Below are 119947 nucleotides of genomic sequence, written 5' to 3'. Positions count from 1 at the left end.
GGTGAAAGAATAGATCAGTGAGTGGAAGAGAATAGAGAGCCCAGAAATAGACCCTCGTGATTTTAATAAAGAAGCAATGGCAATACAATTGTATGCTTTCTGTTGTTGAGAATTGGACATTGTGGGGAACTGCTCCTTGTGGTTTCGGGAATTGAAGCCCAAGCCATGAGCCAGGCCCCCCAGGAGGCCTTTGAGTCTCAACAGAACACTGGAAGGTGGAGGCAGACAGGACCGACGGCCACTCAGAGGGTTTCCATGGGAATTGGATTTAAAGATGGCTTATTACACTTTGGAGCTTGCTCTGCTTTTCTTATCTCTTAGTTAACTATAAACAGTCTAACAAGGAATATATGAAACCTTGCACCTAATGCCAGTGTGGCATCAGGATATTTAATAGACCCTGACACAGACTGGTCACTGTGCCCTCTGTATTGATATCTATAACCTGTAACTGTCAACTGTAATCCAGGTGCTTAAAAGTTATTGATGATTTATGAATTTTGACCTTGTATTTCCCATGCGTACCCTTCTCAATAAAAAGCCTGAGGGACGGAGGTCTTGTACTTTCTCCGCTACAGGGAACAGCCACCTCCTTTTCCCCCAGACAAAATACAGTGTCCGGGATAATTCTGTCCCACTATGGTTGTGAAACCTCAGCCGGACAGAGTAGTTTCTAACCGAGCCAGGGAGTTGGAGGCAGCTCAGCCTCACACGGCACCCAACATGGGGCCTATCTGGTTCCTAGACAAGGGGCACTCAAGAAAAGTGACACCTGGAACAGCTGCGGGGCCAAGAGTCTGACCATGGACAACCATACTGCATGGACGGGAATTTTGGCGTCTCTGTCCACGGTAAGAGCTTGCAGCCTCCAGGCCCTTTCTGAAAAAGGCTGCCTGTGTGGTTAAGATGGGGGGGAGGGGGGATTTTTCTTCTGTCCACTGCTCTCTCTGGTGGGGGTTTTGGTTTTGCCTTTGTTTCTTCTAATTTATTAAAGGACCATTTGGGCATCTCTTGTTCAATAAATCACCACAATCTTATGGGCATGGGACAAGCACATAGTAAGCCAGTAGGGTGGTTGCCATTTATAAGACTCATGAAAGGGTAAGCTGGTTCACGGACCAGGTTAGAGCACTAGGCTCCCGCCAGCCACAAGTCAAAGCCCGTGCAACATCAGGAACACAGTCACAACTACTCACTGCCCAACCCTGTGGCGTCTCCCCCCAAATAGGATTTTATGGGAGCAAGAGAAGCTTTAGGCCAGAAATAGGATTTATATGAGGGCTCTGGCGATGACCGAGCTCCGAAGATAAGAGGCACTTCCTCTGGCCTGAATTCTCGGGAGTCCCTGCGTGAGTAGGGACCTAGCAGAGGTGTCTGGGGTCATCCCCCGAGACGTGTACGGGCCTCATAGGGAATTCCACTCACAGTAATACAGTTCTTGGCTTGTCCAGGGACATGCAAAATAAGAACTGGTCATTCAGCACTCTAAGCCCTTCCAGTTGTTTTAGACAGCTGGGAGAGAAACCGAGGCAACGTAAGAGAGGTAGGAATGACCAAGGCGTGACACCTTTGGGAGCCCTCACAAGCAGCACACTCTGACCCACTACACTAATTAATCCCTAGTTTAGAGTTAGAAAAATCACTGGTCCACTTTAAATGAGAAGCAGGGGAAAGGGGCGAAACCAAAACCGACACAGAAGGACCCACTACCCATGAAAGAAGGGTCAAGGTTATCCAAAAAATAAGAACTTTGCTTTCAGTTGCTACAGCAACTAATAAAAGGAACTGGATGCCAAATTAAGGAAAGGCATCTAATTAATTTACTGCATACTGCCGTGGCTCAAAGCACTGCGGTCTCCAAAAAAAGGGAAAGTAAGGAAAATAACTCGGGCTTAAAAGGTGCCACAGCTGCGATAGAGGTAGGAAAGGGTGAAGAAGAGGGGCATATGCAGAGCACCGCCAAGCAATTGGCTCTGCAGACCCCTTCCCTCGGATCCTGGAAGGCCACAATGTCTCTCACCACCTCTGCCGGCTGACACAGGTCCGCCTACTGCCTGACCCAAGCTTTGACAGAAAAACTGTAAAAAAGTTTTTCCTACAATTGCCTAAAAACTAAGGTTCTGTTTGGTAAAATAATTACATATTGTGGTGTATTGATCAAATATTAAACTAATATTCAAAAATTAATGTCTCAATGCTAAGAACTGAATTTTTGTCAGCCTATTTTAATATTACATACCTTTTATTAGTTTAAATAATCAAATATCATTTCATAATATATATTCCTTAGTTGACAAAATTGCCAAGATTTAAAATTTAAAAGACTTCCTTATAACCTTGGAGTATTTCAAAGGGCCCTTGAATTATCTCAAGGATTTATTCTTTTCTTCTTACCAAGAAAAAACCTAGACCAATCAGGTTTAACACATTTTAAAATACTTGGAAGACTTTGTCAAATAAGAAAATTTTACAAGAAGGCTCAAAAACAATTGGCTAATACCTTTGCTCATTTACAGCAATCTATAGCCCAGGCAGGCTTACAACAAGTACCTCCTAAGAAAGTACAACAATCAAAGCCTTGGCAACCTCAAGTGCTCCAAACTAATTCTCCAAAGCCTTTACCTCTCAATAATCTCCAACAATTGTCAGGCGTTACCAGTTAACTAAGGCCTAGCCTCAGTATAACTACCAGCTTATTCACCTTTTCAACACCCTTAAGTTTATTTACAACAGCTTTTTAGTCAATCCTTGAATTTTCAATGCACAATAGCTAATTATGTCAAAAAAAAAAAACCTCGAAATTAATCTTCCTTCAGATAAACTTTGACAAAATATTCCTCAATTAAATTTACATATTAAAAGTGAAATTAGTCCTACCCCAATATCTGAAGCAAAAACTATTTTTATGATGGATCAAAAAAACTGGAAAAGCAGCCATCACATAGAGGGAAGGACAGAGTTGAAAAGGTTGTGTAACACAGCCACTCATCCACCCAGAGAGCTGAACTCTCTGGAGCCATTATGGCCCTCCAACAATGGCCAAATGAACCCCTGAATCTGGTCTGTGATTCTGGCTATGTGGTGCATACTATATACTCCACATAGATCAAGCTTTACTCAAGGAGTCTATAGACCCCCCAGTTTCTTAGTTTATTCTTAACTTTACAAAGTTTAATTGACAAGAAAGCACATTGCATATTTGTCACCCACATTCGCTCTCACTCAGGCCTTCCAAGCCCTATAGCAAAAGGCAACACACGTGCTAATGCTTTAGTCACTATTAACTACCTTCCAAAAGGCAATTGCCTCATCAATTTTACCACCAAAATTCGCAAGCACTTCGTAAAGAATTTGGCATTCCCCATTCTCAGGCTAAGCAAATCATCTAGGAATGCGCGGACTACCAGGCGCTGGGTGCAGCACCACCCAGCAGTGGGACCAACCCTTGAGGATTGCCCCCCTCAAGTAATTTAGCAAATAAATGTCACTCATTACCCCCCCCTTTAAAAATTTAAATACCTCCATATATCAATAAATACTTACTCTGAGGTGTTGCATGCCTCTGCTCTTGCAGGAAAATTGACCAAGCATATTCAAGCATATTAGTTCAAAACATTCAATTTCTTAGGCCAACCACAGCAAATAAAAACTGATAATGAACCAGGCTACATAGCCCATCATACCTTTTAAAATCTTCCTAAAAAACAAAAAAGGGGGAGTATGGAGTCCTCCCCAAAGAATCTAACTAATTTAGGAACCTAATTAGATTTAAGTTTTAAAAAATCTATTATGTTTCTTGAGAATGTTGGGTCAAAAGAATTATGTATGTTGCAAAAAGTCCAAGTAAGTCGTAGATGGTCTGTGCAAGTTGAAGAAGGATTGTGTAGGGGGAAGGAAAGAAAAAATGAAGTGAGGAAAAAGGAAGGAAAAAGAAGGCATAAAGGAAAGAGATTGTTCATGGCATGGAAAGAAAGGGCATTCGAGCAGGTAGAATAGAAAGAGAAGTGAATAAGAAGGAAAAGTAAGCACATAAGTCTTTAAAACATTGTAAATTTTAAACCTAGAAGCTGCAGTCCCAGGAACAAGCCGTGCCAAGCTTGCTATCTCCCCTGCCTTCTCTAGCCTCTGTGAAAACATTCAAGGTCGCTAGATAATAAAAACAGCCCACTTTTAAGCACATTAAAGGAATGCAGTAATCACCAAAATAAAATGGTTTCTCTTTCTCTAGCTTCAAAGCAGGAGCAGGGGGGCACTCTACACTCCAACACCTTCCCAGGGAATAGCTGCCACTGTTTAACCCCTTAGTTACAGAAATAGGCTGGTGTCTGCTTTGCATGCAGGAAGTCCTAGGTTTGTAACATCATCAAAAATGCTATTATTCCAGCAAAGGCCCTGTGACTGGGTGTCTCCAGTCTTGCAGACTCAAAGTCCTGTTTGTAAGTTATTATGTGAATTAACCATTTTGTACAAGTTTACCCATGGCATGTTTATCTATCTGCATGACAAGCCCCTAGACCCACTGCAACCAGGGGACCAAATCTTACTAAAGACCTGGAACACTCAAGGCCCTGAACAGCCACTAACTAAATGATAGACTGGTCCCTATGACGTCCTGTTGCAGATCCATATTGACCAGGAAATCCTAGCCTGACACTCAGTCATGGAATCAGCCATACTGTGGCTGGGGGAATAACAGGATGCCCTGGTCACCCAACAACAGCTTGCCTGCAACCCCAGATTCTTAAGACTATGATGTGTCACCCCATTGAAATAGAACTCTAGTCAGCAGTCTTGGGCTAACATACATCATCTATGGGATGCCTTTCCCACCAGCCTGAAGGGCCAAATTGATTGGCTACAATTTGAACTCCATCAGCAGCTTATGGACATTAAGCAGCTTGCTGAACAAAAAGTGTTAATCCCCAATGGCTTAACCCTAAAAATTGGTTTCAAGGACTAAATTTATGTATATGGATAATAGAAGCAGCTGGATGTTTATTGGTCATTGTTATTCTCTGTGTCCTCCGATGTGTCTGCAAACTGTTTACCCATGATTGTATTTAAGAAAAGAAAGTAGGAAGCTTTATAGGCCTCTCTACTATAGGTGTTATAAAAAATAAAAAAGGGGGAGATGTGGGGAACCACTCCTTATGGTTTTGGGAATTGTAGCCCTGGCTGTGAGCCAGCCCCCCCACCCCCTGGGAGACCTCTGAGTCTCAACAGAACACTGGAAGGCGGAGGCAGGCAGGATCAAGAGCCACTCAGAGGGTTTCCATGGGAATTGGATTTAAAGATGGCTTATTATGCTTTGGAGCGTGCTCTGCTTTTCTTATCTCTTAGTTAACTATAAACAATCTCTAGCAAGGAATATATGAAACCTTGCACCTAATGCCAGTGTGGCATCAGGATATTTAATAGACCCTGACACAGACTGGTCACTGTGCCCTCTGTATTGATATCTATAACCTGTAACTGTCAACTGTAATCCAGGCGCCTTAAAGTTATTGATGATCTTTGAACTTTGACCTTGTATCTCCCATGCGTATCCTTCTCAATAAAACGCCTGATGGATGGAGGCCTTGCGCTTTCTCCACTAGAGGGAACAGCTGCCTCCCTTACTTCCCAGACAAAACACAGCGTCCTGGATAAATCTGTCCCGCTGTGGTCGTGAAACCGCTGCTGGACAGAGCAGTTTCCAACTGAGCCGGGGTGTTGGAGGCAGCTCAGCCTCAGGACATTTTCAGTATTATAAGGTTGTAACTGGAAATTAGATCTTCCTCCCTCCTGATGAGTTTCTGATTTTTGCTTTTCGAGAATGAGTTTTTCAAACTACTTTTGCAAAGTGTGTGTTACCTGTTTATGTTCAACACCATTATTCATTCAGGAAATGCAAATCAAAACCACAATGACATACCACTTTACACACACTAGGATGGCTATAATAAAGAAAAAAACAGGAAATGTGTTGGCAATAATGTGGAGACATTTGAAACTGTGTGTTGGTGGCGGGAATGTAAAATGGGATTGCCAGTGTGGAAAACGGTTTGCAGTTCCTCAAAAAGTTAAATATAGAATTACCATATTAGGAGACTTCTGGCCAAGATGGAGGCCTAGAGTGACACGCTCCATCTCCCTCCACAACTAAGAAGGAATACAACTACCACAAAACCAGAAACAACCAGAAGTTCCAGAAAATAAAGCTGCATGGAAGTTCAACATATGAAGTTATAAAGAAGTGGTACTCTCCAGACGGGTAGGAGAGGCCAAGCCAGGGTGGAGAGGTCCAGCTGTGCTGGCGGCAGTAGCTGTGGTGACGGCGGCGGGACAGCGGTAAACACAGACACCCGTATTTAAAAAGAAACAAGAAACACCTGGAGAGCACCCCAGGCTGCACACCAAACCCATCAGCTCGCAATTCCAATGCCGGCGAAGGCAGACACCCATTGCCTTAGACTGTGAGGGCCGGAGGACGTGGGGACGGAGAAGGAGGCTCCCAGTTTCTCAGCGGAGAGTGAATGGTAGGAATCCATCTTGGACCCCCACCCCTACACAAAGCGCCACAGTGTAGTGAGAAGGGTTGCCTGGTTGTGATGAGTTCACGGGGCTCCGTCCCCTATAGTGCCCCACCCAGGAAGCAAAGGTAACCACAAAACTGTCAGGATGTCACAGATCATGATAGAGATGCTGGTGATGCAGCTGACCAGACAGCAAATATCTGATCTAACAGACCAGCAGATAGGAAACCTTTCGGAGGCACAGTTCAGTTATACGAATGCTTACAGACCTGACTGCAGATCTTAAAGAAGATGAGGAAGGAATGAAGGCTAGGCCTGCTGAAATGAATGAAAACACATACAAAACTAGTGGTGAGGGCAAGAAAACCAGGGATCAAATCAACAAATCAGAACATAGGGAAGGAACAAACAGTCAACCAGTGCAGAAAAAGGAAATGAAAAGTGAGGAAAATGAGGAGAAGCTCAGGAACCTATGGGATAGCTCTAAGCAGGCCAACATCCGAATCATAGGGTTGCCAGAAGGTGAAGAAGAACTAGAAATGGGAAAAATTATGTGGAAAAATAATGAAGCAGAACTTCCTTCACTTGGGGAAGGAAATAGACTTACAGGTCCAGCACAGAGAGTTCCAAAAAAACTGGACCCAGGGAGAACCACACCAAGATACATTATAATCAAAATGTCAAAAATTAAGGATAAAGAGAGAATCTTAAAAGCAGCAAGAGAGAAGAGAATTACATACAAAGGGGTCCCAATAAGACTCTCAGCTGATTTCTCAAAAGAACTCTTAAGGCAAGAAGGGACTGGCAAGAAATACTCAAAGTAATGAAAAGCAAAAGTCTACAACCACGATTACTCTATCCAGCGAAGCTGTCATTCAAAATAGAAGGGCAGAGAAAGTGCTTCCAGGACAAAGTAAAACTGAAGGAGTTCATCAGATCCAAACCACTGTTATATGAGATGCTAAAGGGACTTGTTTAGGAGAAAGAGGATCAAAACTATGCACATTAAAATGAAAACTGTATCACAACAACCAACAGAAGCTAGGGAATTGAAACAAAGGCAAACTAAGTAGGCAACGAGAGTGGGAAAAGAATTATAGGTATGGGGAATATATTGGGGGGAGGTCAGTGGGGAGGGGGAAAAGGGGAAAGAGAGAGAGGTGGTACAGGAATTAAGAAGCATAGTAGGAGGGAGTGGAGTAGACAGGAAGATGGGCATGGACTAAGAGGGGGGAAACTGTAGGGGAGTGGTTCACTGGGTGGAGGGGAACAAAGGGAAAAGAAATTGGGACAACTGTGACAGCATAATCAATAAAGCATATTAAAAAAACAAATGTTAGTTTACAGTCCCATTCTGAGTGTACACCCAAAAGAACTGAAAGCAATATTCAAACAAAAACATGCACACACTTCTTCATAGCAGCACTATCTGTAATAGCCAAAGGTGGAAACAAGCCAAATGTTCATCAGCTGATGCATGAATAAACAAAATGTTCTATATCTATATGATTGAATATTATTCAGTCATAGAAAGGAATAAAGTGCTAATACACAAAGCAACATGGATGAACCTTGAAAACATGCTAAATAAAAAAAGATGCCAGACAAAAAAGTCACATATTGTATGATTCCACTTATATGAAATTTTCAGAATAGGCAAATCAATGGGGACAGAAAGTTGATTAGTAGTTGCCAGGGGTTGGGGGCAGGGAATTGAGGAGTGATTGGTTAATAAATACAGGTTTCTATTTAATGGTATAAAAAACTCCTAGAACTAGATACTGGTGATGATTGCATAACACTGTGAATGTACCAGAAGCCACTGGATTGTCTGTTTCACAGTGGTTGAAATGATGTATTTTATATTATGTATTTTATGTTATGTATTTCACAAAACAATTGAAAACAGTTACAGTAGACCTAAATAAATGAAAAGACAGCCCATGATCATGGACTGGAGGACTCAATGTTATTAATGTGACAATACTACCCAAAGTGATAGTATAATCCCTATCCAAATCTCCACAGAATAGAAAAACCCATCCTAAAATTCATGTAAATGGAATCTCCAGGACTTCAAATAGCCAAAACAATCTTGAAAAAGGAGAAAAAAGTTGGTGACTTGCATTTCTCCATTTCAAATCTTACTACAAAGGAACAGTAGTCAAAACAGTGTGGTACTGGCATAGGAGACATGTAGACCAAGGGAACAGAATTAAGGGTTCAGGAATAAACCCATAGATCTATGGTCTATTAATTTTTTTAAATCTTCAATTGAGGATATATTTATTAATTTTAGAGAGAGAAGAAAAAAGAGATAGAGAGAAACATGGATGTGAGAGAGAAGCATTGATTGGTTGCCTCTCATATGTGTCCCTACCAGGGATTGAATTGCAACATTTTGCTGTACAGGATGGTGCTCCAAACAACTGAGCCACCCAACCAGGGTGGTCTATTTATTTTTGACAAGGGTGCCAAGACCTTTCAATGGGAAAAGAATGGTGGGGTTTAATTTTCTTTTAATTTTTAGAATGGTGTTTTTAACATATGGGGCTGGGATAAATGGATATATTCATTCAAAATAATTATAATGGATTTAAAATGAATCAAAGACCTATATTTAAGAGCTAAAATTATAAAACTTTTAGAATAAAACATATGGGTAAGTGTTCATGAACTTGGATTTGGCAATGGTTTCTTAGATCTGATACCAAAAGCATAAATAAACAACAACAACAAAATAACATATATTGGATTTCATCAAATTAAAACTTTAGTGTGTAAAAGCATATTACCAAGAAAGTGGGAGGAAATATTTGCAAATTATATAACTGATAAGAGTCTAGTATCTAGAACACCACATACACATACACACACACACAATATTCTACCCCCTCCATCCATAGTTTCATGTTCTGCAGTCAGCTGTGGTCCAAAGATATTAACTGGGAAATTCCAGAAATAAATAATTCATAAGCATTAAATTACTTGCTGTTCTAAGTAGCATAATGAAGTCTCTCACCATCCTGTTCCATCCTGCCCAGGCCGTGAATGATCCTTTGTCCAGCATATCTGCACTGCACGTGCCGCTCACCGTTGTCACCATCAGCCACCTCCATGATCAAATTGGCTGCATGGCGCCGCAGTGCTTGGGTTCAAGTAACTCATACTCTGCTTAGGAATGGCCCCAAAGCCATTCACATAATTTTTATTACAGTATATTGTTATAATTAATCTATTTTATTATTGCTGTTCTTAATCTTTTATTGTGCCTAATTTATAAATTGAACTTTATCATAGGTATATGTGTATAGGAAAAAACATAGTATATATAGGGTTTGATACTATTTGTGTTTCAAGCATTCACTGAGGGTCTTGGAACATGTCTCCCGTGGATAAATGGGGACTGCTGTGCATGTGTATATATATATATATATATATATATATATATACACACATATACATATATATATAAAATACGTGTATATGTATGTATGTATATATAAAACCTTATAACTCAGCAACAAAAAGACAATCCAATTAAAAATGGGCAATGGACTTGAATAGACATTTGTCCAAAGATATACAAACGGCTAAAAATTAGATGAAAAGTTGTTCAACATCATTAGTCATTAGGTGATACAAATCAGGGCCCACAGCGAGATACCACTTCACATTCAGTTGGATGGTTATACTAAAAACAACCAAACAAAAACCAAACCAGAAAATAGCGAGTGTTGGTGAGAATGTGGAGAAACTGGAACCCTGAAACACTGATCGTAGGATTGTAAAATGGTGCAGCCACTGTGGGAAACAGTCTGGTTGTTCCTCAGAAAGTTAAACATAGAATTACTGTATGACCCAGCAAGACCTGAAAACAGGAACTCAAATAGGCAGGTGAACATATATGTTCACAGCAGAACATTCGCAATAGCCAAAGTAGGAACAGCTCAGTGTCCCTCAGTGGATGAACAGATGCACAAAGTTTAGTGCATTACTCAGCCATAAAAAAGAATGAATTAGTGAGACAAGTTACAACATGGATGAATCTCTAAAACATTGTGCTAAGTAAAAGAGACCAGACCCAAAAAGCCACACCTTGAATGATTCCATTTATACGAAATGTTCAGAACAGGCAAATTGATGACAGACAAGAAGATCAGTGATTGCCAGAGGATGAGGGGTATGGAGAGAAATTCCTTGATGGGTACAGGGTTTTGCCTTAGAATGATGAATGTTTCAGAGCTAGACAGAGGTGGCGATTATAAAACGTAATTAAAAACCACTGAATTGTTCACTTCGAATGGTTAATTTTATGTTATACGCGTTTCATTGTGATAAAAACAAGAACAGGCTTCTGGGACGTAAGGCTTAGAGGTCCCGCAGCAGCCCCCTGGCGCCCTGCAGAGAGGTCGTGAAGAGCGGGCTGTGCCCGCATGACGGGGGCAGGGCAACACCGAGTAGCGTGACGTGATGGCGGCACAGCCCGTGCATCAGACGGGACCGCGTGCACAGCGTGACCACAGCTCAGCACAGCCTGGAAGGATGGCTGAGGTCCACCTGGTGGCCCCCGTCATAGAGGGACATGGAAGGTGGTGTGAGACGGTGAGGCTGGCGTGACCTGGGCGCAGCAGGAAGTGGAGCGGCCAGGGCTGGGCCCAAGGCCCTACATTTGATCTTACGAGCAAGGAGGGCTGTTGAAAGGTAGTTTTTAAATAGGTGTGTCAGGTCCATTTTGACATCCTGTGTGTGGTGGGTGGATTAAAAAGGTGAAACCAGCTCTTTCTTGTGGCACCTCAGAGGCGGTCGCTGCTTCGGGATGAAGCTGAGCGTCTCTCTCCCAGCCGCAGGCTGCCAGAAGCTTGTGGAAGGGGGACGATGAACGCAAGCTTTGTCTCTTTTATGCGAAGTGTGTGGCCCTGAAAGTTGCTGCTGACGCTCTGGGTGCAGATGGAAGGGTTATGTGGTTCGAATCAGTGGTGGGAATGACGAACAGTTTCCCCATGAAGCAGGAGGTCTTCACCCATGGCCGTGTCTGCCAGCTGCTGGGCAAGGGGCATCCCTGGCGTAGCCCGGGGGGCACTGGCGAGAGAACGCGCAGGGCTGTGCGGGGTGGCACTGTGGACGCCATTCTCAGTGTTCTCAGCCTGGTCATTGTTAGAAAAGCAGGAAAGATACTCCTGGCCTCACTGACAGCGCTCAATCCCTCACCTGGGGCCCAGATGAGCTAGCGGAGTCCACAGACTTCCAGTCTCTCTGGAGAAGGTGGTGTCTGCCCATATGTGTCGAGAGAGCTCCTAAACAAAGACAGTGACAGACCCAAGACCAAAGCAGCCAGGGTTCGGTGTCTTGTCCCTCTACGCGTCCCGCAGCACAGACACCGGCGGGTTGCTCTGAAGAAACAGCGCACGAAGGGAAATAAGGAAGAGGCTGCAGAATATACTAACTTTTTGACTAAAAAAATGAAAGAGGCCGAAGAAAAATGCCAGGAACAGATTGCCAAGAGAGGTAGGCTGTTCTCTCTCAGAGCTTCTGCTACTGTCTGAGTCCAGTAAAAAATGAAATTTTCTAAAAGTAACAAATAAGAACAGACATAAAAATTTTTTAAAAATAGGTGAGACCAGATGTAAGGAGACCAATCAGGCTTTGAGATCCAGGTGAGATTTAAGAACTATTTAGAGTCAAGCAGCCTGGAGGAGCAGACCAAGGCGTGGGGTGGGAGGGTGGTCGTGTCCACACTGAATGCCTGCCGTGGGCTTTAACAGGCAGACTCAAGACCTGGATGCTGGGCCTTGACCCTTCTCTGTCTCTTACTTACTCTGTGACCTCATTCCTCTGTGCTTCCATGTTTCCATCCACTGAAGAGCTGGGAGGGGTGGCAGGGGGCCAGGGTGCGAGGGGACACCTCAGAAGAAAGCTATGAGAGTCGTGCTCCGAGCCAGCCCCAGGGTCTTGACCTGGGTGGCCGGTGGCATTGCCTACCAAGCTCAGGAGAAGGGTAGGTTTGGATTGTCAAGCCTGAGGCAGCCAAGTGGGCAACTGGACACCTGGAGTGCACCTCTTCGGTCAGTGAATGGCCAGCAGGAGGGGTGACTGAACCGACCGACATAAGCAGGAGGTGCTGGCTGCTTGGGATCAGACTAGTAACAGGAGAACTCAGGTTCCTGTCCAGCGAAGCGCTGCTTAGAGCTTCTCTACTCAGTGGTAGAAAGCAGCTTGAAATGGCTCAGGACAGGGAGCTGAAGCAGGGCCTGGGCCTCTGGGGCTGGTGGGAAAAGGGATAATCCTCTTCACCCATTGTCAGTCCCCTTCCCTGTGACCAGGAGGTTGGTGCATGTCCACACCTCCTGAGCGCTGCAGTCATTTGGACACACTCTTCTGTACAGAACAAGGGGATAAGTATGCCATGGTTTCTGCAACTTGTTTTATTTCCACTGAAAAATGCATCACCCTCTGTGCCATTATATAAGGCCACCTCATGTTTTTCATGATCACGGTATTCCATGGATGTACCGAGATCCACTCTCTGTCCCTCTAGGTGGATATTAGGCGATTTTCAACGTTCAGCTACCTTGTACTTTCTTATACATGCTGCTGTGGACACTTGTGTGTTTCTCGAGGGACAGGTAGGCTGATGATATTTAATAGGAATAAATGTTGAGTCCTGTCTGTGTTTACTGCAAAAGCAGGAGCCACAGATAGCCAGACAGCCAGAGGATTTAGTCCATGAGCTGGTGCAGAATAATTGTGAGCAAGTATCACTCATCCGAAAGACCAGGGCATGGTTAGAGGGTAGGGAACTTTCAGCCTACCTCCCACCCTGCCTCCAGGAGGGGAAGCTGGAGGCTGAGTTAGCCACCAATGGCCAATGACTTCATCCGTCATGCCTGCATAACGAAGCCCCCATGTACCCCTGAGCTGTGAACAGGGTTTGGAGAGCTCCCAGGTCCGAGTACACATGCATGTGTCAGGAAGGGGACACACCCAGCTCCTTGGGGACAGATGCTCCTCTGCTCAGGGACCTTCGGCACCTCGCTCTACACACCTCTTTATCTAGCTGTTCATCTGTGTCCTTCAGTGTATCTTGTATAAAAGCCACTAAAAGTAAAGTGTTTCCCTGAGTTCTGTGCACCTGAAGAGGGGGTTGTGGGAACCCCCGATTTATGGGCAGTTGGTCAGAAGTACGGGAGGCGCAGGACTTGCAACTGGTGCCTGACGTGGGGCAGGCCTGCGGGACTGAGCCCTTCATCGGGGAGTCTGGGCTAAGTCGGGTAGGCAGGGTCAGAATTGAATTGAATTGCCAGACACTGGTTGGTGTCCACAGAGACGGAGAATTGTTTGGTGTAGCACCCCCTCCCACCGCCCCGCCGCCACCACTGGTAGTCAGAGCGCTGTCTGAAACACGGCCTAGGTGCTCTCTCTTGGGATGGACGCAGCTTACAGGGTGTCATATGGTTGGCCTCTTGGCTGGCAGGTCCCTGGCGCTCCTGTCCTGGGTGAGGGGGACCAGAAGAGCTGAATCTGTGAGTGTGGTCGTGTGGAGTCGGATGGGGAGGACACAGAATGTGAGTGGGCCTCAGTGTGGAATTTCTCCCTCGAGTTCCCCACGGCCACTCTCTCCCTGGTCGCCCCCATCAGCTCCTCCCGACCCAACACCTTTGTCCAGGACTTTTGATTAGAAGGGGGTGGGGGTGTTACCTCTGAATGATTTATTTCCTTCTGAGACCCGGGCAGAGGAGAGGGGACACATACTATTTTTTTCTACTGCTTTATCTTCAGGAGACAGGTTTAATAAATCTGGGTCCTTCTGACAGGTACTAGGTGAACTTTTGATTTACAACACCCATGTAGCAATGGCTTGGGAGGTAAATGCCCCTTGAGAGGTTCATTGGTGGTTGGGAGGGGACAGTCTGAGCCTTCCTGAGTTTACTGCAAGCAGTGACTGCCTCGGCCTGCGTGTGAGCGGATTAATTTTAAACCTCCTGTGACTGAGTAATAAGCACAGTTGGTTTGGCAGGCCAGCATGTTCCAGGGGCAGCCGCTCACCCATGAACACTTCTGGACGGGCTAAGTGTCCTGGCTGAGCTCCAAAGGCTGTCCCCGCGGTGCCCGCCTGGCTGTGCATGCTGATTCAATCAGTAAGCAAGTATCAGGGCAGGAAGGGCCCAGTGGTACCTGATGGAACCAGAGCCATCACTGCCACCAACAGGGAGGACCTGGGGACCGGTCTGGAGCTGCATCCTAGCCTTTGCCCCTTCAGTGGCTGCAAGATGACAGGCAGCGCAGCCTCCCAGCCTCCGGCCCTGCCTGCGGTGCGCTACCACTCACCCGAGGAGCTTGCTGAGCGCAAAATGAGTACGCACAGCAGCGAAGCCCGGTCAGCGCTCAGCCGCAGGCAGGCGCCTGCTAGGCCTCAGGTCCCTCCATGCTCCTAAGAAGACCACGGGGACCCGGAAAGGTGGTCAAGACGAGGGGCTTGAACCTGTCTCACTGGTCTAGAAAGAGAAAATAGGCGACAGGTCTCTGTTGCCCAGTGTGGGTACATTCTGGGGCCAGGACTGTTGTAGCTGGAAGGAAATCATGTAATGTGAGAGTCACCACCCCAGGTCCCTCCCAGCCCCCTCACAGCCTGGTCAGGACGTAGTACTCAGACGGGAGGCACATGTCCCCAGCCCTCCAAACTTCTCAGAGGAATTAAATCGAGTTCGAGCCACGACTGGGTAACGGAATCCTTTCCTGGGGCTATTCTGGTTGCCTTTGGATCCACTAAACTTTCTTCATGTTTCCCAAACCTCCTCTGAATTTAAGGAGGCTCTCCTCCCCCTCCCTCCCTTTCAACTCTCCCCATAGGGTTGGGGGGAGAGGAGGAAACGGAGCTGCACCGTGAAGCGGTCTCCCCGCACTCACCGCACTGTGGGCTGGAGATACCATGGTCCGCTCGGTTTAATGATCAATTTATCCCTGCCAGGAAGTCATCTGTGACCCGGTGTGATTCCCGCTCCATCTGGCTCCAAGAAGGCACCGCGGCAGGATGGCGCTGGACAACTCCACTGGCGGCCCGCACGCCCCTCAGTCGCAGCTGAGCTTGGCTGACATCATTGTCATCACGGTGTACTTCGCCTTGAACGTGGCCGTGGGCATATGGGTGAGAGGACTGTGCGGCTGTGGGAACTGGGTGGCGGTCCCTGCAGCCTCCGCATTGTCTGCCTCGGCGGCCCTCCGGGTCCTGTTCCCAGTCCTGTGGTAGATTTGTCAGAGACCTGGACCAATGTCCTCTCTGTCTTTGGACAATGGATTCTCAGCCCACAAAGTGAGGGAGAGGACGGCCCGTCTAAGGGACAGTGTTAGGGAAAGCTCAGTGGGTCGCACAGGCTGGGGGCCTGGCCACAGCACATGTTCTTCCTGGCGTCCGTCTCGTCCATGTTGGGTGGGCCCCTGGGGTGAATGTCTACCTGAGCAACAGAATCACATGGGTGCCAGCCGTGCCGTAGACCCGCTGGGTCAGAATCCAGAGCGGGGGAGGTACCCTTGGCCCCTGGGTATCTTGATTGTTAATGAACCCCCCAGAGCAGCTGTACTTGGCACCTAGCCCAATCCAGAGGCCAGTTCCTCTCACCTTGATAAGAAAGAGACATGATCAGAGCCACCACAGAATCCAGTGGGGCAGAGGCCCCGTGACGCAGGTACCATGCAAACTGCCCAACCTCCCACAGCCTCGGCCAAGGCCAGCCTCGCTGGCAGGGAGGCAGAGTTCCCATGGAGTCCCAGGCCCCCATGAACAGGGCGGGTCTCCGATTTGTTTGTGATGCTGATCTCTGAGCCTTCCTGACCCAGGGGTGCACACAACAGGCCTGCCGGCTTTGGGTCTGCAGCAGATGAGCTTCCAAGGGCCCCACGCCAGTGTCCTCGGGTTTCTGGGAAGAAAGAGTACCCCTTCTTCTCTTCTGGGGCTCCTGGCCTAGCTCTGCGGGTTGGGGAGGAGAGAGTGATAGTGTCTTCCACTCTGGCATCCAAGGAAGTTGCTTGGCGTTCTGGGCCTCAGGGTCTTGATCTGTAAGATGGACACACCACCTGCCTCGTCCTTAGTCCCAGTCCCTGAGGTGGAGGCAGATCTACCTAAGGGGCCCACATGGGGCTGGACCCTGCTCTGCTGCTTCCATAGCGGCAGTGGTGGTGGCAGTGGAGGTGGTGGCGGTGGTGGTGTTGGTGGTGGTGGTGGCGGTGGTGGTGGTGGTGGTGGTGGCGGTGGTGGTGGTGGTGGCGGTGGTGGTGGTGGTGGTGGTGGTGGTGGTGGTGGTGGTGGCAGTGGTGGTGGTGGAGGTGGCAGTGGTGGTGGCGACAGTGGAGGTGGGAGTGGGGGTGGGGATGAGGCACAGTGGTGGTGGTGGTTGTGGTAGAGGGAGTGGCGAAGGCGGTGGTGGAGGGGGTGGTGGTGGTGGTAATTAGTGGCGATAGTTGTGGTAACAGTAATAGCAACGAGAGCAGCAGCAATAATTGAAGTTGTTTCTTTTGTGAATAAATGATAAATCACAGTCCTGGCCAGGTAACCCAGTTGGTTAAAGTGCCGTCCCGATGTGCCAACTTTGTGGGTTTAATCCCCAGTCAGTGTACATACAAAAATCAACCACATGGAAGCATAAATAAGTGGAACAACAAATAGATCTCTTTCTCACTCTCTCTCTCTCCCCCCCTTCTCCTCTCTCTAAAAATCAATAGATATATTTTTTTAATTAAAAAAAAGACTATAAGTGGTAAATCACAATGGTGCCCATCTGAAAAGCTGGGTCCTGGTCCTGGCTATCTATGTCCTTGAAGCCTGTTACTTAATCTCTCTTGCCTCACTTTCCTCAAACATACAATGTAGGTCTCCCTGCAGCGCAGCCCCTGGGCTGTTCCAAACAGCACACGGGGCCAGTAAATGTGAGTATCCAGTGCCAACCACAGCGGGCAATGTTCCCAGAGAGCCAGGAATTCAGAGGAGTGGCATACGCACAGAATGGGCACAGAGGCTTTCTGGATGAGGCAAGGCATGAGCCTGGTCAAGAGGTCAGCAAGGTGCGATGAAGGAAGAGGAGAAGAGAGAAGAGAGCACTTCCCAGCCAGCACGGACGGGTCACTTAGTTGGAACTCCATGCCTAGGAAAGGTGCTTTGGCCAGGCCCTCTGCTGCCCAGTGACCTGGGCCCCTGAGCCCTTGCTGCCCGAGACCCACCTTTTCCACTTCAGCCTGGCTGTCGCCCAGGCAGCATGGGGTTGCAGGTGTGCCAACCTGTCCCTCTCAGAGTCCATGGCAGCCCAGCTGGGAGCATCTGACAGAGAGCTGTGAGCAGGTGCATAAAAGGGCAGGGCTAGATGAGAGGGGTGCAGGGGCCAGATCCCCCCGGGGCCAGAGGAAGACAGAGAAGGCTGGGCAGCTGCAGTTCTGTGAAGGTGCTCTGATGGTTAGCGTGGGAGAGCCTGTGGAGGCCCTCAAGGAGGACAGAACCCTGTGCTAGACCTTGGCATCCACGAGGGTATCTGTTAACAAGGGGAAGAAAACCTATTTCAAGTGAGCTAAAACACTGAAGGCAGTGCGGCCATACCGGAAAGTCTAGCAGGAGCTGGGCTTCAGGTACAGTGTGATCCAGGGTTGCACTTCACTGTGGTTCTCTCAGCCTCCACCCGTGTGTGGCTTTGTCCCGAGCCCAGTTTCCCTCAAGGAGGCGAAATATCCAGCCTAGTGGTTGAGCCTGGGCTTAAATTCTGACTCCACCACTTACCAGCCGGGTGTCCTTTCACCTCTGAAAGCCTTATTGGTAACATGGGGATGATCATGGTACTTACTTCATGGGGCTGTTGTGAGGACTAAAAACTACCACTGAGGGGTTCTCAGTGGATACTAACTAGGTGTACATGGTGCCGGCAGCCCCCGCCTCCCCATCCAAGTCAGTAACTGCCCCTGACCCAGGTGTGACAGCTAAGGATTGTGATGGGTTTGGGGCCCCAGAGGCTGCAGACTGGGTTGGCCCTACTCCAGCCAATTGCTGTGAAAGAAGGCCCCTTTAGGAAGGGAAAGGGAAATAAGGAGGCAGTTGGCAGCGCCCACTATGTCTCTGAAAGATGACAAGTTGGGCAAAACCTGGGTTAAGGCCAGAGCTGCTGGAGCTACGCGGTGCATGGCCAGACGCGGCCGTCCTGCTGAGACGGTGAGAGTCTCAGACCACGGCACCCAGCAGCACTGGGCCACCGGGACAGAGAGAAAGTACTGGGCACTGGGGCTGGAGAAGAGCCTGAAGGAGCCGCGTCAAAAGCTTTGAATAGTAGGTCCGCACAACTTGGCTTAATCATCTTAAATGCAAGATGTGGACAGAGTTAGGAAGAAAGAAGCCAAATGGTGATTGCTATTTTGTGATCTCGCCTTATTTTAGTTATGATATGTATACTGGGAAAAACGAATGCAAAATATCTATCTAAATACACCTCCTGTGTCTCTCTTTCCAGATTTCTTCTGTTTTCAACTCTACATCTTTTCAATTTCTCTCCTCCAGGTGTGCTAAATGGAGGCTTGGAAAAGCCGCCTAATCACTGACCCTTATCGAGCACTTACCAGGTCCCAGCACTATTGTCAGAGTGCTACATGTGTTAGCTCATTAACCTCACAAAAACCCTATGAGGGAAGAACTGTTATTAGGCCCACAATTCAGAAGAGGAAACTAAGGCACATAGGTTACTTGCCCAAGGTCACACAGCCAGGAGGAGCCAGGATTTGCTCCCAAACACTCTTGACTTTGGATTTTTTAAATTCCATACACATGGAGCCCTGGCTGCTGTGGCTCAGTGGATTGAGTGCTGGCCTGTGAACCAAAGGATCACCAGTTCGACTCCCAGTTAAGGCACATGCCTGGGTTGTGGGCCAGGTCCTCAGTTGGGGGCATATGAGAGGCAACCACACATTGATGCTTCTCTCCCTCTCTTTCTCCTTCCCTTCCCTTCTCTCTAAAAATAAATGAATAAAATAAGATAAAATTCAGTACACATGGAGCACAAAAACTATACTCCCTCCAAACAAAAGGCATGCAGGAACATTCAGGTGATAATTTGTTGAAATGTATCAGAAATATAAATATTAGAAGTAAGAAATCAAGGCTAGCCCTGGCTGGTGTGGCTTAGTGCGTTGGGTGTCATCCCACAAACTGAAAGGTTGCCTGTTCGATCCCTGGTCAGGGCACATGCCTGGGTTGCAGGTTCAGTCCCCGTCAGGGCACATACAGAAGACAGCCAATCGATGTTTCCCTCTTCTTCCCCCTCCCTTCCCCTCTCTCTAAAATCAAAAATAATTTTTAAAAATTTTTTAAAATATCAAGGCCAAGGGGCTCTCAGATTCTTCGGCTCAGAGAAAGCCCCGCTTAGCTGCTCGCTGACGAATGATCTCAGGGAGGTCAAACTTAGACTTGACCTTCAGGGCCACAGTAACTGGCCTGAGGCTGTTTAAACATGGAGGGTAAGAAGCATGGAGGAGCCCGGCTCAGCCAGACTCGCAACACCCTAATCAATGGCAGTCATTGGTGCTCATTGTCCCCGCACCCTGCTGTGTCTGTGTCAACCCCCCCCCCCCCCCGCCCCCTGGCCAGAGCTCCCAGGGCGGACCGTCCAGGGGGTGGGCAGTGGCCTGGAGGAGGCTGGAAGTAGTGACCACTATGGAGAAACTGACTGCTGAGCCCAGGGGCAGGGGTGCTGAGCTGCAGATGGGGAGCTGGCTGCTTGTGATCTTTTTTTTTTAATGGGTAATAGTCACATAACATAAAACTCACCATTTTAACCATTTTAAAGTACAATTTAGTGGCATTTCGTACATTCACAATGTTGTACAACCATTACCTCCACGTAGTTCCAAAACGTTTCATCACCCCAAAAGGGACCCCCACACCTATCAGCAGTCACTCCCTGTTACCCCTCCCCCAGCTCCTGGCTGCCACTCATCTGCTTTTTGTCTTTATGAACTTGCCTATTCTGGACATTTGTATACCCAGAAGCACACCACATGTGGCCTTCTGTGCCTGACTCTTTTCAGCTAACAGAAGGTTCTCGTGGCCACTCCTTTATACGGTCGGATAATACTTGATTGTATGGAGAGACCACGTGTTGCTACCCATTCATCAGTGACACACCAGTGGGTGGCTTCTATCTTTCAGCTACTGTGGGTTCTGCTGCTGTGGCCACTCGCGTGTACGAGTTTTCTCTCAACCCATCTCCCTTCTCTTAAGCACAGAGAGTGGGCTCGCTGGGCTCTGGGGTGCTTGTGTGTGTGACTCTTTGAGGACCAGCCAGACTGTTTTCCACAGCAGAGAACCATTGACATGCCCTCCAGCAATGCACAGCGTTCCAATGTCTGCTCTGTCCTTGCAGTCCTCCTGTCGAGCCAGCAGGAACACAGTGAGCGGCTATTTCCTGGCTGGCCGGGACATGGCGTGGTGGCCGGTGAGTGCACTCTGACTCTTTCTGTCCCTCCTTTCTGTGCGGCCACGCCTGACCTCCAGGCCAGCCAGCATCTGCCTTCCCGAGGTCCCAGCCCAGGCCTGCGCAAGCAGGTGGTGGTGGGGCAGGCTGAGGCTGTCAGGGCGTCCCTGAGCTAGGGGTGCAGGAGTGGGGTGCTGGAATTTGTGTGAAGGGTGGAGGCTTTGGAGTCCAAGTGGCCCACGGCTGATCCCTTTCCTCTCCCCTCTAGATCGGAGCATCTCTCTTCGCCAGCAGCGAGGGCTCAGGCCTCTTCGTTGGGCTGGCAGGCTCGGGTGCGGCTGGAGGCCTGGCTGTGGCGGGCTTTGAGTGGAACGTGAGCTCCCAGAGGATGGGCACAGGCTGTGGGAGGGTACAACCATCTTGAAGGCTCTGGATGGGGGCTCCACTGGAGTTCACCCCTTGGTGGCCAGAGGGATACCTCCCTGCCACTTGGGTCAGCCAGTGTCTGCATGTGTTCTTTGCAGCAGTGTTCCTGGGGAAGTCGGGCCAAAATGCTGGACAGACCAGCAGGAAGGGAGCTGCTGGCCTTGGCCCAGGCCGTCTGTTTACAAGGAGGGGAAGGGGCTGCCCTGGGTTCTCATGGCAAGTCAGGCCTCCTGACCACTGGTCCCAGCTTCACTCTGGGCAGGGCTTGTGGGAGCTGTGACCACTGTCCTTACCCTGCCTCTGTCCCCCTCAGGCCACATATGTGCTCCTGGCCCTGGCGTGGGTATTTGTGCCAATCTACATCTCCTCAGAGGTGAGTCTGCTCCTGGGGCTTCAGGGCAGCCTCACATGGGTCTGGGTCCTGGTCCGGTTTGGTGGTGGTGATGAGCAGGACCCCCCGGCTTCACTCACAAGGTGGTGAACTCTAAGAGCTGTATTTGTTATTAGTCCAATTAACATGCCTACCAACCCACAAAGGCAGGTCCCCTGGGATGTCAGCCCAGGTACATACCTGTCTGCTGGTTTCCGCTGCACTTGCATGCCGCATCTTGGGGATGATGCTCCATCTACCTGGGCACACAGGCTACATACCTGAGCAGCACATTTGGACAGCACACCTGAATGGCACATCTGGGTGGCACACCTGGGCTGCCCACCTGGGTGCACACCTGGGCAACACTATCCTTGACTTTGCCCACTCCTTTAGCCCAGGCTGAGCAGTCACTAAGTCTAGGGGATTCCATTTCTTGGGTCTCTCTCAGTCTGTTCCCTGCTCTGCACCTCACAGCCACCTTCTCCACCCAGCCTCCACGTAGCTCATCTGGCTTTGTCATAACAGCTTCCAAACATGTCTCTCTGTCCCTAGCTACGTCCCCTCAAATCCATTCCTCACACCAGCCTTGAAGAGCCAACATAAGCCTGCCACTTCCCTGCCTAAAACCCTGAAGGGCTGGTCAGAGCCTTAGTTTGGAATCCAGTGCTCCTTGCGGCTCCCGGCCCCGCAGGCCCTGAATGCTGGGCATGGTCTCAGGAAAGTGCTTACCCTCCCCACCCGCCTGCCTCCCCAGATCGTCACCATGCCTGAATACATTCAGAAGCGCTATGGAGGCCAGCGGATCTGCACATACCTATCTGTCCTGTCCTTGCTGCTGTCTGTCTTCACCAAGATATCGGTGAGCTGCCCCACCCCCTGCTTCTAGCCAGCATAGACTGGAAACGTCCCGCTCTGGGGGCCCCTCAAACAGACCTTACATCCTCTCATCCACTTCTGCCTTAACATCTGGGGAAATGGAGGCCCTAAGAGGGACAATGACTTGCCTAAGGTCACACAGTAAGTTTGTGACAGCTGGTCCAGGACTCCCAGTAGGCTCAGCAGCCGGCATAGTTGGGGGAAGCCCGTAGGTTCTGTGACTCCCAATTCACCCCAGGTTCTAGATCAGGGCGCCAGAGGGGTGTTGGGTACCAGGGTTGGTGATGGGTGTCCCTGGTCAGCACGGAGGCGAGCCAGGACTTCCCGCTAGGGGGCGCTGAGAACCCGCGGGTCGGGCTGAGGTTCCATGGCTGCAGGGATCCTGTCCCCGCGTCGCCCCTGGGGCCTGGCAGCGCTACACTCACTGGTCCACAGCAGCGCCCTCCGGGCATCGGGTGCCTCCGCCGCGGGTGCTGCCACGGCGGCGGTGCTGCCAGGCCTCTTTCCCTGGGGGCTGGCCCTGGCCCCGCAGAAGGTTAAGAGAGAACACAGCAGGGTGTCCGTCAGGACCTGCTGATGGCTGGTGTTGTCGGAGCCTCGGCCTTCACAGAGCGGGAAACCGAGGCTCAGGGAGGGCACTTCGGTTCTCACTCCCCTAGGGCCAGCCAGCCTCCTTCTGCTCCACCTGCCCACAGGGCTCAGGAGGCAGGGCCCGGGGCCTGCTGTGGCTGGGCGAACCGGGACAAGCCTGAGCCCGGCTGCCACGGCCGCGGAGGACTGGCTTCGCGCTCCTGGCTGCTCCGGAGGGCGAGCAAGGCGGTCCACGGGGGAGACAGGACGTGCTCGGTGGGGCCGGCTCTCCCATCGCTGGTGGAGTCGTCCCGGGCCCTCTTCAGGTGGGTTCGGGACTAGGGACCCCAGGATTGCCATCAGCTCTGTGGACGCTAGTGGAGGCCTCGCTGGCCAGCCAGGAGCTCTGGCAGGGCTTCCTGGACATGCGGCCCCAGTCCGACTGCGGTCTGACCTGGCGTCTGACCTGGGCATAGGAGCAGTGGGTCTGCAGACCCCTGGAGTCTTGTGGGGCCTGGCCTATGCTGTGCACCCACGGGACAGCTCCGGGGCCCAGGGTATCTGGTTGTTCCTGTGAGCAGGTTTCCAGGAGAGCTGACAAGCAGGCATTGCTCTGCCTTCCACACTAGAGGCTCTCAGCGTCCTGAGGGGTTTTCTGCCTCAGGGTTTCTCTTCAGAGACCAGAGGGACCTGGCTCTGCATTGCTCGGAGGCTTAGTGTAAAATTTTCCACTAGTGCTCTCTCCACCCCGTACCACCATCCGCCCTGGCACCAGGGGCTGGCACTGCAGTAGGAGGCAGATGTGTACACAGGAAGGACAAGCGTGGGCCTCAGAAGAGGTGGCCAAGCCTGCTGGGGTGGCATTTGAGTGGGGCTTTAGTGGAGAAAGGGATAATGATGGGGGAGAGAGGGACACATGCCAAGGAGAAAGATGGGGCCCGTGGGACGCGTCAGGTCAGAAGGCCTAGACTCCACATGTCTCTAAGTCAGGCGCTTCCAGGGCCCAGACAGAAAACTGAGGAGCAGTGGGGAGGGAGGTGACAGTGGGGGGGGGGGTGCGGAGGTGCTCCCGCAGTCACACAGAGCAGACCCACAAGCCCATTTGGCTCAGGGGCTGCCAGCGCCCCATCCCTGGCCTAGAGGGTGGCAGCGAGGGGTGAGGTGTGCGGCTCTGATGTACTAGGGGCTTCAAGCAAGGTAGTGACAGTCCGGTTTGTGTTAGTGCCTCTGGTGCCTGCCAGAGGACAGACTGGAGGGGACAGAGGCAAGCAGAGGGGAGGCCTCGCTGGGATCTGGAGGAGCTGAGCTGTGGGCCTAGGGGGTTCTTTTGTCTCCAGTTTCAACCTGTTGATATTGTGCAGTAGGCCTTATTGCTCACACTCAGAGCAACATAAAAGAGGGGGCTTGGGTGGGACTCCAAGGATGGAGGAGGGCTATGTGGGAGGAGGGTTAAGTACAGCTGACCATTGAGGCCTAGAGAGAGGTGTCACTCACTGACGGTCACGCCGAGTCAGACAGAGGTCACAGTTAGAACCCAGGCCTCTGCCTCTTGGGCTAGGGCCTGGCCACTGCCCTGCTCTGCTAAAGCAGCCCGGAGGCAATACTTTAAACTCCTTTGTGATGAGGGTGACTCAGTTTGCCCACCTATAAAATAGGAAGCAGCCCACTGACATCAAGGCTGGGGTTGCCGAGATGAAGCAAACAGGGAGCACGGAATGCCGGGCTTGGTTTGGGAGGGATGGGGCCACCCTGGCCGATGGCCCTGGGCTGAAGCCGTTTGAAGTACGTGTGCCCAGCCAGCCTCCAGATGCCCTGACCTCACTGGGCTGAGCCGCCAGAATGCCCATGTGTCTGCACTTCCAGGACCCACCCCAGCTGCAGCCTGTCTGGACAGAGACCACAGGGCCTGCCAGTTGCCAGCCCTCAGGGGCGGATCCTGGTCTGCAGAGAGAACATGCGATATCAGGGCCAGAGATCACACTGGCTCACAGACAGGGTTGGGGGGAACCAAGGTCCAGCCCCATCATTGAGTAGCTCTGGGCAAATCCAATCTCCCTGTTGCACATAACACACTAGCCACGACAGTCTTGCAATCCCTTGAACATGCCAGGCATGACCCTGTCTCAGGACTTTTGTACATGCTATGGCCTCTGCCTAGAACCTTCTTTCCCTGGATAGCCATGTGGCTCACTCCCTCACCTCCCTCAGGGCTTTCAAATCTCATCTTCTTGATGAGGCCTACTCCTGATGAGACAGGTCCAGACCCCCTTACCTGCGCCCTCTTTTTCATACACGTGCTACCTTTCAGTATGATGAGTAGTTTACTTAGAATGTCTATTGTCCGTCTCCCCCATTTATTTCTCTTTGTTCATTGAGGACTTCATGGGACTAAATGAGATAATATATGCCAGGGGTCAGCTAAGTTTTTTTGTAAAGAGCCAGAAGTGTTTGTGGCTTTGCAGGCCACATGCAAACTACAGTTGGCCCTTCAACAACATGGGTTTGAACTGCCCAGGTCCACTTACATGTGGATTTTTTTTTCCAGTAAATATACTGTCAGCCCTCCGTACCCCTGGGTTTTGCATCCATGATTGTATGGGGGTGGGGGTGGGCAACCGTATTCATTGTTCTTACCCCATTTTATATAAGGGATTGGAATATCAGTGGATTTGGTTGTCTGTGAACAGTCAAAAGTTATACTTAGATTTTCAATTGTGTGGGTGTCAGAGCTCCAACCCCAGGGTCAACTGCTTTCAACTTTGCCGCTGGAGCGCGGAAGATGGTACCAACGGGCTCTAGAGTGCCCACCCCTGACACATATAACAGTGCCTGCTTACTGAGCCCCTGCGGCGTGCCAGGCCTGGCTGAGCCTGGGTGGTGAACACGTTTCTTGCTCTTAGGGAACTTATGTTCCATAGAGAGATAAGTAAGCAGGCTGATATCATCACAATAAGTAGTGAAAGTGTGATCAAGGAAGCAAACACTGGGCTGAAATCGAGAATGAGAGCAGGCGTGGGGTCCAGACTCACTTTGGAGAGTGGTCTAGGGTGCATGCGCGGGGCTTGCAGCAGCTGAAGGAAGCTGGTGTGGCTGAAGCTGTGGAGCCGGGGGCAGGAAGGGATGGGGTGCAGCCAGGGGTGCAGGGCCTGCAGTGGAAATACAGAACAAGCCAAGTGCAGGAGGGGCCGGTGAGGGGTTTCCAAAGGGATGGGGCCAAGGTGGGGACAGCGGAGGTGGGGAGGACTGTTTTGCAGCAGTGGTTGGTGGGGTCAGGTGAAATGGAGTGTGGCCAAAGAGAGGGGTTTCCAGAGCCCTGAAGGGACGACTTTGGCCTCCCTGGAGATGGATGAGGTTTGGCAGCAGGGGGCCCCGAGGGCAATTTAGGGGAAAATCATACAGTAAACTTGTGAGCAACCCGTGTGGGGAGGTGGCCAGTGCAGGGGAAGGTGCAGGTTCAGGCAAGAGGTGGCAAATGCTCAGGGGAACTTGGGGCTCAGCAGACCCGCCCGCTGCCCCCAGGTTGGCGGACTTGGTGGACATCTCCCTTCGCACTCCCTCAGCCAAGCTCCCTCTCGTGTCCTCCGCTCAAGCTTTTTTCAAGCTCCATGGGATGGTGCCAAAATGGGATCTGCTCTCTCTAGGGACGGGGGAACTCACTGTCCCCAGGGTCAGCCCACAGGGAAGGCTGTGGCCTGTGGCCCTGTGTCATGACTGCCGGCAGGGCTTTGGGCAAGTTGCTTCACTCAGCAGTGGAGCTCCCTCTGGGAAGGGGACTCATGACACCCACCTTGTTGGACGCCCTGGCACTAGATGAGATACTTAGAATAAAGCTCTCAGCGAGCGTGTGGCACACGGGTGGGCTTACCAAGCGCCCCAGGGGGACTTCCTGGGGCCAGGGTCTCCCGTAGGCATCAGTGTCTGGTATGGGGTGAGGGGCTGCTGTGGGAAGAAGGCACAGTGTGCGCACAGCTTGGGCCACAGGCTTGGGGCAGAAGTAACAGGAGGTGGTAAAGGCAGCTGGGGAGGCATGAATTGGGCTGGACCACAGGAGCAAACACATGACCTGTAAGCAGCAGGGAGCCACGGCAGGGTTCCGAGTGAGGGCGGACCAGGGGCTCCTGCTCAGCAAGGCCCTGGCTGGCCTTGTGCCCTGAGAGTGGGCCTCTGAGACTCAGGCTCCCTGACGCTCTCCTTTTGATTTTCTTCCCAGACTTTTGCCATCACGGGCAAGTCCCCCTGGCTTCAACTTTGTCTCTGTGTTCACAGGGAGTTAGAGTAGACACTACAGTTGCTCCTGGGCCACCAGGCAGGGAATCGCAGAGGAGATGGCTCCCTTAGAGGTGCCTCCTCCCATCCCCCCAGCCCTCCTGATGGGGGAGGGGAGGGCGTCTGCAGAGGCCAGCGGGGTAGGAGGGAGCTGAGTGCTCCGGGTGCTCGTGCCTGCGTCTTTCCACACCCGCTGCCCTGTTTTACAGATAAGAGCCCCTGAGGCTCAGGAGGTGAAATGACCTGCCCGAAACCACTAGCTGGGACATAGCCGACCAGGAACACATTCCCAGGTCCCTGCAGCTGGGGTCCGCGGAGGGTCTTCAGTGGTGGCCAAAGGATGACCAGGTGGCAGAAGGGCTGCTGCTTTCTAGAGCCCCTGGGCACCCCTGTCCTTGGTCCCCTCACCTGGCAGCTCCACTTCTGTTTGCCCAGGCCTGTCCATGGTGGAGTCCATTCCCCTCCCTGTGCCTCAGTTTCTCCTCTGGTCTCATGGCCACTGGTGGCAGATGTTCCCCAACACACAGACACACAGCCTGAGTCAGGGGCCTGGCAGCACCTTGTCCGTCTCCACACTGGCTAGTCTCCTTTCAAAAGAAGGGGAATGAGGAGCCTGGAGGGAGAGGTACAGGAACACGGACTTTGGGTGAGAGCCAGTTCCCACCTGGGCTGTGTCCCTGAGGCCTGGGAGAGCAGGAGGTCCCCAAGCCTGGCTCTCAGCAGTGCTGGCAGCTCCAAGTTGGACCAGGCGCTGGGGTAGCTCGAGGGGTTGGCACCCCCTGGCCTTGCAGACTGGCCCACAGCCTCGCCCAGCCTTTGCAGGAAGCTCTGGGCCTCAGAGGCTATTTCCGCTTGTCCCTCCTACTTAGCCAGCCAGAACGGCAAGCTTGGCAATGTGGCGGGTGGAGCCCTGTGTCCAGCCTCCAGGTCTCACAGGGCAAGGCCCGCCCTCCAGCTCTCAGGGCCCCCGCTGCAGAGCATGGCAGGGAAGGGGGGCCAGTGTGGTCTGGGAGGCTAGGTCTAACACTCACCCTGGGGCTAGGATTCTTGCCCCAGATGGGTCCTGGGAGCAGGTGCTAATCCTGCCCCTGGGGACCAGCCTCAACCTAACGCATGGTCCTGATGCCAGTTCCAATCCCACTGGGGGGCAGTAAGCAAGACTGCCCATTGCCCCAGCCCACACCGGCACACGTCTGGTCCCTTCTTGGAGGTCCCGATCTACCTGGGAGCAGAGAACAGGAGCTATCTAGACAGACTCGGGCTACAGACCAAGGCGTGTGCACCTGTTTTCTGAGGCCTGCTAGTCTGTGTGGACCTCCCTCGGGAAGCCTTCCTGGACTCCTCCTCATCAAGGACCCCCGGAACCAAGGAGCCAAGGCTCTGCATATCACGTCCCCGGCAGGGGCCGGATTCAATAGCCGCGCTGCTTGCTGATGGGCACCGGCTACTTAGGAAGGACCTCAGTAGCAACAGTAATGCCCCTGCGTACAGCTTGTCCACAGCCAGGACCTTCTCCCTCCCTCGCCCAGCCCCCCTCATCCATGGGGCACTGAGGCCCCTCGGTGAGAAAGCAGCTAAGTGGGGGCTCACTCGTGCTCCAGGTCCTGTGGTCACCTCATGCCTCAACACAGGGTGCCTTTTCCCTGCAGATCGACCTGTATGCAGGGGCTCTCTTTGTGCACATCTGCCTGGGCTGGAACTTCTACCTGTCCACGGTCCTCATGCTGGTCATCACAGCCCTCTACACCATAGCAGGTATGGATGGCACCCGGCGGAGGGGCGGGGCTCCCGTCCATGGGGCTGGGCATCCTCGAGGCTAGCAGGAGCCAGGGAGCATGTGCGGGGGGCAAGTGCTCCCTCCTCCCCCAGCCTAGGACGAGACAGGTTGAGTCAGATGGAGATTTAGTCTGGCTCTGCTGGCCCAGCTTCTGGGTCCCACAGCTCCCCCACCTGCGAAAGGGCAGGGGACATGGATGTGAACAACTGTCCTTCGCCGAGCTCTGGCATTGCTTCCCTGTCTGTCCCCCTTGAGACTAGGGCCCCTCCAGCTTCCTGTTTTCTTCCACAGGAGGCCTGGCTGCTGTGATCTACACAGACGCCCTGCAAACACTCATCATGGTGGTGGGGGCCATCATCTTGACTGTTAAAGGTGAGGGCGCTGGGCTGTGGCAGGGCTGACCCGGCAGCAAGCCTCTGGGGTTTGGGTGTCAGCGCTGGGGGAGGGCTCGGCTCACGAGGCTGAGCCACGCAGCACCAGCCCCCTGCCGGCCCTCCCCTCCCTGAGGGACGAGGCTGTCTGTTCTGCTCCAGCCCAGGCGGCCTGGCTGCATTTCTGTCACCAGCTCCCGCAGGACTCAGGGCTGGCACAGAGCTGACTCAGGAACACAGGGTCAGCTGCACCTGCCCTGCCGCAGGGCCTGAGGGTGAGGTTGGACCCTGGCAGATGTGCAGACACCCAATTAGGAGACCACAGAACTGCCTGGGTGTCGGCTCCAATTGTTTAGAATCATGTACGAGATCCCGACCAGCGCTACTGCAGCCTCCTGGGCGGAGCCAGGGGTGTGGACAGACTTATGACCCTGGCTGGGCACAGGGAGGGAGCTGTCCCACAGGCCCCAGAGCGTGCCTCCGCCCTGAGGGCATGCGTGCAGAGCCAGGGTGCCCACGGAGGGCGAGCACAGCCTTTCAGTCTCTTGCAGACTCAGACACTAGGGTCCTGTGGCCCAGCAATGTCTGCCCCTTGTGTCGTGTTTGTACCTTTGCTCTGGGCACTGACCCCGGCCTGTCCTGGACTCCTGGCAGCGAGGACGCTGGGGACCCAGAGTCCAGGCAGCAGGCTTCCTGATGGGGAAGGGCAGGTGGGCAGGGCCTGGGCTGACTGGAGTTTTCCTATGTCCAGGCTTCCGTGTGTCTGCCTCCTCTCAGACCTGGGGCCCGTGTCTCTAGAACCCGATGCTACAGGGAGGTCTAGGCAGCCACCCCAGGCTGGGCAGAGGGGTGCGACCGCAGGCGTAGCCCGGGCTTGGCCACGGAGGGCGGGCCCCGAGGGAGACAGGAACGGAGAGGGGGTGAAGTGGTCTGGGCTTGAGAGGAGAGACCCCTGGCTTGAGCCTGAGCTGGCTGTCCCTGTGACCTTGGCCGCGCCCCTGGCCCGATCCCCCGGGACCTTCTTCCTTGCTCAGTGCCACATCACCGCCAGTCATTCTCAGCTCTGCCAAAAACCATGTCCTTCAGAAGCCCCTGGGTCAGGACCTTAACACTTTAAACTCCTTGGAAGGTCCTTAAATGCTAAGAAAATATACTTTTGCTTCCCTGAATTAACGGTTTGAAGCCTGGCACAGAAACACCTCGCTTCAGCCAACCGGCAGCCAGAGGTCAACAGGACACTGGGCTGCCCCCGTGCAAAATGCTCATTTAGTGGTAGTATTTTAAATACATACAAAATAGTCATTTAACTTCACCTTTTAAAAAACCCACTACTCTGCCACGCCCTTCCAGACACGGGGCAAGGTGAAGGTGGAAGAAGTCACGTTTGACACATTGGGAAGTTTCTTCTGAGATGAGGGAAGTGGGGGGTGGGAGTCAAGGCCACCAGCCGCCAACCCATCCCTGACCCGTCCCTGTCCCGTCCCGACCCAACCAGCTTTCGACCAGATTGGTGGGTATGAGCAGCTGGCGGCAGCCTACGCCCAGGCCATCCCGTCCAGGACCATTGCCAACACGACCTGCCACCTGCCCCGTGCAGACGCCATGCACATGTTCCGAGACGCCTACACCGCGGATCTCCCGTGGACCGGGATGACCTTCGGCCTGACCATCATGGCCACCTGGTACTGGTGCACTGACCAGGTGAGTGTCCACGTCACCGCCTGCTACCTTCTTGCCTTCCAGGGTGGGCTCTGGAGGGTCTGGTGGTCCATGTGCCAATCTGCGGTGTGGCCCCGGGACCTGCACGGTGAGCCTGGGCTTCTGTGGAGGCCGCGGACAACCTGGATCCCGGCCTGGGGACAGGTGCTAAGGGTCCTTGTGGTCCCGGGGGGGCTGGACCCTCCGTTTTGAATCAGACAAGGCCCACTGGCTGCCGCCCGTCCTGGCCTTCAAGTGCTTCGACTGGGACAGTTTGGAGTACGGGATTCCGAAAGGGCTCGGGTGCACTTTGGTGGCCCTGCTGTCAGTTAGGAGACTGGCATTTTGGGCCAGCCTTGGGCTCCCAACGTCTGGCGGTGTGGGGGGCACCAGGCTGCCCTTGGCCTGCCAGTAATGGGAACCCGCTTTCCTGGTAGAGCTCTGGGCGCTCTCAGCAGCGGGGCTGTACCGCGGAGGTCCTAGGGTCCTCAAAAGCCGTGGGAAGCCATCATTATCCCCGGTCCCCAAGGCAGAGACTCCATACCGGTGGCCCTGGGAAAGAGAGAACAGACAGAGTGACATCATACAGGGCAGGGCTCTCACTGGGCAGGCTGCAGCCCCCACAGCCAGCATGTCTCCTGGCCCTGCCTCTCACTAGCTGCTGGGCCCGGGCAAGTGTGTTGTGTTACTTTGTGCCTCTGTTTCCCCATGGGTCATATGGGAATAATTTCGCCTTTTGTGGCTGTAGTAAGGCAGCTCCTGCTCCTCCTCAATGCCCCCGCTCCAGCCTCCGTCATCTGTAAACGGGCTGGACCAGGTCTCCGGAGGCGGTGGCTGACCTGGGCCCGAAGTTCTGGTGCGTGCAGTGGGGGGGTCTTCCCTTGGAGTGTGGCTCTAGTCCTCTCCGAGTGGTGGATGCACCAGGTGACCTCTGACAGCCTCTTGCCCTCCCTGGGTGGAAGCAGACATGCCCGGAAGGCCTCGGGCAGCTCCAGGCAGCGCTCAGGTGGGCGAAGGCCTCGCGGGCACAGGCCTGATGGCTGAGCCTTGGACCCAAGGCCCCGAGGGCCCCACCGAAGGAGCAAGGCAGCGAGGTCAGTGAGGACAGCTCCCTGTGGGGGCAGGTCTGGGAGGTACACTCACAGTGAGGGACGTCTCCCAGGGCCATGGCTGCCTGTCCAGCAGGGGAGCGCCCGGAGGACCTCCCTCCCTCGCACAGCGGGTGCCTCAGTGTGCGTTTCCTGGTAGGCTCTCCCTGGGCTGCAACAGCAGGAAGCGATCCACATTGGGAGGCTTCAGAAACCCTGGGAGGCTGGGCCTCAGTTTCCCCAATTGTAAGGTGGGGTTCCCCAGATTCCCATGTCGGCCTTGCCTCACACGTGATTTCACAGCAGGTATTTGTCAGCTGCCCTGGGAGGGCTGCGGGCGGGCCTGGTGAGTGAGGGTGGGCTGGAGGCTGGCTGTGGGGGCGCGCTAGGGGGGCCGTGCCCCTCACCCTGGGCACCTCTCGTTTCCTCCCCACTTAGCACTGGCACGTCTGGGCGGGACAGCATTCAGATTTCCCCAGGAAGGCCAAGTGGGCCAGGCTCAAAGGCAGGGCTGAATGGGCCTCTCTGCCCGGAAAAGAGGGCCACACAGGGAGGCTGAGGGGGGGACACCGCTGCCCCCAGTGCAGCCACAACCTTCCCTCTCAGCCTCCTTGTGCTTCGTCTGGTCTCTGCGGGCAGCCGGGCCTGGGGCCAGAGCACCCACAAGGCAGTCCCACCTGTCTGGTCCTGCTCTGCTGTGACCCTTGGGCAGGGACTCTGCAGGGCACCCAGAGGGCTAACTCCACTCAGCCCCAGGCCAGGATGCCCCGTCCGGAGGCCCAGTCTGGTCAGCACCAGGGGGCAGCTCTGTGTGCGAGGACCCTGAGTACATCTCCTTGTCTTCTCCAGACTTCCCTCCACCTCCCTGCTCACCCACAATGCACAGGTGGCCCGCTTGTCATCAGAAACAAACAAAACCCATCAAAGAGGGGGCCTGATGGGCCCCGAGCCTCAGCTTCTCCACAGCAGAACGGATAGTAAAACCAGCCCAGCCTGCCTCCCAGGGGCCGCCGAGGGCACGGGCTGCAATAATGTAACCCAGAGCTCAGGGTCTGGGGAAATGCTTCTCCTCTCCCATGAGGGGCAGTCCTGAGCTCTTATAATCACAGCCCATCCGTGCGGAAGGGTCTACAGGGAACCGTGTCTGGCCCCCTCCTTGTCCAGACAGGGAAACTGAGGTCCAAAGTGAGGCAAGGATTTGTCCCCAAGTCACCGAAAGCTGGTGGAGAAGCAGGACTGACAGTTTGTCCTGCATGTCTGTGCTGCCCCCGCCGGCACCCTGGGATGCCAGGGTCACCGAGAGCCACACATCCGAGGGAAAGCTGGGAGCTCACTGTCCCACTAGCACGTTTGGAACGTAGCTACCACACAGATAACTCCTGCCCTGAACTGCTGGCCATGACTGCCAGCGCAGCAAAGGGGAAACTTGAGCCCAGCGCTGCGGCGCGCTGGAGGGCACCGAGGTACGGACATGACGGGGCTGAGCCATAGGTGAATTATACATCTCAGGAGAGTTATCTAAAAGAAAAGTTTTGCTTTTTTAGACGTAGAATCATGTCAGAGTTGGGACGGACGGCAGATGCCATCAGTTCCCATTCTACAGACCTGGACACGGAGGCCCCGCTAGGCTCCGCCCAGGGCTACCTGGGAGCTGCCCCCGGGGGGCTCTAGCCCCTCCCCTTCCTAACAGCAGGCCTCCCCAGACCCCAGGTCTGAAATCTCCTGACCCCTGCCAGCGACAGAACAGTTGGTGCCAGTGCCGCCTCCGGGCACATGCGTGAGCTTCCCAGCTCTCTCACAAGGTGCAGGCGATGGGAGAGTCCCCTGATGCCGCTCCACCCAGGGTCTCCTCCAGCCCTGCCGAGGGCTGGGTGCCAGGCCGGCAGGAACCACACCTTCCCTACTCACCAGCTGGGGAGACTGAGTCCCTGGAATGAGAGCCCCTTGCTCCCAGTTCTGCTTCTGGGGGGACCACCAGGTGTCAGGCTTGGGCTTTGGTTGTCTCAGGTGGGTCTGGCACTAGAGGGACAGCATCTTATGCCACTCCCTGAGGCTCACCAGGGAGGAGTCCTGCCACAGGCGCCCCTGACGGGGGCTGGGACTCACCCCCTTCACGTGCCCCCAGGTGATCGTGCAGCGGTCGCTGTCTGCCCGGGACCTGAACCACGCCAAAGCGGGCTCCATCCTGGCCAGCTACCTCAAGATGCTGCCTATGGGCCTGATCATCATGCCGGGCATGATCAGCCGTGCGCTGTTCCCAGGTAGGGCCGGCGCCGGGGGCTGTGCTGGGGCTGTGCTGGGGCTGCAAGCATTGCCAGGGGGAGGCAAAGGACGAATGTGAGCTGTCTCCTGGCCTGGGGGAGCAGGCAGCAGGATGGTCCTGGGGACCACAACAAAAGGGACAATGAAAGGGACGGCTTGGCCTAAGGCCCAAACAAGGACCACTAACTGCTAGGTACTTTGGGGGTGCGAACAAATTGCCACTGCCATTTCCTCATCTGAAAACTAGGCATTGACTTTCCATAACACCACGGGTCTGAAACCTCTGCGTGTGCTAAGCACGTCCATTCAGCTCCCAGTGGCTGGCACGGGCTGCCTTTGGGGGACACTGGGGCCGAGGTCTCCAGCACTGCCACACATGTGGCCCTGGGTGGTTCCTATCCACTTCCACCCCCTATTCATCAGTGTCCCCATCTGTACAAGGGTCTGAGCGAGGGACGAGGGAGCCCAGCAGATGGCTGCTCTGGGAGCTCAGGCCCAGGGAAAGGGGCTCCCGGACCCCTGGTGCGAAGGGACCCCCCCCAACCCACCTGTGCCTCCTTGTCCGCAGAGTGCAAGGCCTGCGTCTTCCTCAGAGGCCCCGCTTCTCCTCTCTCCCGCCCCTGGGCCCTCGGGGAGCCACACAGGTGATCACCAAAGGTCCTGCGGGTCATGTTGGGGGCACTCAGCTGTCGGCGGGGAGGCTGGGCCTGCCCATTGGCTACCTGCTCTGAGTGGCGCCTCCGGAGAGGGGCCTGGCATCCCCTCCGCTCGCAACACTCATCTGACACAGAGGAGGCCACTGAGGGCCGCCGGGGGCCATGGCCACGGCCAGAGCTGCCCGAGAGGCTGTCCTGGTCACTGAGGGTCACGTAGTCATCGTCGTCTTCCTCCTCCTCCTGATCTAGCCCGTTGGGGATCACTACCCCCTGGCCATCAGGGTCATCCTGGGTCATAGACAGGGGTGGCTGGGGCAGGGCCTGGCCTGGGCCTGGTGTCCTGTGCCGGGACACCTCCTCGTCTGGGCTCTCTGGGGCCCAGCCAACACCGTGGCCGTCCTGGGCAAGCACATCTGCCACAGGGACTGTCCGGGGCTTGGGCACAGGGGGCTGTGGCTTGGGGTCCTCCTCGGGGAGGCCGTTCTTGGCTGAGACATTGTGTTGGAGGGTGCTGGGTTCTGGTTCCTGGCTCTGCCTCCACAGCTGGGCCCCGGCCTGGGACGTGTCTCGGATCTTGATTCGGTTTATCTGGCTGGGCTGAGGGTTCCAGATGTTGGGGTCGATGATATTGATGTAGCCCAGGATGTCACTGCCCGGCTCGGGGTCCGGCTCCACCCACGTGGGCAGGTATTCGAACATGTTGGCACGTTCCAGGTTGAGCAGCCCTGGGTGGATGGGCAGGGGCGGCTCGAGCGCGTCTGCCGGCTGCTCGGCCAGGGCTGGGCCCCGCAGTCCCGGGGGCTTCCTGACCTCCTGCTTCTCCGAGGAGACCTTAGCGATCTCCTCAGCGCTCTTAGCTTTGACTAGCGCATACTTGGGGTTGACAAGCTTCTTGGCCACAGTGCCGGAGGGCACCAGAGGGACCACGGGGGGCAGCACGATGGGCTCAGGCTCGGGCTCCTTCTCCATGGGGATGCCCTTGAGGCTGACGCCGTGCGACGTGAGGTACAGCTCCTGGAACTGCCGGTCAAATGTCTCCACCACCTGGCCAGACAGCACGGAGATCACGTTCCGGTCTGTCCTCGCGGCTGACCATGTGAAGCTGTAACACAAGGCAAGGGGGCTGTCTAGTCGGGCAAGTGGGGCCCCAGGTCCCCCTGCAGCGGGCGTCCGAGAGCCACCAGGCACCCCACAAGCTGCTGTTCACCAGGCTGTGGCTAAGCCTGGAAGGGACTGAGAAGTGAGGGGGACAGGGGACGGGGCACAAGCCTTGGGGCCAGACCTGACTCTGGGTCCTCAGACAAGTCTCAGACACCACGCCTTCCCTCGCCTGCATAAAATAGCACAGCACTGCTTCCTCTGGGGGCCACAAGGCCCAGAGCAGCCTGGATACCTGGTGTCTTTGTCACCACCCACATTCTGAGTGGCAGTGCCCACCCCACCAGTCCCCTACAGGGCAGGGCTCACAGAGCTGGGCCACGGTCGTCCTCATCCTGCCTGGCCTGGCCCCGAGAGTGGCCTTCAGAGTGACCGCTCTATGGACCTAGGAAGACACAGCCTGGCCTGGCCCACACCCCACCTCCAGGCTGGAACAAGCCTCCCAGACAGAAGCCCTCCCCTGCCTGCTTCGGGAGACAGGTGAGTGGTGTGCGGGTGTGCCCAGCCCAGCTCACACTTCAGCAGTTTTGGGACCAATGAACCGGAATAACCAGGGTGTCATAAGGCAGGATTAAGGGCAGAAACCAGTTGGGATCCAGAGCCACCTCTCCCCCTAGCCCCTAGAAAGCAGGGAGTCACCTGTAGGAGCCACAGACGGCTCGATCTCCATCCACGAACATGAACTTCTGTGCCAGGGCTCCCTTGAACTTGGTGGCTGACCGCGTGAAGAACTCTGTTCCCCCGCTGCTTCGTACCCTGAGATTCTATGTTGGGGATTGAGAAACAGAATCACATGGCCACAGCCCTGGCCACACAGAGGGGAGGCCCAGCAATCTCTGCCCAGGGCTTCAGGGGGCTTTAGGGGTGGCCTGGCTGGGGAAGGATAAGGTGGTCAGGCCTAGAGAATGGTGGTGTGTGTGGGATCTGCAGGGCCAGGACCCAGGGGGGGCAGTGCAGGGATGGGAAGCTGGCGGGGGGGGGGGGGGTGCTGGTGCTGAAGGGCAGGTGCAGAAGGGTCTGGGCCTCGCCCGAGGGTGCCCGCAGAGCCGCAAGCAGGACAAGACCCTGCTGTCAGGCCAGTCTGGGGAAACACTGCTACAGGAAGTGGGGCTGCTGCAGGTCTTGAGCAGGAGGGAGACGTGGACACAGTTCAGAGACCCCAGTGGTGCCTGGGACCAGGAGCAGCTCAGTAAACGGTCCAATCCCACTCCTGTGGGGCTTGTGCTGTCTGGCTCCAGAGCAAGCCAGAGGCCCTGGGAGACCATGGGAGGGGGCGCTGAGACCCAGAGACAGGAGAGGGGGTCTCCCAGGAGTCACAAGCAGTGCCTCAAGTCCAATACCAGGCCACACCCGCCCTTCTCTGGACTCCAGCCATGAAGAGCCCTTTCGCCCTGGTTCGAAGTCTAAGGTATCTGTGAGCTGGGCACTGCTCAGTGGCAGGGCTGCCCCCACCCCCAGAAGGAGACTCTAACTCTGAGGGAGGGCAGGACAAGCCCCGAGACCCAGGAGAGGAGGGGATGGCTGGCGGCACCCCAGCCCTCAGGCCTGGAAGGAGCTGTGGGCTCACTATGTAAGCAGTGCCCCCCAGGGCTTTAGAAACACACTGCTGTGTCCCCCACCCCCACCCTTTAGGGTCCCTGTGGGTGGGCTGGGAACTTCACTGTCAACATGAGCCCCAACATGAGCCCTAGGAATCTAACCTGCCCAGAGCAGGAACTCCCTGAAGGGCACCCCCAGGGTCTGCTTTTCAGGCCCCTGCCAGCTTTAGGCCCTGGGCTATTTCACCTTCTGGGACTTCTGCTGTCCCCCTCAACCGCTCCCTGGCCTCAGCTTACTGCCTGCCCACTCGGTCTATGTTCCCTGACCCCTGCTGAGGTCCCTAGCAGCAGACAGCGATGACTGACCAGGACACCACACTGGTGGTGATGAAGAATGGCTGCACCTGGGAGAGGCTGGCCTGTGAAGACAGGGATGAGGGACCAAAGTCAGGGTTAGCGTTGCAAGTACAGGAACACAAAGGCCTGGCGACCAGAGCAGCAGTTTGTTTTAAGACACATGAGGACTTCAGCGGAGAGTGGGCAATGGAGAAGAGTTCAGCTGGGGGCGCTGACAGACCCTACAGCTGCTCAAGGGCCTGGCTCGGCCCTGGGGGAAGCGGGAGCCATGGGAGAATTCAGAGCAGGGAGTCATGAAGTTAGAGCCGCACCTTGGAAGAGGGTGGCATCCAGCAGAGGACATGTGAATGAAGTGGGGCAGAGGACAAGGAAGGGGCTGCTGTGGGCGAGGGAGGGGGGCCTGAGTCAGGGCGGGGGCCACATGGAGAGGAGAACAGGTCTGAAAGCCAGAGTCTGCCCGCCACTCCTGTGCACAGCCTCCCGGTGCTCCTGCTGGCCATCCTTTCTGTGACAGGCCGCAGACCCCGCTGCTCGGAGGCCGGGGGCAGGTCACGGGTGCCCACCTGGCTGTGAGGTGCACAGTGGCTCTGCTTGAAAGGCCAGCCCCCGCTGCCCCCAGGTGGCCTGTCTGCACACAGCGCATAGCCAGCTCAGCAGGAAGCTGGCTGCAGCCCAGGACAATTAGTGCTCGTGACTTTGCACCTAACACAGAGCAAGCTCAGGACCAGAACTCGGGGCAGAGAGCCTGGAGGCAGTACAAGCCCTTCCTTGTCATCTGGGCCCGACCACAGCCAGCTCCACGGCTCCTGTGGGCTCCTGGCCCAGCGTTCTGTGTGCTGGGCCAAAGGCCCCTCCTTGGTCTCACTTCCCCTCTCCCCAGTGTCTGTCCCCACCCACCCCAAACCCTGTCCTGCTGGAGGGCTCAGAGGTCGCCACCTACATCTCAGAGAGACTCAACTCCGCATCAGAGGCACCAGATTTGCTGTGTGGCTCGAAGCAAGTCTCTGGCCCTCCCTGGGCCTCAGTCTCCTTGTCTGCACCTGGGAACTGGCCTCAAATCTAAGGCCTATTAGCCCTGGGGCTAAGCAGCAGGTGGGACCTCCTAGCAGTGGCCATGCCCCTCCCCCGCCTCCTATCAGCTCCCAGGCCTGTTTTCCCGGGTGCGCCCCACCCCACGGGGCCTGGCCCAGATGAGGTAATGTCTCAGGAGTCAGGGCTTAGGTGAGCAGTAGAGACTTCCACAAAGCTGCATTGTCTCTGAGCCCCATGACACCCCTGGCAGAACACAGCGTGCGAGGCAGGACACCGGGGAGAACAGCCACTGGGCTGGCCCAAGTGGGGTGCCCTGCGCAAGTCCTTGTATCTGTGGAGCCTCAGTTTTCTCATGCCTGCCAGTGGCCGTGGTGGGTTCCTGAGAGTACATCAGGGGACGATGGCCAGGCAGCACGTCACCTGCGCCGAGGGCAGCTCTGCCCCAAGCGTGGAGGGGGCAGGGTGGGGTGGGCACTGGGGATGGGGCAAAACTGCAACCCTCTGCCCCACACCCCCCACCAGGGCTCCTGTGCTCGTACAGAGATGTACCTTGACCAGGTACTAAGTCCCCAGACTTCAGCCTCGACCGATGGCAGGCAGACAGGACAAGCCCACCCCACTGTGGGTGGGTCGGGGTGGGTCAGGGCGTTCTTGAGCTCCAGTCAGACAGGGCTCCAGTCCTGGTGCCAACCAAACACCAATCAGGCCTCTCTATGCCTCAGTTTCCTCATCCGTGCAATGGGCCTCCCCACTCTTTCACTGCAGGGCTGCTAGGAGGGCTGACTGGACCCATAGTGAATGGAGGTCGGGACGGGTGCTTCATAAATACAAGGTGACCACAAAGGACCAGAAATTCTCTTGAGTGGCATGGACTCAGGTTCAGGGGAGCCAGGACTGAGCTGTCCATGAGGGCCAGGTGGGCTCAGAGGGCAGGAGTGACTTGCCCTTAGTGTCCCAGTGGGTGGGGTCCAGCCCCTGGGCCTGAGGACAGACTCCAGCTATACCGTGGTGGCTCTTTCGCCCCCACCCTTTGCAGGGGCCTGCTGCCATCTCCTGGGCCTGAGGAGGAGTGGGGGGCCCAGAGATACATCCTGACCAGGCCTGGCCAGTGACAGCAAGATCGAGTGCAGGAGAAGAGGGCCCACGTCCCCATGTGCTGGGTGCCTGGCCAGCCCCTGCTCTCTCCTGGAGAGCCTGTTTCACTCTGTGACAGGGGAGGAGCCAGTGCTCACCCTGGCCATCACCTGGCCGTTGCGGAGCTGGGGTGGGAAGCACCTCTGTGAACCCTTGGGGTGGGGGGACTGGCAGGACTGTGCCAGCTCAGCTCCAAAACTTTGCTGGAGGGATGCCCAGCTCTTCCCTTAGGCTGGGTTGCTCAGCCTCAGCGCTGCTGATATTCTGAGCAATGCTCTGTTGTGGGGCTGTCCTGTGCATCATAGGTATTTACCAACATCCTGGCCTCTACCCACCAGATGCCAACAGTACCATCCCAGTCGAGACCATTAAAAATGTCTCCAGATGCTGCCCAGTGTCCCAAGCCAGCAAACCCCTCTGTCTGAGAAGCACTGCCCCACTCCTGACCCATCACAGATGCAGGCCGGATCAGAGACGCCAGCAGGGGGAGGGAGGGGGCCCTTGGACACCAGCAGGAAGCTGCCTGTCCAGCACAGAACCTGAGCTGCAGGCTGAGCCCTTGCACCCTCCCGAGCACCTTCCCACGGCCGTCTGGGCTGGGGTTTCTTCACTCATCAGAGCTGGGTCCAGCCTTTGCCCAGTGGCTGCTGGTTTTTCCAGCTTGTCTGCACAGAGCCAACTGGCTCTTCGGCTCAGTCAGCATCACACGGCTACCATCCCGTCCTGGGCTAGGAGGCCCGGCCCGCCTCCCACTGGCTCTGGGGCACCCCTTGGCACCCAGTGTCACCCCCAGTCACCCCCAAACGTGGCCTGGCCCTGGACCCTGCGGAGGGTGAGAGCGCTGGGTCTTCTTCGGAAGGCCTCTTCCTGTTTGCAGTATAGGGCCACCGTCCCACATTCTCTGCCTGAGGCCCGTCAGGGGCCAGGTGCTGCAGAGGCTGTGAACCTCATTCCTGGGGAGGTGCTCATGCGTGCCGTCCTGAAAACCAGGAGGGCAGCCATGTCCAGAACGTACTGGTCTGAGCACAAAGCTCAGGAGGCAGGAGATGCGAGGCGCTGCCTGGAGCAGGCGCAGGCCCAGGTGCCCGTGCATGAGGGTGGTCCCTGGCTGGACCATGGCTCAAAGGAGGCAGGGAAGCCCCTTGGCACTCAGACCAGAGCTTGGGTCTCCTGGGAGGGGCTGTGCCTGTCCTCAACCAAAGACAGGATGGGAGGGGAGCTCATTACTGAGTGTCCTGCCCCCACGGGGCCTCCTTCACTCTTCACAGCAGCCCTGCCCATTTTTAGACAAGAAAACTGAGGCCCAGAAAGACTCAACGTCTCTGTCCAAGGCTACAGTGCAGCCGGCAGAGCTGGGGCTCAGGCCTGGTTCCTGGTGTAGCCCCTAGACTGGCACCTGACACTGCCGTGGTCACAAGTATGACCCCACACGTGCAACTTGTACCCTGGGCCTGTAGGATCTGAGGGCAGGTTGAAGCAAAGCCGGCTGAGGGCGAGCCCAGGATTCCCGGCGAAGGAAGTACTCCCAAGACAGGTCCGGGCCCAGCCGGCCCGCGGGCAGGGAGGTGGGCCGTGTGGGCAGGCCCCAGACAAGGTGACACTTGGCCAGGGCTGGGCCCATAGGAGCCTCTGGCCACCAGCCCAGGCTGTTGAGGGCGCGGGCTTAGAGGGAAGGATGAGCAGGCCGGGGTCACACGTTCCGTATCGTGAAGGCACCAGCTCCTGGACGTATCACACTGCAGTCCCTGCCGCCTTCCCGAGTGCAAGGAGGTGGCTAGCGGGCAGGCTGGAGCGGGGACCCCCGGGCGGGCTGCCTCTCCTGCGCCCTCACTGCAGCTTCACTTTCCAGCGGCGCATGGGGGAGCAGGCCTCGTCCCCACACCCCGTCCTCTGCCCCAGGGCCGGGGTTTATAATTTCTGTTATTACCAGAAGCTGTGTAACTCCCCTTAGCTCATAGAGCACTTTCATAACCACTGTCTCCTCTCATTTCCTCCTCAAACGACCCTATGAAGCATCACCATAGCAATGAGGTGCTGGAGGCTCAGAGAGGTGAGGCCGTGCGCCCAAGGCCCACGGTGGCCCCACGGGCAGGCGCAGCCCCCGTCAGGGATGCCAGGCACCAGGGCTCGGTGAGCCCACATCCATGCTGACTTCCTGCTGCTGGCTTTTAGCTTCAGCCCAACCTGGAGGCCAAGGACACGGAGGCCAGTCCCGGCGTCCCGCAGGCCGCGGGTTCCCGCCTGTCCTGTGGTAACCTAGTACGGGGGGCCTTGAGGCCCCTTCTGGCTCTGGCATTCCACATTCCCACAAAGCTATGGGGCGGCGCCAGATCCTAAGGCCCCCAAACCCACTGGGGCGTGAGGGGCAGGGCAGGGCAGGCGGGTGGGTGGTGCGGGCCCAGCCTTACAGGGAGGGAGCTGTTTAGCCTCTGGGCCAAGTTCTCAGCGCAGTTCTACCTGCCTGCCACGTCTGGGCGCTCCAGTCACTCTGAACGTGCCAAACACTGTGAGGAGACTTGAATTTGGGGGCTGGGTGACGGACAGGGGCTGAGCGTTCAGCTGCAGGTTCAGGCCCCGGCTCCGCGTGGACAGGTGTACTCCTGCCTCAGCGTCACACGCTATGAATGCGAGCGGCTAAGGAAGGTGACGTGTGTAAAACGCAGCACCCCTGGGCGTGTGGCAGGGGCGCAGTGGGGCCGTGCCTATCTGGTCGTGGTCTGGACAGAGAGCCCTGAAGCTCTCTGACCTGCTGCCCGCAGGGCCAGGGCCAATGTAGCCCGACACGTTCCAGACCTCTCCAGAAAGAGCTGACTGCCCGGGACTCGGTCCTCAGTGCTAATTACACAGCAGGCGGTATGGCAAGGGCGCCTGGGGCTTGGGTCAGCCCACCAAAGAGACCACACAAAAATGTCCCAACAGCTAGAGACTCGCCATGCGGAGAGCTCACGCCCATTGAAAAGGCGCGGCTGGGGTGGGGGGCGTACTTGACAGACGCCAGCAATTACAGGCACAGGTGCCCAGCCCCTTATTAACCAGCCTGGCGTCTCGCCCGCTCCTGGGATTGTGTTCAGATCACAGACCTAAAGCCCGAGGAAGTCTGATGTGTCGGAGGCCATTCTCAGCCAGAGGTCTTTGGCGCTGGCCCCAGTCCCCTCTCTCACTTCCTAGCCGTGAATGATGCCTGGGCAGCGGTGCCTCCATTTCCTCACCTGTAAAATGGGGGCAGCTGGGTATTCACGTGGCGTAAACGAGTTAGCCATGCAAAGTGCCAGGAAGCACTAGCTGGTTTTATGCACACTGATCTATACTCTCTGCCTGAGGGATGGGCTGCACAGAACAGGTGCCAAGGGATGTCGGGGTGGAAGGAGGGCTCCCTCTGTCCCCAAGCAAAGTGCCAAATGCCAGGGTGTCTGTGCAGGGGAGGCCCGCCACACTGGCTTACATGCCCCTCTGCTGGACCAATGAGGGCCTGGAGCCCAGAGTGGGTAGGGGATGTGCTCAAGGACACACAGCAAAGCAGTGCTAACAATCAGGCCCATCGTGACCCTGCATGGCTGCTCCATGGTGTCCCCCCACATGGCCAGTTCGGCTCTGCTCTGATACCTCAAATCCACTTTAACTCTGCAGCTATCAGGGAAGCCTTCCCTGACCTCAGCCCAAGGGAGCTTCCTCTGTCGGAGCCACATCCTAAAACTTATGTGTGGGCATTATAGACATAGATTTTGGCTTAATCTCAAGGAAGAACTTCCTGGGGGTCAGAGCTCTCCAGATACCAGATGTGAACTGCTGGAGCCAGGGTAGTGAGCACCCTGTCCCTGGAGGTGTGTAAGCAAAGACAGGTAACCAGCATGGCATGGGCTGCTTTGAAAGGAAGGACATGTGATATAGCACCCTTACATGGGTTCTGGCACCTGGCCAGCAGGCCCTTAATCAATGTTTATCTTATCTCCCACTGTTGGAGATACTTAGTGCCCTGTCCCTTGGGGCATTGAAGCAGAGGCTAGGGGACTGCCTGACAGGAGGCTCCCAGGGTGACTGAACTCTGTGTGCCTGGCACAGGGCTGTCTCTAGCGGGCAGGTGCAGTGTGTCTGTTGAGAGCAAGTTGGCCATCACGACCAGCTGGCTCACCTTGAGGTGTCCCGGGTGCATGCGGGCCCGCTCACACATGTGCAGGAAGTACTTGACGTTGCTCTCGTCCAAGATGATGTACACGGCCACCTTCCTTTTGAAGCCAGCATCCAGCAGGTCCTTAAAGATGTCTACGTCGGTGAACATGTCCATGACCACAGCTATCACCTGGGCAGAGGAAGAGGCACCAGGGCCATCAGGCAGGACACACAGCCCGCCCACACCTGACACCCTCTCTGGGTGCTGCTCCAGCCCTGCTCCCCGAAGCCTCAGGCCTGGGACTGGGAAGTGCCAGGCTGGGTGCCTAGGCTCAGCATGCCACACTTAGACACAAGTCTCAGTCAGCAGCACACAGCGGGCTATGCAGCAGCAGGGAGGTGAGGAGAAGCTCTGCTCCCCTAACACAGACTCCAGGAGACCATGTGCTGGCCCCTGGCAGGTGAGGTGTGAGGGAGGGAAGGAGAGAAAGCCGCATGGGAGGCCGGAAGCAGTTGGCTCTCAAAGGTCCTGGAGCCAGACAGGGGCTGCGTCCTGAGGGTCTCCTTCCAGCCAGGGGCCCTGTTTCAGCCTGTTCCTGGGTTATATTGCTGAGTGCGCCACCCACTACCCAGGGATGCTGAGATGGACCAGATGTGTCAACAGCCAGGAGTCAGGGTGCAGCTGGTGCGGCCGCTCACGGAGGTCGCCCACGTGTCCCTGGGTTGCTGTGGACTTTGGCAGGCTCCCTTGCTGCCCAAACCTGTACATGTGCTCCTCCTGTCGTTGGACAACCTCTGCCCACAACAGCTTCCCTCCACCTTCTTGGGCTTGGCCCAGGGCAGAGCCCCAGGGGTCAAGGTGCACCTACCTACCCACAACCGAGGACAGGGCAGTGTGGAAAAGTCTGCTGGCCTCAGGGGTGGCCAGCAGGCGCTTGCACCTGGGGAGGCTCAGCGCCCATTAGGCACTAGCCTCCGGTCTCCCATCCCGCCCGGCAACAAAGGGGACCACGGCAGACAGGTTCAGTGCTGCCGGCCCAGGCTGGCGCCCCTGCCCTGTCCTAGGTCTGAGGACCTCCTGGAACAGCCTTACCAAGAAGCAGGGGACATGCTCTGGGTCACACATCAAACTGGTGACACTCAGGCTAGAACCCACCCAGGCCTATCAGGGAGTCAAGCCTACCCCCACCCCCAGCAAGAGGAGGCCTGGCAGGCTCCCCCCGCTGGGATCCGCAGACCCAGGGCAACAGGGAGGCAGCCGGGGCCTGCCAGCGGTGAGGCTGCACAATCCAGCGAGTGCACCAGGCTGGCTCTTCGGGGGCCTCAGGCCCTGGCCCTGTCACAGACATGGTCTCTGTGTGACCCTGAGCAAGACAGCTAGCTTTTGTCATCAGGACGAGAAAGTGCCCAGCTTTCTCGTCTGTACGACGGGTCCCGTGGAGCTGAGACAGCCAGCGTCCCCACGACTATGCCCAGGGTCCTCTCTGTCCCCAGGAGACAACTGCTCTGGCTTGGAGCCAGGGGCATGCAGATGTTGGCACTAGATTCAGGCAGGGGCTCCTGCCCGAGAAGCCGTTTGAGGACAGGCCAGAGATCGCTAGGTGAGTAGGCGGTGAGGGCCCACGTGGCTCCTATGCCAGGGCTGAGTGAATGCACGCGGCCTTGGCTTCACCAGTGGAGTGATGAGGCCCTGAGGAGGGTGGGTGGCAGCAGACACTTCCCATCTGGGACCCCACAGCCCCAAAGCCCCGCCAGCCCTGGGACCTCGTTGGATGAGCCACTGCTACAGGCCAGCAGGCTCACGTGCCACCCTGGGAAGGCACAGCCAACGTGCCTCTCCCTGGAGCAGCCACCCCCATCTCTTTGCCCTCGTCCCCATCCATCAGATGGTTCAGGCTTGGTTCCAGGCCCTGCCCACCACGGCAGATGGGGGCTTGCCCTGGGCTGGGGCTGGGGGACGTGCCCCAGCAGGACCCGTTCCATGTCCGTCCTTCCCCACGTCACCCTCTGGCAGACAGGGTGCCTGATCCAGGGCCCATCTGCTGTTGGGCTGGATCTGTTGGGGCCTGCTCCCCACCATGGGTCCCTCAGGGGTCCCGGGGCTGAGAGCTGCTCTCTCCAGGCACAGAGCCTGGTGCCAGGGGAGGTCAAAGGAGGACCTGTAACAGGTGCCAGCTAAGGCTGGGGGTGGAGGGGTGCTTGGCGCTCCCCATGGAGGCCCCACAGCGTGCTCAGTCAGAGCCCGGAGGCTCTCGGCAGCCTGAGCCTGCACACACTTCACTGTTCTGTACATGGGAAAGCTGGGGCCAGAGACTTGAGATTGGAACCCAGGGTTCCACACCCCAACCTGGAGCGCCTTCTGCCCTAGAGAGCACAGGCTAGTGCCAGGCCTTGGGCTGCAGGAGGGTTTCAATGACGCCAGCAACAGCTGCCTGTTCAGTCCACAGCCGTGCTGCAAGCAGCGGTCCTTCTCACCTCACACATGAGGAAACTGAGGCACAGAAGGGCTCCCCACTCCCTGGCCCGGGGCCGTGTGAGCTCATCAAGGGCAGGGCCTGTCTGGGCCCAGCTAAGAAGGGGACCCTCAGTTTGCCGTCTGCCACAGGGGCGTTGGCCTGGCCCATTCAGTCCGTCAGGTCGCACAGCGAAGGCTGGAGCACAAAGCTACCGGCCCTGCCTGGAGGTAAACACCAGCCACTTCCTGTGGCCCAGCCCACGTGTTCCCCACGGAGGGCCAGGGCAAGGCGAGGGCCAAAGCCACAGGAAAGACAGAGGCCAGGCTGGGCTGGGAGCCTGCCCCGCCCGACGCGTGCTAGAAACCACAGGGTGAGAGGCGGGTGGCCTGGGTCCCAGCACCGAAGCTCGCTCCTTGTGACCACAGGAACTGGCAGCATTCCTGGAGGAGGGGGTGGCAGGCATGTGCACACTCTGTCCTCTAGGCCTGGTGTCGCCGCGGAGCCGACGGTGCAGCTTCAGCCCCACAGCCCTGAACCTGTACAGATCACGCAGGCCAATCCCCAAGGGAAGGAGGGAGCAGGTGGTCCCCGAGTCTTAGTCACAGGAAAGCCTCCCCTCAAAGATGCAGCCACAGAATAGGGAGGGGCCAAACACCATAGAAATACACTGGTTCCCAACACAGCAGCAGGGTGAAGGCTGGAGGATGCCTGGGGTGGGGGTGGGGCTGTGCCAGGGCTGGAGTGGAGGGGACATCGCAGGGGCTGGTGTCAGCGCCAGGCTTGGCTCCTCGTACCCTCTCTTCTCGCGATGAGGTGGGAGTTGTGCCCTGTGTGCGAGCACCCCCCCCCCCTTTCCCTGCTGCAGGCTGGTCACCCAGCAGACCCACATCCTGCCTCCCATTGGGTCCAAAGGCCCCATCCCCTCCATGTGGCCAGGGCCGCTCTCAGGTCTCCCCAGCGCCCATCCATCTCCCTGAAGCATCCGTGAAGGGGGTGAACACCACTGTGGCCCAGAGGGGAGGGGCCCAATCCCAGGTCTCACCTGGGACATGGGTATCTGCCCCAGGCCCCGACGGCCCACCACGAGCACCTCCCTCACCCAGATGGTTACCAGAGGAGGAGGGGGACTCAGGCAAGAAGGGCAGTGTCTGAGCACAATGGAGCAGCAACTCCCCACCTGTGGCCACCGCCCCAACAGACAGGGCCTGAGGCCTGCTGCCAGCACTGGTGGCATGGCCCAGGGGCACTGAGTGAGTGCCCCACCACCACCCCCAGGCCCTAGCAGCAGTCTGACCCCTGGCAAGGACAGAGCGGGACCCGGGCTGGAGCCACGGGCTCCAGGCCTTGGTATGACATTGGGTGAGCATGTCCCTCTGAGTCTCAGTTTCCTCATCTATAAAGTGGGGACAGTTGGTGTGCTGCCCAAGGCCATCCCTGCCAGGGGTTCCCCAACTCCCTGTGCCTTTCCCGGTGGTGGTGTGGCTCCAGACTATCCCCCTGGGTGGGTACGTGGTGACTGTGGGCATGTGCATCCATTCCCTCAGGAAGTTGTAATAGCTCCTTGCATGGCTGGAGCAGCCCCAGGCCTGCTCAGCAGACAGCAGCTGTCGCTCTCCTGCGTCCTGCTCCTCATGCCAGCCTGAGGCTGCTCCCCAGACCCCCATCGCCCTCCGGAGTGGACAGCCCGAGATCTCAGCCGCCGCCTCCCGCTCCCCTCTGCACCAGCTTGGAAAGACAAAGGGCACGCTGTGGGCAGTCCAAAGGGTGGAGACAATGGCCATCAACCACAGGGTTCAACCTCCACTTCCAGCCACAACAGCAGAACGAAGCCTGCACTTACCCTCGCCCTAACAGTAAAAACCCGGCAGAATCTATGAAGTCAGAACCTGCAGGCAGCACAGCCAACACGCGCTCCCTGGGAAGAGGGAACAGGGAGGCGCGCTCCCTCTAGGCCGCGCTCGGAGGTGCCTGAGCTGAGCAACCAGGGCATGCCCGGGATTTGCAGGGCACATACGAGACAGGAGTGGGCTGCACAGAACCAAGGCCGGAGATGGCAGAGGGTGCCCTCGAGCCTGCAACGGGTGACGGCACAGCACGTGCACAGTAGGGAACCATGGAGACTGGGGCAGTCGCAGGCTCACACAGGAGCAGGGCCCACAGGTGAGCCCCTAGGAGGACACTGCCCAAGGCTTGCCGGACTTTTTCTGTCAAGGCCAGAAAGTAACAACTTCAGGGTGTTAGAGCAGAGGACGGCCACAGAGGTGCAGGAGCACGTGCATGTGCCTGTGCCCATCCCTGCGGCAGCGGCAGCGGCAGCGGGCCAGGCTTGGTCCAAACTGTGCCGACTCCCACACTGGACTAATGGCGCTGGTCCCACTTAACAGAGCTCAACAGCAAACTCCCAAGTGTTCAACTGTTTCCAAGCAACTTCACTGCATCCCAGAGCAAAGCTCCAAATACTTAAAGGAAAAAAAATCAAGCTTCAGCACTCCACAAAGTAAAACCATCTGCTAGCCAATAAAACATACATAAACAGAAAAATAATGACCCTCATGAGAAGAAAATATCTATCAATCAAAACTAACCCAGAATGGACACAGATGTTAGAATGGGCATCTGGAGACATGAAGACAGTTATAACTGTATTCTATATGTGCAAAAAGTGACTTAGAGACAGGGGAGATATATTTTTTTCTAACTCCAACTTGAACTTCAAGAGGTGAAACAATTCAACATTTAAGATGCAAGATACCCAGGACAGGACTCACAGCAGATTCCACACTAAGGAGGAAAGATCAGTGAACTTGAAGACATCAAGAGAGCAACGCAGAACAACACGCAGAGAAAGAGGCTGAAAAACCAGGAAGAGCTTCACTTCAAAGGTCTAATATGAGCGTCATTAGAGCCTCAGAGGTACCAAAGCAGAGGGTGGGGGTGGAGGTGGGGGGAGACGAAAATCATTGCAAAACTAATGGCCATAAAGCATTTCCACGTTTGATGAGAACTATACATCACAAGCTAAGGAAGTTCAATGAACTCCAAGCAGACGGGACCAAGAAAACTATGCCAAAGCAGCTCACAACCACGTCACTTAAAATCAGTGATGAAGAGAAAATCTTAAAGGCAGCCAGACGAGAAGAGACCATTCATTGCACACTGAGGAGCAAAGGTTTCTCCTCGGAATCAGCACAAGCCTGAGGACACCAGAGCAACATCTTGAAGGTCCTGATGGGAAAACTATTGACCTAGATTCCACACCCAGTACAAGAGGGACTGAGTCCCACATTCCAGGGCTGGAATCCCTCAGCAGACCTACACCACAGTCACTGTACAGATGAAGCGGCTGAGGCCCCAGGGGACTGCAGCTGCTCCCTAGAGGATGTCCAGCACCTCCCACCACCACCACCACCGGGGGCCTGAAAGAGACAGGAATTACTGCTATCCTGCCCCCAACCCCATTCTCTGTGGGAGGGCGGGGGCAGACCTGGCTGTGGTACCTCCGTTTCCCATGTTCTTGTCATGGACCTGCACTCTGAAAGGCCAGGAAGGTTCTCCAAGCACTGAGGATGCTCCCCAGGCAGTGTCTCCGCCCAGCCCCCAACTCCTGGTGCTCTCCAAGCCAGTTTGCCCATCTGCTGGCTCCAGAGACCTGCCACCGAGTTAAGTCCAGCCTCCCTGGTAGACAGGGAGCAAGCCTGTGATGACAGTAACAAGCCATGGCCAGCTTGCGGACGCTCGTAAAGGAACGAAGAGGGGCAGTGATGACCACTCACACTTCCCAGGGGGGTCGCTGTTGGCAGGTGGCAGGGGCCTCCTGCTCCCAGGCTCCTCTCTCAGTGGGGGATCCCGTGTATATTGTAGCTGTGACTCCACCCACTGCCTCCCAGAGCCACCCCAGGTACAGAAATGAAGCTCCGACCGTCAGTGCTGCCCAGAGGGTACATGCCTCGGGGCCTCTGGGCTCTGCCCCCTTCCCTGGTGGCCTGTGCTGAGCGCCACTTCACTTGTAGCCTCAGTTCTTCTTCCTGGGGACATTGGGGTTTGGGGTGGACGACCTGCGGTCTCTCCCCTCCAACATTCATTAGCTCTGGCATCTTTTCTGCCCTCTGGACGATTAAGACAGAAGCCTCATTAGGGCCAATTAAAGGCGACAGAGAGCGCCGCATGGCTGAAGCAGGATGGGGTTAGGAAGCACATACTTGTCCCGCCCAGAGCCCTCTCACGAGGCGGCCCGGCTCAGGAATGCTGCAGAGACAGGAGTGGGCAGAGTGTGGGGACGGCCACCAGGTGCCCAGGGATGTGCCCTTCGGATAAGACCAGAGGACAAGCTGCCCCACTTCCCACCAGGCCTGCAGGTGCAGGATCCAGCCAGCCAGACCCCCACCACTGTCAGCGAATGGTGCACAGTGAGGATTTTCAGACTGGAAAATTGCAGAATCATGCGTTCAAAAGCCTTTAAAACCTTAGCTTCTCCAGGGTCCAAGAGTGACACTGTGGATTCATGGAGCACCCCAACCCCCCAGGAAGGCAGGCTGAGAAGACTTGCCCAAGGTCACACCGCAAGCCAGGGAGGAGGCCCCGAGCCACCTGATGCCCACATCCCCGCTATGGCACTCCTCCAAGCCCCCGCTTGGACTCCTCTAGGCCAGAGAGCTCACCCCTTCCCCACCCAGGCTTCTCCCAGAGAGAGGTGGCAGGGGAGGGGTGAGGATAAGGTACAGGGAAGGAGGGAAGGGAACTGGCATTTCCTGAATGCCACCTCCACGCCAGACGCCACACCGAGTGCTTTCATACCCCTTCCTCCGACCCAAATTCCACGACTGAGGCAGCGGCATCATCACCACGGCACCAGGGCAGCCTGGCTAGATGACAGCAGAGCTGGGGGTCAAGCCTGGGTCTGCGTCGTGACGGAGTGAGGTCGGTCCTTCCACAGCCCCACGTGGCATTTAACCTGGGAAGGCGCCTGAGCCTGGGGGTCACTTGGACCCCACAAGGGAGGCTGTGCAGCCCACCTGGGCCAGGGCCTGCCGGGTTACGGGGTGTGGTCCTGGTGCGTTCAGCGTCCAGTGGGTGCTCATGACTGCTACTGCCTTAAGACAAGTGCCCAATCTCCATTTTACAGATGAAGAAACTGAGGCCCGAGGTCATGGAGCAAGGAAGTAGCTGAGCTGGGCAGGTGAGGCAGGGACTTCTGAGAATACCAGCTTCCAGCTGCTGGCCCCGGGGGAGAGACCCTTGGCTTCAAGGTGAGCCCATCAAACCAGGGAGACTCGGGTTCTGTGGAGCCCAGTGCAGGCTGGCTGGCCACACCGAGGAGTGTGGTACGACCCGCGGTAGGCCATGGCCTGCTCTGAGCCTCAGTGCCCTGACCTGTGATGGGAGCATGATGACAGGCCCCACCTCACAAGGTCGAGGGAGGGCAATGCCTGCAGGGGTGAGGCTGCCTGCCCAGTGCTCGGGAGCTCCTAGCTCTCCCCAAACTCTCAAGTAAGATGCAAACGCATTGGGTAGGAAGCCTGTGCAAAAGACAGGAGCCAACAGCTGGGATTGCTATCAGATGGTTCCCAGGTGGCAGGTGAGGGCCCTGGGCCCTGGGCTGGGAATCGCCAGAAGCAGCAGGAAGCAGCTCCCTGCATGTGCTGTGTGTTCCTGGGACAGCTGACTGGGCCACCCAGGGGTCTCCTGAGGTGTTGCAGCTGCCCTGGTGTTGCCCAGCTCAGGGACAGAGCGAGCCTTCCGTCCTGGTGTGCAGGCATCCACGGTGGCCTTGGGTCCCCCCGCCCTCTCCACGCCAGTCCTGGTGTGCTGCCCCTCACGGACAGCCCAGTGTTGGGGAGCCTGATGGGGATAAGGAGAAACACTTTTCCTGTCCTGAGCCGAACTGGAGAAAGGCAGCGAGGCTCCGGTGCTCCCAGGAGGGCCTGGCTCAGGAAGAACAGCCAAGATGCGGCCTCTCCCCGGGGAAGGGGGCGGAGCCTGCAGACCGGGGTTCAGGGCCCAGATCCTTCAGTTATCAGCTCTGTGACCGGAGGGGAGTCATTCGCCCTTGCCGCCCTACTTGGCCTCAGCTTTCTCGTCTGCACACCTACTTTGTGGAGTTGCTGGGAGAACTACAGTGTAGGTCAAGTGCCCACTCAGCACCTGGCACACAGCTGATGCTCAGTGAATGCCTCATTACAGCACTTTTATTCTCCTGGAGCTAAGTCATCAGCAGGACTTCAACATGTGATGTGGGGCCTGGTAGAAAACATAGGGGCTTCATGAGGCACTGAGAAACCTGGCTCGTGTCCCTTCCTGCCAGGTGGCCCTGCCCCTGGGTCTCTGTTCCCAAGCCCTGGCCTGCCTGGCATGAAATCAGGTTCTAGGCTAGCCACGGCCACTCATCCTCCCTCAGTTTCCTCATCAGTACAGCACTTGCCCCTGCCCCTGGGGCCTCCACGCAGGCTGCCGGGCTGCTAAAGGGGTCCGACCAGGGGCCTGGTCCCGTGGGGCAGCGGGAGGACTCCCACCTTCACCCTCCCTGACCCAGTCCAGCCTCGTCCCTGTCTCACAGAGGCTGCAGCCAAGTGAGCCCGGAGCTCATCCCTCCTGGGCATGACGCTACAGGCCCGCCCTCTGGAATGCAGCTGGAACCCCAGAGCAGGGTTTTTCCAGATAAACCCCTGGCTCTGGGGGTAGGGGGATGGGCAGGCAGATAACCATCCACCTTTGAAAGCGGGAGCCCACTGGCTGCCGTGACTCAGTGGCAGCAGCCCAGCCCCGGGGCCCTGGGGGAAGGGGGCCCATGCTCTGGCCAGGCAGCTAGACAGTGGGATCCCCGTTCTAGGCCTGCACTGGTACCAAGGGTGAGAGGGAGAGTCGAGGCGAGGGGAAAAGAAGTGACTCATGGGGAGAGAGACGGTAGGAAGGGCTCGCAGGCGGGCGGCCAGGCGAAGGGCTCTGTCAGCATTTGTCAGCACCCGTTGGCGTCCCGGCCCAGCCCCGCGGAGCCTGGGGAGCAGTCGGAGCAGGAGCAGGGAGGCGGGATGGTTGCGGTAGCTGGGGTGAGCTGCCCCTCCCTGCCCTGTCCTGGAGGCCGAGGGCAGCACAGGCCTGATCGCCCCCTCACCCAGGAAGTACCAGGTGACCTTTGAGAGCCTCAGTTTCTACATCTGAAAAGTGGGGAGCTGGCACTACCTGAGATTATAAAGTGCCTCGCACCCAATAAACAGTAGTCATTGTTATTGCAGGTGGCTTACGCACACAGCTATGTTGGCCCCGGGTCCCAGGGCGGATATGACAGGGAAGCAGACGGGCTGGTGCGGTGGGGTGTGAACAACTACCTTCTCTGTGCCTCAGTGTCCCCGTCTGGAGGGTGAGGCACTTGGCCTCATTGCCTGACTCCTCTTCTTTGGCCTCTGAGCCTCTCTGCTGTCTAAAAGGGTGTCAGTCTCTGCAAGGAGTCCCCATTCTTAGAGGGACAAAAGCAGGGGGCAATGCTGCACTGACCGTGGTACCACATAGATCGGGTTCAGACCTGAGATGGACTTCTTCCTGGTTATGTCACCTCAGACAGGTGACGTCTGTAACCTTGTGGGGCTTTATGGGGAGCAAATAAAGTTACAGAGGGACTGTGGAGTGGCTGGCTCTCAGGCCTGGCCGTGGAGGGGAGCGGAGGCCGCGCTGAGGGCCCAGCCTAGCCCCAGGCACCTCTATCTGGCCCCATCACTGGGCCAGGCCGTCTGTCTTTCTGTCTGGGGGAGATTAGGCTCTGGCTGTCCCCATGCCAAGCTGCAGTCTGGTGTCTGCCTCCTTCCTACTCCTGGTGCAGGGGAGAGGAAAGACGAGAGGGAACCCTGGCACAGCAGGTCAAGTTTCCATGACCTCAGTTCCCTGGTTTTGAAAAGGGAGTTGAGGCTGGATAATGGATCCCAACAGGCCCTCCCAGGGGACTGGGTTCCGTGGCCTCGGGTCAGGCACCTGCGTCAGCAGCACCTTGCTAATCCACAGCAGGTGCAGGAGGGGCTATTCAGCCTGGGAACTAGGAGGGTCCCTTTCTCCTCCCCGCCCTCCTCCTCCAATGCTTCCTCACTCCGGTCACCCAACTCCATCTTCGCAACAGCCAAAGACGCAGCTTTTACCCTCACCAGCTCCACCCTACAGACCAGAAACCAAAGCCCCGAGGCTGCTGTGGACAGGCTGAGAGCCAGGCTCCCTGACACAGGCTGCCGGCCTCGGCTACCCCTCAGAGACAGAAACTCCACCTTTCTGGAAACCTGAGTTGTGGCCAGGTTTCCTCAGCCCCGATTCACTTCTGGTTTCTTTGCCCACGAGCTCCCCCAAGTCCAGTCTATTAGCCAGGATTGTCCTCAAAGTCAGTGTTCAGGTCTTGTGAAATGTGCGGCCCCCCTGGGCCTGGAACAGTGAAGCGGGGAGACTGCACTAGGAACACCTCCTCCACCACACAAGGCCAGGACAGACGTTGTTGATCACTCTCTGCTCTCTGCTGAGCCCAGACCTGGCCTCAGAGTCCTTCTCAACGCAGCTAGCCTGGCAGGCTTTACCAGACACGTCAAGGATGCACTTTAAACCATGGAAAAGGCACTTCCCACTCAGCAGAAAGATGCATCGCTCAACGTCCTGGCTGTGCAGCAATGGCCTGGCTGTCCCCCAAGGCGGTGAGCCCCTCTCCGCATCTGTGCCAGTGTGTCAGCTGAGTGCGGCTACCCCCACCAGGGACACTGCACAGCTCGGCACGGGTAGGGGAGGGGAGGTCAATGCTTGAGGTCCTTTCCAGCAGTGACATTCAACCCCAGTGGACAGCCCTCAGCTGAACTCCCTCTGCTCCCACCCATGAAGACCAAGCCACCCCTCCCCCCACATCCCTGGCTGAAAGGCTCTGCCATTACAAAGCTCATGAAGAGGTTCAGAGAGGATGAGCAACTGGCTCGCAGCTGCCCAGCACACCCGGGAGACAGACCTCCAGACCAGCCTCAGGTGAGCTCAGGAGACACCCCAGCCTCCATGACTACTCCCCCACCCAACAAAAGCAGCATGGTATGTATGAGAGCGCCATTGCTCAGGGGCAAATCAGAGCCGCCCCCAGGGACAGTGAGAGGAAGCCACAAAATTCCTCCCCACCCCACCGCACAGTAGCACCTTCTCCTGGGAAACCTGCTCACCAGGCCTCTGGAAACCAGAAAGACCCTCCATCCCAACCCGAGGCAGCAGCCCACTGTTACCTGCCAGAGGACCCAGGCACCCTGTCCCTCTCCAAAGAATGAGGAACCCCCACGGAAGCAGGAAGGAAGGCAGCCAGGAGACCCACAGGGGACTCTGGTGGGCTCTCTGTGCTCGGAGGAAGTGCTCACTGGGGTGGGAGACGCTGGTAAGGGGGATAGGCCCACAGGGCCAACCTCCTCCCGGGGACGCCCACCAGTGGCCTGCTCACCTTCTGCGCCTGGCTGATCATCTTGCGCACCACCTCTTTGATGTGGGCCTGCCCATCGAGGGGGGGCTGCATGTAGACGCTGGCCCGGGTCACACCGCGGTAGGCGATGGTGTCAGGCCAGCCCAGGTCCAGCTGTGGGATGGAGCGGTCTGACTTCTGCGGCCAGTACTCCAGCGAGGGTGGGGGCTCTGCCTCTGTGGGGACTCTTCCTGCCCCACTGGCCTCCTCACCGTCCCCAACTCCATTGTCCTCTGGCCCCTGGGGGCAGCCTGAGTCCCGAGGGTCCTGGGAGCCCGGGTCGTACACCTCAATGGTCTCCAGGATGCGCCTGAGCTCCAGCTCAGAGAGGAAGTCGCGGATGTTCTCCCGATTGAGCACCTCGTAGAAGGCCTCGCGGCCGTGGGCCACCAGGGCCTCCAGCGCCAGGCGCTGCTCCTCACTGTAGAAGAACTCAGGCTTGGACTCGCTGGAGCGCCAATTGACGTGGCTGTTGTCCAGACATTGCACCTGGGAGAAGGCCATGGTGCCACCTGCCCAGGGCGTCTGCCGGGGTGGACAGGAGGCAGCAGCTCAGCAACGTGGGATCCTAATGCCAGCCGGGCTGGGACACAGTGCACTCTGGGCCTCAGGCTGCCTCTGCTGTCTGCCCACAAGGAGCCTGGAGGAGAGACAAGGGAAACGCGGAGTCAGGTTAGGGCACAGAACTGGGGCGCCAGGGCAGGGCTGAGAAATAGGGGGACACCCCAGGGCCTGGTGTCCTGTATCTGTAGGGGACAGGGCACTCACACCCCAGAAGATTTCTGGAGCTGCCTGAAGTTCTAGGCTACTTCTGAGGGACCCAGGGCTGACAGGGAACTTCCCAGAAGTTTCCAGTAGCAGGAAGCAGGAGACTGAAATCATGCTGACATTGGCCCTGCCTGCTCAGGGACGCCCGCACGCCGAGGGCTTCCGGGAAGGGTGAAGGGTCTTAAAAGTCCCGGGACGCCAGGATGGGCAATCCAAGGGGCCTGCCCGGAGGTGGCTCCGGGAAGCGCGGCTGGCAGGCGGCGGCGCCCGCAGTGAGGGCGCCGGCGCCGGGATCGGGGGTTTGGGCCAGGACTCCCTTACCAGGTGATCGCGGGCGAGTCGAAGGGCCGGCGAGGAAGCCTTGAGGGAGGAGCGGTGCGCACAGGCTGTGGCAGGCCGGTGACTAAATGCCACCCCGCCCACCCTGCCGCCACCTGAGGTCACGTGCGCCCTGGGGGCGGGGCCGGAAACTGATTCACGCCGCCAGGGGACACAGACCTGCCTCCTCCGCTGAGCTGCTCCGAGTCCCAGGTGGCCGAATTGTGAAAAGCTCAGGGACCAAAGTTCAAATGCACCTGAACACTTCGCGCAGAGAGGGTCAGTGTTCTTCCTGGGGTCACACAGCAAGTGAACAGCCCTGGCTCTCCCCCATGCCCAGTGCCCGGCCTGTGTCGCCTCCCAGCTGCCATGAAGTCCACGGACAGGCCCAGCTGTCCCGCTGTGGACGTGGAGTTGGGTTACTAGGCTGGGCGTCCCCAAGCAGAGCGCCATCGGACCCAACCTTAGGAGCCTCCACAGAGCTTGATGTGGACCGCGCCGGTACCCAGTTCTTAGTGAGGAACCCTGCTCCCTGCTGGGAGGGGTCCCCCTCCCTCACGACTGGCGCTGCTTCATGAGTAGCGTCTCACCTGCGGTGGGGAGAGCCAGCGAGGGGCCCAGCGTCCCTGGGACCCCGGTTATGGGAGGTGTGGGGACCACATCTGAAAACAGGCTGCCAGGGGAGGGACAGCAAAGCCCATTAAACCGGGTCAAACAGCGCATACCCCCTCGCGTGCCACAGCCAGTCAGCCAGGCACCGGCCCCGCCCTCCCCGCCGTGCCGCCTCCCTGCCGCTCACCCTGGAAGCGGCGGCTCGGTGCTCTGTGCTGCTGATCACCGGAAACCCTGCCCCTCCTCCACCTGGCAGGCCTCCCCTGGGTTCGCTGCCCTGAGCAGTGACTGCTCTCGCCCAGCCCCAGGGACCCTGTGGTCCCCATCAGTAAGCCCTGCACTCCACCCTGGCCGCGGGGGGCATCCTACTGTGTCCAAGCATAGTGGCCCCAGAGAGCAGCCCCTGCGCCTCCCCGAGCACGAGCACGGTCCCACAGGTGCCCCGAGCCCCCCACCCCCCAGCTGGGTGGACGCAGAGCAGCATCCTCCGCACCAGGCAGTCCCCCCAGAAAGCCTGATTTACAACCTCTGCCACTAGGGACCAGAACAGGGCACTCTCTGGGCCTCTGCCTCTCCTTGGTTCTTACGCAGCACAAAGGCCTCTGGCCCATGAGGGAGTTCTGGCTCTCAGGGGTGACTCTAGGCCTCTACATTCTGCAGTTACCTGGCCACAATGATAGAGCCACAGAAAGTTGTTAAAAAAAAAAAAAAAAAACCACAGAGAGCCTGCATGCAGCCTTCAGGTCCCCCCAATGGCATCATCTTGCATAACTATAGTCCAATAACATCACAGCAAGAACGTTGATGTTGCTGTGATCCGCAGCTTGTTCAGATTTCACCAGTTTACATGTGCTCATGTGTGTGTGCACGTGGATGTACGCAGCCTCATCATGTGCAGATTCGTGTAACCACCGCAATCAAGATGCAGAACGGTTCTGTCACCACCTAGCTCTCCCTCTGTTGGGACCCACCACACCCCCACCCCAGCCCCTGGCCACCAGGACCTGCTTTCCGTCTCTGGATCCACCCAGGTCCTGTGTGGTCTCATTGATAGCTTGCTCATTTCTGTGTCTGACTGGTACTTTCTCCATGGTGTGCATGGACCAGATTATTTAGCCATTTCATCTGTTGAAGGACATTTGGGTTGCCATTTTCAGGTTATTATGAATAAAGCTGCTGCGAACGTTCATATGTATACATATAATGTGTGTTTTACATAATATGCATGCGTGATTCAATTTCAGAGTCCAGAGTGCTAACCATTACACTATGGAACCGCGTGATTCAATTTCAATGCATCTTTGCCAACATGTTGCGTGGCCACTATTGTTTTATTTTAGCCATCCTGAGAGACGTGCCATTGTCTCTTATTTTGCTTTTTCTTAATGACTAAGGACATTGAACTTATTTTTAAGTGCTTATTTGCCATCTGTGTGCACTCTTTAGTGAAATACCTGTTCATGTGTTTTGCCCATTTTCTAACTGGATTTTTTGGTGTTAACTGTTGAGTTTTGAGAGAGCTTATATAGTCTCCATAGGAGGCCTTTGTCAGGTATGTGGTCTGTAGCTATTTCCTTTTTCTATTTTTCTTTTCAAGTATATAATACAGTTGACTCAAACAATGTAAGGGTTAGGGGCACTGACTTTAAATATTTCTTGCCAATGCCTTCTAGCCTGCAAAGTTTCTTTAGAGAAATCAGCTGACAGTCTTTTGGGAACTCTCCTCTAGGTAACTAACTGCTTTTAAGATTCTCTCTTTATCTTTAACCTCTGGCATTTTAATTATGATGTGTCTTGGAGTGGGCCTCTTTGCATCCATCTTGTTTGGGACTCTCTATGCTTTCTGGACTTGTATGCCTGTTTCCTTCACCAAATTAGGGAATTTTTCTTTCATTATTTTTTCAAATAGATTTACAATTTCTTGCCCTTTCTCTTCTCCTTCTGTTACCCTTATGATGCTAATGTTAGAATGCTTGAAGTTGACCTAGAGGCTGCTTACATTATCCTCATTCTTTTACATTTCTTTTTTCTTCTTGTTGTTCTGATTGGTTGTTTTTTTCTTCCTTATGTTCCAGATCATTGCTTTGATTCTCAGCTTCAACTCATCTACTGTTGTTTCCCTATAAATTGTTTGTTTCAATTAGTGTATCCTTCATTTGTACTGAATTTTTTTTCTAAGATTTTATTTATTTATTTTTAGAGAGAGGGGAGAAGAGAAAGAAAGACAGGGAGAGAAACATTGGCATGTGAGAGAGACATTAATTCTCTCTCACCCAGGGACCTCACCTGCAACCCAGGCATGTGCCCTGACTGGGAAGAGAACTGGCAACCTTTTGGTTCACAGTCCGGCACTCAGTCCACTGAGCCACACCAGCAAGGGCCTGACTGGATCTTTTTTATGCTGCTGAGGTCCTCACTAAGTTCCTTGAGCATCTTTATAACCAGTGTTTTGAACTCTGCATCTGATAGATTGCTTATCTCCATTTTTGTTTAGCTCCTTTTCTGGAGTATTGATCTGTTTCATTTGGGCCATGTTTCTTTGTCTCCTCAATATGGCAGCCTCCCTGTGTTTGTTTCTATGTATTAGGTAGAGCTGCTATGGCTCCCTGTCTTAGTAGTGTGGCCTAATGTAGTAGGTGTCCTGTAGGGTCCAGTGGCACAGCCTCCCCTATCACCCAAGCTGAGTACTTGAGGTGCGCCCTTCATGTGGGCTGAGTACACCCTCCTCTTGTAGTTGAGCCTTGATTGCTGTTGGCAGATCAATGGGAGGCATTTGCCCAGGCCTGTCAGCTGCAAGGACTGGCTGTGACCACTGACCACCAACCTCCGCCCTCCATGGAGGGTCAGCTGAGTGGGGGCAGGTGGTGGTGCTCTGACGTGGTCTGTAGGTGTCCACTGGGTGTGCTGGCCCTGGGGTTTCCCAGGTGGTGCAGGCCAAGGTCAGCCCCCACCTGTGTTTTGCCCTGGGCCACCCTGCCTGAGCTGTAAAGCAATCTGAGATGGCTGCTACTTGTGCTGGGCTTGGAGATTCCCAGGCAAGGCCAAGCTGTGACTCTAAGTTGGCTGCTGCCAGTGCTGAGCCTGAGGCCACTTAGCAAGAGGTACAGGGGCTGGAGGCTCACTGAGGCAGGCTGTTGCTTGTTTGAGAGGATTTAGGAAGTTATGAAGCATGAGCCAAGACCAGCCATTCATATGGAAAAGTCACTGTTAACAGCTGTAAGTTGGGTGGGACTGAGCCTCAGGGGATCTCCAGGGCAGGGCAAACAGTGTCAGCCAAAGTAATGGAGTCTCAGATATGGCACCCGCCTGCTGGCTCTGTGGGGGAAAGGTTCAGAAGAGGGACAATGGTTTCTGCCCACCTTGCTCTCTGGGAGAAAATTGTCTCTCAGCTCTTTCTTTAATTCCATAGTTGTCAGACTTCCATTCAGCTCGATTTCTGATGGTTCTGCATGATGGATGTTTTATATTTTAGTTGTAATTTTTGATGTGGTTGTGCAAGGACATGAGCCGTGTTTACCTATGCTGCCATCTTGACCACAGGTCCTCCAAATCTATGATCTGTTTTGAGTTAACTTTTGTCTAAGGTGTGAAGTTTAGGCTGAAGTTGAGTTTTTGACTTATGGATGTCCCCAGAAAAGTTTTATGGGGAGAAAACAGCCTCAGAGTATAATCTTACCCAGGGTCACAGAGTAAGGGATTGGAGAGCTAGACTCAAACCCAGGTCTGTGAGTTTTCCTTCTGCTCCGCACTGCGACATTGATGTATGGACTGGCTCCCAAGGATGAGCCAAGCCTGGGCAGAGAGTAGGGAGCATCTTGATCAGCCCTTGGGGTGGTATTTCCAGTGGCCAGCTTGGGAAAAGGTCATTCAGTCATTCAGCAAACCCCAGCAGAGTCTGCCGTGCATGGGCCCACGGCTGTAGACAGGGGGCAGGAACGACACAGGTCACAGAGTTATTGGTGCCATGGAGGACATTGCCCTGAAGCTTCAGGGGCCCAGGCACCACAGAGTTGACGATAATGTGCATGAGCTCCCTGGGTTTAGGGAAGAGGGAAGGGTGTTCCAGGGAGAGGAACAGCATACACAGAGACCCAGGGTGTGAGCGAGAAGGAGCGTGGGCAGATGTGTTTTAGCAGCTCCCTCTGCTGCCCGCAAGGAGGGTAGGTGAGACGAGGCTCAGCGATGAGCCGGTGCAGTTTCCCCGTCACTGAATCCATTGGCATTGCCTACAGGGTGGGAGAACTGGGAGGAAAGGCGGGAGCGACTCCCAGGCTTCTAGGGTGGGCCCTTGGCTGGATGCAGGTGTGATACCAACGTGGAGCCCTGTGGGGAAGCTCCTAGACCCACAGAAGTCCCCCACCCAATCCCCTGGCCCTCACTTTTGGGGGGCTGTTCACTACACAGTTGGCACGTTCAGGAGACTTTGTTCAAGTGGCGACGCCTCTGCTGCTGTCATAAAGGAGAGGTTGTTCTTTCTTGGAGTTCAGCACAAACACTTGGGCAGGTGACCCGAGCCGGCCGTGCTCAGAGGTGGTGCCCACGCCAGGAGCCGGGAATACGCTGAATAAACGCAGCCAGAACATCCTGACTCAGGCTTTCTGAGCTATTATGTGGCTGTGACTCCTCATCTGGCCCTCCCATGAGGGCTGGGCCCTTCAGGCATCAGAGCCAGCCAGTCTAAGCCCAGAACTCGTCAGGAGGGGCCTGTCACCTACCCTCTGAAAGCTGAACCCTAGTGGCCCCAGAGTTCAGCCATGGGGCCCTGGGCTTTGTCCCTGGTCTGGTTGTGTGTCTGGGCAACTCATGCCCTTTCTGTTCCCGAGTTCTCTCATCCGCACAGTGGCTGGGGGTGGAGGTGGGGGGTGGGGCGCGGGAAGCCGGAGCCAACAGTACCTGAACTCCTTCCCGGATCTTTTTGGGGTTCTTTCTCCCTCTCTTTCCTCCTTCCTCGCTCGCTTATTCACTCATTCATTCACAAAGGTTCACAGAACGTCTCCTGTGGGCCCAGCCCTGAACTAGGTGACACCTGGGAGTGGGAAATGATTCAAACCCATTGTCGACCCTTGGGGAGCTCCCAGTCTGGTAGGAAAGGTGAACTATGCAAGCAAGCAATAGTGATTGAACACTCAGCTTAGGAGCCCTTAGGAGGGAGCTACTCTGCCCTTGTTGGGGGGTGAGGGAGTCAGGGAAAGCCTCAGGGGACAAGCCGTTTACAATGGGCCAGGAAGCAGGAGGTGAGCAAGGGTAGGGAAGGAGCACCCGGAGGAGGAGGTGTCTGCAGAAGCTTGGGGGAACCAAGCACTGGGTGTGGATGAGAAATCACGAACAGGCCGGGGTGGCTGGCGCATGCCTGCCCGATGGGAGGACCCGGACCTGTTGGCAAGTGCCTCAGATGCTACAGAAAGGGTTTTTTCCCCAGGAAGCCATGGGCTCCAGGGATGGGGAGTGGGGAGGGTTTCCTGAGAAGTAAGTGGTATGAGCAAAGCTGTGGCTTTGAAAGGAAGGAGGGGATGGGAGGGAGGCAGTGAGGACCTGGTGCCCAGGTGTCACAAAGAGGAGATGGAGCCAGGGTGGTGCAGAGCAAAGCAGGCAGGGCGCTGGCAGGAGGAGCCGTGGGGCTGGGGGCGTTTGGAGGACGGAGAGGGAGCGTGGGGGACCATCTCTGGGACAGGAGGGGCGAGGGGGCAGATCGGATGGGACACGCTGAATGGGAGGTGCCTGGGGGGTGGCAGGGAGCAGGTGTCCTGGGAGACTGGGGCTCCAGAGAGGCTGGCTGGGGTGTAGGGTCATGGAGTGGGGACTGCGCTGCTCCAGCCTTTCTGACCTAGAGGAAGAGATCTGAGCTACACGCCTGCCTGCAGGCTGTGCATCTAACGAGGGGCCTTTTAGAAGGGGCATTTGGAAACTTCACTACCCACTCACCCTCCCACCAATGGGCCTCCATGGCCCAACACCCCCGTGCCTGTCCCTCAGTCATATTGGGGCAGCCGCTGCCTCTGAGCGTTGCTGTAGTCGCTGTCTCCTGTGCTCTGCACAATACTGGCCTCGGCTGGAAACCCAGGGGACAGGAGCCCAAGGTGCTTTAAAAAGTGTTTCCTGGAGGAACAAATGAGCATGGGGTGGTGCTACTTGTCCCCTACGCTGTGCTTGTGAGCCAGGCAGAGACGTACCCCCAGCTGCTGTGAGTGGTGGAAGAGAAGACCCGGGGGGCCCCCGGGCTGCCCTGGACAGCGCCAAGGTTTCTGCCGCAGACAGGGCTCTGCTCCAGCCGCTTGCTAGGGAGGCTCCGGTTTCAGCTTCAGTCCAGGTCGGGGCTGAGGCCTGGGACCTTCATTAATTCCTCCATTCACACACCAGATGAGTAATGTGGCTGTCCCAGCTGCGGTGGGGGCGATGGCCACAGCACGTCGCAGTCCCAACCTTCCCAGACTCCCCGCCGTGGGGAATAGGCAGGGAAGAAATGTGCCCAAGTCTCCCAGGGGAGGAAAGGAGACGCGGGAGGGGAGCTGGGCAGGCGAGCTGAAGGGGCAGCGTGAGCAGGAGGAGCCTGTCCCCCAGGAAGGTCTGGGGAAGCCACTGGAGCTGGGGGGCTCGTTGAGAGGGAGGCTGGTGGAGGAAGGGCAGGAAGGCCAGCTGGCCACAGCTGGTGACAGGGCAGCAAGGAGAGCCGGTGTGGAGTCCGGGTGACGGAGGGTCTTGGAATCTGCAGAGCGGCTGAGCCAGCAGGTGTCTCTGGGAGGTGACAGGCTCCTCTGGAAGCTCCTGAGCAGCTCAGGGTGAGGGTCCGGGAAGAGCTCCTGCCCTAAAGCTCTGATCTGGAGTGGGGAGGTTTGCCCCTCTAGCCTCCACTTGCCGGGCCAGGGGGTTGGGGGGAGGGAGGGCGGCGGGCAGGAGGGCAGAATGAAGACCAGTCAGGCCTTAGTGGCCAGAAGAGCTCTCAGAGGCCAGCCCCGCTTTGTGGCCCAGACTAGAAGCTGCGGCCCAGGGCCAGCGGCAGCAGGTCAGAGGCAGGGTCAAAGCGGGGCCAAGCCAGGCTACTGCCTGTGGCCCAGGTCTTGCCCGCCCCCGGCGCCCCGTCCCTATGAGGGGCAGTGGGGGCAGGCGTGCAATGCGGGCGTCTCTCTCGTGCAGATGACGTGGGCTGTGTGCTGCCGTCCGAGTGCATGCGGGCCTGCGGGGCCGAGATCGGCTGCTCCAACATCGCTTACCCCAAGCTGGTCATGGAGCTGATGCCCGTCGGTGAGGCGCAGGTGGGGCTGGTTGGGGGGACCAATGTGGGGGCTGCGGGCCATTGCAGATCCGATGTGACACTGCATGACGTAAGGTAGGAAAGCAGCAATATGAGCACAGGTGCTCGCCACATGCCGGGCGGTTTCCGGGCTTCACGTGTTGGTTCCCTGCATCTTCCTTTCAGGATCCTCTGTGCTATGATCATCGTCCCTGTTTTAGAGACAGGGACACTGGGACCCAGAGAGGTTAAGTGGTTTGGCCAAGGTCACATGGCAAGTGAGTTGTGAAGTGGGAATTTGAACCTGGATGGCCTGCTTCCAGAGCTGGCCCTCTTAGGCCAGTTTCTCTTCCTTCAGGCCCACTGGGTGCCAAGCCCTTTTATAAACTGCTTCTCTCCTTTATTATTTTTTTATCCTCACCTGGGTTCATGTTTCCATTGATTTTTAGAGAGAGAGGAAGTAGGAGAGAGAGAGAAACATTGATGGGCTGCCTCCCATACATACCCCAACCAGGGATTGAACCCACAACCTAGGCAGGTGCCCTGACTGGGAATAGAACCCACAACCATTTGTTGTCGGGGATGACACTACAACCAACTGAGCCACACAGCCAGGGCATACAAACCGCTTCATTCCTTTGAGGTAGAGTTATTAGCTGCATCTTACAGATAGGGAAACTGAGGTATGAGGTAAGGAGTGCTTGTCCGAGGTTACAGAGTGGCTGAGACACAAACCCCAGTCTGTCTGGCCCAAGCCCACACTTCCTGTGCTGGGATTAGCAGCAGCTCCAGCCCCTGGCAGACTTGAGCGGGGAGAAGTGGGGGCAGGTTGTGGCCTTGTCTGTGTCTCTCAGGGCAGCCGCAGGACACCCAGTGTGCTATGGATGATGAGGTTCCAGTCACAGGAGGGGCAACAAAGCAACGACAAGGAGGCGGGAGGCCCCCCTAAGCAAAAAGAGGAGACAGCTCTCAGACTCTCTGCAGCCCAGTCCACCTCAGTGCCCAGCCCCCGCCCCTGGCCTCCCGCGGAGACGGCCTGGCTCAGCCTGCTCTGCCCTCCCTCCCAGGGATGTGAGTGCACAATCCCAGGATCAGATCTTGGCACAGCCACTTGTTGGCTGAGATATTTGGGGCATGTCCCTTCCCTGCTCAGAGCTTCAGTGTCCTCATTCGTAACCGGCGATAATGACACCTACCCACCCCTCAGTGTTGCTGCTGGGATTAAACAGGACAACGTAGGAAAACGGCCCGGTGCAAGTCTGGGCTGCTGTGCAGGTTTGCGCCTCTTGGCCTCGCCTTCTCCTTCTGCTCTGGGGGGCTTCCTAAGCCCCCCAGCACTGACCCAGTTGTTATTGGGTCACAACCCCACTCCCTTCTACGTCTTCAGCTTCCGGTCTGAAAAATGGGTGGGGAATAAGCCCTGAGTTAATCCACCTGTCTGAGCAAGAAAAGGAGGGTGGAGAAGTGTTTTTGGGAAAACACTTCACTGAACTCACTTTGCTTTGGGTCCCATCCCAGCCAGCCTGGCATGAATAGTGAGGCCCATGGGGTGCCTGGAGGTCAGGCAGCAGGTTAGGTGTAGGACCTGGGCCTGGCAGCCCAGCCAGGCAACACATGGCACCTGTAAGGCTGAGCCCTCTGGAAGGGGCCCTGTCAGAGTTGTCCTAGGGCAGGGGGCAGAATCTGTTGGGGGAGGGGGGCCGATGCTTAGACACACGAAGGAAAGCATCAGAAACCTTGGAGACAGACTTGCAGCAAGACCTAGTGAGGGGAGGCGTCCAGCCTGAAGCCACACAGCACTGAGTCTCCCCGGCCTCAGCCCCTCTCCAGCCTGGGACTCCTGGAAGGTTCTGCACAGCAGTGCCTCACCTGCCTCAAGGAGGACCCTCACTCGTTTTCAGCCAATCAGCAGGTGGATTTTTCTATCCTCTGTGGGGACCCACCGCTCCTCTTCCACTGAGCCAACAAGAAAGGGAACGCCCTGTGCCTGCTGGGGTCTGCCACACACAGGACGGCCCCAAGGCTGGGCCAGGGCAACCTGCCCAGGGTGTGACCACTCAGCTGAGGGTCCCACCCCAGGCCTTCCTCTCTTCCCCACCAAACCCAGAGTTCTGCCTCTGGCCTGCTGTGGGTCCCTGGACACCTATCTTCCCCTCTCCGAACTTTCACTTTTTCATCTGTCAAACGGGTTAATAATCCTTCCATCAAATGAAGTCATGGGTGTGAAAGTACTTTGTCAACTGCAAGGCTCTGTAGAAATGAGAAGGCTGATAATAGCACCACCAACAATAGAAGTGAAACCAGAAAAGTCTGCGTTCACGCTGCCTGACGCTACCAGAACCACTGAGCACAGACGAAGAATATTTATGGTCGCTTTATTCAGTGCTGGTGATCTGAGAAAGTAGCCGGTTATGTGCCCTCAAAACCTGTCTGAACATCTCATCTCAAGCCGACCTTCCTATAAGGAGAAGAAAGGGTGGGTAAGGGTTTTGGGGAAAAGGTTAACTGGATAAAAGTTGCAGTTCCACTATAATTTTCCTAGTACTTTATCTGCTGATCAACTCTTTGTCTGCGTCACAGACTTCCCTCCCTGGGACACAGTGGCTCAGATGGCATCTCCATCACTTGCAGACCCCTGGGGCACAGAGGTGGAATTGCTTGTCGACCTCCTGGAGTCACGTGGGTCACACATTCCAGTTCCTGGAACAGCTTTCCACATGCATTAATCACTTAGGCCTTTCAACTAAGGCTAAAATCTTTAACTCTTGAGTTACAACTTTAATCACTTAAGCCTCTCAACTATGACTGAAGCTAAAATCTTTACTCTTGAATTCCCCTATCATTTCTCCCTATTAGTTTTTAATCATCTTATAAGATTAGTTTAATTAAAAAATACAAAGACAACATAAAAGCAGAGAAGATTATTTAAAAATCATTTGGCTGTTGAATAAACAGTCCTTCCACATATTGGGAACCATCCTGCTGGCAATTTGATGTGACTAAAGGCATAAGATACATTAGTTGTGGTGTTATAATTCACCTAAAATAGTCTTAGTACAGTTGACCAAAGTTGCACGTTTTCCAGCTGGAATATTTAAAGAAATTAAAATATGGAAAGAAAACATTTCCCTGTCCTCTAGAGTTACCATACGTCCCCAGTGATCTCTCCAGGGGAGCGCAAATGCCTACAAGACATGAAATGGACGTTTGTACGACACAGGCTCCAGTCCACTTTTCTTCTCGTCGGCTCTCTGGGGGCCTGTTTCCACTTCTCGAGCAGCAGCTTATCTCCAGGCTCAAAGGAGTGCAGCGCACCTGCGGGGAGAGGCCTCTAATGCAAGCGAGGCCATTCGTCACAACTAAGGTCTGACTTAGCTGCTGTACGTAGTTCTTCACCCTCATTTCTTGATCTGCACGCATACCTCCCACCCCAATGACGGCCTGAATGGCCGCCCGTGCACAGTTTCACAAGGACTCGGCTGAATCCCACTCCCAGGAGCCACCCTCACCCTGAGCAGGGCAACAAGTAAAACTGGATCCCAGCGGAGATGAGTTTCTTGACACAGTTTGGCTACATTTTTCTTCAAGGTGTGATTCATTTCTCCACCTTCCCAGAAGCCTGGGGTCTCCGCGCCGTGTGGAGCCTCCCCTTGATCCCTAAAAATTACTAACCTTTGGTGTAACCTCTGAAACAAAAGCGGGTTCATTATCACTCTGGATGCTGCCAGGGAGGCCAAAGCCAGGGATTGTTTCCCTCAGTAGGGCTTTCACTGCCTCTGAGAACCTCTCAGCTCTAGTAAGACAGGCCTCTACCCATCCTGAAAATATACCAACAGAGACTAACAAATATTTCCATCCTCGCACCCTTAGCGTCTGGATAAAGTCTATTTGCCAGTCCTCGAACGGGCACTGCCCTTGGTGTTGTTTCCCCTCCTCTTTCTGATGGGGATCTGGCTCAGGACTGGTCTTCTGGCACAAGCGGCTTTAGGAATTCCAGGACCTGTTAGCCATGGTTTAATACAGGTGGTTTGAAACCCCAGCTCTTAGCTTTCTCTAAGTCTGCACTTGAATAGTCAGGGTCGAATTGTCACAAGTATAGAACATGTACCAAAGCATTACAAATCCTCCTTTAGCCCTGGCTGCTGTGGCTCAGTAGATTGAGCACCGGCCTGTGAAACCCAAAGGTTGCTGGTTTAATTCCCGGCCTGGGCACGTGCCTGGGTTGCGGGCCAGGTCTCCAGTTGGGGGCATGTGAGAGGCAGCTCATCTATGTTTCTTTCCCTCTCTGTCTCCCTCCCTTCCCTTCTCTCCAAAAATAAATAAATAAAATCTTAAAAACACATATATAGGTGATTCAAAACCTCAGCTCTTAGCTTCCTCTAAGTCTACAGTCGAGTATTCAGGGTTGAATTGTGACAAGTTTACAACAGGTACCAAAGGCATTCTAGATGTTCCTTGGCTGCTCCATAGGCCAGATTGTTTCCTCCAGTCCTCATTCTGATGCCCGGGGCAGCGCATAACTGCCACCTGTAAAGGTACCTGAACAGCCTCTAACAATTTAAAATTTCTGTTGCATGCTTAGTTTCCTTTTTATTGGAATTTAATGGTCCTCTTTCCTTCCAGATACACATGCACTCTCTTTTGAATTAATTCTGCTAGAATAAACATGATCAATTATTTCAGCACAGTAACACAGTAGCGCAGCTGAGTCAGGCTCTGGGAGAAGGGAGGTAGGAAATAGCTTAGTTTTGAATGGCTTGGTAGCTGCCCACTCTTCCAACAGGGAGCCCCCAATTTCCTTTTTGCTCCAGGGGGCTCAGCACTGGGTGGGGTGCACAAATGGTGACAGGCTGTTTCTAAGAAAACTTTCCAGCTTCCTGAAAAAGCTCACAGGTGGCTGCCATGTGCAGACTGGCCCCCCTGGACAGTGTGATCTAATTTCTTTGACAAGCCCAGTAAGACTCCTTCCGCCAGGTTCAAGCGGGAACCCAAGAAGCAGTACTGCCTGCTGGCAGGTCTGGGCCTTCTGGGCTGGTACTTCACAGCCACAAGATGCCAGGTGGTTCCAGGTAACAATCATATTAGTTAAATGATGCATCTGCATATTGTTACAGGTTCCTCCTCCTAGTTTTAGATCTTCTAAGTCCTGGCTCAGGGTCTCCCCAAAATCATGGGGGACTTCTTGAACCCTTGTGGTAAGACTGTCCAGCAATATGGAGCCTTGACCCGAGATTCTGGGTCCTAACATTCAAAAGTAAACAATGGTTGAGAGTCTTGGTCAACCGGAATGCAAAAGCAAGCATCTTTTAAGCCCCAATACTGAATACGAGTCTGTGCGCAGGCATACTGTTCTGTCCAATGTCATTTATGGCTCTTAAATCTTGTATTGTAGAGGGAGTGGCAGGACCAAATGAGTCCATGTTCCTGAAACTTGTGAATTATCGGGCATATTCCTTCTAGGTCTCCCTTCACAAAGGATAATGCCTCTCATTGGGAGTCCCTGCCCCTGGTTTGAGGTCAGCACTTACAGGGGAGGCTTGCTTAGCCTCTGTGGCCTTCCAGCAGCCCACACAGTGGGGTTTACCTGATTCTCAATTTCCTCTGGCCAGAGTTGCTTTCCTCCTTCTTTTTATGGTTACATAAGGAATTGCTGGACGTGCTTTGGTGGGACCTTAGGTGGAGATGTTGTTATTCTAGAGAGAAAGTGATTTGAACACAGAGTTTCGATAACAAATCCCTTCCAAGAAGAGGAAAACTGTATCTCCCACAGTATTCTAATGGCTTCAAGAAAAATTGACTTTCAGGGCTTCCAGAAATTCCAGTTCCAGTTCAGTTAGAGGTCTCTTGACCACGGAATATGTTGTTCTGGTATCAGTCAAAAAAGTTTACAGTTTGTACCCCCACTGTTATTTTTTTGAGTTCTCAGACTCTGACCTCCTTTTCCCTCACTTGGGGCCCTCGTTTTGCCAGTGCCCTTTTCCCTTGCAGTATGATTGCCCTGCCCCAGTAGGGGCTGCTCCTCCACCGAACTTGGTTCCCTGATGAGTTTGGAATGGAGAGACCAGTTCAGGCTCACCTCCTTCGGCTTCCACAGCTGAGTAAAAGGAGGAGGCCCCAGGGCTGGAAGAGCCACAGGAACACTGACCATGCTCACAGCAGCCAAACATCCCAGTCTCCCTGGTCCCTCTCTCCTGAGCGTCTGCTGTCTGCCAGAGCACATTCCCTTTCCTCTGGACCGTTTTCCCATTTCCCTGATCTTTGACAAAACAACTCTACTTGCAGTATAGTACAGTAGTTCAAAGACCTGTTCAGTGGCCAGCATTCTCCTGAGTCCAGATTATACATAAACTAAGCAGTATTAAGCCATTTTCATAGGTTCGTAAGCATAGGTCAACCAATCAGCCAGAATTTGTCCCTAAGGGCTGTTTCCTGGAAGGAAGGCTCCACCCAGTTCTATCACACAAACCAGAAGGAATTTGCTCCAAAGACTGTTTCCTGGAATGGAGCCCCCCCACCCCACCAGACAGAGCTCTGTAATATCACAACAAACCAGAAGGCACCTTAATTCCTGATGACTGTTCTAAGTTGTAACCTGGGGCTGCAGTTCTACCAATCAGAGCTCTGTAATGTCACACAACCCATAAGGCACCTTCTTACCAGACAGAGTTCTGTAATATCTAAGTCATCATCACACAAACCAGAAGGCACCTTAATTAAGCCAGGACTGCAATCCTGAATAAGAATGCTCAGTGATTCAATCAACAGTGAAGATGATGGGAGGTGCTGAGAATTGGAGAAGAGTCCTCAAGTGAAACCACTTGGCAGCTGCTAGGGAGTCTCCCAGTCCACACTCCAGTGCCGCCCAGTCCAGGCAGCCAGTGGGACTCTCCACCAAATACCCAAACTTACTGGAGAGTCCCAAAGGTGTCCTATCTGGGTCACCAGAATATGAAACCGGAAAAGTCGGCATTCATGCTGCCTGTCACTACCAGAACCAGTAAGTGGAGACAAGAATTGAATCTTGAATCTTTAAGGGTGATTTATTCAGATGCTAGCAATCTGAGAAGATGGCAGGTTATGTACCCTCAAAATCATCTTAACATCTCATCTCAAGCTGACATTTTTATAACAAGATAGGGTAGGTAATGGGGTTGAAAAAACTGTTAATTAGATAAGAATTGCAGTCTGGTGGCAATCTTCCTAGTACTTCTTTATCTGTTGTAATTGTGACGTCGTTGTGTGAGGAGGCGAGCCATGTTTACCTACACCTCCATCTTGACCAGAAGTCTGCTTCTTTATCTGTTGATCAGCAAATCTTTATCTGTTTCACCCACATTCCCTTCCCAGAACACAGTGGCTCAGATATCATATTGATCACTTGCAGATATCCTGGGGCATGAAGGCTGGATTGCTTGTCACCTCCTGGAGTCACTTAGGTCATGTGCTCCAGCTTTCCGCATGCATTAATCACTTAAGCCTATCAACTATGACTGAACCTAAACTCTTTAACTCTTGAGTTCCCTGTCAGAAGCAGTGACAGTTGTGACTATTATTGCCAGCAAGCCACAGGCACAAGAAACCCACTCAGAAGTTCTCACAGTTTGCCCTTAGTCTCCTCTGCCTCCTGATTTGGGGTGTTTCACCACCTCAAACAACTCAGCCTCCTCCCACCTGACCGTGTGCTGGTGGGACTTGTGGGTGGAGGCTCAGCCATGCAGCGCTGATGGTGGGCCCTCACACAGTAGGACCCAGACAGGAGGGGCTCCGGGGGGCTAGGCGAGGGCGAGGCCACGTCCTGGCAGCCCCTGTCTCTAACCCACAGGTCTGCGGGGACTGATGGTCGCAGTGATGATGGCTGCGCTCATGTCGTCGCTGACCTCCATCTTCAACAGCAGCAGCACCCTCTTCACCATGGACATATGGAGGCGGGTGCGGCCCCGGGCGGGCGAGCGGGAGCTGCTGCTGGTGGGACGGTAAGCTGGGCGGCTGCGGGCACCGGGAGGGGCTGCGAGGCGGGCTTCTCAGCCACACGAGCAGCCCATGGGGCTCCACCAGGCTTGAACTTTAAGAGATGAACATGCGGATGCTGGGAAGGAGAGAAGAGGCCAGAATATCTTGTCCATCCCACCTCCCACACTGCTCTTCTGGCCACCCCTTGGCAGTCCCAGGCCTCAGCTTAGACGGATCTCTCACCCTGAGCAGCATCTCTGAAGGGGAGCTCCCCCCGCAGCCACCCCAGTGATCTTCCTATCTTCTCAAGCTCTGAGCCCTGAGCCCCACTGACAATTCCCAGCTGCTCCAGAGGGGCCCAAGCTGGAGCTCAGGGATGACCACACTCAGGCCCCTGTGCCCCTGCCCCACTGAGCTCTGCTCATTTTCTCCTAGGCCTGCTTGCCCCTCCTTATTGCCTCCATGACTCACCGCTGACCAAGGAATGAGCCCCTCTCCCCTCCATGTACCCTTAATAGGTCCAACATCTTCCCATGCCCCCCTCCACCCCCTGAGGGGCGGGCAGGGACTGTGTCTGCACAGCCCTCTATCGCCTCCGTGTTTAGCCAGGCACCGGGAGTCCCCTGGGGTGAACTCAGCAATGGTTGATGGGGAGCTGGTCTCTGAGCGTGTGTGTGACTGTTTGGGTCCTCTACCAGGACCACCCCCTGCCCCGGGCTCTCACTGAGCCACGTGGCCGCTCCTCTGCTGGTAGAGGGGCTCAGCCTTCTGGGGCTTAGCTTGGCCAACAGTGCACAATCAGCAGGACAGGGCAGGGGGTCCCCCAGAGCTGCAAGAGGTGTCCCAGTGATGCAAAGAAGCCAGCCTTTTCAGAAGCACCCTGCTGGGACACACCTTCAGCCGGCAGGTGTGATCTCATCTGCAGCCTCCAAAACAAGGAGCCTCCCTCCCGCCTCACAGGAGGCGTCAGCCTCAGCGTCAGCGCCCCTCCCGGCACACCCCGCCCCTCCCGCCCCGCTGTGGTTCCCTGCCTTCGCGGCTCTGTCCTGGAGCCCACCCCTGACCGACAGGCTTCTCCCAAAGCCTTGCCGTGCTCAGCAGTCCTGAAAATTGGGAGCTGCCTGCCCGCCTTCCTGTCGCCCGGGGTGAGCCCCACCCCAGCCTCCCCTGGCCCTGACAGCCTCCTTCTGGCACAAGGCTGAGTGGGGCCGAGGGCTCCTGCTCTCTGGGTCCCCGCTCTCTCAGCTGCCAGTGTGGTGGAGTGGGAAGAGCCCAGTCCCTGGGTTCGGCTCCCTCACACTTCCCTTTCGAGGCACCAGGACATCCCCAACCCCTCCAGCCTCCTCTTGCCTGAGACAAAATGGTTCGAGCCCTGTTTCCTAAGCCATGTGGAGTCTCGGATCCTCAGAACCTCAATTCAAGATCTGGGACTTAGAAAGGGGCCGCGGGGTGCCCCGGAAGCCTGGGGAGGAGGCTGTCTTGGGGCAGGGCCGGCAGCAGCATGCTGGTGACCCCTCAGCCTCAGTGGGCTGGGGCAGTAGCCAGAGGCGGCATCACAGGCCTGGGACTCTGACACCTCTACCTCTAGGACCCTGGCCTTGGCCAGCCCCAGCCCACTCCCCACCCTTCTCTCCTTTGTTTCCCTCCCCTTTTCCCTTCTGTCTTTTCTTCTCTGTTATTCACAGGCCCCCCCACCCCCCCCATCCACCCCCATCCCCCACCTCAAGCTGGGCAGTATGGACATCCAGAGGGATCTCAGACCCCCACCCTAACCTCAGGCCTGAGAGGCTCCCCTACTACTTCAACTGCAGCTTAGGGGCAATGGGGGCAGCCATCCTGCCAGCAGTGTGCCGGGGGGGGGGGAGGACCGTGTCCTGGAGGAAGAAGGCTTTGACCTGGGCCTTGGGAGACGAGGCAGACAGAAAAGCGCCTGGGTTTGGGGTACCTCTGGCAGCCAGGTGGTGGCTGAATCAGAAGAAGAAACCCTGGCAGGCAACAGGAAGACGAGGGCCCTCCTGCAGGCTGGGCAGGGGGCCCAAGACCCTGCAGAGACGCTGAGCCTGGCACTGGACTTCAGAGTCCACGTGAGGAGGGCGGGGTGGGGCGGGCATTCATAGCCCAGCTGTGCCTTTGAAGATGGCAGTGCCCGCCTGCCAGGCTAAGGGCTCATTAGCCTTAATCACAGTGGCACCACCTTCCTCCACCCTCTCCCTGAGGCCTGGAAAGGAAAGAAGGAGGCAGGCAAGCAGGCGGGAAGGAGCGGAACCAGAGAGCCAGAGAGTCCGGCTCCTGCTGCCTGCGGCTGCCGCTCAGCCAGAAAGCAGAGCCGGGTTGGATTGTCGTTGCGCTTTTATCAGTATCAGAGGCCAGCAGTCTGAGAGGGGGCGGGGAAAACCCCCCTTCCCTTGAGCTTTCAGAAGCAAGTCTATGGAGGAAGGTGGGAATTTTCTAAAGGGGAAGTTCCTGGGGTGCGCGGGGCGGGGGACAGGGGAGCCAAAAGGGAAGTCCTGCAGCCTTTTCCCGAGCCCGTGCCCTTGTTCCCGCCTTATCCCTTAGCCTTATCCCTTAGTTGGCGTGGGCACTCCTCTCTTCCCCACAGGACACCGGTGCTCTGTGCCTGGGAGGCTGTGAGTTCTGTGGTCAGAGAGGAGAGGCAGAAGCCATTCGCTCTCAGGTGTCCTTGGTTACGTGCGGGAGGTGGGGTCTTGAGATTTATCAGCTGGCTGTAAGTTGCTCAGACTGTTTGGCCCTGTTTAATTTTCTTGCCTCAGTTTCCCCATTTCACCTGCCCAGGAATTTTCCTAGCTTCTTACCCTCCTGTGTCAGGAGGACCCACCCCAGCTGCACACATAGCCTCATTCACCACTGCTGTCCCATTCGGGGTTCCAGGGGGGCTCATCCATCACCCACTTCAGGAATGAGGGGCACCCAGCTGACACAGGGGCAAGGGGTGCTCAGCCAGGGAGGAGTAGATGGAACACCTCACCCAAAACCCTGTCCCTTTAGCTGAGTTGCACACCACTTGAAGGCTCCAGGGCCCACTCCTTCTGGAAGCCCTCCTGGATTGATGCTCCCTCAGCCCAGCCCTGACCGCAGGGTGACAGGCTCATCATTGACCAGGGTCTGCTTGTCACCGAGTCTGGGCTCCTAGCACAGTGCCCTGTACTCGGCTGGGCTCTTGTTGAACAGTGAGGTGGATGGACAAGGGAAGTGCATCTCTGATGTGGAGGGCCCTCACCTAGAGAGGCAGGCGGGAGCTGAAAGGAGTGGATGCAGGGTGGGTTGGGAAGGGGGATGGCAGAGATCTCATGAAAGGGTTTGGAATGGGCAGGACTGGCCATGTCCCTGAAGGAGTGGACCATGGGCCAAGGAGGAGGCTGGAGCCGGGCAGCAGGGCACAGATGGGGAGCCAGTGTCAGTGAGCAGGGCAGGGATGGGGGAAGGGAGGGTCTGCATGACAAGCCCAGCACGGCCTGCCTGCAGGTTGGTCATCGTGGTGCTCATCGGTGTGAGCGTGGCCTGGATCCCCGTCCTGCAGGGTTCCAACAGCGGGCAGCTCTTCATCTACATGCAATCGGTGACCAGCTCCCTGGCCCCCCCAGTGACGGCAGTCTTCGTCCTGGGCATCTTCTGGCGGCGTGCCAATGAGCAGGTGAGGTGGGAGGAGAGCTGGGGTGAACCGGGCCGTGGGGGTTCAGCTCCTCCCTGGCTGCCCCTGGTGTGTGGCTGCAGGAACCTTGGCCTTGTTCCCATGGCCCAGCTGCCCTGACTCCTCCTCCCCAGGGGGCCTTCTGGGGCCTGATGGCCGGGCTGGCGGTGGGCGCGGCAAGACTGGTCCTGGAATTCCTCTACCCAGCCCCGCCCTGCGGTGTGGTGGACCTGCGGCCTGCCATCCTCCGCAGCATCCACTACCTGCACTTTGCTGTCGCCCTCTTCGCCCTCAGTGGAGCCGTGCTGGTGGCCATGAGCCTGCTGGCACCGCCGCCCCAGGGAGCCCAGGTAAACTCACCCTGACTCCGGCACCTGCCCCTTAACGAGTTCTGACACCAGTCTCATTCTGACTCCTGACCCTCTGACTCAAGAATTTTCTAGCTCTCGACCTCTAACCTTGTTCTGGCCCTGGCCCGGTCTCGCCCTGGCTCCTGGCCCTTTTTGAACTCAGCTGCCCTCGTTCATCCCTGACCCCTGGTCCTGTCTGGGCCCACCGCCCCCTCCACCAGCCCTTCACCCCCGATCCTGCCACACCCCACCCCTGTGCATTCCCCCCAGATCCAGAACCTTACCTGGTGGACTCTAGCTCGGGACCTGCCCCGGGGAGCCAAGGCAGGTATGCATGGACCCCCGGTGCTCCCTCCCACTCCCGTCCCTGGGGCTGGGGCTTGGAAAACGTGGCACTGGCTGTGGCCCTGTGATCCTCATCCGCCCCCTCCTCCCACCCCCTGCAGGTGATGCCCAGAAACATGCCTTCTGGGCCCGTGTCTGCAGCTTCAATGCCATCCTCCTCGTGTGCATCAACATCTTTTTCTATGCCTACTTCGCCTGACACTGGCCCTGGGCAGGAGGGGCCCTTGGAGCCTTGAGGTCCACCCCTCCCTAATGAGGACACCAGGGCCAAAGGGGGGCGACTCCTCTCCCAGTACACGGCGGCCGGGTCAGTGCCCAGGGCTGGGCCCACTAGCAAAGCAGGAGCCCTGAGAAATTAGGGAGGAAATGGCAGGAAGGACTGTGATACATCAAACATGGCGGTCACAGCCGGAAAGAAAGTTAGATTTCTTGTGGACATCCTTGCACTGCATTGCTGTTTTTATTTTGAGTATGTGGTCCAGGTTGGGAGCAGCACAACCTGCCAGAGCTTGGGGCTCCAAGGGTCTCAGGCCACCCCTGGGCAGAGGGAGAGTGCCCCCTACTCTGGCTTGCGGGCCCCCCCTGAGCCCCCCATCCCATCTGCTTCCAGCTGCCACGGGAGCCGTCTCCCCCGCCCCCGCTCACTGTCCCTCCGTCGCCTCCTGGCATTCAAAGCTGTTTCCGCGTTCCCTTCACTCCGCCTGCTCCCGAAGGTGCCCAGACTTGGGGCAGGTGTTGCTTAGTAACCCCTGCTGCAGCACAGGGCATGTGGACACCTGTCTTTTCTCAAGCTGGGGCCTCACCCAGACTGCCCGCCCCCTTCTGGATGCTGCTGGACTTCAGAGTCCAGCTCAGGTCCCCACTTCCCACCTGGTCTGCAGTCCCCAAGTTCCCCGGCGGTGACTGGGCAGAACCTGGGCCTGAACCGAGCCTCTTGGGTGGCTGCGTCCAGGGCTTGCCCCTCAGCATGTGTCCATTTTGAGATGAGCAGCTGCCTCCATTTCTCTCACCACTGCAGCCTCTTCCTCAGGCCTGCAGCCCCTCCCCAAAGTGTCTGTAGCGGGCGGGGGTGTCAGATGCCCAAGTGGAGACCGGAGTTGTTGTGGCCTCTGCAAAAGTTGGTCTCCACTTGGAGTCTGTCCAGTGAGTCCAGGCCAATAGGTATTCAGCGCCCTTGCCTGTCCCTTACATTGAAGCCACCTCCCCAATAGCCAGAACACTTCAAGGGTCCTTTTGAGGGAGGGCCAGGCAGGCCCAGTGACTGGTCAGCCCAAGGTGATCCCACCCACGCCTTGGGTTGAGCCACTAATGGGTACAACCTAGGAGTGCTCAGTCCTCTCTGAGGATGGGACCATTGATGGATGGCTATGATGTCACAACACTGGTGACCAATGGAAAGCAGCTGACAGGAAACCCTGGGAACTCCCCCTGCCCGCTTGTCACTGAACACCGCGTTGGTGGTGGGCACCTGGGGCAGTCCCAGTTCATGTGGAGCAGTGGGGGCTGGGCTGGGCAGTTAGAGGCCCATGTTCCTGTCCAAGGCCCTTGGCTGAGCCCCATGGGGCCTGGTGGGGGTGTCCATGGCCTCTGTCTGAACTTCAGTGTCCAGTGGACAGATGGCCTGCCAACTCTGCCCCCTGGGCCCCACTCCAATCAGAGGTGCACAGGCTGGACGTAGCTCCGTGGGAAGAAACCAACGTGCCCGCAGAATCGGCCTCGCCACCAGTGGGGGTCCAGGCGCTCCAGGACCTCGATGATGTCACCACGGCGGAAGCTGAGCTGTGAGGAGTCCTGCGCCGAGAAGTCAAACTGGGCCTGGGCGAAGCACGCCCGGGCTGGCTGCAGGGGAGGCAGTCGTTAGTGGGCCCTGCAGGAGGCCCTCAGAGAGGTTGCTGAAGGCTGGGAAGGGCAAATTGTTCAGGGCAGAATCGAGGGTGAGCTCGCGTTTGCTGCCCCGGCCAGGGAACTGCCACCACCCATGGGCCTCCTGCTGGCCCCTACAGCACCGACATGGGACAACATGACTGTCCTGGTGGCTCGGCTGGGCCCTGAGTCCTGGGCTGCAGTGTGGGGCTGTGGTTAGGTCCCTCTGCCTCCCCGCCTGCACATGGCATCTGGAGAAGAGCTCGCTGCAGGCACGCCAGCCTGACGCCATGACAATTGCGCCCAGCACCCAGGCGCTGCCTGCCCCACTGGGATCTCTGCTCCCAGCCGTCAGAATCTTCCCCAGGACAACTGATAGGATCAGCGGACAGGCTGTAATTACTGGTTCTCTGCCCAGGAAGGAGGCGGCACGGGTCCCAAGAGTCTGAGCCAGCTCTGGAGTCTCCCCACAGGGTGGGTGGTCCCAGGGCTGGGCCAGAGTGAGGTGGTGGGTATGGGGGAGCCCTTAGGTGGCCCCCAGCCCCATCCTGGCTCCCTTACACTCTTTAAGGTCAGAGCTGGCCAGGCAGTGAGGGGGAGGGGAGGGAGGTCTGGGATTCGGAGCCCAGAGGAGGGCTCCCAGCAGACCTGCCCCAGGGTCGGGCTGAGGAGGCTGAGCCTGCCGGCAGGCCACAGGCTGCACTAATGGGGGTCTCCTGAGGCACTGCCTGGCTTTTCTGGAATATCAGGCCCCAGGGTTCATCCTACTGGACAGAGAGGAAACTGAGGTCCAGCTGAGGATGCACTGGCCCTGAGGTCACAAGTGGCAAGGTGCCCAGTCTAGGAGCAGGGCGGGGCCGGAGGTTCTCTGAAGGTGTCCGTCAGCCCTCCTCAAGCCTGGGCTCTGGTCATGCCCCCTACGCCCTCTTCAGAGCCCCCGTTCAGCTGGGCTGCGGCAGGGTCCTGACCTCCAGCCCAGGCCTCACCGACGCCCCTCCCAAGGGAAATAGCACATCGGGGCTAATAACCCCATTTGACGGTGTCATCACCCTAATGAGAGCTGGTCCTCGGGCCCTTGATGAAAGAGCTGGCTGCCAAATTGCTGTTATTGAGAGGACAAGGGGTGGCCACCCCCCACACCCCGTGCCTGGCCAGGGCCTCACCCTCACTGCCCCACACCCCACCCAAGGCTGGCACCTCAGGAGCAGAAAGCAGGACTGAGCCTGCCGGTCGGCAGCCTTGGCTGAGTCACGTCGCTCTCCAAGCCTCAGTTTCCTCACCTGTACCATGGGACAACAAAGCTCCCAGCACCCAAAGCCCAGTTCAGTACCTGTCTTTCAATAGGCTCAACAGGTGTCAGTACCTTCATTCAACAAACATTTATGGAGCGCCTGCTGTGTGCCATGCACTACTGAGAGCGAGCCAGACACGGTTTGCCCCATGGAATTTCCAGTCTGTTCCTTCCTCCTCTTCCCCTTCTTCCCATCTTTGCTCGTCTCCCAGCTGTGCCACCAGGATATAACTGTACAATGTGGGCTGGACTCTCCCCCCATGAGATGGGCTACTGGGGGGCAGGGAGGCCCCACCAAGCGTCCTCGCCCTGCGATGGCCCAATGGGGAGGGTGGAGGCACAGAGTGGTGCACGCTGGATCCACCCACCGTCCCCATGTCTGGCTGCCTACCTTGAGTGGGGGCTCCTCATCCCGCAGGAAGACCTGCCGCTTCTTAGCGATGGTGGTGGTGTGATAGAAGTCGACCAGCTCGTTGAGGGAGTTGAACTTCTCCTCCCAGAGGAAGTACTTCCCGGAGGCCTCTCGCAGTACCTTGAAGTGCTGCACCTGGTCCCCGTAGCTAGGGGAGATGATCCATGGTCACCTCAGAGGGGCCCACAGCAGCCAGGAACCACTCCCAGTCCAGCATGGCCCTGTGTCTTCCCTGCTCACCACTACCTGGAACCTGGCCTTTCTCTTTCCTGGTGAGACCTGGAGTCAGGAGAAGGTGCACAGCAGGATGGGGGTGGGTAGTTCCAGGCCCCACTGACCTGGCTCGATGTAAGACCTCGTGCGTACCCGCTGGCAGTGGAGTACAGAGTTAAGGGAGTGGACCCTGGACCAGGCCTCTTTCTTGCTGTGTGACTTTAGGCAAATCACTCAACTTCTCTGAAACTGTTTCCTCATAATAACGCCTCTCCCTGGGTAGGTGTTCAGAAAATGCTGACCATGGCTAGTGGCACTGTTAAATGGGTTTCCCTGAGGTGATCAGACAGCATTTCCTCTCTTTAGCATCCCTCTCAGCCTGTACATTTTTCTCCGTCTCAGCCCCCACTCAGCTTTTGCAGTCCCTTAAGAAGTGAATCCTAAGACCACTCTGACTCAGACCAAAGCCTGTCAGTGTGTAAGAAGTTTAGGCACGCGGGAGGCTTCATTTCCTTCTCACGCACAACCACCTCAAGAACCTTCTATGGCTCCCCATTACCCTCAGGTTAAAATCTTAACACCTCAGGCTCAAGATTTGACTCATTTCTTTAATATATTCTCTGGTACAATCAGCAAATCTCTCTCTTGTCTCCCAGCCTTTGCTCAGCCTTCCGGCCCACAACTGCTAAATCTTCTCACATGCCTTCTAGCTCAGCTGAGGAGACAGGCTGCCTCCCCCAAACTGGGGGGGTGGGAGTGGAGGGTGGAGCCTGTTCTGCTTGGTGACTTCTGACATGATGCGGGCCCCATGCCAGGGCCAGCCGTGCAGCATGGGGGCCAGAGGCAGTGATGTGGTGGGTCAGGACCATGGGCCACACAGCCATTGCGATCCCCTCTGCATGGCAGGGGTGAGTGGGAGGAGCACATCAGGCCCTCTTCACAGTGGGGAAACTGAGGCCCTGAGTGCAGCCATGAACTGCCCGGAGTCACACAGCAGCAAAGGCCACAGCGCAGCTCCCACATGTCAAGTGTCACTCTCAAGGGCTCCCCAACCGGTTATCATTGTATATCAATAGCCATTAATACTGATGCCAGCTGCAATGCCTATCATGTCCCAGATCTTGTCATTCCCAGTCCAGTCCCACTGCTCTGTGTTCTTCCCTCCGCTGGGTTCCCCAGGGGGCCCTCTGCATCTTGTCTGCTCTGCCTGGCCACACTGAAGGCACCCATCCCTGCTCTCCAGTCAGCCTGGCCCTACCCCTCGGTGTCCTCACCTGCCCAGCCGGGCCAGGCGTTGATGCACTCCCCATAGCGAGGTGAGGAAGGCCTGTGACCCTTGGCTGTGCAGGTGCCACCAACAGGGTTGCCAGGAGCCCACCTGGCCAGGCTGGGGGCCACAGGGGAACACAGAACAGCCCTGTCCCCACCAGGAAGAAGCCAGTCTAGGAACCTGCCCACAGGAGGGTGCCCTGCCCAGGTGGCTGGTGGGGCTGCCAGCTGGGAACACCTGGGGACCAATGGGCACGGTCAGCCTGGGGACAGGGAGGGCCACTGCGAGGGAGGTGACTCCTTGGCCTCCTGGGCCACAGGCTGTGTTCATTTTATTTGGGACTGAATGAGAACTCAACACCGGTCTGGAAACTTGATATTAAACAGGAAAACCTCTTGGATTCTAGATTTAAACTCTATGAAACAATTCTGGACACAGTGCATTTCCAAGCTGGGCTGAGCCCGCAGCCTGAGTTCTGGGAAGCCCCACAGTCCCAATGTCTCTGGGGCCCCAGCAGGACTGTGGGGTCTGTCGCCCCGGCTCCCCAGCTGCAACCTGCCACGCTCTGTCCCCCCGTGCCTGCATCCACTTCCCCACCTGTCCTCCCAGGCTGGTGTGCTGCTTTGTGCAAAGTTGAAAGATTTAATCCCAGACAAGGTAAAGCTAAAGGGGTTCATCATCACCAAGCCATTATTATATGAAATGTTAGAGGGACACACTTAAGAAAAAGAAGATCAAAACTATGAACATTAAAATGACAACAAACTCACAACTATCAATAAATGATTCTAAAAAACAAAAACAAACGAAGCAAACAACTAGAACAAGAACAGAACCATAGATATGAAGATCAGAAGATCATATGGAGGGTTATCAGCTGGGAGAGGGAAGGGGGAGAATGAGGGAAAAGGTGTAGGGATTAAGAAGCATAACTCATAGGTACAAAATAGGCAGGGGGGGGGGAGTTAAGAATAGTAAAGTAAATGGAGAGTCCAAAGAACATGAACTAAAGGGAGGGGTATAGCTGGAAGGAAGGGAGATACCAGGAAGAAGGAGGCAAAGGGGGAAAAATTGGGACAACTGTAATAGTATAATCAATAAAATAAACTTAAAAAAAATAAAGATTTAAGATAAAGATTTGTTTAATGTAAATACTTCCCAGTTTGAGGGAACAGAGGGCAAAGTGGGATCTCCCCACCCAGCATAAGTCAAGGGGCCCAGATCACACAGAACCCCTCTCTCCACCTTTAAACACACCTCCAGGTTTTGCATATACTACCCCCTCTAAATTCTGCCCAAGTCAAACCTGTACTCATACTCCCAGGCCCAGGTGTAATGGCCCAGGCCCCGAGAGCAGCTCCAGACCCCTGCACCAAAGTGAGGGGCTGCATGGGCCCCTCAGCCCTGCCCAGCCTTCTGTGACCAGCTGCTTACAATAGCCTGCGCACTGCGCACCTGGTGGGCTTACGTGCTCATTGGGGCACTTCGTCCTTCAAAGTCTCCTCTGTCCGCTCTGAGCTGCTATTCCCCCTCCAAGTGTCCCGGCCCTGGGATGGGCCCAGTGCCCTCTCTGTGACGTGAGTCCATCTCAGGATGGCATAAAGCAAGCCAGCTCACGAGAAGTGAGGTTCTGTAACCAGGTGGAGCACAGACCCCACACCCACGATAAGGCCACTCATGTGCCATCAGCAAGCCTTGTTACCAGGTGACTTAGCTGCTTGTGCTGTTGGCTGTGGGACACATCTGTTCATGTCCCTGGGATGGAAAAGAAGGTGGGCAAGCGGACGGTGCTGCCTGGCCCGTCTGGCCTGCAGCTCCCAGAGGCCACGAGCTTCCCTTCCGGCAGCCTCTGAGTGCAGCGACTTCCTAGGGCCCTGTCCCTACAAGTGCCGGTTTCCCGGCGCCTGGGCTTCGGCTGAGGTGCAGCAGAGTGAGAGGGAAGAGACCAGCAGCCAGGCAGGTGGGAGGCCAGGAAACAGGTACCCCGTGACGCCACATCTGGGCAGAGGCAAAGGCCCCAAGCAGGAGCCAGGGGAATGGGTGGCCTCTCTCCTCTGGGAAACTGTGTGACCCATTGAAAAAAGATCTCAACCCCAAGTGACCACAATTTGCAACATTTTGGTGTTTGAAGGTTATCCTCAGTTACTTGGAAAGTTATTCAAAACAAAGCATTCTCTGATCATAAAGGAGGGTCAGGGAGTGAGAACAGGAGATAAGATGTGGGAAAGGAGACAGAGATCCAGGTATTCTAGAAACTTCCAACCTGAGAAGTCAATAATTCTCAAATCTGGGAAGCTTGCACATTCCAGATGCTAGTCTATGCATGGTACTCAGTAAAAGACAGGTCTTGTCCCTTCTCCCGCCTGGCCTGAACTTCCTGTTCCACAGTGAGCAGGGCCAGAGACGCACGGGACCTGCCCACAGCCAGGAACAGCCGTGCTGGAGATGCTGCTGCCCGCATGGCCCTGTTGCCAGGCCATTCCCTGGCACAATCAGTGACCACCCCTATCCGAAGCCATGCAGGGCCATGTCCATCTGACGACCCCAAGGACTCAGCACCTGGGGCCATCTCCCTCCCTGCCAGCCTGTCCCCTAGACTCCCCAGTTCCTCAACTGTGACTCTCACCAGGAATGTTTTCCTCTTTTTTTTTGCCTGGTCTTGGCCTTAGCCATCCTTCAAGGCAACTGAGGACCCCTAACCAGGAGTTGCCCTCTGCGAACTCCCTGGACCTCCCACCGCAGGCCCAGAGGAGCTGCAAGGCATGCAGCATACAGATGGCCCTGACCTGGGAGGAATGGCTTGAATGCGGACCGCCCTGCTGGGTGAGCCGTGGGAGCTGGAGCAGGGAAGTGCAGCCCAGAGCAGGTCTGAGCCTGGGTGTAGCCAATGCAGGGGCACCTGGAGCTGGTCCAGGACAGTGGACAGTGCCCAGGGCACGTGTGAGTGTATCCTGGACTGTGTGTGCCAGATGTCTGCCTCCACCGAGTCTGGGTACGGCATGTGCCTCTCTCCCTGACTGCTGTGACTGTGTGTGTGTGCCCTCCAAACAGCCAGGGCTGTGGAGAAAGCCCAGAGGATCAAGTCAGGCCTGATGCTAGCAGCAGCCGGTCCTGCCCAGCAGGTTTTTCTGGCTTGGTAGTGGCAGCAGCAAAGGTGACAATGGCAGCCCAGAGAGGATAAAACAAGTCTGGGGTAAGGTTGGGAGCCCCAGGACAGCTTGGGTAGAGGCCTGGGTGCTAACTGCCCACTGGATGGCCTCCAATAGGCATGGCCCTTCCCTAGCCTCAGTTTTCTCTTCTGAAAAGGGAGGGTGGTACCTGTACTATAGCAGACATGAAGTAGAATTGAACCGACCTTGGGAGGGGTCTGGTGCAGACAGACTCCTCCTGGGTCTTTGGGTCTCAGGGAAGGTGGGTGAAGGGTAGACCAAGCTTGTGGGGCCAGAGGGTCAAAGGGCACCAGCCCTGCTATTCCTTGCTGTGTGACCTTGGACAAGTTACTACACCTCTCTGAGCTTCAGTTTGTCTGTCTGTTTGTTTTTTCCTGTAAACTGTGTTTCTGGGATTATTTCCTCCCTGTCTTTGCATGCATAAAGTTGTGTCCCCCACTTCCTTCCCGCTTCATTTTCCCAGGAGCCTTTATCATCTTCCAAGATTGTGTGTAATTTACTAGCCTTTCATAGTCTGTCACCCCAGTAGAACGCGAGAGCCTAAAGAACAGGGAGCTTCCCTGGGGCAGGGCCTGGTGCATAGTAGGTGCTCAGTGACCAGAAGGGAGAGCAAACACGTGCATCGACTCCAGGTAACCTCTAGCCTGATGGAAAGCAAAACACCCCACTAGAGAACAAACTGTCATTTACAACAGAGGAGCCCACAGCAGCCTGGACTGAAGTGCGGGGCAAAAGTGACACACAGCCCAGGTACTGCACCCCAGCCAGCTCAGGTGTCCTCTGGAGGCGGAGGGGAGAGCCCTCTGTAAACTTGTAAAGGCCAGTCGGCTGTGGCCACTGTCACTCCATGAGGCCATAAACCCCACTCTGACAGCTTTGTGGGGCTTGGCATGAGTGCACAGGAGACACCAGGCACAGCGGGAGAGTCCCCAGGAGCAAGCCAGCGAGGTGGCAATGCTTTCCCTCGGGAGCCTGCACAGCCACCACTTTTCTGGATGGCCCTCAGGTCACTGTCTCCACGTCACAGAACGGACATTATGGTCGAAGAGAGTGGGGGCTGCCAGGGGTCACGCCGCACCCAGAGCAGAGCCAGGACAAGTACCTGGCTCCCACCTCCTCACGTCACACCCCTCTCTAATAACCCCAGAGTCAGGCAGGGCCAGGGCCACTGTGGCCCTTGGAGGGTTAATACAACGACAACTGCTCTAACTGGCATTTACTCAGCACTCGCTGTGAGCGAGGCATCACGCTTCACATAGATGTCTGTCCGGGCGAGGAAACCAGAGCTCCGAGGGTAACCGGCCCAGCGTGGGACAGCCAGCAGGTATCAGAGCTGAGATTCTTGCTCAGAAGTCCACACTCCCAGCCACACAGATTCTCTGAGTCTCAGCTTCCCACTCTGATCGCTGCCCAGTTGCCTGCCAAGGACCACTGGGAGGCCCCCAGGAGAGAGGTGGAGCCCTGACCCAGCTGGGATGAAACAGGGTACCACCTGGTGGTGCTGCGCGCAAACTGGCCAGCAGGGCCCAGGAAGCTCCTGCCTGTTCCAGCCCTGGGGGTCTTGACCAGGATGCCATGGGGAGGGGGTCACGTGCCAAGGTTTCTCTGAGGGAGGCTCCTGAACCCCTTCCCAGGACAACGCTGGCGCTGGCTGCCCTGCTACAGATGGGCTCCCTAGTACTGCCCGTCTCCCTCCTGGCCAACCCCCCGCGTCACTGGCCCACCTCCAGCTCTTTGCACTCACCCCTCCTGTGCCTGGCACATCCCCTCCCCACTCTGTGCACCAAACTCCTACTCATGCTTCAGGGCCCAGTCCAGACGTCGCCTCCTTCACCATGTGGAAGGTGACTGCTGTCATTGAATGTCCCTTTTCCATCCCTCCATCACGAACGCCCGGGCCAGGCTGTGTCTGAGTCCCACCGCGCTCCCTAGGCTGAGATATTTGGGTCTGAGCCTGCAGACGCCCAGCGGCTTGGCAGCACTTGGAGGGAGAGGCCAGGAGTGGGCAGTGCAGGAGCCACCAATGGGGAGGTTCAGGCCCAGATTCACTAGTGGAGCAGGGGGAGTCGGTGGGGGTGGGGGGAGCCACCACCGCCCCTCAGCTCAGGCTCCAGAAGCTGGTCCAGTGACTCCCCTGTGCCCCTGCTTTGCTGGGTGACCTCGGGCTTTGGCGCTGATTCCAGGAGCCATTCAAAGCCAGCCCAGCCCAGGTGGGGGGCGCCATTCCCAGGAGTGGACCTGGGCAGCCAGCACATGGCAAACCACCATTTCCTGCTTTTGCAGAGATCTGGGTGGGGAGTGGGGGTTGGGCCTGCACGGTGGAGAGGTGGGATGAGGGCTCTCCAGACACCCACATCCCTCCTGGCAGGACATCAGGGCCAAGAACTCACAATACCACCCCCCCACACACACACACCTGCAGTGTTCCCGTTTTGGTCGGGGAAACAGAGGCTCAAAGAGGGTCAGAGCCAGTCCTGCCCTTGGGGTGACCAGCCTGTTCCCAGGGGGAAGGGAAGCGAAGGCTGAGGCTGGTTACACAGCATGGAGGGGGCCACGCTGAGCACGTGGGTGCCCCAGGCCCAGCCGGGGAGACTGCCACCTCACAGGGTCCCAGTGTGCTGGTCGCTGACTGCCAGGAGGGACCGCCAGGAGCTCCTCAGGACATGGACGGCAGGCACGCAAAAGCCACGGGGCTCACGGGGCCTGTGGGAGCCAGGAGGTGTCGGCCTGGGCTGCAGTTTCTGCAAACGGGAGCCTCCTGCAGGCTGTCATGACCCCGTTTGTTCAGAGCTGCGAGGACACAGCGAATGCCCCCTGGCCAAGTCTCCCTTCCTCCACTTCACTGGGACCCCCGTGACCCTGAGACCCTCAGGCCCAGCCCCTGGGCAAGCACCAGAGTAGCCCTGTATCTGCTCATTGAGTGGTTAAATGACTTGTCCAATGTTAAACAGCCAGGAAGTGGCCTTCTCACTGCCATTTCCCCAGGTCCCAGGTAGCCTGGCACACGGCACGTTGTGGCGCGATAGGCCTCGGATTTGTGCATCTCGTCCTGCTGGTCCAGGTGAGAGGGAGCAGAGGTTGCCACCACGAGTGTGCCTCTGGGACAGCAGTTATTTTAAGCTGGCTATTTTTAAGACTCAGGAGGAGCCTTTGCCAATCCCTGGAACTGCCAAAAGGATTTAGACAGAGGACCAGCTCCAGAAAGGGGGCTGCCACCGCAGGTAACTGTGGTTCACTATGAGCAGGTGTGACAGGCAGAGAAGGCCCCAGTGCGGCCCCTTGCCCAGGCCCTCCCTGTGTCCCGTTGTTAAAGATGCCCAGCAAACACCGGTTTACCAAACATTTGGAGTTCCATCTCCACGTGAATTGCCTTTCTCCCTCTGAAGTCCCAAACCACGACCTTCCTTTCTCCTTCACTCAAGATGGCATGTGAGCCTTCACCTCCCAGTGTGCCCTCAGGCCCCATGTTCTCACGGAACCCATATGACCATATGTGACTAAATGTGGTTCTTTCCCCCCGTTAGTCTGTCTCGTGCCATTTTAACTATTTGACCAGCCAGAGGAACTAAGCGGAGGTAGAGGAGATTTTCCCTTCTCCCACAGACACTGGGAATAGAAAGGACAGAGACCCACCCAGGACCTGACCTCTTCACCCCCACTCCTGTGCCTGCTCCCAACTTCCGGCCTGGCTTCCTGCATCACCATGCGGCCTTTGGGACTAGGCTCTGTGCTGCCCAGAGGTGGCCAGCCCGTGCTGAGGAGCTGCCTTGTCACCAAAGCAGACCTCTATCCCAGCCATCCTACTCAGTGCCAGGCAGTACTCTAACTGCTCTCAACATATTGACGCATTTCTTCTTTGCAATAACCCATTTCACCTGTGACGAAGCAGGCACAGAGAGGTTAAGTGAGTTGTCCAACATTACACAGCCAGGAAGTAGCAGAACCAGAATCTGACCCGAGCACCTGGCCCGGTGTCCAGGCTCTCACTTATGTCACCGTATCGCGGGACCCAGTCAGAAGTACATTCTGAAAACCTGCCCTGGTGCCTGCGTGTCTCCCGTCACCAGTCTCTGAGGACAGCTAAACCGCTGGCATCCTCTTCATCTCTGATGATGCATCTTTCCTTTTCTCTTGTAGTCCTTTTTTTTTTTTTTAATAAATGGTGACTCTTTGATGGCTCCTTACTGGTCCTAGAATAATGCCCAGACACCCCAGCCTGGCACTTGAGGCTTTGCAGTCAGCCCAAGGCTGCTTTTCAAGCACACCCTTAAGCTCCGGGCCCCCGCCTGGGGCGCGTGTACTCCCCTAACACCCAGACAGTCACCTGCTTCCAGGAGTTTGCTGGCACTGCTCCTCTCTGGGGATCCCGCCACCTCAATCTGTGAGCCTGTTCCAGTTGGAGGCTCAGAGCAGACACTGCCTCCCCTCCCCCACACCCGGCCTGCCAGGCCACCACTCACTTCACAGAGATGGAGAACTCCCCCGGCGAGCTCTCACTCTCCCGGATTAGAAAGGCTCCGAGGTAGTTTCGTTTCATCAGAATCTCTTCAGCCAGCTGCCGGGAAATCCTGCCCGAGTACCACCTGCAGAGAGAGGGGACAGGTGAAGACAGTGAGGGGCAGGGCCACCTTCTCTGTGCCCAGATGCTCAGCATCGCTGATCCTCACAGCACCCCCGAAACATCGAGATACAGTTGCCCCCATGTCACAGACCAGGAGCCGGAAGCACAGAGAGGCGAAGCAATGAACCCAGGGTCACACCTGCAGAGGCAGGGGCTGGGACCCAACCCCAGCATTTGGGCTCCGGAGCCCAATCCTTCCCCACACGCCAGACAAACACACACCATTAGGAACACAGAAATATCAATCAAACCTCAGAAAACTTCCACCCAGACAACCCCAGCTGAGCTTTTCCGTTTTAGATGATAGAATCTTAAAAGTGGGGGAAAAAAAACAATGACAGAAACAATGGCAGCTTTGGTCTGGTGGTGAAGGACCTCACCCTATACCGGTTTCACAGACGCTCAGACTGAGGCCTCCCGGGCCTTCTCTCACAGGCCCAAGTCCCTTTTCCCGCTGACCGAGCAGAACTGGGTGTACGGAGGTAACTGTTGAATGCTTAGTCTTGCAAGACCCCCCACCCGCAGGGTCTACGAGGTAGAGGCTGGGATCCTGCTTCTCCCTCAGCCCTGCCCACCTGGCGGCAGGGTTCCAGGCAGCTCCTCGCTCCTACCCCAGCCCCCGCTTATTAGGGCTCTGCCCACCCTTGAAGGGTCCAGTGGTCTCTGACTGGCTTCTCAGCCCCAGGATTTCAGCCCGGTGCAGGGTCACGGAGGGACCAGTGCCGCCCAAGGGCAGGCCTGGACCCTCCATTCCCCTTCCTGTTTCTCTTCCCTCTTTCAGCAAAAGTTTACTGAATCTGAGCTTGGCTCCTGGGGGCAGGTGTGATGTGAGACTTCTGTTCTCTAGGAGGTGGGCAAGCCCTGGAGCCGAGAGCCGAGGACAGCAGGTGCAGTGGCAGAGGCCGGAGGTGTCCTGCCCTCCCCCTACCCACACGGGCCCCACTCGTTACCACCACCCCCGCCTGCCCAATGCAAGCACGGGGGACCCTTCCCGAGGCTTTTTCTGGCGACTAACACACCTGGCCTGTGTGCTGAGCCCCTGGCACATTCTCAGGTGATGACTGAGGGAGCAGGTGGATGAACAGCCAGCCCCCCACTGTGGTGCCTGTGCTGTCTCCCAGTAGCCACGTCACTAACACACCCTGTTGGCTGCCTCCCTGCCCACTTTATCCTCCCAGATAAGGTCTCTGTCCTCACGCGTGTCTCAGGCACTGCTTCTGGAGGGGCCCACACCCTCAGAAGTGAGGTTCCAACTGAATGCTGCCCTCAAACAGGTGGGGACCCCGGTGCATCTCGTGGTGGGTATCCCCAGGAGGCGAGGCGGTGGACGGGGCTGCCAGGGGGAAACCAAGGCAACCTCCTGGAGAGCTCAGCCTGGGGTTCTGGAGTTCGGGGGCCATGGGCACAGGCTCCCAGCCAGAGGCTGAGCTGCACGGGGGACCCTGAGCTCATGGGGGCCTGGGAGGTGGCGCCTGTGCCCGAAGTCCCGGCAGGACACATGCAGGGCCTGCTGCAAGGGCAGGGGCCCAACAGGGTTCCACATGGGGGTTCCTGAGGGCCTGCATGTCTCCAAAGAACCCACGAAACCACAGGAGGCGTCAGCGTGTGGGCGGCTGTCACCCTCAAAGGGTGCTGCAACCACACCCTTCAAGGAAGCCAGCCCTGCCCCCACCAGGGGAGACAGGGCTGGTCTCCTGGGGCAACGCCCTGGATGCCAGAGAAGCCAGCATTTCCCGCTGCCCTGGAGCCCAGCCCGGTCCCACCAGCGCCACGCCCCCCTAGGCCACCTAGTCCAGTCCTCTCCTTTACTGATATAGAAACTGAAGCCCAGAGAAGGTCTGGGATCCCTGAAAGACTGCACAGCAAGTCCCTGGCCTTGGCCTCTCCCCCAATCCCAGCTGCTCTTCAGGGACCTCCACCACCGTTTCTGGTGAGCACAGCCCTGGGCCCAGCCATGTGACCCGGGCGGGCCGCCCTGCCCCCACCACCTCCTCCGCAGCCCTCAGGAGGATGAGGGTGCTATTGCGTGCAGTGTTGGTGCAGTGTTTCCGCTGCTGCCACGCTGAGGGGTTCAGAGCCCTCCTCCTACACGCCTCTGGTTGGGCCTGCCCGCCGCCCCCCCCCCACACACCCCCCCGGCAAACTTCGGCTCTAACTTCCAGGCCCAGCTGACCGTGCTCTTCCTCTGGGCCATCCACCTTGACCCGCACTGGCCATGCAGCTGGTTAGGCACATCCGTGACTCCCCAGGGGATTCCTGGGCAGGCGGGGGTGACAGTGGGTGCTCAGGGAAAGAGTGGGCGTGGTGTAGGCACAGGCTTTTTGAAAACCCAGCCACCCCCCCACCTCACCCGAGCCACCACTCCGTATCCCCCACATCCTCCCCACCTCTGGGGCCTGATGGGTGGAGTGAGGCACTGAGCTGGAATTTCCCCACTGCTATTTTGGGACTGGGGCAAGTACTGAGGTTAGCCAAGGACAAAATTGGGCATGGCCTCAGGTGGGTTGGTCGGAACCCTGACCCCCGTGCCCACTCTGTCCCAGACACAAGCGGCCAGAGCTGGTCCCCAGGACCCCAGGAGCATTGCAGACTGGAACCCGCCATGGCCCCCAAGTGCCCTGGGTCCTCTTGCCTCAACCCGCAGGACTGCCTGACAGGCCCAGCGCAGCAGCTCACACATGGTCGCTCTTCTCCCCTCTGCTCAGGGCTCCTCAGCAGCTGGGGCCTTCCAGGCTTCTGGTCTTGGCCAAGTCACTGCTTCCTTCTGGAAGCCCCTCCCCAGCTGGCCAGCCCCAGGGATGGCTTCTGCCTGTCCTCTGCTGGCCTGCAGCTGCCTGGCAGCTTGGCCACGGCTTGTGGCCCTGCCCTGGGTTCTCGCCTTCTCTCTCTACCCTCATGCTCTCCCTTTACTGACAGAAAGGCTCTAAGGCCAGAGGGGCAGACCCCTGTCCAATGTCACTCAGCCCAGAGGGGCTGGGATGCCTGGAGTCTAGACAGAGTGGCTGGAACCCTGGGTGGGACAGCACCTGCCCAGCACATGACGTGGGATGTGCGGCAGCTCTGGAAATAACTCAAAGACAGATAAAGAGGAAATACCCTCAGGTCTCACCCTAGCCCTGCACTTCCCTCCCCTTTCGCTCCACAGGCACATAGACATCATGGCTCCTGCCTGACTGCTCCAGCCTGCCTGGCCTGGTCACTTGACTCGATATCTGACAGATTCCCCCCCACTGCTCAGAGACCTCCATGGCTTCCCACCACCCTGGGCCTGATATTTGAGGCCCTCCTGCCAGTCCCACTGCCATGGGTTCTCCCTCACTGCTTCCCATGTCCAGCAATGTCTTTCTCTTTTTCTACTTAGCTAACTCCTATTCATCCTTCAAAACCTCACTCACTGCCACCTCCTCTTAGAAGCCTTCCTGGGTTAGTTATCTCAGTGCTGCCTGCCTTCTCATGCTGTATTTTCTTTATATCCTGTCTCCCACAGGACGGTGCTGCTGTGACCCCAGCCTCTCATGTGTGGTTCCAACAGAGTCCCGGCTAGGCCCCCGGGCCATTGCTAGCACATGGTGAATAACTGAGGGAGCAGCTATATTTTGAGGCTACCTCAGCCATCATTTCAAGCATACAGAGTGGGCCTTCCGTAGATTCTTGGCACCTTAGACCTGCCATTCTCATGGCAGCAGCTTTGGATGGGATACCACCTACTAAGAGCCTGACTGGGGGCTTCCCTGGTCCAGCAGGTCCCAGACCCTGGGTACCTGGGCTCCACATGTAACTCTCACTCTGCCCTAATCCCAGATTCTGCTTGGCCAATGTCCCCTGTGTGCCGCAAAGTCTGCTTCCTGCTCACCCCTCCACTCCTCCATTGCCACCCTTACTCCCCACCCTCACACAGGGCCAAGCCGGCCCCTTAGACAGAGTTCTAGACTCACCCACAGGCTGGAGCCTTATCCCTCTTTGTGCTACCAATAGGGGACCTGAGGAACAGGGAGAGCAGGACCTACCCAAGGCCACATAGCAGCCAGTGGCCCAGACTCATCAAGAGCCCAGGGCCCCCCTCTCCAGGGGTCTGGGACATTCTCTGGTGTTCCAGGTCCTCGGCACTGTGGCCAGGGCTGGCCCTAATCCTGCCACTGCTTTAGAGAAGTCCTCACATCTCTATCCCCTGTTCCTGGCTTGGAGTAGAGCCTGGGGGCACCAGATAGATGGGTGGGGCTGGGAATGAAGTGGTTTCATGCCTAAGGGATACACCAGGCAGCAGCCCGGCCAGGTGGGGACACTCATGGCAGGGACTGGGGTGGGGGTGCCTTGAGGTCAGAGGGGTGGGGTCATGGCCACTCACGGGTGGGGTTTGACTCGGATGTAGTTCTTGGGAATAAAGCCCTCGGCACCCCGGAGCTCAGCCTTGTACCAGTTCTGGTCATCTTCCATGTTCAGGATCTGCAGGCAGGAAAGACACATCCACTCAGTCACCCGGGGAGACAGCTGTCACCTGCTGAGGGGCTTGCTGTTCAAGTGCCCTTTGGCTTCACCAAGCTGGCCCTGGGGCCCATTCCACAGAGGAGGGGTGGGGACCTGCCCGAGGTCACAGGGACCATGCCTGACCCCATAGTGCCACCCCTGGGGAGAGGTCACAGCTGCCCCAGTGGGGCTGGAGCTGGACTCTCAGGATCCCTTGCAGACTGTGGGGTTTCGGGGGGGGGGGAAATCTGGGGTGCCTCTGTTCCTGACTTGTGGCCCTGAGAATGGGGGTCCCCCAGTACTTGCACACCAGGCACTGAGCCATGGGGCACAGGTCAGAAGTCCCCAGGGAAGTCAGGGAGCCTCGGCCTGAGCTCAGCACCTAGTGAGGGTCACCTCGAGTCACTTGCATTTAAACAGCCCTTCTAGTCTGAATTCAGGGGTGACGATTCAGCAGGAGGTGGCGGCATTCAGGCACTGGGGAGCAGACAAGGGAGACCTTCGGGCTGGGCTGCGGCTGAGGCCTGGCCTGCCCAGGTCACGAGGCCCCTTGTCCACGGTGTGAGGCCCCTGTGGCCCACTGGTGGGCTGAGAAGCACCGGACGGCTGTGGGGGAAGCAGGCGGGGCTGCAGTGGACACAGCACAGAGCTTAGGGGTCCCTCCTCACTCCTCTGGGCAAGCTGGCCACTTGTCACCCTGATTCTCACCTGAGCTCTGAGGCCATGATCACCCAGGGCTGTTGCGCAGGCGAGGAAACAGACCCAGAGAGGGGAGGGGAGCCAGGCCGGCGCAGGGACAGAGCAGAGCCCACGCAGCAAGCCTGGACTCTGGGCCTGGGGTCTTGGGTTCTGCTGGTCTAAGGGCCCCTGCCCTGCCAGTTTTCCCTCTCACTGCACCTCCTACTTTGTCTCTGGACCCAAGCCTGGCAGGGGCGGGCATCTCCCCTGTGAGTCCTGCTCAGGTCCCGGCTCAGTCCTAGTGGGGTGCTTGCTGAGCGGACAGTCTGGCTACAGGGCAGCGGCCAAGGAGGTGCACTGCGAGAGCCGTGGCTGGGCCAGCTGGCATGAAGGCGGCTGCTCACACAGCTTCATTTTGCCAAGAGAGCTGGGACTGACTCCTTGGCCCAGGCCTGTGCCCCAACCCATGCGGCAGGCGCCCCTGTCTGTCCGCCAGGCCTGCTGAGTCCCTTCCTTCCTGCCGCTGTCGCCAGGGCACAGTCAGCAGGGACAGAAGGAAGCAGGTGGCTGACTCAGGAAAACTTTTGCTCAAAACAAAACAAAAAAATTCTCCCAATTACTAGAGAAGTAAACCCTGTGGGCTTCCTTCCAAGGCCATAGATTCAACGAAGAAGCCCTGGAGCCTGGGGCTCTAGATCACTGTCCGCCCGACTCTCTGTCGCCTGTGAAACGGGTACAGTGAGGGCCTGCGCTGCAGGGGCAGAGTCTTGTGAGCCGTGAAGTCCTGTGTGGACATGTGAGTGTCATATATACTCTAACCCTATTTTGTTGTACATTGTTGTTTTCCTATTATCTTCACTCTGGGGACCCAGAAATGTTCCTGTTGTTTCTATTAGCTGAATTCTTACTGTTAACATGGTTCAGAAGCCCTGGGCCCTCAGACATGGGTGCTCCCACAACACAGGGAGAGCCGCTCCTCTCTGGGGAAACCTTGGCTTTATCCCCGCCAGTGCCCTCCGCCCAGGATGCTGTGCTCCTCCGCTGTGTTCTGCTCTATGCAAGGGAATGTCTGCTATGTACTGAGCACCTGCTGTGTGCCAGACGCCGTGCTAAGGAACAAGGGGCTTCCACCTTTGTGGGCAAAGGTAACAATAAAAGAGGAAGAAAGCAAGTCGACAAGGTGACAATTTAGTGGTAGGTTTTCTGAACAACCCACGACAGGACAGTGCAAATGAAGGATGTCTGGTTGGGGACAAGAAGGTTTGCAACAGAGGTCAGGTGAGGCAGTAGAGAATCGCCTCTCTGAGGAGGCAACGCTGAGACCCAAATCACAGGAACAGACTCAAGAAGATGTGGGGCCAGTGTACAGGCAGAGGGAACAGTCAGCCAGTGCAAAGGTCCTGCGGTGGGAGCAAGCCTGTCCCTGGAACAGGAAGGAGGCAAGGGTGTCTGGAGTGGAGGCAGGAGGGGCAGCGTGAGGAGGTGAGTAGGGAGAGTCGGGCAGGACAGGCAGGGCAAGAGTGTAGGTCTTTGACTCCAGGGCAAGCAGTTCAGATTTTGTTCCAAAAGCCAAGAAGAGCCCCTGGAGGGCCATCAGGGGAGGGTCAGGCTCTCAGTTATGCCGGCTGTGCGGAGACTGGGCTGGCGGGAGCGGGGGCAGGGAAACGCTGTGCACTAGCCCCGGGTATGGGGGGTGGGGGCGTTGGTGAGGATGGAGGCCTGGGGGCTGTGGCCGATGGGTGCTGAGACGCGGCGGGGTTCGGTGTAGGCATTGGCAGGGTCCCTGGCATGACTCAGTGAGAAGGTGCCTAAGAGATGAGCAGGGAGCCACTGAGGCGTCTCCGAGGCTTTGGGCCTGCACCTGGCAGGCTGTCATAACCCTGAGCAGCCACGGGACTGGCTGTGGGGCGGCAGGTGGGCCAAGCTCAGGGCTGCCTACATGGGGTCTGAGGTGCCATTAACCTCCCCGTGGCGGAGGGTGCCCCAAGTCTGGGTCTCAGGGACCAGGTTATCCATGGAGAGATAGGGTGAAGCCACCACCCACCTCCCTCCTCCAGCCAGGAGCTGCACGGTGCTCTGTACCCCGAAATGCCTGGCCGGTCAGGGAGTGGGTCTTTGTTTCTGGGGAGCGATGTCTGAGGTCATTTGTCCAGAGTGGGTCAATGTGCCACTGAGCTGTCCTGCAAGACCAGAGCTCAGATGCGTTCGCTGCAGCTCCTGGAGGCTGGGGTGCCTGAGAAGCATGGCCGTGACAGGGCCTGGTCCACAGGCAGCACTCAGGAAAGAGTCAGGCCACGAGGTCAGACTCCACCGTTGCACTGCCCAGAAAGGGACAGCCATCAGACCCATGCATGGTGGCCCTGGCCCAGGAGAGGAAGAGGGGACACAGCCACATTTTTAGAGTTATAGAGAGCAGGCCCCAGACTGGTATGGGTGGGTGAGGCACACCAAGAACAAAGTTTAAAGGAGCTCAAAAAACTTCAGGAATCAAGATAATATTTTAAGACAATATGTTAAAAAAAATAAAAATTAATGCACATACTCTGAATATGGTCTTTCATTAATAATAATGTCTCAATATGTAACAAATGTACCATGCTACTAATGTAAGATGCTCCCAAAGGGGAGCTGAGTGCAGGCAGGTGGGAGTCCCTCTGTACTATCTTCTTGATTTTTCTGTAAATCTAAGTGTTCTAAAAAGTAAAGTCTGCCCTGCCTGGTGTGGCTCAGTGGGTTGAGCACTGGCTTGAGAGCCAAAGGGTCACTGGTTCGATTCCCAGTCAGGGCACATGCCTGGGTTGCGGGCCAGGTCCCCAGTTGGGGGGGTCTGAGAGGCAACCACACATTGGTGTTTCTCTCCCCCTCTCTCTCTCCCTTCCCCTCTCTCTAAAAATAAATTATATATATATATATATATATATATATATATATATATTTTTTTTTTTTTTTTTTTAAGTAAAGTCTATTTAAAAATAAATGCCGAAAAGAAATCCATCCAAATCAGAAGTAAGGCAGATTTGACCTCCCACCTGTACCACCTTGGGAGCAGGAGTCCCAGCACCTCCCAGTCGGCAGCTGTTAGTTATCAGGCTCGTTCTTTCTTTCTCTCTCTCTCTCTCTTTCTTCCTTCCTTCTTTTCTTCCTTCCTTTCTTCTTCTTCTTCTTTTTTTTTTTGTCATTGTCAATACACTTTTATCAACATGGTCACATGCATTTGCTTTCCCAATACCAGGGCAGAGTTGAGTGGCCATGACAGAGACCAGAGGGATGGCAGAGTCTAAGATATTTACTCTCAGTCGGGCCATTTCTCTCTAGTATTTTTTTCCAGGCACAATCCAGTGCGTGAGGGTCAGTTCCCGCCACGAAATTAGCACCTAGTGGTCATCTGTCTCCAGCTGACTCTGTGTACACACATCCGCATTCTGCTTCGTGCCGCCTGAGCTTTGTTGTGTCATGAATGTTTTTATGCCATTAAACACTCCCCCCAAACTGCATTTTTAGGGCTGTGTAATATTCTGTTTCATGCCGAACAGGTAGTCTAGGTTGATGCTACGTTGCAAACTGTCATCAGCATTCCCCACCCCCACTTGTTCATTTTTCTCCTATCCTATCTCCACCTGACAACGCTACATTCTACTCATTTATCTGGTTTGTGGCCCAAGTGACTGTGGTTTTCTCCCCACTGAGTCTTGCACGGCGTGCTCCTCAAGTCCTTCGTGGGCGACGCACACACATCCGGGCTCTGTCTGTTTCCCAGAAGCAGAATTCTGGGTTAGAGGCATGGAGACTTTTAAGGCTTTTTATGTTTCCCAAATACCCTTCAAAATAATGATGTCACTTTACCTGCCCACCACCCACATGTCAAGGTGCACATTTTCCCACGCCCTCGACAGGTAACCTTGGAGGACCTTTTAAAAGCAGAATTCCACTGATCTGGCGTCTTTTGTCACAGCTGAAACTGGCCACGCGCTCACATCACTTCCGTGGCAGTTTTCCTTTGCCCATTTTCTTATTCTGCTGTTTGTGATTTTCTTGTAGGCTTAGAAGAGCGCTTTACATATTAAAAACATTAATATTTTGGCATTTTTTCCTGCATTTTTCCTTAGTTTAAGCCACCTTTCTTACCCACACTGCTTCCACTCCTGCTCTTTTGTTATCTTTTTAGAACATCCCTGGCGAAACCCATCAGTGAGTACACCTCCCACTGACTGCAAAATGCAGATCCTTTGCAGGTCCTGCCTCTTGCCTCCCCCAACCTCATCCTTACCACCTCCTCCTCACTCACTGCTCTTCAGCAGCAGACCTTTCTCTCCATTCTTCAAACTTGAGAGTAGGTCCTGCCTCAGGGTCTTTGCACCAGCTGTTTCCCCGCCTGGAGCTCTCCACTCTTTGCATAGTTGCCACCTGCTCATTCCTCAGGTGTCAACTCTTTGGAGAGACTGCCCTGACACCCCACTCGTCACAGTGCCTTCCATCTCCCTGTGTTGATTTCTTCAGCCCCCTCAGCACCTCCTGACCTCACTACCCTCTGGAATGCCGGCTCCAGGAGAGCAGGGCCTTGCTTGGTTTGCTGCTGTGTCCTCACTCCTAGAACAACACCTGGTACACAACAGGTGCTCAGTACTCAACAGAGAACAGATTGGGGGGCGGGGACGGGTGAAGGGGGGTCCAGAGGTGCAAATTCCAGGTCTAAGATAGGTAAGTTCTGAGGGTGTCATGCACAGCATGGTGACGAGAGTTAACCCTTCTGTGCTGTGTATTTGAAAGTAGCTGAGAGAGTGGATCTGGAAAGTTGTTGTCAAGAGAAAAACTGTAACTATGTGAGGTGATGGGTGTTAACTAAACTAATTGTGGCAATGATTTCATAGACATATATCAAATCATTAGGATGGACACCTTAAACAGATGCAAACTTACATGTCAATTTTATCTCAATAAAACCGGAAAAAATAGCTCCACAAGTGTTCGTTGAATAAATGAGGGAAAAGGCAGCCCCTTCCACTGCCTTCATTCCTCCATCATTTTTTGAGCTTGAAAGGTCCCCTCCTCAGTCTCCACGCACATGAGGTGCAAGTCCCACTGGGAGAGTGCCCCAGTTTCTGCTAACATTTAAGTCCTTTTTTCCTCCCTCCCTCCCTCCCTCTGTCCCTCCCTTCCTTCCTTCTTTCAACCTTTCCCTTGTCTTACTGAAAGCCTGCTATGTGTCAGGCACTGTTTTATGTCCTGCGGCTCCACTGTGATCCCCTGACCTGGTAGGTAGCTCAGTTGGTTGGAGCATCATCCCAATACGCCAAGGTCGTGGATTCGATTCCCAGTCAGGACACATACAAGAAGCAACCAATGAACACATCAATAAGTGGATCAGCAGATCCATGTCTCTGTCTCTGCCTCTAATCAAGTAAAAATAAAAAGCAAACACCCCAGGAACTGGCTAACACTTTAGCAAATGTTGGTGGGAAATGACCGAGACTACTTACTCTCCGGGTGGGAAAGCTGGACACAGGAGTCCGGGAGAGCAGTGGGGATGTCACAGCCTTTACAGTCCCTGTAGGGAGCACTCACTGACCAACCCCGCCCACTGCTGGCCCATCTCTCTGAGCCTCAGCAGGAGCACTCAGCCCATTCCTACTTCCTCACTGTTCCAGTCCCTCCCACACCTCAGGTCTGGGTTTAGAGACCCCAGCCTGCTGATTGGAGAATGAAGCTCTGGCCCAGGCTTGCTCTCACAGAGGGTGCCCGGGCTGTCCTGCTGCTAGGCCTGCCTCCTCTCCGACTGGCCACGTGTCCACAGGGCCCCAGGCACACACAGGTACCAGCATCCTGGTATAGAGAAGGGGGTGTGGTTCTTTCTGGGAAACCTCAACCTCCCCAGCCCACTCTTCAGTATCGTAGGGGACAAAACAGCTTCCAGACTCAAAGGACAAAAGTTCAAATTCGACCCCATACTAAACAAGTCGCGTCACCTCCCTGTGTCTCAGCTTGGCCAGTCATGAACATGGGGGCGCCAGTCCTCTCCACTCCAGCAGCGTAAACAGGACACAGGGCACTGCTGAGCTTGGGACTGGGTGCAGCCTGGTGCCAGCAAAGGGGCACTCCTGTCCTTTCTTGTGCTTGCAGCTTCAGGCCACAAGCAGGGCCCAGGGCTCAGGGAGGACAGTGAGACGCCGGGAGGGTTCCTTGGCAGGCAGAACAGGGAAACTGAGACAGACAGCTGAACACACTGGCCAAGCAATTTACAGCCAGATACAGAAGAGAAGGTCACCTCCCTGCAGATAACATCTGGGCCTCAGATGTATTTCAGCTCCAGGCCCAGAAACACAGCAAAACCAGGTGGGCAATGGCAGGACAGGCTGCAATGACTAAAGACCACCTGCCCTGTCACTGACCCATCCGTGGAGACCAGGACCCTGACGGGGCACACCTGGAGGACGGATGAATATTCTGCTGCGACCCTCCCCTGAGACCTCCCCTAAGATCCCTGCCTGCTGGCCTGAAAGAAGTTAGCCTTGGCAGTGTGGCTCAGTTGGTTGGATGTCATCCTACAAAGTGAACAGTCACTGGTTCGACTCCCAGCCAGGGCACATGTCTGGGTTGCGGGTATAGTCCCTGAGTGGGACGCAAATAGCAGGAACCGATGTTTCTCTATTTCTCCTTTCCTTCCCCTCTCTCTAAAAATAAAATAAAAATCTTAAAAGGTCTCTGAAGGCAGTGGGCAGCTGGCAGCTGACCCCTGAATCTGTCCCCAAGGCCCCTTTTCTCTGAGTTCCCAGTGAGCTCTGGCAGCCCAGCCCAGGCTCCCCTGTTGCTTCTTCTATGCTAGGCGCTTCCTTGCTTCACTGTCCCCAGCTTTAATAAGTGTACCCTCACAGTCACCTGACCTCATGTTGTGAAATCTTTCCTACATGAAGTAATCTGCCTACACACTCCAGCTGGCCCCCGGCAGACCTGCTCTGGGCCGGGTCCCCTTTGCGGTAACAGAGGGACATCTAATCATAGGCCCACTGCTCCTGTGCAGACTCAGGCCCAGGCCCAGGGAGGGGGGTGACTTTCTCAGCCAGTGCCAGCTCCAGAAGCCCAAGTCTTGGCATGGCCACTCTGGAATCCAGCCCCTGAGCAAACTTGCAAGCAAAGACATTTCTGGAGAGAAAGAGACCCCCCACAGACCCTTCCGCCTGGGCTGCCCTTGGAAGGCTGCAATGCTCATTACAAAGGCCTGGACAGCTAGAAAGAGGTGGTGGTAGGACTGACGGACTCTTCCCTTTTCTCCATTCTGCTGGGAAACTCATTCCTGACATTTAAATCACAGCTATTTTCACCCCAGTAGGTTACATGTGTACTTTTTACTTTCCTAAGAACTTCCTCTTTCCTCCTTCTCTTCCTCCCCCATCTCTCTCCCTCCCTCTCTCTCTCTCTCTCTCTCTCTCTCATTCTCTTGTTTCGACAACTTCTCAAATTCTTCCCTGGAAAACTGGGTGTTGAACCAACTCCTGCCAGGTACTGTGCTCATGTCCCCCGAATCCTCACACTGGCCCCCAAAGGAGGGACCATTAAAGACCCCTCATTTCCTAGAGGGGAAAGCTGAGGCTTGGGGGGAGGAAGTGGAGAAGCTGCCCTGTCCTCCTCCAGATGCTGGACTCTTTTTGGGGAGCTGTCCTGGGTCCCTGGTTCTTAACCTTCCCAACCCACGTGCGGCCCACTCAGCCGCTGGCCGTCCTACCTTGAGTGTGTCTCCCTTGTTGAAGGCCAGTTCATCGCTCTCTGTGGCCTGGAAACTGTACAGGGCCACCGACTCCATTCTGCCGTGCCTGAGCCCCAGCAGCCAGGCGCGGAGCTGGGCCAGCAGCTTCCTGCTTCCTCTGCAGTCGAGGACTGTCTTCCTTTGTTTTGAGAATGTGTTTGTTCTTCTGAAGCTGAGACTGAAACTGCCCCTGACGGGAAGAAACAGGAAGCAGAGATATGTCACCGAGCAGGGAGGGTGTGGGAGCTGGCCCGCCCTTACCTTAGACCCCAGAGGCCAGGTGCAGCTCTTGCAGAGTTTCGGGCAGCCCTGGGAGAGGGGTCCCTCTCTTCGTACCCATGTTACAAACGAGGACACTGAGGTCCCCCGAGGAGAATCCTGCAAGGCCAACCTGGCGCTCAGGCATTGTGCCTTGTGGTCCCAGTCACCCCCACCACTTGCCCACTCTGTCTGCCACATTTTCTGAACTCCAGGGCCTCCCATGACTCTCCAATGCTAACTGCCTCAGCCCCAACTTGTTTCCTGGCATTCAAGGCCCTGCCGAGCCACCCGCTGCACAGCTGTCCAGACTCACACTTTGGGTTGTTTTCTTTATATGCTTTATCGATTATGCTGTTACAGTTGTCCAAATTTCTTTTCCCTTTGTTCCTTCCACCCAATGACACCCACTCCCTCCAGTTGCCCTCCACTTAGTCCATGCCCATTGGTTGTGCATATAGTTCTTCTCAACCTCTTCCTGTCTACTCCACTCCCTCCTACCATGCTCCTTAATTCCTGTACCATCTCCATCCCTTTCCCCCTTTCCCCTCCCTGCTGACCTCCCCCCAATATGTTCCCCATACCTATAATTCTTATCCCACTCTCGTTGCCTACTTAGTTTGCCTTTGTTTCGGTTTATTATCTTCTGTTGTTGGTTCTTGTGATACAGTTTTCATTTTAATGTTCATAGTTTTGATCCTCTTTCTCCTAAACAAGTCCCTTTAACATCTCATATAGCAGTGGTTTGGATCTGATGAACTCCTTCAGTTTTACTTTGTCCTGGAAGCACTTTCTCTGCCCTTCTATTCTGAATGACAGCTTCGCTGGATAGAGTAATCATGGTTGTAGGTTCTTGCTTTTCATTACTTTGAGTATTTCTTGCCAGTCCCTTCTTGCCTTAAGTTTCTTTTGAGAAATCAGTTGAGAGTCTTATTGGGACCCCTTTGTATGTAATTCTCTTCTTCTGTCTTGCTGCTTTTAAGAGTCTCTCTTTATCCTTAATTTTTGACATTTTGATTATAATGTATCTTGGTGTGGTTCTCCCTGGGTCCAATTTTTTTCAACTCTCTTTGCTTCCTGGACCTGTAAGTCTATTTCCTTCCCCAAATTAGGGAAGTTCTGCTTCATTATTTTTTCACATAATTTTTCTATTTCTAGTTCTTCTTCTTCACCTTCTGGCAGCCCTATGATTCAGATGTTGGCCCACTTATAGCTCTCTGATAAGTTTCTGAGCTTCTCCTCATTTTCCTCACTTCTCATTTCCTCTTTCTGCACTGGTTGACTGTTTGTACTTTCCCTATGTTCTGATCTGTTGATTTGATCCCTGGTTTTCTTTCCCTCACCACTAGTTTCGTATGTGTTTTTGTTTATTTCAGCAGGCCTAGCTTTCATTCCTTCCCTGTCTTGTTTAAGATCTGCTGTTAGGTCTGTAGGGATTCTTATGACCAAAGCTCTGAACTGAGCCTCAGAAAGATTTCCTATCTGCTGAGCTGTTAGATTAGATATTTGCTGTCTGGTCAGCTGCATCACTGGCATCTCTATCACAATCTGTGCCATCCTGACAATTTTGTGTTTACCTTTGCTTCCTGGGCGGGGCTGACACACTTCCTACTCTATAGGGGGCGGAGCCCCATGCACTTGTCACTACCGGGTGACCCTTCTCACCACACTATGGCGCTTTGTGTGGGGGCAGGGGTCCAAGATGGATTCCTGCTGTTCACTCTCCGCTGAGAGACCTGGAGCCTCCTCCTCCGTCCCCACCCCCTCCGGGCCTCACCATCTGAGGCAATGGGGGTCTGCCTTCCCCAGCTTTGGAATCGCAAGCTGACGGGTCTGGTCCGTAGCCAGGGGTACTCCCCAGGCGTTTCTCACCTCCCCCTAAATACGGGTGTCTGTGCTTACTGCTGTCCTGCCTCCATTGCTGCTGCTGCCGTGAACAACACAGCTTGACCTCTCCTCCCCGAGTTTGCCCCTCCTACCTGTCCCGATGAGCACCGCTTTTTTATAACTTCATACATTGGACTTCCATTTATTTTCTGGAACTTCTGGTTATTTCTGGTTTTGCAGTAGTTGTATTCCTTCTTAGTTGTGGAGAGAGAAGGAGCGAGTCAGTCTAGGCCTCCATCTTGGCCGGAAATCTCCTGTGTTTGTTTGCTTCTGTGTCCCAGGTAGGGCTGTCGCCCCTACTACGTTGTAAGGGGTGGGGTCTTAGGGATTTGTCAGTAACAGGCAAACTGTTTCACCACGTTGTGGCGCTGTATGTAGGGGAGGGGTCCGAGAGGAAACAATGCTGCCTGCCCAGCACTCACCCCTTTTCCAGCCACCTCTCCCATTTCTGCATCAGACTGGCGCCCCTCTAGCTGCTGCCCTGGCCATCGTTCCCAGAGTGGGTGGGTCTGCGGATGTTCTAGGACCATGGGGGCCCTTTAAACAAGCGGACTCTGCTGAAACCGGCAGTTTCTGCCTCCGTCCCAACCCCCACTGGTCTGCACAGTCAGAAGCAATGAGGTTTGATTTTCCCTGGTGCTGGGACAGTGAGCTGTGCAGTCTGGTGAGGAGCTGGGAACGCTCCCACACTCTGGTTTTTTTTTTTTAATGTTACACTATCACATTACATTTTTAATAATAAAATTCCACCAAAGATTATCTGTCACAGTACATGCCATGATTAGCTTTCTACAAACAACTTTTCTTTCTGTGTACAAATCAGTGTCAATGAAATTTTAAAAAACTATACTAGGCAAAGAACTTTATTAACCTTTGTGTCAAACTTTATTCCCAGGCTCTTTCAGTTTAATTAATTACGAAGAATGATTTATGTATAGGCAAAAACTGAAAAGAGCAGCTGTGTCCAAGGGGCTACGGCTTAAAAATATTAGAGAGCTGCATCTTGTCAGACTCATGAATGAAATTGAAAAAGCAGTCATAATATAAAAGAGAAGCTCCTAGTAACTTCTTCAAGTTTATCCTCTTCAGAAGTTGACTAGATTCAGTTTGCTTCATCCTTGGAAACCTCTTCAGTGTTCTCCACAAGATCCAGACTTCATCATCATCATCCTCTCCTGCAGCAAGTGGTGATTTTCCATCGACAGTTGTCTGGGCAGAGCTTCAGCCAGCCTCCCTACACTAGCAGACTGTCCCCACCGCGCCGGCGGGAGAGGCTGGGCAGCGTTTCTGTTGGCTGCTTGGTCCCCGCGTGGCCTGTCCTGGTGAAAGTGCTCGCTGTCAAGGGTGCTGAATTTTGGGGTTGCTAAAGGAGACCACTGTTCTTGGTTTGTGAACATATCTACCCATTCAATACCAGAGATACTGCTAACCCCTTACTTCTGTAAGGAGCACTGAAGTTTTAATCATCTGCGTAGCTGTTCTGTGAACCACCTTCTTTTTTCTACAATACAATCAGTTCCTTCCACACCAACATGCACCTGTGTCCGCAGTTGGCTGAGTTTCTCCCTGTTCAGGATACTTTCTTTTATCCTGTTGGAGAGAAAGCAGCGGGGCTGTGCAGGTGGGGGGAGGACAGTGGGGCCCCTTTCAGCTGCCTCCTTGTCCTTTCGACAAGTCCTGTTCTCTGTGTACTTCCTAACATTCTGACAATAAGTTCCAGGCTCACCCAGGGCTTTTTCTGCCCCCGCTCTGGAATCAGCCACCTCTCCAAAGAGATGAAAGATGGTATTTTTAGTGGAGGATGGAGTTTAGAAACCAGGATTGAGCTGGTGCTAGGGGTTCTTAGTCCTATTCAGGTGCCGTTGCTTCTAGACACTCTGCAGATAAAGCTAGAGAGAGAGAGAAATATATATACACTCATTATGTAAACATATATACACTCTATTTATTTATATTCATTTTATATATGAACTCTTTATATATATAATATATATAAATATGTATGTTAAGAGTTTTTAGAAATATATATCCTAGGGAATAGAGTATGTGCATATTTCCATATTTATTTCTATGTTCATCTATATAGTTATGGGTAATAGATTAAAAACCATGAATTCAATCAGATATGAATTAGCCAGTGCAGGTGAGGTGTATGATTTGACCCCATCCTGGAGCTCCAACAGTCTCCTCCCCTCCCCCATCCCTCCCTGTCTTCCACCTACACCAGACCCCAGGGTGACAGGATGTTATAACAGAGCTCTTTCCGCTCAGTTGCAGCTGAGGCTTCAAGGCCTCAGAACAGTGCAGTCGGGGGTTGGGATTTACTGAACCCCAAATCTGAGGTGCCTGGAGGCAGGAGCCGGGAGGGCTTCCTTTATGAAGCTGAGCACCTGTCCTCTGGGGCTTGTGGGCAGGTGGCTGGTTTAGTCTGTTTTTCAAAGTACTTATTCTGCTCCAAGTCACGCACAGAAAGGTGAGCAGCTCTCCCATAGGCCTACAGCTAGTAGGTGGCAGGAGTTCAGATCCAGGCAGATTGGAGCCCAGGCCTCCGCCACGTCTCTGCCTGGGCTGCCGTGCACCGAGTCACGGAGCCGCGGGGCTGAACAGCAAATCTGTGTGGAAGGGCAATGAGTCCAGTTCTCAGGCCAAGCAGGACCCTACAAATAGGACTTGGTTGGGAGGACCCTTGAAGGGTTGGTCCAGGCACCCAAACTGAGGGCAGAGGCTGGGCCTAGAGTGCGGGGCATCAGGGCCAGCACCTGGGAGAGCACCAAGCCTCATCCCGGGAGCTGCAGCTGGGGTCCCTGTGGGTGATCCCACAAAAGCTACCACAAGAGGAAAACGTCAGCATTGGCCGCTGGCCATGACTGAAACAGCTATGAAAGACAGCCTCGTTACTAATGAGGCAGGGTAGGAAGAAGCTAGAGAAACTCCTTGGCAAGTGGACTAGAGAAACTGAGGCAGCTGAACACACCGGCCAGGCAATTACAGAAGGCCACCAGGGTGGAAGGTCCTGGGAGCCTAGCACTAGGCAAAACTGCTGCCGGGCCTCACCCCAGGGGCCTTTTCCTCCCCTGGTGTCTCACTGGCTCTGCAGTCTACACCTGTCAATGGAAGGAAAATTCAAACCTGTAAGAATTTTTATGGGTTTATTTGAGCCAAATTGATGACAGTTGCCAGGAAGCAAAATCTCAACACATTGAGGAAATGCTCCAGAGAATGGCAATTTTGCTCCTTATTTTATACATCACAGTCAAAGGAGGAGGCCTAAGGGGGTTACATGAAATCCATGGGTGACAGATTAGGGAGGGGGGGTTAAGCAAAGTGGGGACCTCTGGGACTGGATAGAAAGTAAAATGATAAACACATCTTCTTTTACAGAGGCCGGTATGGAATAGTTAATAGTTAACGATTAACATGATAATGATAACAATGAGGGGATTGGTGGTCCTGCGCTTTGGTGGGAGGTTGTGCCCTGAGGGGCCTGGAGAAAAGGGTACTCAGACATTCCAAAGGTCTGTTATCTTAGATGCAAACAAACAACAGACAGGCTCAGGTCAGGTACAGACTGACATTTGTCAGGAAAGATTCTAGCCTAGGACATGACTACCTGCCACAAACTGCCTTTAGTTGGGAAGTTTTAATTTCAGACCATCCTGTGTGGTTACTTTAGGTCTCTGAGTTTGTAAGGCCACCATGCAGACCTCCCCTGAGCTTGTCAAGTTTAGTATGTGGCCCCCTTGTAGTCCACAGACCCCCTGACCTTTCATATTGCTGGTCATTTGGTTTAGACACCCGCCCCCTACAACCTTTCCTTGCACAGATAACATCTGGGCCTCAGCTGTATCTCAGCTCCAGGCTCAGAAAAGCAGCCAAATCAGATGGGCAATGCCAGGACCAGCTGCAATGACACACCCAGAAAAGCTGATGAATATTCTATTGAGATCCTCCCCTAACATCGCCCCTAACTCCCAGCCTTTAAAAACCCTCAAGATGAGGACCCAGTGCACTCTGCGCTCACCCTCCTGGGAGCACACCCCTTTCCCTTCCCCCATAGGCAAGCATCTCCTAAACTCTAAGGGTCCCCATGAGACCTGCAACCAGGGGAGCAGTGGGCAGCAGCAGCTTGTCCTGAGTTAACCTTTCCAGGGAGACAAGGCAGCCCTGCCTGGGCTCTCCTGGTGCTTCTTCTACTCCAAGCCCCTCGTGTCTCACTGTCCCCAGCTTTGATCAATGCTGTGAAACCTTTCCTGCACAGAGTCAAAACCCACACGCTACAGGCCAGCACAAGGCAGACTGCTCTCAGCAGGTCTCCTTCCAATGACACTTAGACTCTACCCCCTGTGGCAAGCTGGCTCACAACCCAAAGACGTCTAAGTCTAATCCCCAGAACCTGTGAACATCCCCTTAGATGGTATGGGGACCCAGAATGACCCACCCCAAGATGTGCCTCAGTGGTACACAGATTACTTTGAGCCAAAGGCAATTTCAGTTTCAGGTTCAAGGGGAAATTCTGTCCCTTCCTTCAACTACCTAGAAGAACTTGAATTAGGGGCTTTGTCCATAGCGTGAGAGTACCAGGGACAACTTTTCTGACCTGCTGATATGGCCCTGGAGACTTCTCTTTACTAAACATCTGCTCTTCTATCATCCTGCAATGACCCGTTGAAGCCCCCAAGGTTCATGACCTCCTCCCTCCCTCGCTCAGGAAGTCTTACCTTCTTCGCTTCACGTTCCCTTTCTGTCTCTGAACCTCTTCTCTTATGCATGTGGGTCTCTGACTCCTGTCTCCTGGGTTCATGATGTCTGTCTGATTATCAGACTAGCCTAGAGAACACGAGGGTGTAACGGCACAGCAACTTCATTTCTTCAGTGTGACCGTTCCTCCTTTCCTTCCTTTTGACTCCAACTGTCCTCATCCAGCACCCTGACACACCTGCCTCCTCCTCCCCTGCAGGATCACACACTGAATTAGCGAGCCTTTAGGACAATGAGGTCAGATCAGCATCAAATAATCTTAGAAACAAAGTCTTGGGTCTTTTGCCCCCAGAGACAGTTTTAGTCAAACTAGGGATAATATCTAGGCCGCAGGTGTATTTCAGCTCCAGACCCAGAAAAGTAACAAAACCAGATGAAGCAACACCATGCTGACCTCAGGACCAGAGGCACTGACCAGTGACCACTTCACCCTACTGCCACCCAATCAGTAGAGACCACGACCCTGATCAGGACCCTAACTCACTTAGTCACCATGACTAATGATTTTTCCCCTATATAGCCCATCCCCTAGAAGCCATCGGAGAGCTAGGTCTTTAAGCATTAGCCTGTCTTCCTACATGGACCACTTTCTGGAAATAAACTCTTACTTTCTTTGCTGCAAACTCTTGTTTGTGTCTTATTGGGCTCTGATGCACACAGGCAAAGGGACCCCTTGAGTCTGGGAACAAGGGAATTTTCTGTACATGTGACTTCCCCATGTACATGTATTAAAATGTTTTCCTCCTGTTAAAAAATATCGAAATTGTCCTGACTGGTGTGATTCAGTGGCTTGAGTTCTGGCCTGTGAACCAGAGGGTCGCTGGTTCGATTCCCAGTCAGGGCACATGCCTGAGTTGCAGGCCAGGTCCCCAGTTGGGGGCGCATGGGAGGCAACCACACATTGATGTTTCTCTCCCTCTCTTCCTCTCTCTCTAAAAATAAATAAATAATCTTTAAAAAATAAAATAAAATCTCCATTACAACTTTATAATATTCACAAAGAAAAGCCCAGGCCCAGATGTCGTCATCACTGAATTCTCCCAAATATTTAAAGAAGAATCAATACCATTTTCCGTAAGTTCTTACAAAAAATGGAAAAGGAAAAAATCCTTCCTCGGCTCACAGCCCCCTGGGTGTCGCCCGGAGGCCCCGCATGCGGGGTAGCTAGCAGGCCCACCATCTCCTGCCCTCTCCCTGCCAGGCTCCCAGCCTTGAAGACTCCTCACCCACGCAGTTGCTCCAATAGGGTCCTTGTCACCCCCTGCTGACTCCCCTACTCCTCCGTCAAGTGTTCACTATTCCTGAAACCTTGTGAATTGCACATGACCTGGGCCTTGTCTTGTCCTCAGCACCCCACCCCTTCTTTCCTAGAAGGAGGCCAGGCACGTCCACTACCTCAGGGCAGTTTTTGAGGCTCCCAGCGGGATGGCAGGCTCTCCTCCTGATGTCTGGGTCCATGTGGGAGCTCATGATGGTGTCTGGATGGGGAGGGAGAGGGCAGTGCCTTCAGGGGCACGAGCAGGAGGATCACAGCTGGGACAAGGAAGTCCTCCTGTGTGAGGGGCGCAGGCAGGGGAAGGTCAGCCAGAAGGGGACTCACAGGTGCCCACCTCAGGCTCAGGGTGCTGGGAGGATCTCTTTGTGCTGCACAGGGAGGGACGGGGGATGTGGCAGGAGGTCCCCAGGGCAGAGCAGGTGGAAAGTCTGGGCAGAGATGCCTCAGGCCCTGAGGAGCAGGATGAAGTCAAATGGCATAGTTTCATATCCAGGCAGCCTACAGGGTTCCCAAAACAAAAATTAAAACAAAAGGAACAAGTACAAAACCTAGTCAGTCTGAGAGAAAACAACCAGTGTCAAGCAGAAAATTCCCCATGGTGTGGCTCAGTGGGTTGGGCATCGTCCTGAGAACTGAAAGGTCCTTGGTTCGATCCCTAGTCAAGGCACATAGATTGTGGGTTCGGTCCCCAGTCAGGGTGCATGCGGGAAGCAACCGATTGGTGTTTCTTTCTCACATTGATGTTTCTCTTCCTCTTTGTCTCCCTCCCTTCCCTTCTTTCTAAAAATAAGAAAAATAAATAAATAAAAAAGAATATGAACAAAGTGGCCACATGTCAGACAGGCTGGGAAGGGAGATGAAAGCCAAGGAAATCAACGGAGACGCAGACAGCTCCACCAGAAACCTAATAAAGCAACAAGAAAGAACTAAACAGGGACTAAAAATAAAATTGATGACACAAAGGAAAGGCCTGAGAAATCACAGGGAATGCAGAGGCAAAAGAGGAAAAGATCAACACAACAAGAAGTAAGGGGTAAGTAAGGAAAAAAAGAGAGGGATGATCCAAAATAAGGATAATTGGTGTTCCTGAAGGGGAGATGTCAAGTGATACAAAAAATATTTTGACATATATGACATGAGAAATACCCTGAAATAAAGAAAGAACTGAATCATTGTTTTTAAGGGTATACCACATACCAGAAAAATTTAACACAGAAAATTTGTACAGAACAATAAGAACCTATCCTGGGAAAATTTCAAGATTAAAGAAAAGATTCTTCTATCCAAACTGAAAATTCACGACACGCAAAGGGCAAAACCCAGGCTGCCCTCAACCTCCGTAGAAACATTTCGTGCCAGAAGATGCTACAGACAGACACACCACAAGGTTCTGAGGGTGAGGGAGCTGCAAGAAGTTCACTTTCAGGAGCTCAGCTGGGCCGGAGAGGGTGAGAGCTGAGCTGTCAGGTGTTAGAGGAGCCAATCTACGCACCAAGCCCAACACACAGGAGTGAAGTCTTGGAGTGACATAGGCAAGAGCGTAAACTGGAGCAGGTGCTGGCTCTTCCCGTTGCACTTCCCCCATGGAACGGCACGGTGCAGATGTGGGGTCATCTCGCTGTTGAGGGAGACCCAGCGAAAGGCTCTGGCTGTTTTATGGACCCGAGGACAGGGTGGGTGTGAGGGAATGGCTCCCGGCGGAAAAGTACGTGCACTGAGTCAGGGTGGGGGCAGGGCCTCGGAGGTTCCCACTCCTCTCCTGGAAGGAGGCCTCACAGAGGCCCCTGGAGCAGACCCCTGTCCCAAGTCTCAGATAACAAGATCTAGGAATGGAGATGCCAGGACTGCTATGCAAATAGGCAAGGAGCATGGCAGGCCAAGGGCCCGAGTCCCAGACTGCAGCTCCCGTCCGAGACCACAGTGCACTGGAGCCCCAAGCCTGGTATGGGCAGGGAGCTGCCAGTGAGGCTGCCTAGGAAAGCCTTTGGAACCACCCGTGCTCAGGCCAGAAAAGAACACACAGGCTTCTAACCAGGAGCTGAACTTTTCAGTTACACTCAGCCAAAATGCCAACCAAGCAGGCAAGTGGCAGGCAGAGTTCCCAAACATGAAGAACCTCAATATGTTACTTATCAATTGATTGACTTACAGCTGCAAAGGCACCTTACAAGTGTGCTCTATGAAAAACAGAGGGGTTCCTCTGTAAAGTGAACCCAATGTTAGGTCTTCTCCATGGCGAGCGCAGGAAGAACAAAGAAGGAGGAAGAGGCTTCTTGCGATCCCTGGCCCACAGGAGGGAGCCGGTCAGCAGTGTGGAGCTGAGGACACTGGAGGGGGCCTGCCCCAGTCGCAGGCCCAGGGTATGACCCCTCCCTGACATGATTGCAGCCACAGTCTGGTGATAACCTGTCTAAGCCTTCCATCAAATGGAAACAAAAGCCTTCTCAAGACCTGCACACACAGCCTGAGCCCAGAGGGGTGTGCGCTGAGAGTCGCGTGCCCTCTGCAAGCTGCGGGGGGACTGCTTGCTGTGCAGGTCTCCTGCTCTGCTACTTCAGTTCTGACCACCTGGTCCCTCCCCTGCCCTTGGCAGTTCCCCCTTCACAGAAAAGGAAATCATCAACACAGTGAAAGTCAACCTACTGAATGGGAGAAGGTTTTGCAAACCACATATCTGATAAAGGGTTAATATCCAACATATATAAAGAACATATGCAACCCAGTAGCATTAAAACAAACAATCCACTTTTAAAAATGAGCAGAGGAACTGAATAGATATTTTTTCCAAACAAGACATACAGCTGACTAACAGGTCCATGAAAAGGTGCCCAACACCACTAATCATCAGGAAAATGTACATCAAAACTACAATGAGATATGACCCCTCACCTTTCAGAATGCCTATCATCAATAAATCAACAAACACAAAGTGGGGAGGCGTAGACAGACACGCTGCGTCTCCCTCCACAACTAAGAAGGAATACAACTACCTCAAAACTAGAGACAACCAGAAGTTCCAGAAAATCGAGCTGCATGGAACTCCAACAAATAAAGATATAAAGAAAAAATGCTCATCCAGACAGGTGGGAGGGATGGAGCCAGTCAGAGAGGACACGGTGTGGTGGTGGCAGCGGTGGTGGCGGCAGCAGCGGCAGGCCAGCAGAAAGTGAAGTCACACGTTTTAAAAAGTTGGAAGGGGACTTCTGGCCAAGATGGAGGCCTAGACTGACTCACTCCGTCTCCCTCCACAACTAAGAAGGAATACAACTACCACAAAACCAGAAATAACCAGAAGTTCCAGAAAATGAAACTACATGGAAGTCCAACATATAAAATTATAAAGAAGTGGTGCTCGTCCAGACTGGAAGGAGGGGAGAAGCCAGGGCGGAGACGTCAAGCTGTGCTGGCGGCGGCAGCTGCGGCAACGGCGGTGGGACAGCGGTAAGCACAGACACCCGTATTTAAGGGGAGGCGAGAAGTGCCTGGAGAGCACCCCCGGCTACAGACCAGACCCGTCAGCTCATGATTCCGACGCTGGGGAAAACAGACCCGCATTGCCTTGGACTGTGAGGCCTGGAGGGGGTGGGGACGGAGGAGGAGGCTCCAGGTCTCTCAGAGGAGAGTAAACGGTAGGAATCCATCTTGGACCCCCGCCCCCACACAAAACACCATAGCGTGGTGAGAAGGGTCACCTGGTAGTGATGAGTGCACGGGGCTCCGCCCCCTATAGCGTAGGAGGTGTGTCAGCCACACCCAGGAAACCAAGGTAAACACAAACTGTCAGGATGGCAGGGATCATGATAGAGATTCCAATTACAGCAGCTGACCAGACAGCAAATATATGATCTATCGGACCAGCAGATAGGAAATCTTTCTGAGGCACAGTTCAGAGCTCTGGTTATAAGAAAGCTTACAGATCTAAACAAGTCCTGCTGAAATGAACAAAAACACATATGAAACTAGTGGTGAGGGAAAGAAAACCAGAGATCAAATCAACAGATCAGAACATAGGGAAGGAACAAACAGTCAACCAGTGCAGAAAGAGGAAACAAAAAGTGAGGAAAATAAGGAGAAGCTCAGAAACCTATGGGACAGTTCTAAGCAAGCCAACATCTGAATCATAGGGTTGCCAGAAAGTGAAGAAGAACTAGAAATGGGAAAAATTATGTGGAAAAATAATGAAGCAGAACTTCCCTAACTTGGGGAAGGAAATAGACTTACAGGTCCAGGAAGCAAAGAGAGTTCAAAAAAACTGGACCCAGGGAGAACCACACCAAGACACGTTATAATCAAAATGTCAAAAATTAAGGATAAAGAGAGACTCTTAAAAGCAGCAAGACAGAAGAAGAGAATTACATACAAAGGGGTCCCAATAAGACTCTCAGCTGATTTCTCAAAAGAACTCTTAAGGCAAGCAGGGACTGGCAAGAAATACTCAAAGTAATGAAAAGCAAAAGTCTACAACCACAATTACTCTATCCAGCGAAGCTGTCATTCAAAATAGAAGGGCAGAGAAAGTGCTTCCAGGACAAAGTAAAACTGAAGGAGTTCATCAGATCCAAACCACTGTTATATGAGATGTTAAAGGGACTTGTTTAGGAGAAAGAGGATCAAAACTATGAACATTAAAATGAAAACTGTATCACGACAACCAACAACAGAAGCTAATAAACCAAAACAAAGGCAGACTAAGGAGGCAACGAGAGTGGGAAAAGAATTATAGGTATGGGGAACATAATGGGTGAAGGTCAGTGGGGAGGAGGTAGAGGGGAAAGGGATGGAGATGGTACAGGAATTAAGAAGCATAGTAGGAGGGAGTGGAGTAGACAGGAAGATGTTGAGAAGAACTACATGTACAACCAATGGGCATGGACTAAGGGGGAGGACAACTGGAGGGAGGGCAGTCACTGGGTGGAGTGGGACAAAGGGAAAAGAAATTTGGAAAACTGTAACAGCATAATCAATAAAGCATATTTTTTTTAAAAAGTCAGGGGGACACCTGGGGAGCGTTCTCAGTCCCAGTCCAGACTGCGCAGCTCAAGGTCCCAGTGCTGGGGAAAATAAAACCTCTTTGCTTCTGACTGTGCAAACCAGTGGGGGTTGGGGTGGAGGCAGAAACTGCCGGTCACTCAGTAGAGTACGCTTGTTTAATGGGCCTCCGTGGTCCTAGAACATCTGCAGACCCACCCACTCTGGGAATGATGGCCACGGTAACATCTAGAGAGGCGCCAGTCCCATATGGAAGTGGGAGAAGTGCCTGGAAAAGGGGCGAGTGCTGAGCAAGAGCATTGTTTCTTCTCAGACCCCTCCTCCACAAACAGCACCACAATGTGGTGAAACAAGTTGCCCTATACTGATGAATTCCTAAGGCTCCACCCCTTACAACATAACAGGTGTGACAACTCTACCTAAGAGAGAGAGACAAACAAACACAGGAGCCTGTCAGAATGAGGAGACAGAGAAGTATGGCCCAAAAGGGGGAACAGATCAAGGTTCCAGTGGGAGAACTAAGCGATGAGGAGATAGCCAACCTCACAGACAAGAAGATGGCCAACCTAATAGATGCAGAAATCAAAACACTGGTAATAAAGATGCTCACAGGCTTGACAGGTGTGCTTGAGTATGGCAAATGCATAAGTGAAAAAGTGAAGGCTATGCTAAGTGAAATGAAGGAAAATCCACACAACCAATGGTGAAGGGAAGGAAACCAGGGTTCAAATCAATGGTTTGGAATATAAGGAAGAAAAAAACAGTCAACCAATACAGAATTTGGAAACAAGAATTGAAAAAAAATAAGGAGAGGCTTAAGAACCTCTGGGACAACTTTAAACGTACCAACATCTGAACCATAGGGGTACCAGATGGAGAAGAGGAAGAGCAAGAAATTGAAAGCTTATGTGAGAAAATAATGAAGGAAAATTCCCCAAATTTGGTGAAGGAAATAGACATACAAGTCCAGGAAGCACAGAGAGTCCCAAATAAGCTAGACCCAAAGAGGACCACACCAAGACACATCACAATTAAAATGCCAAAGGTGAAAGATAAAGAGAGAACCTTAAAAGTAGCAAGAGAAAAGCAGAGAGTTACCTACAAAGGGGTGCCTATAAGACTATCAGCTGACTTCTCAAAAGAAACTTTGCAGGCAAGAAGGGACTGGCAAGAAGTATTCAAGGTGATGAAAAGCAAGGACTTGCAACCAAGATTACTCAATCCAGCAAAGCTATCATTTGGAATGGAAGGGCAGATTAAGTGCTTCCCAGACAAGGTAAAGTTAAAGGAGTTCATCATCACCAAACTATTATATGAAACGTCAAAGGGACTTATTTAGTAAAAAGAAGGTCAAAACTATGAACATTAAAATGACAACAAACTCACAACTATCAACAACTGAATCTTAAAAAATAAGAACAAAATTCAACTAAGCAAACCAGAATAGGAACAGAATCCTAGGTATGAGGATCATTTGGAGGGTTATCAGCTCTGAGGGTGAAGGGGTAGAAATGGGGAAATGGTGCAGGGATTAAGAAGCATAATTGGTTGGTACAAAATAGACAGGGGAAGTTAAGAATAGTATGGGAAAGGGTGAAGCCAAAGAACTTATATGCACGACCCATGGACATGAACTAAGGGGGGTGGAATTTTGGAGGGAAGGTGGGTACTGGACAGAGGGGAGCAAAGAGGAAAAAAATTAACCTACTGTAACAACATAATCAATAAAATATACTTTTTTTAAAAAACCCTCTTTATTCTTTTTCAGTCATTTTTCGTTTTGTTGCACTGTCTGGGACTTTTTTTCTACATTGTCCTACAGTTCACTGATCCAATATTCTGCTTCCTCTAGTGTGCTTTTAATTCCTTCTACTGTGTTCTTCAATTCAGAAATTGTATTCTTCATTTCCTTCTGGCTCTTATTGATAGGAAAGGATGAAGCCAAAGAACTTATATGCATGACCCATGGACATGAACTAAGGAGAAATGGAATTGCTGGAGGGAAGTGGGGTACTGGGCAGAGGGGAGCAAAGGGAAAAAATTGGGACTATTGTAACAACATAATCAATAAAATATACTTTTTAAAAAGCAACAAGAGAAAAGCAGAGAGTTACCTACAAGGGAGCTGACATAAGATCGTCAGTTGATTTCTCAACAGAAGATTTGCCAGCCAGAAGGGACTGGCATAAAGTATTCAAAATGATGAAAAGCAAGGACCTACAATTAAGATTATTCTACCCAGAAAAGCTATCATTCAGAATTGAATGACAGATAAAGTGCTTCCCAGACAATAAAAAGATAAAGGAGTTTATCATAACCAAACCAGTATTACAAGAAATGTTAAAAGTCTTCTTTAAGAAGAAGAAGAAGAAAGATAAAAATATAAATAATAAAATGGCAATAAACATATATCTATCAACAATTATTTTAAATACAATTGGATTAAATGGTCTAATCAAAAGACAGAGGGTGAATAAGAAAAGAAGACCTTTATATATGCTGCCTGCAAGAGACTCATCTGAAATTGAAAGACACACACAGACTGAAATTAAAGGGGTGGGAAAATATTTTTATTTTTATTTTTTATTGTATTTTTTCCCATTACCATTTAGTCCCCTATACCCTCTCCCCGCAGCAATCACCAGGAAAAAGATATTTTATGCAAATGGAAACAGACAAAAAAAAAAAAAAAAACTGGGTAGCAATACTTATACCATACAAAACAGACTTTAAAACAAAGGCTATAACAAAAGACATAGAAGGACCCAGCAATTCCACTTCTGGGTATTTATCCGAAGAAACCCAAAACACTAAATTGAAAAGACATATGCATCCATATGTTCATTACAGTATTTTTTTTTTTACAATAGCCAATATATGGAAGCAATAAAGTGTCCACGAATATGATGAATGAATAAGGAAGACATGATGCCATCTCCAACAACGTGGATGGACCTAGAGGGTATTGTGCCGAGTGAAATAAGTGAGGCAGCCAAACACAAATGCCACGTTACTATACTTACCTGTAGAATCTAAAAAACAAACTAAACGAACAAGGAGAATAGCAACAGACTCATTGATACTGAGAACATTTTGATGGTTGCCAGATGTCAGGAGTGCTGGGGTATGGGTGACAAAAGTGAAGGAATTAAGAAGTACAGATTGTTTGTTACAGAACAGTCACAGGGATGTAAAGTGCAGCACAGAGAATACAGTCAGTAACATTGTAATAACTACGTATAGTGTCAGATGGGTACTAGATTTATCAGGACGATCACTTCATAAGTTATATAAAT

The 119947-nt window shown here is 54.7% G+C and overlaps 3 protein-coding genes across 3 annotated transcripts; 1 reads left to right on the top strand and 2 right to left on the bottom strand.

Moving 5' to 3' along the window:
• The first annotated feature begins 15504 nt into the window (after positions 1-15504).
• Positions 15505-78199, top strand: SLC5A10 (solute carrier family 5 member 10). Its single transcript, XM_090257783.1, has 15 exons — positions 15505-15660; positions 20900-20971; positions 21219-21323; positions 21690-21749; positions 22504-22608; positions 29111-29216; positions 29530-29610; positions 31105-31310; positions 34521-34656; positions 65373-65480; positions 73292-73442; positions 76903-77071; positions 77203-77418; positions 77689-77746; positions 77865-78199. Exons 1-15 carry the CDS (start codon positions 15547-15549, stop codon positions 77960-77962), a joined length of 1785 nt encoding a protein of 594 aa, XP_090113909.1. The 5' UTR covers positions 15505-15546; the 3' UTR covers positions 77963-78199.
• On the bottom strand, positions 30854-57720 carry SACK1G (scaffolding CK1 anchoring protein G). Its single transcript, XM_090257781.1, has 6 exons — positions 57633-57720; positions 56526-57183; positions 44662-44829; positions 37111-37235; positions 35206-36415; positions 30854-31859 (listed from the first exon to the last, which is right to left on the bottom strand). Exons 2-6 carry the CDS (start codon positions 57045-57047, stop codon positions 31476-31478), a joined length of 2409 nt encoding a protein of 802 aa, XP_090113907.1. The 5' UTR covers positions 57048-57183; positions 57633-57720; the 3' UTR covers positions 30854-31475.
• Positions 78200-79348: 1149 nt separating the features above from the next.
• GRAP (GRB2 related adaptor protein) lies at positions 79349-103664 on the bottom strand. The gene is made up of 5 exons (XM_090257782.1): positions 103463-103664; positions 94949-95046; positions 90443-90565; positions 81309-81477; positions 79349-79602 (listed from the first exon to the last, which is right to left on the bottom strand). The coding sequence occupies exons 1-5, from the start codon at positions 103538-103540 to the stop codon at positions 79417-79419; spliced, it is 654 nt and encodes a 217-aa protein (XP_090113908.1). The 5' UTR covers positions 103541-103664; the 3' UTR covers positions 79349-79416.
• Positions 103665-119947: the final 16283 nt, after the last annotated feature.

Source organism: Furipterus horrens, unplaced genomic scaffold (assembly GCF_987537825.1).
Source record: "Furipterus horrens unplaced genomic scaffold, mFurHor1.1.pri manual_scaffold_11, whole genome shotgun sequence".
Classification (NCBI taxonomy): Eukaryota; Metazoa; Chordata; class Mammalia; order Chiroptera; family Furipteridae; genus Furipterus; species Furipterus horrens.
The sequence above is the reverse complement of the archived record's forward strand: the minus strand, read 5'-3'. Positions and strand labels throughout refer to the sequence as shown.

Coding starts and splice junctions, on each gene's coding strand:
- SACK1G (XM_090257781.1), bottom strand. CDS start 57,047: ATGGCCTTCTCCCAGGTGCAATGTCTGGACAACAGCCACGTCAATTGG. Junction 37,236..44,661: donor TGCACCCGGGACACCTCAAG/GTGAGCCAGCTG, acceptor TCCCCAACATAG/AATCTCAGGGTACGAAGCAG. Junction 31,860..35,205: donor CTGCGGACAAGGAGGCACAG/GTGGGTTGGGGG, acceptor TCTCTTTCCCAG/GGCCACCGGTATGGAGTCTC.
- GRAP (XM_090257782.1), bottom strand. CDS start 103,540: ATGGAGTCGGTGGCCCTGTACAGTTTCCAGGCCACAGAGAGCGATGAA. Junction 95,047..103,462: donor ACAAGGGAGACACACTCAAG/GTAGGACGGCCA, acceptor TCCTGCCTGCAG/ATCCTGAACATGGAAGATGA. Junction 79,603..81,308: donor ATGAGGAGCCCCCACTCAAG/GTAGGCAGCCAG, acceptor CCTCCCCTGCAG/CCAGCCCGGGCGTGCTTCGC.
- SLC5A10 (XM_090257783.1), top strand. CDS start 15,547: ATGGCGCTGGACAACTCCACTGGCGGCCCGCACGCCCCTCAGTCGCAG. Junction 21,324..21,689: donor TGGCGGGCTTTGAGTGGAAC/GTGAGCTCCCAG, acceptor TGTCCCCCTCAG/GCCACATATGTGCTCCTGGC. Junction 34,657..65,372: donor CAGCCGTGCGCTGTTCCCAG/GTAGGGCCGGCG, acceptor TCTCTCGTGCAG/ATGACGTGGGCTGTGTGCTG.